General features: G+C 46.1%; 3 protein-coding genes and 1 long non-coding RNA gene across 9 annotated transcripts in view; 1 reads left to right on the top strand and 3 right to left on the bottom strand.

The window, feature by feature from the left end:
* Window positions 1-7143: 7143 nt before the first annotated feature.
* On the bottom strand, window positions 7144-15360 carry LOC140912594 (uncharacterized). The gene is made up of 3 exons (XR_012159321.1): window positions 15242-15360; window positions 8180-8214; window positions 7144-7221 (listed from the first exon to the last, which is right to left on the bottom strand). It is a non-coding gene; the product is annotated as an uncharacterized lncRNA (long non-coding RNA).
* Window positions 15361-16321: 961 nt separating this feature from the next.
* Window positions 16322-42102, top strand: PRR33 (proline rich 33). Its single transcript, XM_073347234.1, has 2 exons — window positions 16322-16637; window positions 38064-42102. The coding sequence occupies exon 2, from the start codon at window positions 38073-38075 to the stop codon at window positions 39687-39689; it is 1617 nt and encodes a 538-aa protein (XP_073203335.1). The 5' UTR covers window positions 16322-16637; window positions 38064-38072; the 3' UTR covers window positions 39690-42102.
* Window positions 31225-115885, bottom strand: LSP1 (lymphocyte specific protein 1). 6 transcript variants are annotated; one of them, XM_073347235.1, is made up of 11 exons: window positions 115691-115885; window positions 78255-78407; window positions 72034-72216; window positions 55585-55807; window positions 54311-54439; window positions 50595-50638; window positions 50214-50295; window positions 49604-49741; window positions 48586-48666; window positions 47556-47670; window positions 31225-32724 (listed from the first exon to the last, which is right to left on the bottom strand). In XM_073347235.1, exons 1-10 carry the CDS (start codon window positions 115768-115770, stop codon window positions 47581-47583), a joined length of 1203 nt encoding a protein of 400 aa, XP_073203336.1. In that variant the 5' UTR covers window positions 115771-115885; the 3' UTR covers window positions 31225-32724; window positions 47556-47580. The 6 variants fall into 6 exon arrangements, with proteins under 6 accessions (XP_073203336.1, XP_073203337.1, XP_073203341.1 ...); XM_073347236.1 differs by lacking the exon at window positions 115691-115885 and adding an exon at window positions 95591-96423; XM_073347240.1 differs by lacking the exon at window positions 72034-72216.
* Window positions 115886-120336: 4451 nt separating this feature from the next.
* TNNI2 (troponin I2, fast skeletal type) overlaps window positions 120337-126764 on the bottom strand; it is an 11781-nt gene continuing 5353 nt past the window's right edge. Inside the window, 5 exon segments of the mRNA XM_073350615.1 lie at window positions 120337-120789; window positions 122679-122855; window positions 123204-123293; window positions 124713-124841; window positions 125374-125415. Coding sequence (XP_073206716.1) covers window positions 120691-120789; window positions 122679-122855; window positions 123204-123293; window positions 124713-124841; window positions 125374-125415 — 537 coding nt within the window. The 3' untranslated portion in view covers window positions 120337-120690.

Here is a 126764-nt window from a genome sequence, read left to right as displayed (position 1 = left end):
ACAGAACAAAACCAAAAAAGGCAATAGCATATGGGAAAATAAAACGGAAAATCATTAGACCCTTGAAGTCTTGCAAACTAAGACTTGGGGGTGGGAAGGGGTTAGAGAAAGAGGTTATATGAAAAGGAAACAAATTACCTCAGAAGAGGGCAAAACAAAGGTCAAGCAAAGGTTTGAATTGGGAAACCATAAAAGAGTTAGAGAAAGCATGCTTAGAGCATAGGAGCGTGCAGATTAAAGAGGGGAAAAATCAATTTCCTATTAATATTTAATTCTGAAATCAAAAAAGGAGAAAGTTAGGTGAGAAAGGAGAAGGGTACAAAGGTGACAAGGAAGAATCTTTTTTACTGGGCATACTTGCCTGTATTATTAACGTCCTTATCTCTCTCTTTGCATGTTTGACAAGAAGTGAATAAACATGGAGTATGAATGGCACCTTCACACATATCAGTTTGTGCCTCTGATTTTCTGTTGGCTACTTCTCCAGTACAAGGATGGCACTGCCTCTCAGGGCAGATCAGGCAGCAGAATTTTAGAGGCAGCAAGACATCTGAGGTGCTCTGAGTTTTTGAGGGCGTGCGCATGAGGCTTGTTTGTGAAAAAAAATCTCTTACCACTGCTACTGTTTCAGCTCCATCCATGTGAAATGGAGGATAGCCACTACGTCACAGAGGAGGCCTTGCACTGTTTTATGGGTCTACAGCTGCATCTGGAGAACGTTGCTCTGCAGACGCCACAAGCATGAGAGAAGGTTCCATCCAGGTAGCAATGTTGGGCATGCTAGTGCAGGCAGGGCTCCAGGCGGCTGCTGGTGTTTCTAGCACCGTGATGTCTCGTCCTGCTGTGGGCAAATCTACACAATGCAGCCCTTATAATGCTAGCACCCAGTCTACATTTGCAACCTCCATTGTCACTACCCCGATGGAAATGAACTGGTTGTAGCAATTTGGGAAATTTGGGACAAAAAATGCCTAATGTGCACAAAACCTCTGAGAGTGATTATGGCACAGAAGGAAGGACAAGACTTACCTCAGAAAACCCTTGGCAGCCTTTGAGCCAGAGTTGGTGTCATAATCTCGCTGAACAAATATCTCCATCTCCCAAAGGGGTTTTCTGCCTACCTTTACCAGAGGAAGCTAAAGAACTGGGGTCAAATCCTAAAAGCACCTGCAAGTCCAACAGACTTCTGCACTTCTCAGAATTTGGCCCTCAGTTCTGTCCCAGGAGGTTTTTAACATCTATCTAAATAGAGTGTAAAATAAATTTCACTTAATTGGGCGGGGGTGAATGGCTAGGGGGCACTTTCCTTGCATTCAAACTTCTTTGGAAGAAAATAAGCAAGCCAGTTTTGAAGCACAGCTGCCTAACTTGAAGGCTGGCTACATGCAGGCAATATGCAGAATGGCTCTAGCCAATGTCTGGGCAGTGGCAATAGGGGTATGTCTCTGAAATCTTCCCCTCCCTGACATAGGGGAAAATCTTACCAGTGAAATTGCTCTGGGAAAACATGGAGAAGAGAGCCTTGCACACTCCATCTTTTTTCAAATCTCCTATATTTCTATAGTAGCTTGTCAAATCATTGGCCTGCTAAAGGTGACCCAAAAATACTTATTCTTCCCCAGCTCTGAGTTTCAGCTTTTGTGTTCCTCTTAGCAACAGCTGCTGATGTCCCTCAGGTTGACACTAGACCAAAAACATGTTTGAATTTCAAAATTTCAATGAAATATCCTGTTGAAATTTTGAATTTCAATGAAAAGAGCAAATTAAGCTGAAATTTTTGTGATTTATTTATATATTGCTAGCCACACCTGAGGCCTGAAAGAACACAAGAATCTTCAGCACTTGCTTTCCTTACATCACTTTATGTACTGTTGAGGTGATCAGCTCATTTAGGGGAAAGCACAGATTCTCATATTGTGAGTTGATCTCAGCAGATAGGTAAAGGAGGAAAACATTTTTCAGATTTTTTTTTTCAAAATGTTTGTTATGTTGTTGATGTCAATTTACCTGAGTAAGGACTGCAGTATTTGGCCCAGGATATGTGGTATTTTAGTAGAGGAGGCTCCATATGCAAATCCCAAATTTGAACAGCCCTGAACTTAGGGGATGACCCCATATAGATTCAGCTTTGAACCGCTCAGCTAGACTCTGTCTCAGCATAATGTGATCTAGATGAAATTATATAAAGTGAGTGTAAAAGTGGTTGAAAGACAGTACTCAAAGTGTAGTTATCAATGGTTTGCTGTCCAGACTGGGAGGACATATCTACTAGCGTCTGCTTGCGTCTGTTCTGAGCCTGGTACAAGTCAGTATTTTCAGTAATGACTGGGATAATTGAGTGAAGAGTATACTTATAAAATTTGCAGATGACTCCAAGCTAGGAGGGGTTGCTGGCACTCTGGAGGACAGAATTAGAATTCAAATTAACCGTGACAAATTGGAGAATTGGTCTGAAAGCAACAAAATGAAATTCAGTAAAGACAAGTGTAAAGTACAACACTTTTAGGAAGAAAAAATAAATGCACAACTACAAAATGGGGAATTGGCTAGACAATAGTACTACGGAAAAGAATCGGGGGTTATAGCGGATCACAAATTGAATATTAGTCAATGTGATGTAGTTGCAAAAAACTCTAATATAATTCTGGGGTGCATTAACAGGACTGTCATCTGTAAGACAAGGGAGGTATTTGTCCCATTCTACTTGGCATCCATGAGACCTCATCTGGAGTATGGTGTCCAGTTCTGGGCACCATCCACTTTGAGAAAAATGTGGACAAATTAGAGACAGTTCAGAGGAAAGCAACAGAAGTGATAAAAGTTTCAGAAAACCTGAACTCTGAGGAAAAATTTTAAAAACTGGACATGTTTAGTCTTGAGAAAAGAAGCCTGAGGGGGCACCTTGTAACAGTCTTCAAACATTTAAAGGCTGTTATAAAAAGAACAAGGATCAATTGTTCTCCAGGCTAGCAGAAGGTAAGACAAGTAGGGCTGTCAATTAATCACAGTTAACTCAAAAAAATTAATCGTGATTTAAAAAAATTAATCGCTATTCATCACAGTTTTAATTGCACTGTTAAACAATAGAATACCAATTGAAATTTATTAAATATTTTGGATGTTTTTCTACACTTTCATATATATTGTATTCTGTGTTGCAATTGACATCAAAGTATATTATTTTTATTACAAATATTTTCACTGTAAAAATGATAAACAAAAGAAATAGTATTTTTCTATTCACCTCATACAAGTACTGTAGTAAAATCTCTTTGTCGTGAAAGTGCAACTTACAAATGTAGATTTTTTTTGTTACATAACTGCACTCCAAAACAAAACAATGTAAAACTTCAGAGCCTACAAGTCCACTCAGTTCTACTTCTTGTTTGTCTTAGCAATTGGCTGAACAAGTGTGTTTACATTTACAGGAGATAATGCTGCCCGCTTCTTATTTACAATGTCATCTGAAAGTAAGAACAGGCATTTGCATGGCACTGTTATAGCCAGCATTGCAAGTTATTTATGTGCCAGATTCGCTAAAGATTCATATGCCTCTTTGTGCTTCAGCCATCGTTCCAGAGGACTGGCTTCCATGCTGATGACACTCATTAAAAAAATGTGTTAATTAAATTTGTGACTGAACTCCTAGGGGGAGAATTGTATGTCTCTGGCTCTGTTTACCCGCATTCTGCCATATACTTCATGTTATAGCAGTCTCGGATTATGACCCAGCACATGTTGTTCATTTTATTAACACTTTCGCTGCAGATTTCATAAAATGCAAAGCAGGTACCAATGTGAGATTTCTAAAGATGGCTACAGCACTCGACCCAAGGTTTAAGAATCAGAAGTGTCTCCAAAAATCTGAGAGGGACGAGGTATGGAGCATGCTCTCAGAAGTCTTAAAAGAGCAACAGAACCCAAACCATCAAAAAAGGAAATCAACCTTCTGCTGGTGGCATCTGACTCAGATAATGAAAATGAACATGCATTGCTCTGCTTTGCTTTGGATTGTTATCAAGCAGAACCCATCATCAGCATGGATGCTTGTTCCCTGGAATGGTGGTTGAAGCATGAAAACATATGATTCTTTAGCACATCTGGCACGTAAACATCTTGTGATGCCGGCTACAACAGTGCCATGAGAATGCATGTTCTCACTTTCAGGTAACACTGTAAACAAGAAGTGGGCAGCATTATCTCCTGCAAATGTAAACAAATTTGATTGTCTGAGTGACTGGCTGAACAAGAAGTAGGACTGAATGGACTCGCAGTCTCTAAAATTTTATATTGTTTTATTTTTGAATGCAGTTTTTTTTATATAATTCTACATTTGTAAGTTCAACTTTCATGATAAAGAGATTGCAGTGCAGTACTTGTATGAGGTGAATTGAAAAATACTATTTTGTTTTTTTACAGTGCAAATATTTGTAATTGAAAATAAATAGAAAGGGAGCACTGTACACTCTGTATTCTGTGTTGTAATTGAAATCAATATATTTGAAAATGTAGAAAACATCCAAAAATATTTAAATTAAATAAATGGCATTCTATTATTAACAGTGCAATTAATTACGATTAATTTTTTTAATCGCATGATTAATCGCAATTAATTTTTTGATCGCTTGTCAGCCCTAACAACATGTAATTGGCTTCATCTGCAGCAAGGGAGATTTAGACTAGATATTTACAAAAACTTGCTAACTTTAAGGATAGTTGAGAACTGGAATAAGCTTCCAAGGAAGGTTGTGGCTTTTTAGAACAGGTTCGACAAAAACCTGTCAGAGATAGCCTAAATGTACTTGGTCCTGCCTTAACACAGGGAGATATAGTAGATGATCTCTCAAGGTCCCTTCCAGTCCTATAGTTCTATGATTCTATAATGGGAAAATTCATACCTGGCTCTAAATTTCATAGCTCTGGCACATCTCTACATGTTTGGCTCCAAACCAGTTTGGATTGATTTAGTGAACAAGTATTCCAGATCACCTTTAGCGGCATGTAACAAAGAGACAGGTGCCTGACAGGCAAGGAAAGAGGTGGGGTCAAGGGACACAGAAAGAGAAATTACGTTCCAGTTTTTTGTTACCTTCTTCTTCGTATTCCTCTGCATTGAAATTAAAAAAGAAAAAAAAGGCAGCAAAATCAACAACAAGGCTGAGCATTCCAGCACATAGATCGCAAAAGTTGACTTGGTGATAAGAAGCCAGTGACAACAAAGAGCCCTGTCCTTATAAAGAGCATAAAGATTTCCAAGGGGCTTGGTGTAATCATATTTAAGAGTCCATGGTCAAGTTAGCAAAATAATCACTGACTTTATTGAGAGGCTGATTCCATTGAGCTTATTGTGCTGAGCTTAATTAAAACTGCATGAGCAAGTTGGAAAGGAAGGGTCTGATTCTAATCCAGCTCACTCTGGTGTAAATCAGGAGTATCTCCAAAGTAGTCAACTGAGGTCTCCTGGTGTAAAATTGTTGTGAGCAAGATGAGAACCAGGTCCAGGGAATTCTGGTTCTGTTTGACTTCACAGAACTCCAGCCACCAAAGTTTTCCAGCAGGTATCAAGTTGCATATATGTCATCAGAACAAAACTTTGATGGGTTTCTCACACTCTGATACAAGACTCCGTAGATAGGGGATTGCAGAATCAGTGGCTTCATCTAAATACCCTTTCATGAGTGAAACATGCAGAACCATTTCAATGAATGCAACGATTCGGTCATTGGATCTAACAGCAACAGTCAGCTCAAGAGGACATTCAATAGCAGAGATCCAAAGAAAGACAAATTGAAAACTGTCACCTACTTAAAGTGAAAATGTCGAGTTTGGATTTTCAGCTGAGCACTTTCCTGAGTTGCAGCTATAAGCAAAAGGCATCTGATGCCAATGTAAAGAAAAATGATGGCTGAACTGTTCCAAAATGTGATTAAATGGCTACGAAATTTCATGCTAGGAACAGTTTTGCTCAGCTACAGTCTGATCCAAAACCCACTGAAGTCAATGGGAGACTTCCACTGATTTCAGTGAGCTTTGGATCAAGGCCTTATTGAAATTTTGGCAAATTGTATCGGTTTGATGGGGAATGTCTGGTAAAGTGAGAACTAATGAGTTACCTCACTCAAACCACAGAGAAAAAGGATCATAACAGATGAACACAGGCCCTACACTGCTGGCCACCACATTTAATCTAACATTTCACTACAGTAAGCAAAGTTAGATTCATTAACCAATGACATGTTAGCCTGTAACATGTATAAAGAAAAGGAGTACTTGTGGCACCTTAGAGACTAACCAATTTATTTGAGCATGAGCTTTCGTGAGCTACAGCTCACTTCATGATGGTGGCACCATCAACATGAACATACAGCCAAATGTCATAACAAACATACAAGATATTTCACCCTGTAGGTGCACATATTCTGAGGGAGCTCCTGCGTTTGAATCTCTGATCTCACACAGGAAGGGGAACACAAGACAGACGGCTGCTGAGAGATCATTCCAAAAATGACAAAAATAAATATTGAATCAAGTGACCTTGAAAGAGAGAGAATTAAAAAGTGACAGAGAAGATGGGCAGGAAATATTATTAAATTATAAAATTATTATTACATTTTATCCTGGGCATGGAGACTTACAAGCATTTTAGCAGGTTAAAAAAAACACAGAAGGCCCAATGTATATAAGAATAAAGCAGCAAGAAAAAAATCAAAATGCACAGGGGATGAGGTTGCAAATAAAAACAATCACCAGCAGATGGCAGCAGCTCTACAAAAATAAAACAAATCCATCCACACCCAACCAAACATTTGCTGTAAACAAACACATTAAAGGGCTGACTTATATATTCTCCACTGGGTGGATAACAAAGGATTTTATATTTATTATGAGCCACATTCAAGTATTCTTCCAGAGCAGCCCTTAGTCTACAAGCAGTCCCACTGAACTCAACAGGACCACTCATGGAGTTAAGGGCTCCATAATATAAGTCTGGGTATCAGAATCTGTAGATAGATAGATACCAGCTGTATCAGCATAGCTCTACTGAAGTCAAAGAAGCGACATACACACATTTACGCCAGCTGGGGACTTCACCCAGAGTAAAGAAAAGAAAAATAATACGCAGCAGAAAAATAAAATGGAAAAGGCTGTTTAAAACCACATCAGGCTGATGATTAAAGAATTAGAGACAAGGAGCTTTAAGACTTACCCTCTACCTGATCCCTGTGAAAAGAGAGAGACAGAAAGCGAGAGTCTGATCAAACTGAATTTATATTTCATCCACTCTACATTAACAATAGGTGAATGTGTTGCTTTAAACTGCATATTTGAGTAAGATGCCACATTTACATTTAAAACACAAATAGATTTCGCTTCCCTTCCCACCCCCTGGGCAGTTGTTTTTAGGTCAATAAAATTACTACATTTTTTAAAATACCAATTATGGCCAGGCTTGCAAAGTCTTACTCGTGTGTGTAAAATGACACACACTAGTAATCCCAATTACTCATGTGGGTAAGTGTTTGCAGGAAAGGGTGGTAGGTAGTAAAAGTTGTCATTGGTTTATTGGCCAAGCCCGTTTCTGAATGATTGGACCAGGCCAGACTGTTCCCAAATCAGCAGTGTTAGGGGCTCCCTAAATCCTGGGGTCTCCAGTGCAAGGAGGATGTTTATTGCTCATTCTCGAGTGCTGCATAAGGTGCTTCAGGCTGATTCAGGGTCCTCAGTCATCAGAACTTGAGTCCCCTGGCCAGGCCTGATGTTCTCCCTCCCCATAATGCAACCCTACCTGGGGGCACATTGCAAGGTCTAACTTCTGTTTAATAGGAAACTTCCACCCATTACTACCCTGACGTGCCCCCTCCCTATACATCAGATGCTGCATTCTGAAGCTACACCAGTGTATATGCCAAGCAACTCCATCGACTTGTGTTACCGCTCCAGATATACCCTGGTAGGGGAGTTTGGAGCAGGTGCAGGAAGAGCAGGTTGCATTTGGACACTTGGTGCCTTATCAAGTGCCCACTGAAGTCAGTGAGACTCTGTCCATTGACTTCAATGGGCAGCTCTTGGTCCTTGCAGCTGTGGGACCTCATCTTTTATCTTCACAGGGAAACCCCAGATTGGCTTGAAATGGCCCAGCTGAACGGATTAACATGAAGACAGATTTATTTCTACTTACACTTCCTCGGTGTCAGACATGTTGGCAGTGGGTTTCTAGATGAAGGGGAAAAGCAAGAGGTGAGTTATTCATAACAGGGTCTCCTTAAAAAAAACAAAACAAAAAAAACCCAAGACAGAAGCAGTTGTGCTGATGTTTGAAGCTGAAAAGAAAGACAGCTGATGCCCTAGAGAGCAGCAGATCCCCACCACTACCACCATTCTTGGAACTATAGAGCTCAGTGGCGGTCAGATCAAATGAGAAGGACAGAGGAAAGGAAAAACGAGTCATCTAAAAAGATACAGCCCTTTAGCTTTGTAGGAAAGATTATTAGCACGGACACAGAGAGCTGCAAAGAGTTCAGGTTGGGATCTGGGTGTTTTTTCAAAGCTTTCAAAACATCAGAGGTGTTTGGAAATGGGGCCATCCCCATTGGTCAACTCTAATCCTGATTCTTCTTTGACAGCTGTTTGACCCTGGTGCCACTCCAAAGAGTTCAATGAATATTATACTAGAGTAAGTAAGAGGACCATCAGATTCAAGTAGACATGGGAGCGGGTAGAATAATGTACAAAAATATTGGCTCTGAGCTATTTGATGGTTGATGCCAAAAAACTGTCAAATAAATTATTGAATAAGTAGCACCAGGTTTGAAAGCCTAGTTGAATCGTGTGAAAAATTATCCAGTAACTCATTTTGGGTACGGAAACTGGCCTGATTCATAGAGGAGACTGCTTGATTAATATTATTTGGCTGGTTGTAGTATTTATTGCAGCAGATACTCACCTCATATGATAGGTACTGAAACAGATCTCGCTATGTTACTTTTATGGTCTCCCTCACTGCAGTATTTGAGTGTCTCACCCTCTTTAAGGTATGTGACTGCACAACATCCCTGTGAGGTTGGGCAGTGCTATCATCCCTATTTTACAGACTTGGAACAGAGGCACAGAGAGAAAGTGATTTGCACAACATCACCCACGAAGCCCGTGGCAGAGCAGGGCAGTGAACCTGGGCCTCCTGAGCCCCAAGCTAGCACTATAACCAATAGACTGGGGTAGATATAGCATAGGGAGTCCTGAAAAAATCAGGGGTCAGATCGGATGGCTCAGCTGATCTTTTCTGGCCCTCAAATCTGTGGTGTAAATTGGTGTAGTTCCATTGACGTCAGTAGAGCTAGGCCAACTTACACTGGCTGAGGAGCTGACCCTATAGTCCTATGATTTACCAGAGGGAATGACTTAGCCAGCATTTCCTGTGAACACTGCAGAACTATTAATTCCACACACTGCTCTCTGCAGAGAGAGAGGCAGATGAAGAGATGGCTATTTTTAAGGAGATAGCTGCCTCAAGCCAATGGGGGGAGGGAATAGAAGCTCCAGAGGGTAAGGGGCCTTTCACTCAACCTTCCTCTAAATCCATGATGGGTCTTAAATTAGAAAGCAAGACACCTTCTCGCCAGAAACCCAAGACTTGGCTTTCATGACTTCATTACTTAGCCGATATATGAGAGGAGTCTTGAAGGAGCAGGCGGACTGATTTATGTCCAAGAGGAACAACTGCAGCTCAGAAGGTTTCTATTTCAGATGAGTATAATAATCCCATAGGCACTGGCCCTGCCGTATAAGGGATCCTGTCCAGTTCCCAACAATAACGTTGGACAGCATGAGTAAACACCCAAAAGGACTTACATGTATATATATATTCTGATCAGGATGGAATGCTCTTCCTGTTCATTTACTCCTTTGTTCCCTTTCATCCAAACACTCCTCGAAAGTTGTATCAGTCAGGTACATTTTGTGCCTGTATATATCAGTACTAGAGATTGGTCTGATAACCTCAGGTCTGGCTCCAGCTCCCCCAAGGCACAAGGAACCAGGACTCTAATCCAGGCTCATCTCCCACTAGGAAGGAAGACTGATCTCTTGGGTAAGGGGCTGGACTGGGACCCAGGAGCTCTGGGGTCTGTTATCTATTTTTTTTTTTTTTTTACTGATGCCCATCACCATAGCATCTAAGCACTTTCCACAAAAAATCCATAGCAATTCCTAGGGGACTTCATAGGTTCTCTGGCACTTCTCCCTTTTTTGACATCAAAACTCTGCTTAGGGTAGGCGTCCCAGGTCCCAGCATGGCCACAGTCTTCTTGTGTCAGTTAATCTCTGCACGTCGTTGTTCATCTGTATAATGGGCATAATCATATTTACTTTCTCCTCTCCCGCATCTATTTAGATTATAAACTCTTCAGGGCAGGGACTGTCTCTTACTATGTGTTTGAACAGTGGCTAGCAAGATGGGTGTTTCACTCTCAGTTTGGGCCTCCAGGCAATACCATGATACAAATAAAAAATAAAGAATAAGTACCATGCTTTATAGAGTGGGGCAGCAGAGCCATTACAGAGCAAATCCTGCTGCGATCCAGGGGGAACTGCCTAGAAGACCTACTATTGGACCCTTCCAGTCTAGATGATCCTGTACGGGTTTGTGGAAATTTTGGACAATTCTCCTCTTTTTCTCTGCCTGCGCTATATAAACCTGGATTTCTCTCTTTTAAAGTCTGAAGATAACACAGATGTTTTAAAAGACTCACTCTCACCGATACAATTTCAATGGAGTCAACCGAGTTGCAGTAGTGTATTTTGGGAGGAGAATGAGGCCTTGACAGTTCTTCATGCACATTTATAATGTGAGTGTTTAAGGGCTGACTTATTTTTATGATCAAATCCAGGATAAATACGCAGTGCAATGCACACTGTCCTGCTTTAAGGACCTGAGCCAAAGCCCGTTGAAGACAATCGGAGTCTTTGGGGCACAAAGCAAGTCTTTCTTTTAATGATTCCCACAATGAGCTCATCCTGTTGCCATTTAGCTGTCCTCCTTTAAGGACATCTTGCTGAGGTTTGGACATATCAGGTTTTTCCATAGATTCTTCCATATTTGTTGACAGTCTAAGTGCTGAGGAAACCAATGGGATTCTACAAGGCACCTATTAGCATGCTATAAAATATGACTAGACTTGTCTGAGCAGGGACCACATCTTTCCATCTGTTTGTACAGTCTAGCACGAGGCCCCACACTGGATGGGACTTCTGGGAACTAGGCAAAATTAGTAAATAGATACATGAATAACAAAAATAATCATTAGTAATACAAAGAAGAAGGCAAGCAATATGCAGAGATGGACCAGAATTGATTAAAAACAAGGCCCCAGATCCCCAAACCCCCAGACCCTAAAGGGGTTACAAAATCCAAACCTAGGTCTAGAACTAAAGTTCACAAATGGCCCTTAGGTTTACAATGGGCCAAAAAAAAAAATCCACAAAAATCCTGGCTCCAAATATTCCAGTCTTGTGATATTCAGAATCTGGAATTGAATTTTCCATCTTGTGCCCCTCACCAGTTATTCTTGCCTTTATTTTTAACGATGGTTCTTATGGAGGGGTTGGGGTTAGAGTGTGCCTCACTGGGATGGAGATCCATGGTTTCCAGATGGAGACCAATGTTACCTGACAGAAGCACATTGGTGGACACTGAGTGTGGCAATCATTTGCCAAACACACTGTCAGGTTTACTCATTCCAACAAAATGAGTTGACATGTAATGTCTTATCCTGAGATCTTGCCCAGGCAACCCGCGCCCCTGCAGTGAGGCGGATCAAGGTCTTGCCTCAGAAACAACAGCATGACTGGGCCCTTCATAGCTCTCAATGAATAGAGCGCCCTATCTAGTTTCTATTAAAGTCAACGGCAAAACTTCCATTGGGAGCCAAAATCACTTTACACGACTGGCTTCACTGCATTATTCACGTAATTACTTCATGTAGTAGAACAATGAATAAGGGAAACTTTACGGACACCCAAATGGAATGAAATAAATAAAACAAAATACAAAACAGCAATGTCTTGTGCAGCTGGGGCCCGATCCAAAGCTCATGGAAATCAATGGAAAGACTCCAGTGGCTTTGGATCAGGCCCCTAGTGGGGATAACACTTCCGAACACAGAGATCACAAAACAAAAATACCAGCAATTTAGACTGTTTGTTTCTGAGACAGAAACTGTCTTTTATTTTATATTTGTACAGTATCCAGCAAAATGGGGCCCGACTTTGACTCAGGTTTATGGGTTAATAAATAACGACGATTAATTATTGTTATTATTGATGTCCACTGTTTGGAAACAAATCTAAACATATGCAGAAACAGATTGTTTTGATTATCAGTCGGCCTTCTAAAACCCAGTTTCCCAAGTGCCAAGGTTTATTTTCCACATTTAATTCAAGAGCTTAAGGTCTAAATTGTTTTCTTTCTAAGTTTGTTTAAGATCTTCAGGGCTTGATATCTGGGGCCTCCAGAAATTAAAGTCAAGAACATGCATGCTTCATTCACCATTCGCAAAGCAGAACCACCAAATGAGTATATTTATTTCACACCCTATGTGAATGATGCCCCATAAATTATTATGGGCTCAAAGTGAAGGGTAAATATTCTGTTCCTAGACATATTAAAGTGGACAAGGTGGACCATGATTCTATCTAGCAAACTTGTCTATGTCTCTTGCTCTGAACTATATGTTCCTTTTGGTCCAAATCAGTTCCTTCTTGTCTTAAACAACTCAGCTACCATCTCCTAGGGAGCATCTTAACAGCTGAGAATGTACCCATCTGCCAGCTGACAGATTGAATTCACTCCCCTGCTCTTCAGAGGCCGTCTATGAAAATAACCCTCCTATCAATCATTCTTGCTCCTTAGCCAGACACTGCCTGCCATAAAGGGATGTAAAGTAGCGAGATTATTAAAGAAAGGAGGAGAAAGAAAATGGACATGCATGGAAGACCAGACCTGGCAGGAATAACTGTCAGGCGAGATGGCTGGGTACAATCTATCAAGTAGCAGATGGGTATAGTTCCCTGGCAGGGGCTCCTGTAAATCTGACACATCTAATAACATTTTCTATGTACATCCTTCATTCCCTCCCCCCTTTGGTGGAATTCTTCCTCTCTGAACTATTCACTGCTTTGGAAGATAAAAGTGATTCTATTTTGGGGGCCAGAAACCAACACCCAGCATGAAAGATCCATCCTGTTCAATCTTAACACAATCATTTATGACTTGTATTGCAGTAGAATGTAGGAACCCCTGTCCTGGGCCAGGACCCCATTGTGCTAAGCACTGTAAAAACACAGAACAAAATGATACTCCCTGCCCCCAAAGAGTTTACAGTCTAAGTAATCTTAATCCTATCCATTTGTGCCTCTGGGCTATCTCACTCCACTGCCAGGGTTTGCTAGGAATAAGAAGACTCTGAAAAAGAGAAATGAAACCCCAAGTTCCCCTCATCTCCCACTCCTGCACATATCCCATCCCGCTGGATGGGAACACTGGCAAATCCTTTGTAACCACCAATCCTTTCACCGTACTAGGGCTTATCTACCCTGGGGTTTTACGCCAGTAAAGCTGCAGCAGTGCAAACCCCTAGAGTAGGGCACACCGCAGTGGTGTAAAAGGTAACTTGCACCAGTGCGGTTTACCCCTCTTTGTCACCGACAGTGGGGCATCATACAGCTGCATTCACACAACACAGCAAATTGACAATTTAGCCACTGGTTGCCATCACAACTAGATCCATGATGTAGATGCTCAGCACCCAAAGGGAAGGCACCCTGTTCGCTAACACCCTGCCTCCCAAGCTTTCAGAGATAATTAAGGCATGACTGCAGAAGGAGAAAAACACACCAGTGAGCCATCTGTGTAATAATAACCCACATGGCCCTGGGGAGGTATAAGGAATGCAGAGTAGTCTGCAATACTCACTCACCCAGCAAGCTGGTGAAGAGCAATGAGAAAAGCGGTTTGGGCCACACTGCACATGTGGACTTTTTACATTGCTCCTCAGTTTTGGGATGTCATCACGGACCATTTCAATATACATCTCAGTTTACCCCCATCACAAAATGGCATCTGCTAGCCAGTGTTAGCTGACAACTCTTCTGGGATGCTAGAAACTTACGCCATTGTCCCACGCCCTCTTTGGTGTCCAAGCTGGCTCTTGGGTTTCTTCGGCTGCCCTATACAGTTACTGAACCACTGCTGCTGTATGTGATCACCTAGCCGACAGATCCCTGGCCAGGATGAGGCATGTGGGATGTTAGAATTATCTCATGGGTGGGCATGGAGGGCAGAAAGCACATGTAAGAAACCATGTCTTTGTAGCACGCTCACCTCCCATCTTAATCCCCTTTTCTGGACTATTTTGATTTTGACACCCCCTTGGATGGCAGGTCTCAGAGAGACAGCTACTGTATTTCGTGACATTTCGAACTCACATTATCTTTGTGTAACAAAAAAAAATCTCCTAGTGACATCTTTAATTTAACCTCCCCCAACACAGACACACATTTCTTTAACGGATCAGGAGGGAGTCCTTAATGTTTTTCTCTCACACGCTTTTTCTCCTTTAAGACTGAATACTAGGCTTATTCAAGCAGCAAGCTGCTTCATGTTTTTACGGATACCCTTCCTACCTTTGGACATCTCCATGAGATGTACCAATACACATCACTTCTTTGCGTATATCCCTCTCCCCCAGCCTCAGCCCTTTGCCTTCTTCCAGGGTTGGGTTCAAAACAAAGCTCTTGGCAGTGCTTTAAACAGTCAGCTCATCCCAGGCTTTACAAAGTGTCTTTGGCACATGTACTTTTTGTTTCATCACTTCAATAGTCCTGTCAACCTCAAAGTCATGGGAGATGCCATGTCACTTAGTACTCATCCACAAGGTCTCGAGTTTAGGTGGAGATTTCCCCCCTGATGCATAGGAATATCTGCTATATACCAGACAATCCAGATCTTCATGGACATTCTCAAGCCTCAAACAAGGTCAACAAATCCCCCTCTGAGTAGATAAGAAAAAGAATAGGTCCACTGCCCTCCTTAGTGCCTTCATCTGAATGCCAGGGTTCTGAGGCTCAGTCTTATTCATGAGCGAGCGTCATGGCCCCCCTACTGTTCCCCATTTAGACCAAGGGTCCAGTCTGCTGTCCCTCCTCTACTCACACAGACATGTCCCCTGCCTAATCTCCTTCTTACCTGAGAGGGGGAAGCTGAGAGAAGTGGTGAGTTCCCTGCCGAATGGGACGGGCTGCAGGATCTGCAAACTTCCCAAGGTGATTAAGTCCTCATGTTATAGTGACATTTGATCTTCTGGAGAAGCCGATTGGCCACCAGGCCCGCAATGTCAGGCAGGGAAGGAGCAAGGGAGTGGGGGGAGGAGAAGGGAAAGAAGGTCATACCAAGTATAGGAGCAGCTGGAGGAATTGCATAGATTATGCTAAGATGGGAGGGACATGCTTGGAGAAAAAACCCAGTAGGCTTATGTTTCTATATTTATAACCCAACCATGCAAGCAACATTTAAAAAGGGGTATCCAAGGCAAGGAAGCGACAGGCTCTCCTTCATGCACTGGAGTGCAGTTCTCATAGAAACACAGAGATAGGTGGTGCATGGTATTTAAAAGCAGTCAGTCATGGCCCTCCCCCAGCACTGGCAATATCCACCACCCGCTAGGCCTGGCAGAGACCCTCTCTCTTGCTACACTAACAGTTTAAAAGGCTTGAGCTACATGGTACAATTGGGATTCAGGAAGGAAATGTGGAGACATATCACTCTTTCGGTGTGATACTCCTCCCATTTCCCCCAGCAGGAACTCAGTGGTGTGTAATAGATCAGAAGTGGGTTTTGGGTGGGTGTGTGCACACCACTGAGGGTTGAAAGAAATGAGCAGAAGATTCGAGCTGACACTAGGGACATGTCAAAGAGGAGTAGGGTCTTTTTAAAACACAGTGAGTGCAGGTGTTTGACCATCTCCTGGAGATATATTTCAAGTGCCTTTCACTGTAACGAGAAAAGGCTTTTAAAATGAGGGCCTCTCCCTATACAGATTGAAGCGTGGCAGGTTGATCGCTGCATCCAGATCTGGGAAAGTTTGAGGGAATTAGGCGGTACCCAAAGGCCCTGGAGATACAAGAACAAACACAGACTGAAAGAGAACCCTTTGGAGGATTTGGTTTGTTGATGCACTCAATGCAGTTGCATTAATTTGCCAGTAGAGGTTTGCAGTGCCTAATACAACCCTTGTGACAGTTTCCATTTCTTTAAGCCTTCAGGCTTCACCTCACTCACACACCCCCTCCCCCGTCTCCACCTCCTGTTGGCAGGGGACCCCAGCAATATAGACCATGCCCTCCAGTGGGGCTGACAGCTTTAGCAGCCCTCTTTGCTGTCAGCCGGTAAGAGCAAACGTTTAGGTCAGGAGCTGTGGGGCTGTTTTTATTTTTGGCATGCATCATGGATCAATTCCTTCCCCCTCTCCCTGCCATTTGTAGGAAGGGAAGAGTCCAAACCAAGGATGTTCAGACGGGTTTTTAAGCACACGGAGCTGGGATCAACAAGCTGCAGCCTCTAACCATCACTCAGCACTCACCAGGTAATGTACAAAAGCAAAAATTGTGTTTTGAGCTTTTCATTCTTTAGATGTAGGCTGGTTTTTCCCCTCCCCTCTTTCTCCCCCCACAATATATGGAAACAAGATTCTTGAGGGTTTGCTGGAGAGGAGGGAGCTCTTGCTAAAAAGTGGAAAGGGCTCACATCTGTCCCCAGTGCTATAATTATTCTGTAATTCACACAGGGGAAGAAGGAGTCTGACTCATGTATGGATTGGGTTGGAAACCCCACACAGGTGAGATGGGGGAATCCCTAGCAAAGGAGTACAGTTATTAGGACATGTAATGTTGGGTTTTTTCCTCTCAGTGCCACTGAAAGCACTAATGCAATGAACACACAGTTCTGTGGCATTTTCAGCATCATTAAGCATTTTTGCCACATTTGGCTAGATCATTGCCCCTAGGCAACCGAATGGCTGGCATTTCTCCAGGAAATACTGCCTTTGATCAAATAGTGGCACATGGATATAATGTAAGGGAATACCACATTTTCGTCTCCCCTTCTTCTATATGAACGGTGTACCATGTTTGGCAATGTCGACGGGAGCATATGTGCTAGTCTCACTTGACTAACTGCTTGCCTATTATAGTCTGCCTTTAGTGCTGGCATGGCATTTTGTCCTACTCTGCAGTAGAGGGCTCAAGGACTGAGGTGCATTGGTAGAGCTGTGAACAGGACAAAACTGTACAGTGCCTGCTTGCACGGTGTCTGTCTCCAGTCAGTTGACCCAGTCCCTTATTTGGAAGCAGAGAAGGAAAATTCATGGAAAAAAAAAAAAAAACCAAGTGAAAAGAGAGAAATAATCTGGAAATCTATTGGGCCACTGCCTTGGCTGGTATGAATCTGAGCAGCTCCATTGCCTCCATCAGCTGAGGATCTGGCCCATTTGTTTGAAGTCCTTCCATGGAAACAAACTGAGCATCTTGAAAAAATGGGAAGCCTTCGTCCGGCTGTCCATGCGTGACCTGCAAGGAAGCAAGGGCCTTTCAATTCATCTTAGAGTCACCTGAATAACCAAGATTGTTTTGACTGCCGTGCCAAAGGCAAACATTTTGATGTAGGTTGTTGTGGGGTATGCAAACCCCACCCCGGGCCCAAAGGAGTTAAAAGGCAATACTAGGCCCAGGTAGCTCCGGCCTGGGCCTGCTGCACGTGCTCTGGCTGGAGGAGGGGGTTAAAAGGAGCTCAGAAGCCCAGGCAAAGGGTGGTGGGACAGTCTGTAGGAGAGACAAATACTTCTCCGGGAAGTCAGGCAAAGAGGGGGGACCAGAGAGCCTGAGAGGGGATTACAGAACGTGTAAGGCAGTGTTTTCTCCAGGCAGTGCTTTCTCCAGCCACCTTTGGACAGTTTTTGTGAAACTATTGTGTGTTTGGACTGTAAGGGCCACACCCCAGACTGAAGGAGCACATAGATAGGAAGTAGTCCATGGTGGCAGACTTAGACTCCCTGCAGGGAGGACCCTGCTGGTGTTACTTCCCACAGGACCTTGGGCTGTGGCCCAGTGGAGAGGGAGGGCCTGAATTGCCCTACCAAGTCCCACTTAAGGGGAAATGTCCAGACAGGGGTTGAGGCCAAGTCATTTCCGGTCTAGTGGCAGGAACCAGGCATTCCTACTGCGCCTTCCCCTTCCCCCTCGACAGACAGATTTTTTTGGTGGACTGTTGATCCCGTCATCTCTTTGCATCATCTCTTTGCTTCTTGACTCACCTGTATGCTCCATTCATCCAATCTCAGCTCATGCTTCATTTTGAATATCTGTAGTATCTACTCCGTGCATCGTCTACTGGATCTGTTCCCTATGGCTCTGATCCGAGTCTCATTGAAAATCAATAGTAAAACTCCCATTGACTCCACAGGTGGAGGATCAGGTCCGATGTGGTCCATCTGCTCTATGAAACATCTTATCAATATGCTTTCTCCCAACACCCCTCTGATCACTTTATCCACACAGCTGTTCTTGGCGCTGTCCATAAGTCTCAAGCAATGTGTAGCTCCTCCATACAATATCAGTGTGCTTTTTGCATCATTCATATGTTCCATAATTCTCATTCATGGCCCATCTGCTCAATGAGTCATCTAGCTGCTCCCCATATTGCCTATACATTCTGTGCATTACCTCCTTACCTCATGAATCACGTCTCTGAGTCGCTCATGTATACATATCGTGCTATGCATAACACATCCTAATCTATGCATTATCTTTCTGTTCCTAGCATGATATAGGTTTCCTCATACATAATCAATTGGCACCATGCATCGTCTCTCTGAAAGAGAAGTTAGCTGATTTGTACATTCTCAATTTGTTCCATGATCATCTGGACCATGACTGTATCATATCTCTAGCTCATGCCTCATCTGTAGTTGGTATGCATTCTCTGTCTTCTCTTTGCATATCATCTCTGGCTCATGCTTCAGTCCTCCTTCATAATAATAACCATACATATCTAGACCGGGGTGGGCAAACTTTTTGGCCCGAGGGCCACATCGGGTTGCGAAACTGCATGGAGGGCCAGGTAGGGAAGGCTGTGCCTCCCCAAACAGCCTGGCCCCCACCCCCTCCCACTTTCCACCCCCCTCAGAACCTCCGACCCATCCAACCCGCCCCCCCCCCCCCCCGCTCCTTGTCCCCTGACTGCCCCCACCCCTATCCACACCCCTGCCCCCTGACAAGCCCCCCGGGACTCCCATGCCCATCCAACCCCCCCTGTTGTTCCCCATCCCCTGACTGCCCCCCTGGAACCTCCGCCCCATCCAACCGCCCCGTCCCCTGACTGCCCCCTGGGACTCCCTGCCCCTTATCTAACCCTCCCCCAGGCTCAGAGCAGCAGGAGCTCGCAGCCCCACCACCCAGGCAGAGCCAGCCATGCTGCTGTGCTGCCCGGCAGGAGCAGGGGGCCAGAACTCTGGCAGCGCAGCAAACTGAGGCTGCATGGGAGGAGGGACAGCACGGGAGGGGCCGGGGGCGAGCCTCCCTAACCAGGAGCTCAAGGGCCAGGCAGGATGGTCTCGCGGGCCGCATGTGGCCTGCGGGCCATAGTTTGCCCACCTCTGATCTAGACTATTTGTTTCATGGTTCATCCATCTGCTCCATATGTTATCACGTACAAGGCGTGTATTTCTTGTTTCATCTCTTGATTCCATGCATCTGTTTCATACATCACCTATGAGATTTTCCCCACTGACCATCTCTCTGCTTTCTGTATTGCCTGCTCTCTATAAGATCTCTTTGTTCTAGCCACTCTTTCTTACACGCATCATCTTTGGTCATTGCACCCATCTCTCTATTCTTTGCATCATCCATGAACTGCGTGAAGAACAACATCTTGTCCTCCGTACACCGTCACCAACATGAATAATAAGCTACTGGCAGCAAACTGGCCCATAGTTTCTAATGAATTAATGCCCCAAACACTGGAATAGGATCATTCATATCCAGTCTTACATTGGGGTCTAAGATCTATGGGACTTAGTTAAGTGAGGTTGTGTCAAGCTACGTGGCTTGTTAAACCACATCTCTTCTATTGGTCTATAAGATGACATTAAGGAAAACAAATGTAGGTGTCAGAGTAGCAGCTGGGTTAGTCTGTATCTGCAAAACGAAAAGGAGTACTTGTGGCACCTTAGAGACTAACCAATTTAATTTGAGCATAAGCTTTCGTGAGCTACAGCTCACTTATATCTCATGTGTGTATGTCTGAGTCACAAACAACCTAGATAAAGGACATTTTGCTGCTTATCTCAAATCTTACGGAGAGGGTTTGCTGTATTTTTATATGACACAAACTTTTCTTCCAGAGCAGGATACCCGATACCAATTTTCACCTTTTATTAGGAACCGGTGCCTGGGATATATATAGAGAGACTGTAAGAAAATACCCATAGAATAAACTTAAGCAACCATTGCATCTCCTTTCAATAGGGAACTGTGCCAAGAGTGGTTAGTCAGGGGTATTCATAAGGAATATACTGCATCACATGTTTGCTGTGTGTAGGAGTTGGAATCAGACCTTTCCATGTGTTCCCTCTATTGGCTGACCTATTGAAGTTAATCATTCATCTTACAGAGGGAGTCCAGTGTTTCTGAATTCTTATCTAAATGCTGGGAAGAGGACATCACTGATATAAAGAGAGATCTATTTCCCTTACATTTCACAATCCTTGCTCTTCAGATTACATGGAGCACAGGTATCACCCATCAGGCCCGCAGAAACATTCAGGGACAGATTCTCTACTGTTCTCCAGCCTCTTTGTGTGCTTTCATGACACACAGGTGCAGAAAAGCAGCCAGGGCCATCCAGCTGAGAAGTCCCCCAGCATAGGGGGAGCTCTCAGTTAGTAAACAGCTAGCATATCCAACTCCTATAGGAGTTTACCTCCACCTCTGTATAGGGGGCCTACAGCATAGCCAGGGTGTGCTCTGCTCTGTCAATCCCCAATTGGCCTATCATCCCCCAGGGAACATGGTCAGTTGGTCTAAGATAGAGTTGCCCCAGTACGGATGGCGCTGGGTAGATGCACCGTGAGAATCTAGAACTACAACCAGCTCCCTGCCATTCCCACAGCTCCTGGTTGCCAGATGTAACAGCACCTGCCCTAGTAATTTAGGGGAGTTATGTGAAATCCTGGAAGCAGGGATTTTTGTACAGCTTTAGGGCTTCACCTCCTTCTGCGGGGAAAGTTTAGCTATCGAAATGTCACAGCCAAGACAGAAAGCAAGAAGTTCATTAACCAGCAGGAATAAACAAAGGACGCTGATCATCTACACTGATTATAAATCAAGCAGGAGAAAACAAAGGGCTAGATCCTCAACTGGTGAAAATCAGTCTAGCTCTGTAAAAGTCAATGGAGCTACGATGACATACAGAACCTGAAGTGCTGGCCCATTGTGGCTGGTTACTTTGTTAACATTCTCAGTTGTATTTCATTTTTAGATGCATCTTTTGCATGCACCAAAATAAATAAGGGGACTGGATGGATACAGGACTGGTAATAGAATATGGAGCCTTTCACCTTTAGAACCAGGACAGGAGAGGCCAGCACCTGAAGGTTCTTTCGTGACTTTCATGAAATGAGTTGATGATCTCAATGCAATACCTAGTGAACATGTGTCCACCCATCAAAGCCACCACCGTCACCATTGCTACCCTGGCTGTCAGTCTCAGAAGAGAGGCCACAGATTGAATGAACATGGAAAATGAACTATCCCCTTGCTCCTAGAAGTGGGCCCTGTTAGTCCAATTTGAGGCACCTTAACGCTTAGAAGGAGCAAATGAGGAAGCTGGGATTGCTGGTGGTCATGCTGGATAAGCAGAGGAATTCTGGCATCCCAGCATGCTCCACCAGCTTTGTAACCAAACAGGAGGGAGTACGTTTGATTGAACTCTGAAGCTACTTTGGGGACCTTAGAAAAATCACTTCTGCCACGTTTCATTCACTACTGAAAATCATTTTTCATCCATCTGTTTAACCTGATGTCTGCTTTGATACTTGTGTGCTGCCAATCAAGGCGCCTGTCACAAAAGCACAGTGTTCTCCAAGAAGGTAGTGTGGAAGCTCTGACTTGGACTTTGGGGTATGGAGAAAGGGTTATGTGGAGAAGCGTAGGTGTAAGAGAGCAAACCAAGGCAAAAGGCGTCTTGCAGACTATGGAAAAGCCAAAAGCAACAGCGGATGGATCATGGCATGAGAACGGGAGATTGAAAGGAACTCTCTGCTGACTAATGGACAATACCATCCACTGGTCACCAGAGCACAAGATGGACAGCAAAGATTAACTCAACAAACTTTGGACAACTCACATGGTTAGTGCAAGCACAAGACAGGGAGGTTATTTGTGAGCAGCATCGTGAGGTTTTTATCCAAGAGTGGAGAGAAGGTGTCTTGTGTTGATGATGTTGCTGCCCTCCTGGTGAGCCTAGGGTTGAGTTGATATAGGTAGCAGAGAGGTTCTCTAACCACATTTTATTTGAAATGACTGACCTTTGCCCTGGTATTTCACTTTTTTCAGTCACCAACAGTTGTTTTGACACTTACCACTGTGATTGTGTCTAGGTCTCACTATTTGACTTCTTATGTCTCTGCTATGGCCACAAGCCTTTTCCTCCACATACTGAATGCCATGTTCATCAGCAAATGCCAGGAGTGAAGCAGGAGAGATGCCAGCATATTAGTGACAGGGCAGGATTTGTAGCCTCTGTGGGAGAATCAACATAGCATAGAACCAGGACACATGCCCCTCTGTTTGAAATGCAATATCCACATGCCAGTATAGTCAGATTCAAGCTTCCAGCCTCTCTGGACAATAGATTCCATATATATGTCAATACACTAGTGCCAAGATTCAAGCTCACATTTTCCAGGTACAGGGGTAACCAGCGCACAGATTCAAGCGTGCAGCTAAGAAACGTTCTGTGATTGTGATCGCTGAGAAGAGTAGCAGCTCTGAAAGGTGAACTTACAAAGCCCCACATTGACTTCCCCATCTAGCATGACCATCCCAGAATATTCAGAATCCTGGCACCATGTCTCCATTACCAGCCTTTCAAATCTACAATAGCTTAGATGCCAAATCTTGCTAAGCAAAAGTCTAGTGACATGTGATGGTGTTACCTGATATAGGTCTTCATGCTACATTTAGCCAATGAAACTTTCCATCTGTCAAAGAGGATGTTTTATTTAGAAGCACTAATCTCCTGGGTTCATTTGGTACTATAAATATCAAGTCGTCACCGGTTCCCTTTCCATACAATGTTTTAGTAACTTACCTGCCATCTCAAACTATGAAGGCCCAAAGAAAAATTATCACTCAGCCGCCTACAGTCTTGAAACAAGAGTGTTTGGATGTTGAAAGGATCTTGAAAAACTGGTAAGGGTTCAGAGAAGAACTACAAGACTGATTCATGGCCTGGAAAGCACCTTGCAGTGAGTGATTTAAGAAGCTCAATCTATTTAGTTTATTTTTTTTTAAAAGGTCGAGAGGTGATCTTAGCAATTACAGGCCAGTAGGTCTAACTTCAGGATGGGGCAAATTGGTTAAAAGTATAGACTCACAGATTTTAAGGCCAGAAGGGATCATCATGATCATCTAGTCCAGTGGTTTTTAAACTTTCTTTGGCAACACAGTTGAAGACAATTTTGATGCCTGTGACCCAAGAGAGCTGCAGATGAGGGGTTTAGGGTGTGGGAGGAGCTCAGGGCTGGGGCAGAGGGTTGGGGTGCGGGGGTGAGTGCTGCAGGGTGGGGCCAGGAATGAGGGGTTCAGGGTGTGGGAGGGGGTTCTGAGCTGGGACAGGCGGTTGGGGTGCGGGAGGGGGTCAGGGCTCTGGGCTGGGGTTGCAGGCTCTGGGATGGGGCTGGAGATGAGGGGTTTGGGGGGGGCTCAGGGCTGGGGCAAGGGTTTGGGGCATGGGGTTACCTTGAGCAGCTCCCAGTCAGCGGTGCAGCAGGGGTACTAAGGCAGGCTTCCTGCCTATCCTGGCACCGCAGACCACGCTGCACCCCAGAAGCGGCCAGCAGCAGGTCCGGCTCCTACGCAGAGGCGCGCAAGCAGTGCCCGCAGGCACATCCCCCCCCAGCTACCAGCCAAGGGGAGTGCGGAGCCTGCAAGGGGCAGTGCACGGAGCCCCATGGTACCCCCACCTAGGAGCCGGACCTGCTGCTGGCCGCTTCTGGGGCGCAGCGCAGTGTCAGAACAGGTAGGAACTAGCCTGCCTTAGTCGGGCAGCACTGCCAACGGGACTTTTAATGGCCCGGTCAGTGGTGCTGACCAGAGCTGCCGTGACCCAGTGCCTTACTTTCCACGATCCAGTACTGGGTCACAACCCGCAGTTTGAAAACCACTGATCTAGTCTGTTCTCCTGCACATTGCAGGCCATAGAACCTCACCCACCCACTCCTGAAATAGACCCCTAACCTCTGGCTGAGCTACTGAAGTCCTCAAATCATGATTTAAAGACTTCAAGTTACAGAGAATCCACCATTTACACTAGTTTAAAGCTGCAAGTGACCCAGGTGGGCCCCATGCTGCAGAGGAAAGCAACAAAAAAAAAAAAATCCCAGGATCTCTGCCAATCTGATCTGAGAGAAAATTCCCTCCTGATCCCAAATATGCCAGTCAGTTAGACCCTGAACATGTGAGCAAGACCCACCAGCCAGACACCTGGGAAAGAATTCACTGTAGTCACTCAGAGCCTTTCCCATCTAGCGACCCATCACTGGCCATTGAAGATATTTGCTGCTATTTGTCGCAGTTTGGCTACATGCCATTGTAGGCAGTAAAGAACAGACTTATCAGACACATAGATGAACACAATTTGTTGAGGAAGAGTCAAAACGGCTTTTGTAAAGGGAAATCATGCCTCACCAATCTATTAGAATTCACTGATGGGGTCAACAAACCTGTGGACAAAGGTGATCCAGTAGATTTGGACTTTGCTTAAGGACCTTTTCAAAGGCTTTCTGAAAGTAAGCAGTCATGAGATAAGAGGGAAAGTCCACTCATGGATCAATAACTGGTTAAAAGACAGGAAACAAAGGGTAAGAATAAATTGTCAGTTTTCAGAATGGAGAGAGGTAAATAATGGTGTACCCTATGGATGTGTACTGGGACCAGTGTTGTTCAACATATTCATAAATCATCTGGAAAAAGGGGTAAAGAGTAAAGTAAAGTAAATACAAAATTACTCAAAATAGTTAAAGCCGAAGCAGACTGTGAAGAATTACAAAGGGATCTCACAAAACTCAGTGACTGGACAAAAAAATGGCAGATGAAATTAAATGATGATAAATGCAAAGTAATGTACATTAGAAAAAATAATCACAACTATATATAAAAAACAATGGGGTCTAAATTAGCTGTTCCCGCTCAAGAAAGATCTTGGAGTCATCCTGGAGAGTTCTCTGCAAACGTCTGCTCAATGTGCAGCCACACTCAAAAACACGAACAGAACGTTAGGAACCATTAGGAAAGGGACAGATAAGACCCTAAATATCATGATTCAACTCTATATAAATCCATGGTACGCCTACACCTTGTATGCTGCGTGCAGTTCTGGTCATCCCATCTCAAAAAAGATATATTAGAATTGGAAAAAAGTACAGAGAAGAACAACAAAAATTATTAAGGGTGTGGAACAGCTTCCCTCTGAGGAGAGATTTAAAAGACTGGGACTTTTCAGTTTGGAAAAGAGACGACTAAGGGGCGGAGGGGGGGAAGGATATGATAGAGGTCATGAATGGTGTGAAGAAAGTGAGTATTACTTACTCCTTCACATAACACAAGAACCAGGGGCCACCCAGTGAAATTAATAGGCAGCAGATTTAAAACAAACGAAAGGAAGTACTTCATACAACACATGGTCAACCTGTGAAATTCATTGCTAAGGGATGTTGTGAAGGCCAAAACTATAACGGGGTCCAAAAAGAATTAGATAAATTCATGGAGGATACATCCATCAATAGCTATTAGCGAAGATGGTCAGGGATGCAACCCCACGTTCTGGCTGTCCCTAGGCTCTGACTACCAGAAGCTGGGAATGGATGACAGAGGAAAGATCATTCAATGATTGCTTGTTCTGTTCATTCCCTCTGAAGAACCAGGCATTGGACACTGTCAGAAGACAGGACACTAGGCTAGATGGACCACTGGTCTGACCCAGAATCTCCGATCTTATATAAGACACTATTAAGAAGAAATTTGATCACAGTCTCTGAGTTCCCACACTGGGAGAAGATCTCTGATATTAGAGGGCTTTTTAATATAGCAGATAAAGGTGTTACAAGATCCACCAACTGGAAATTGAAGTCAAGTTGAAATTCAAAATGGAAATACGATGACATACATTTTTAATAATTAAGGTAGTTAACCATTGGATGTGGTAAATTCTCTAACACTTGGCGTCTTTACATCAAAGCTGGATGTCTTTCCAAAAGATGTACTCTTAAGTTCAAACATAAGTAATTTGATTCAATGCAGGAATCACAGGGTGAAACTCTATGGCCTGTGTTATGCAGGTAGTCATATAAGATCTTTGTAGCCTTAAAATCCATGAGCCAGATCCTCAGCCTAGGTCTATTTACTTCAATGAAGCTATGCTGATTTATATCAGCTGAAGATCTGGATCTGTGCATCTACAAATTGATCACTACAACCCAGTGTTAAGCATGAATTCCAAGCAACCTACAGGAAGAATGCTAGATCCAATTTCTAAAACATCATCCTATGTAAACCAGAGATGAGGATCAAAAGTTGAAGGATCAGCAGTGGAATAGCCATTCAGGGGTATTCTCACATTCCAGCCAGTGCTGAGTGACTGGCAAACTTCCAGCAATCTTGATGTTTCAGTTTGGAATGGAAAGGTCACATACTTGTCTGAAGCTTATCCAAACTTCTTTGGTGTAGAAATCAGACTTGAAACTTGCAAGGGATGCTTTATTCAAACTGGGCCTAATCCGGTTCCCATTGAAGTCAATGCCATAACTCTCTTAAATTTTGGACTTGGCGCTTAATAGTTGCTGGTTTTATTAAAACCAGAAATAACACAGAGACAGACTTCATTACTGCTACTTCTGGACAAAACCTGGCAGTGCAGAGTTCTGCAACATTAAGAAGATGGACATCAACTAGAATTACCCAAGGTTTTTACAAGCTTCATAAAACATCTGATTACACTGTGGGATGAAGAGTTGTTTTCATTCTTGTGTAATCTGTAACCACTCATGCATGCATGCCAGAGACCTGGATTGGAGTGACAAGTTTTCCTTCTGTCTTTTACCCTGTTATGTAAAGAAAGAAAATAAAGTTTAAACTGTTTAGCATTGCAAATCCTCCATCACTTGGAGTTTTTAAACAAAGACTGGATGTCTTCCTGAAAGATATGCTCTAGCTCAAACACCGCACAACTATTCATACAACCATTAGTGAACTCAAGGCAAGATTCGCTGGGTGAAATTCTAGACCCTATATAATCCACATGGTCAGACTAGATGACAGTGGTCTCTTCTAGCCTTAAATTCTATGAATTCTTTATTATATATATTTTTGGCCAACGTCAGGCCCACTTCTTTATACAGCTAGGGGAAAAAAGTTTATTCCAGTGGTACTTCGATTCTTAGACCCAACAAAAGAGGATGATATGTCAGTATACTTGCACTGAGAGCGTTCAAAACACTTGTCCAGTACTACTTCAATATCTGTGGGAGTTCCACTAATATTTCCAAGGAGGAAAACCTGACATTCAGACCAAATTTTCAGACACCAGCTTGCATTTCCAGAGGGGACAAGGTACAAGTGCAATTTAAAAAGAAAATAAAAACCACCACAATTAATTTAACTTAGAAATCTACCTAATTCCCCTGTTTCTGGCTGTTCACTAATGGCCTGATCCAAAGCCCATTGAAGCCAGTGGGAGTCTGTCCGTTTCAAGGGGCTTTCAATCAGACTCTTCACTATGTAAATTGAGGGCATGCATAAGTGCAATCACAAATCTGCACCTACGATTATTTTATAGCTAGAAACAGAAGCTAGTTCAAATCCAGCCTTCAACCTTTAAACAGAGCAAGCCCTGGAAATAGTGAATACTTGAGGATTTTCTCAAATTATTTTCATCAGCTTTTTAGTCTGTCATTTTATACACGGCTGTGAAAGCTGAAACTAAAACATGTTTCGGTGTTAGTTATTTTAGCATTGCTCACCAAAAGTGTCAGATGTTGTGCATCGATTTGTTTCGAGAAAGTGGCACTGAAGTGGACTAGTTTTAGTAAAAGAAGTGATCCCTATTCTTTTCATTACAACCACTGGCTCAGTCCAGAGTTCAGATCTGGACAGCTCAAATTCAAGGTGTGGCATTCAGAACCTAGGGTTTGATTCAGGCCTTGCCTGACAGCATTCTAGGGAAATGTTGCTTGGAATTGTTAAAGCAACACAAGAGAAGGGAAGACGGTCTTGCAGTTAAGGCGCTGGACTAAGGCCCGAGCCATCTCAATTCAGCTCTCAGTTCTGGCACAGATTAACCGATTTGCTTGAAGTCATGCAGGCAATCTGTGCCTCAGTTCCCCCTTTATGAAAAGGAGATACTACTTTGCTACATCACAGGGGTCATGAGGATAAATTCATTTATGTCTGGGAGGGTCTCAGCTGCTACAGTGACAAAGGCTGTATTCGCAAAAAGAAAAGGAGGACTTGTGGCACCTTAGCGACTAACCAATTTATTTGAGCATGAGCTTTCGTGAGCTACAGCTCACTTCATCGGATGCTATATTAACATCTAGATAGATGGGGAGCAGTTTCATTTTCTGAAACAGAGGTAAATGACAGAAGGGCCCATTCAGTCACCCTTACTCCAATAGACATCAGTGGGGACCAGTCACAGCCTATGGTACTAGACAACATGAGTAAGGGTAGCAGACTCTATACCTAAAGCAGTGAAAATGGGCCAACAACTCAGAGGAGCTGTTCTGGCCCCTATCCAAGCACTCTTGAAATTACAGCCAGACAGAATGTGCCCAATGGGCCTGCTTCTCGTCAGGATTTTCTTTGTGGGAAGGGGTGCTGTGTGCAGGGATGAGATGTGAGGAGGAGAGTGCAGAAAGTGTTGAGGCATTCTTTGCTCTGATGCTAACAGTACCACATCTCCCACTCTGCTTCCATTCACTCGCTACTGAACAGGTCTGGCAGCCTTAGGCAGCTTCCTGGGCCTCGCTGAGTTTCACATCAGGATCTCATAGAACATTAAAGGCCCCATCTGCCTTCAAGTCCTTTGCCTACTTAATGATCTTGGCAGCTGGCTTCCACAACTACCAATGCTAGCTCCATGTCCATACTGCAGCCTCAGGGAAAGGAATTCTAGCAAGTATGAAAGTTAAATGAAGTATGGAAATTCCCAGTTTCAGGTAGTTCCTGAAAGCAACCGGAGAGTATTCAGGCCCAATTTCTCCTGGGTCTTCTCTCTCCCCCCCAATCACTAGAGACAGAAATGCTCTAGAGGAAGCCGTAACCCACACACCTCCTGGGTGTGGTGTTCTGTCCAATCTAGTAGCACTGAGACCACTTGAGAAAGAATGCCCCACTTGTAATGCTGACAGACCCCAGGCATCAGCTGGCAAGATCAAACCTGGGGCCTCTGGAGCTTAGTGCATGAGCCTCTACTGCATGAGCTAAATGCCATTTGGCTTTTAGCTCATGCGGTAGAGGCTGATGCACTAAGCTCCAGAGGTCCCTGGTTTGATCGTGCCTGCTGACAACTCCGGTCTGTTGGCGTTACAAGTAGGACAGAACACCACCCCCAGAAGGTGTGGGGATTACAGAAGCAGCTACGAAATCTGTTCATTCCTCCATTGAAGTCAGTACCTGGACTATGACCGTTGTTTCTACTGAGACCAGTTGTAACTTGACCCAAGACGTCATGGCCCAGATTCACAGACGTAATTGGGCACTAACTTCCAATGATCCCAGTGGGAGTTAGTACCTTTGTGAATCTGGGCCCAAGTGTGGGGGAGGGAAGGTGAATATGCCAGACAGAGTAACTCTTGCTAAAGACAGCCCATGTCACACAGATATTGTTCAGTGTTTTGCTATGAAAGCCAGGGTGTTGGCACATAAAAAGAGATCTCCCTTCTTCCCTACCCCTCCAAAATAGAATTGAATGTTGGGCAAGGTGCCAGCTTGAGATTCCTAGAGATAAATTCAGTGCTCTGATGAAAGCAGCATCTTATTTCTGAGCTTTATTAAAAGGATAAGGGTGTGTTGGGGCAGAGGCCTTCTCCAGATTAAAAAAAAGTTTTGGCTAAGACAATGCTGGAAAGACTTCTAGTTTCAGACTTCAATTATGTTGTCTGTTTTCAGTACCTCCATAGAATAGGAGACTAGCCTTTCCCCAACCATTATTGGATAGCATGGGCAAGGATAGCACTGCATGGCTTCTGCCTGTACATGCAGAGGGTAGTACGACTGCTAAGGCTGGTTAGTTGTGGCATAGTGGCCTTTGTAGTGGGTTTGGCAACTTTAGAACTATCTGAAGACAAATACCCACAGCCAGGGCATTTACCTTTATCTGCCTCATTCTGTCCCTTCAGTTCGGCTTTGGCTTCCTGTGAAGTGATGCCACTGGTTCACAAACCTAGAGCTCCGTGCCCAACACTTTCCAAAATTAGATTCAGTGTAAAATTTTTGCATTTCAGCCAAAGAACTGATCGTGACCATCTCTATGGACTGTGATAACCGGCTTTCCTTTCTGCTCCTTCTAGAGGTCTAGTTTTTAAGAAAGCAATTCTCTATGCTACAGCCACCATCTTTTATCCACTCCCTAAGTAGGATCTGATCATTTTACTCACCCGATTCCCCACTACCAGTGAAAGTCAGAAATTCTCCTACCACAGAAAACTTAAGTGGCAGGATCTTTTCCTAAACCCTCTTGTATCTGCTGGGCTCCTGCTCTCTTCATTTCAGAGAAGCTGGGAAATTTTGCTTCCCCCAACATGTTGCTGTAGCCGGACGGGCAGAGACATTGGAAACAACTTTATTGTATGAACCGGACCATTTTGACCATTAGTGAAACCCTCAGAGCCACAACTGTTACAATATCTTCCTCAGACATTTTATTAAATGCTCACACACACAAAAGTAAATCCAGGACAGAATCAATTAAAGCAGTAAGCAAATTGAGGGATGAGAGAGGCCCCATAAGACAGGGATTCCTATCTGAGGATAACAGAAGCAAGTTGCAGGGGGAAGAACAGAAACATTTTTAATGAGAGAAGATCAGGGATGTGCCAAAGACTGTGGGCTAGAGGACATGAAGGAGTTTACAGATTGACCCGGGAGAGTTAGTTTGCAGGGACTGGGAGCAAACCAAATCCTGTCGGGTTACCGTGGAGGTCTGAGGTTTACTAATCTTCAAGGGCTCTCCCCACCCCTACAAGCAGCCCCTACCTCCCCAGAACACCCTTCTACCTAGGCAGTGCCAATGGGTGAAAAGTGGTGAAAATGGCTGGTTTCCGAGCTGCACCAACACAGTCCACACACAGGAGCACAGGACAGTTTGCTGATGCACTTTGACAGGAATACTTGACACAGCTCCACTGGGGCTCATGTTAAAAAGATTATCTCAGTGGGTTTGAGTATGCAGCAAATAGAAAAGGAACTCTCAGACTCATCAGCAGAGACCAAAAGGTAAGAGCTACTGCATGGGCTCAAACCCAAAGTCTGGGCTGCCACTCTTCACATGGGACAGTAGGGTCTGGAAGAGATTGGCACTGTGATGGACAGGTGAAGGGACCACCTCAGTATGGAAACAGCTGTAGAATTCGAAAAGTCTGGATTAGAATCTTGTATTCAGCTGGCATAGACTAACCTGGCCTGGAGAGGGTCAGTCATAGGTTTTCCCCACCTCGTATTAAAGTTCACAGCAGAAGAGGCACAGGTGAAGAGATGGAAAAAAAACAAAACAGGTGGTAAGTTTTCCCCACTCACAGAAGAACATGGTGGTTCTTTGATACCTATGACATGGTCTAGGTTGCCAGTACAGTTGTGATTCCATTGGATTATGGAGGCCAGAGTAGAGGTGGTTCTAAGAATCAGTCCACCAACCTCATCTGTTGAGCATTCCCACCATACCCATTAATCTTTTTCTGTTCAGCTTTATCCCTCCTACCCCGAAAGAGTTAGTAGCTGGAGGTTTCTCAATGGTTATTGAGATGCCTTCTACCCCCTGCTTGATTAGGCAAGTTGGCAGATTCTTCTCTTCATGTGTTCAAGAGATTAGAGAGGGCCGAAGTAATGGCCTCCCATCTCCAGCATGGAAACAAAAGGGCCCAGAGGAGCCAAATACAAAACAGCAAAGAGTCATTTAGAAAGTTAAAGGGAGGAACAATAGCCAGCTGATTATGTTCCTTTCATCCACACAAAAGCAGCGTGGGGTGATGCTCCCACTCGAGGATACAGCCAGGCTGTTCTGGAGCAGAGAGAAGTTGCCTGCCAGGGACTGGGAGAAAGACATCCTTCAGTGATCTCCCTTATAGCAGAGGAAGCATCAGCGTTGAGTACAGGGTTGCATCTAGTCAGGACCAAGCTCCGCTGTAAAAGAAAAACAGAACAAAGGACAAACTTAGTGAGAGTGAAAAGAAAAGGAGTACTTGTGGCACCTTAGAGACTAACCAATTTATTTGAGCATGAGCTTTCGTGAGCTATCTGGGCTACAGATAGTCAGCCCAAGATGCTCCCCCACCACACCCGTATTTTTTTGAGTGTTCCTCCTGGGTTTACAGCCTCTATACCGTGGCTCAGCCTGTGTATAGGAGCTGCTTGCAACCCAGAATGGGAGCCTAGAATGTCTGAGAAGACATCAAATCACTCTCAAGGCCTCTGGATTCTGCTGCTCTGTTACTGTGACACGAGGCGATTGGCAACAGGCAGGAGAAAGGACACAGCAGCAAGGGTCCTGAACAGGTCATGATACCCTGGCAGAGAGAGAGATGCGTTTCAATGCAGTCAGCTCGTCCCTAGGAGTCATTGTTTAGATGCTAGAGGTGATGCTGCCCCAGTCTTCCCCTCTGAGCCCAAGAAAAATACGAAAGCAAAGCTTTCTTTCCCTTGGCGACCAGCTGCAGCAACATAGGTATCAAGTTCCCTTAGCTCATTCTTCCACACAGAACAGCTGATTCTGTGCCATCACTCCAGCATCCCAAATTACTTCTCCATCTTGAAGTTAATGACTCTTCCACATGGACACTTCCCCTGTTTAAAGGTCAAACTAGAGACTAAGTTTGATTAAAGCATCTCTCTAAGCACAGTAGAGTAGCATAAGAGGGATCCAAAGACCAGGCAGGTTTCAGGTTGTGCATCAGCATAAAGAACATACTTAACACTAAGAATCCCATGAGATTCTTAGTCTCAATTCACTTGCTTTTCCTGAAGCTTCACAAGCTATTTGGGTTCTTAGAGAAGTTCATTCCCCCTCAATTTTATAATGAATCCCTTTTAAATGTCCACTGCAGTCAATAAGACCAAGCAAAGAAATGCATCTTTCTTTGCTCTGCTATTGTTCCAATACACAACACTGGGAGGGGTGAGGGGAGGAATTCCTACTGAGAGGACAGATTGCTCCAGGAGAGAGCTCTCCAGAAAGCATGCAGAACTCTGAGGGGGAGACACAGAAGGTAGATCTCATGACAAATACATGTTGTACCCCACCCCGACAAAAAAAAAAAAAAAAAAATCTATGAAACTGAAAGGCGGCAAATTTGAAAGCGATGAAAGGTATCACTCCCACTCTGCCAGAAGCCATCTGTGGAATCCATTGCCTCATGGGATCACTGAGACCAAGGATTTGGTGGGATTAAAAAAATTGGACATTCACATAGATTAACAAGAATATTTAGAGTTATAATAGCAAGGATCTTTTTTTTTTAAAAAAAAGAAGAGCATTGGAAGAGATGAACCCAGATGCTTCAGTATATAATAAGCCAGCTTCTAACTATTGGGGGTAAGATTTTCACACTGGACTGATTACCTCCCAGCTGCGGGGAACTTGGCATCTTCCTCTGAAACAGCTGCAAGCATTAGACAGATACAGGACTAGATGAGGCACTGCTCGCATCCAGTGTAGCAATTCCAGTGTAGCAATATCTCTCTCTCTCTCTCTCGTTTAATGAAGGGTGCCTAGGAGGCCCTGCCTGCATAAAAGCCATTTGCAGTGGTGTAACAATGTGGATACAAAAGGGGTGCAAACCTCTTATATAGTCTTAGGATTCCCCTGCTCACATACACCTACAAGCAAGCTAGATTGCGCTGCTATTTATGCTCAGCCACGGTGGCATAGGTTGCAGCAGCAACGACACAGATGTGCTGAGCCCATCCCCACAAGTTTCAGGCAGATTTGTACACAGCACTATTCAGCCAGTGCTGCTACCCAGTGCTCCTGCTGCTACGCTGCCATTTAAGCGTACCCAAACAAGGGAAAAATCACATCCCTAGCTCATCGCGTAGCTGTAGCCAGACGCAGGTCTCTGACGCGAAGCTGGGCGTACACTACTGCACCTTGCGCTAGTAAGTTACCAGAGCCAACCACACCAGAGCAAATCCACTTTACGCTGGTGCAGCACAGCTCAAGGAGGAGCTTACGCTCATGTAACAACAGCAATGTAGCGACACTCGTGCAAAGCCTACGTCAGGTGTTTTGAGGTCTTTCCGACGCCCAACCCTGGGGATGGGTGGTAGGTTTGGTGTAATGAGGACTCTGTTGGAACTGCAAGCTATCACTTTAGGAGCTGGGAGGAGGCTTCTCTGATCTTGCTTGCAGGTTACAGGGCTCCATAGCCAAGTGTTCCAGCAGAGTCAGCAGCCAGTCAGTCTACGGGAAGGTGGGGTAAGTTGTGCCTCTTTGCCTTAGGGAGCTCCATCTCGGTTTTGGGGTTCTTTTGCATTCTGAATTCTAACAAAGTAGTGTTCTGGTGCAACCTTCCAGCAGGAGAATCTGTTCTATTCAAGTTGTGTGTGTACGCTGTGAAACAGAACAATGGGGAAGGGATTTCTAGCCCTCTTTGGTCAAATGAGTTTCACACATAAGAGCTGCTCTTGGAATAGAGCTACGCCTAATTCTAGCCTTTGCTTAAAAGTGATCAGCTGCTTCAAATTTCCAGCAGTTGCCATCTAACATACACAAGTCTCCTTCAAGGCTTCCTCACAAAATGCTATGTGGCTTTTGTGTGTGGGCACACACACAAAGCAATTGCCTTTTGCCTATGCCGATGAGCCACCACACCCTTTACAGCCTGGAGAACAGCTCCAGCTGTGCAGTGAAAATATTTCCTGCTGAGATTTTGCTGGAATTAAGGTGGCAACTGGAACCTGTGGGGAAGTAGAGAGCCTTTAACTTTAGACAAAAGAAAAGGAGTACTTGTGGCACCTTAGAGACTAACCAATTTGAACATAAGCTTTCATGAGCTACAGCTCACTTCATCGGATGCATACTGTGGAAAGCGTAGAAGATCTTTTTACACACACAAAGCATGAAAAAATACCTCCCCCCCACCCCACCCTCCTACTGGTAATAGCTTATCTAAAGTGATCACTCTCCTTGTAAGTTTGTAAGGAGAGTGATCACTTTAGATAAGCTATTACCAGCAGGAGAGTGGGGTGGGGGGGGAGGTATTTTTTCATGCTTTGTGTGTGTAAAAAGATCTTCTACGCTTTCCACAGTATGCATCCGATGAAGTGAGCTGTAGCTCATGAAAGCTTATGTTCAAATAAATTGGTTAGTCTCTAAGGTGCCACAAGTCCTCCTGTTCTTTTTGCGAATACAGACTAACACGGCTGTTACTCTGAAACCTGTAACTTTACAGTTTGCTTTAGCCCTCCCTTTTCTTCACCACTCCGCCTGCCAGGAATTTCTGTAGCAAGCAAGCAAAAGGCCAGCCTCCCAGCAGGAGTAGTTAGCCAGTGCTGAAAGACAGATTGCAAACGCAGCCAAAGGCTGTTTAAGCCTCATGTGCATTGAAGTGGAAACATCTGTTCTACCCATCAAAAGGTTTGCTCAGAGTAGTTTACAAGTGAACTAAGGCTTGTACCTCTAGAACACTGATGCAGCATACTGCATTACCTTCCTCAAAGGCCAGGACCAGGTGAGTTAGAACTATGGCCCAAAACTAGAATTTTACCTACCACAAAACAAGAAAGCAGCTGGAATGAGCTTGGCAGTTGCCAAAAAGGTGCAGAGCACCTGACAGCCCCTATGAACGCTCCCAGCCTCCTCCTGCTCATTCCTTCTTTCAGGACACTTGACACCATCCAGCAGTGGGAGCTGACAGATTCATTCACTTGTGCCTCACTTCTTAGCCAAGCCAGCTCAGCAACTGTGAAGCTGGCAATAACTGGAGGAAAAAAGTAATCTGTGACACTTGGGAGCTGAAGTCTGTCAGGGAGAGATGGATGGAATAAGCCAGGTGCTCACCCTCACTCCCTACCCCAGCAATGGGAGTGGAGATAAACAAGGTGTGACCCGCTTGTACTCACCCAGCGGCAGGTCAGGCAGCGCTCCGGGTCTTCGGCGGCGGGTCCTTCATTCGCTCCGGTCTTCGGTGGCATTTTGGTGGCGAGGGGGTCCTTCTCGCTCTGGTCTTCGGCAGCACTGAAGGACCCCCTCGCCACCAAAATGCCGCCGAAGACCGGAGCGAGTGAAGGACCCACCGCTGAAGCCCTGGAGCGCTGCCTGACCCGTGCTGCGGGGTGAGTAAAAATTAAAAAAGGTACCACTTCTGCTCAGTGGGAAAGCAGCTGCTGCCCCACTCCCCACCTAGCTACGCTACTGCCCTGCATAGACTTCCCAGTCTTTGCTCAGATCATACGGCTACCTCTACTGGTAATCTCTACACAAAGAAGCTATAGAATCGGTCATGAAGAACTTCTTTGGTTTCTAGACAGGGTCACAGAAGTTGCAGCCCAGGGTGAGAATGGGAAGAGCTGGGGCAGTGGAGGCTCACACAGCTTAGGGATTTGCCAGCCTCTGGGGTAGGGTGACCAGATGTCCCGATTTTATACGGACAGTCCCGATTTTTGGGTGTCTCTCTTATATAGACTCCCATTACACCGCCCCTCCCCCAGTCCACATTTTTCACATTTGCTGTCCAGTCACCCGACTCCGGCGGTGCCTGAGTGTACTCTAGGGGGAAACTCAAAAACAATTTTTGTAGACATGGTTCCAGCTGCAGAGCTCAGACTGGGATTTCAGACAGCTCAGAGCAAGCGGTCTTGTTTGATGCAGAGCTGAAGGAACAAGCAATACCATCTGACCTAAAGACCAAATTAGAGCTAATTTTTATTGCTAGGGTTGTGGGAGTAGGAAGGAAAATGCTGCCTCAAACACTAAAATGCAAGGGACTTGCTAGCATCAGGCATCGTGAGGATAGACGCTTAGCAAGCTTCTAACCATAGGTCTTGGAACAAGGAGTGGTACTGCACTCCCAGCTTGAAATGGTTTCCATCATACACAGGGTTTACAGTTTGGTTCAATGGCTCTCAGCAGCCCCACCATAAAAATTGTTCCAGCACCCCTGCTTCTAACAGTCTATTAACATCTCAAATCCTGACCCATAGCCCTAAACTGGTGGTCACTCATACCCTTTTGTTGTGTGCGAGTGATGTGGAGAAATATCGATTAGACACTGGTTGTATTGAGAGGGCGAGGGTAAAAGCTCCAGTACAATGTTCCTCCCTCTCCCAGGTAAAGCCTTGCTTCTGAAACAGACCAGACACCTCTGGGACAGCACTCAGAAATTCTACAGACAGATGTTTGGGGTCTGCTGCCAGCAGACCCATCTTTGTGGCCCCATGGCATGCGCGAACAGTGCAGCAGCACGCACAGGGTTAAGCGGATCAGTTGCTGATGTCAGCTCTAAGCTTTGTGTGTTTCATTTCAGGGGATTAAAATGCTGATCACGGTAACACCACCTTACGAGCCAGAATCCCTCCATCCACAGATTCCACCCCCTGCCATACTACCGAAACCTGGTAAGGACAATCTTAGGCTCCAGAGACTCTTGAAGAAAGTTGCAAAGAAGAATACACCACTAGCCTCACAGCAAGCGAAATCGTTCCGGTCCAACCTCTCCCCAGTGAGCGAGGCCAGCCCAGACCTAGAGCACAGCGAGCGCTTATCCCCGCTGAAGACCCCAGAAACATCAATGCACATCACCATCCACCTCCCTCCCCGGTTCTCCATCAAGCCAGTCATCCACCATGTCTCATCTCCCTTCCCAAAGGCCAAGCCGTTCACACTCAAAGTAACTGAGCAGAGGAGAATCTCTGAACACCTCAAGCTCTCCGTCTCTCCAGTAGCATCCCCTGTGCATAGGCAGTCCCCATGGCAACCAAAAGGGATGACAAAACCAGACACGCCCACCCAGCTGCCCTCTCCACAGGCACCTTGTGTATTCGTTTTCCCTGACCCTCCCGTTTCCATCTCACCTGTCATAGAAGCCCCGGCGGAGGTTACCCACGTCACTAAAGTGCATGCGTGTGTCCACAGTGTACAGGCACCCAGAGCGAAGACCCCCTTACCAGACCAGTCCTCTATAGCCCTCAGCAGTGAGGACAGGCAGCCTTCAGCAGCCCATACTGGCAAAAGCCACTCAGAGCCACCTGCAGGGCCAGCACCAGTCACTCTCAATGCTGATGAGGCTGGAGCTGCTACTCCCAAATCAAAGGACCCCATGCTTCCCACCATGACAGCAGAGCCCCTCTACAAAACCCTTAAGTCTTCAACTCCCAGAGAGCCTGTTGGGACTGCTTTCCTCAGTCCTCTGATGCCAGATCCCCAATTCAGTAGATCAGAAATCCCGGGAAGTGACACAGCAAGGTCCAGAACAGAGTGGGTTCCTGAACTCCCTGAGCCACACAGCGAAAGCCTAAGGCCAGTGACTCCCCATACAGCTCAGAAGCAAGAAGCCACAGTGCCAGCTGACAATACCAGGGCTTTCTCCACAGAAGCAAAGGAAGAGCTGGTCATTCCACCACAGCCAACAGCCACCATTCCCAGTCCTTCCCCCAAAGCTGAGCCTCCACCACCATCTGTGGAGAAGGCCAGACCTCTTACAGCCAAGCTTAGCGGATGGTCTCGCCTCAAGAAGCACTTGACAGTGGAACCTGAGGGGCCCCAATTCCCAGAAACTGAGCCAGCCAAGGCTGAACAGGAGGAAGCAGGAAGTAAAGCAGAATGCTCTCAAGGTAATGCCAGCCAAGACAACAGGCTGATTAAATCAAGGGCCACCAAAATGTGGGATGCCATTTTATATCAGATGACAACCCTCAAGAGGAGAAAGCAGCAAGAGGAAGAAAAAGGGATAAGGAAAGAGGAGGGATTCTCATTCCGGTGCCGCTTGCCCCTTCTCCACAGACCACGTTTTGATGCCCGGAAACTGAAGGAGCTAGCTTCCAAACCAATGATGAAGATCACCACCATGTTAGAGTCGAGCCTGCTCCACCACAAGACACCCGAGGAGCCCAAGAATTTTAACAGGACTGCATCAGGTTGGCAGCTCAAGTGAAGCCAGCTGATTCCACCTCGGCAACAAGCCCTCCGCTCTCTCGCGGGCCTCCTCAAGGTGCTGCCTGAGTTCTGAGCAGGAAAGTGCCTTTTAGAGCTAGATTTTCCTGCAGTATGGAGGCCAAATGTGAGAAAAATATAAATAAAATCCTTTACAGCCAGCAACCTTATGCTGAGGGCTTTAGGTGGTTATGACTGTACACTACATATCTGTAGCATATATATCTGTAGTGCATGCACACACTTCCAGAGTAGCTTGAAGATCTAAGAACAGCTCTATATCTATATGCAGCTTCATTTAAAATATTCCAATTGGAGATCAGGCTACAAAACCAAACAAGGGACCCACAAAAAGCAGTGAAGCAACCTGTAGAAAACCCCCACTGTAAAGGCACCTTGTTTTTCATTCAGTAAATCAATGGAATTTTAGCTTTATTTTTAAGTGAATCCCAAACCGTGCAAGCCCAGAAACAGGACAGGTTGTGGCAATGCAAGTTGCTCCACACTGCCCCAACTAATAGTCCGCCTCCTAGGCTGTAGGATCCAGTTTCAGACTGAAAGAAGGGTTCTGTTTCTAAGCCTCCGAGTTCTTTATTGGAACCCACAGCAGTAGCTTCAATTTCTGGTCACTCAGAACTAGACAGAGATGAATTCCCTTTACATAGAACACAGGTGACAGGTTGTGGTATATTTCATGCTGCTCTCAAACCACACTCAGTCAAGAAAACAGAATCTCATTAGTTTTAGGTTTTATAATTAATTTGATCTCCCTAAAGGTAAATTTGAGGTTGCAGGAGTGGGAGGGGCAGTGCGGGGGGAGAGAAGAGACCCTTTAGTTTTGCAGTGATCAGAGTTTTTCCATTCTTAATTGCTTTTGAGTGCAGTTATTGGCCAGGGATTTTCAGAATGATTAGGATTGTTTGCTTCATCTTTTGGGATACCCAACTTGACATACCTTAATGGGGTCTGAGCTTCAGAGAGCGGGCAAATCAGCAGTTTCTGAAAAAATCAGGTCCCTTTAAGGTGTCTCAGATTGGGCACCCAAAGCCACTAGTGACTCTGGGCCATTCCACATAGGCCAATACAGCAGGGATTTTTTAAAAAAAAATAAAAGACCAGGAGGCTTAAAACAGTTTCTAGAAAATAAAGTGGGGTTTTTTGCGGAGAGATTCAAAAGCATCTTTTCTTGCACAGACCTAAAACATTTCCTACAAATAGCAGCATTTATATAGAATTATATTGTGGGATTTGAGTGGGGAGCACTGGCCTGAATCTAAAAATTTCCAAGCTACAGCCACCCCCACCGTCCCAACTGTAGCTAAGAGAGGGTCAGTAGTTCCATTTTCAGGCACATCATGAGAAATCACACATTACACCCTTCATGGGGTTCTCATGTGGCTTAGATATTTTTCACCAGAACAGATTACCCTGGACATTGATAGGGATTACAAAACTATCCAGAGTCACAGTAAATGAAAAAAAAATCTCAAAAGCAATATAAACCTTCAGGTAATGAACCAGCCTCTAGCTATTGACTGTTAGGAGGAAGTTATCCCTAGGGGCAGGTTATCCTATAGCTGTCTACTGAAGGGTTTCTTGCACCTTCGTCTCATTCAGCCAGAGCTGGCCATTGTCAGGGACCACATACTGCACTGAATGGACCCTGATCTGACCCCGAGTGGTGATTCCTATCTACTGAATAGCAACCTCTGAAGCATCTGATCTTAGCCACGGTTAGGATGGCAGACTAGGAGAAAGATTAATCTGTTCAAATGTGGCAGCTCCAGAGTTCCCTTATCAGTCTGCCTGAAGGGCCTAAGATGGCAGTTGATAGAAAGGGTACATTATAGTGACCACCTCATACAGAACAGAACATTGTTGGTCTTCCTATTAGTCACCCAGGGAAGCCAATGGCAACCAACTGTTCCTTGTCCTCACTTCTAACTCGGGACAGACTAGTTAGCAACGAAGAACTAGTTTTAGCCACACCTGATCCCCTGCCACCTAGGTGTCAGTAACATTTGTTGGGCTAAAACCTCCACAAGCTGCCTCCTCCATTCTGCTCTACAAAATGGGCAGCACTGGCATGCACTCATCCTCTGAGCTCTCTCTCTCTCTGGAGCCTTCAGTCTTCTCCCAAACCTAAGCAAGCCCCAATGCAATGCACTAGGGATGTCCTAGCAGAGATATGGCCAAAGCATGTCTTGGCAAGGCCTTACAATTGGGGTTTTGTTTTTTTTAACCCATCAGTTCTCAAGCACTGTAGGAGACATGGAGGCTCCTCTGCACTTCCCATGGCTTTCTGACATTCTATTGCATTTATTTTGATCACAGCTGCTCAGGTTTAACACATGGGGGGTGGGGTTGATAAATATTAAGCGGCATTACACTGAGATCTGGTTTTTCTGGCTATTTTGGGGGGGTTTGTTTTGTGGGTTGTTCAGTTTGTTTTTACTTGTTCACAGTTGTTTGCATCTCCATAGTCACCAGGCTTAGGGAGTAAGCTCACACAGGGTAAGCATGCAGCTATTTCCACTTCCCTAGTGAGGTTACCATAAGGGGGAATATTTCTGCATAGCTAATATAAGATAGTATGTTTCACCCCAATGGGAAATTTGATACCTGCTTCTACCTTCTGCGCCTATACACAGGCAAGAGAGCTTGATGGAATTTCTGATTCCAAACCAGCAGTCTTAAAAAAAAACCCAACCACACAACCCACACTTTTGGGGGGGGTGGGGTGAAGTTTTATTTCTGAGAAGAAATGAAAACTGAAAATTCTCAGTGTTGAAGAGTCAGAACTCCAGTTTTTGCCCCTGGCCATTTTTCAGTAGCAAAAACGAAAAGAGGAAGAAAGAGGGAAATCCCCAAAAGAAGAATCTGAAAAAATTTCAATGTTTTTCCATGAAACAATTGAGAAAATAAGAATTGCTTGGCAAAACGTACTTCCTATTTTTGGATCAGCTCTAATACGCTACACAGGTGGCCAGGGAGTTAAAACTCCACTGACACAGAAAGGTGGCTTGCTACAAGACAACATTGTACTGACCTAGGCTGAGAATGGAGGTATTTTGCTTTAGTTAAAATATATCTGTGCAGATAGGCTGGTATTCTCAGGAGTCCAAGAGAGTTAGGCACCCAGATTCCATTGAATGTCAGTGAGATTTGGACATTTATCTCCCTTATGGTCTGTTGAAAAAATTCCAGCCTTATTTTTGGCTCAATCATTTAAAATCTTTCCCCAATTGCTATTTTGTTGTTAATTACATATTTACAGGGTGAGGATTCAGAAATGGCTTTGATTGCTCCTTAGGCCTAATCTATATACACAAAACTAATGAATTAACTTAGAGATTGGCTAAAAATCCTATCTAGTTGCACCAGTACAACCTCTAGAGTGGATGTAGTTACGCCTGTATAAAGGTGCTTATCCTTGTATAGTTTATGCATCTTTCCTTACAGGAATAGGTATACTGATGTAAAACACTTTTAGACCAATGTAATTACCTCAGAACTATTGGGTTTTACCATGACTATCCCAGTCTAGTCAAGACAGTCTAAACTAGAAAGTTGTATAAGGCTTTAGTGAACAGAAATCTCTACTAAAATTTCAAGACAATCCTTTTAAGCAGTACCTATTTTCTTCAAACTCTTCAAATACAGCACAAGGAGCTTGTCTTCCCTAGGAAGCTACAACCTGCATCATATGAATTAGAACATGATTTCACAACCAGCATAGACAGCGCACAGGTACTGTAACAACTTGTCTGCTGGTTGCAGGAAAGGTTTAGCCATGAGTGGTTGGAACAAACACTGAACTCATGTTGTCCATGTCTAAACCGACTGCAAAGTCATATTAGTTAATGTCAAGTTTCAGGGGGTAGCCATGTTAGTCTTTAAGGTGCCACCAGACTCCTTGTTGTTTTTGTGGGTACAGACTAACCCACTTTCTTCACAGATGCAACTGAAGAAGTGGGTTTTTACCCATAAAAGCTTATGCCCAAATAAATCTGTCTTTAAGTTGCCATTAGTTAACGCTGTATCAAGATAAGCGTCTTAAGCGGCCTAATTTTCTAGCAAAGTCAACGCCAAATTGTTGCCAAGAAGCTTGCCTCCGGTGAAGTCAAATTAAACTCAAATATAAATGGTTCAGGTCACTGATCTTTAAATCTGAAGATAGTGTTTATAAAACATACTGGTTTGGAATTTTCAGGGAGGGAAAATACATTGAGAGAGTCTCATTTTAACTCTGCATGACAAGGTTTCCAAATGCTTCCCCAATTTTGTTTTGTTGTTTTAGTTTGTTTCTGCATAGTTGCTTTGGGACGTCATCAGCTATTTGCAGTTTCCTGTAATAGTGGTCAAGAGTTCAGTTCTTCAGCCAGATGTCCTTGATTGGTGGCCCTTTTGTCTGATAGCATACAGTAGCCTCTTTCTAATGCCAAAACAAGTTTGCTTAAAAAAAAAACAAAAAAACAAAAACCAGAACCTAGAAACACAGAAAATCTATTTGTTGCCTAGTAATAGTAACTCCACTGCAGCAAAGTTGGCACACACAAAGGACACCAATTACCATCGATGGGATCTGCATTATTAGCATCAAGTGGAGCAACTAACGTTTATTACAGCTGGGAGGTTAGGCCAATTTGGCAAGATCACTCAGTAGATCACTCAGTAGTTATTGAAATTTCAACCCACATTCTGTCCTATAGTGACAGTGACCCAGGGAATAAGGCAGGTCTCACAAAGATGAGAGGGAAGGTGCTTGTTTGTTTTAGCAGTTTAAAAAGGTGTACAACTGCTTGTTTTTTGCTGTGCCCCTCCCCGCCACCTCACTGCATTTGCAATGAAGCCCAGTCTGCTGCATAGGCAAAACAACTTGCCGGGAGCTCAGTTTCCAGAATGGAGAGTAGGCCAAAGCAGGCCACACTGCATTGCTTAGCCCTACGACACATTCAGTAAAGGAAGGCTTGTTTCTGGAACCATGGATATTGCAAAGAAGAGATCATGGATTTCCAGAGGGAACAGGAGACCTTTGGAACTGGCTGTATTAGCAATCTGCACTCCTACTACAGGCTGTCTCCTAAGAGGAGGTAGTTCAATGTATTAAGACCTCTGTTGATCAAGGTTGGCAGACACTGGATAGTTCTCTGAAAACATCCACTCAGTGTGCAGCGGCAGTCAAGAAAGTGACCAGAATGTTGGGAATCGTTAAGAAAGGGATAGATAAGACAGAAAATATCATATTGCCTCAATATATATCCATGGTACACCCACATCTTGAATACTGCATGCAGATATGTTCGTACCATCTCAAAACAAGATATACTGGAATTGGAAAAGGTTCAGAAAAGAGCAACAAAAATTATTAGGGATATGGAACGACTACCATATGAGGAGAAATTAATAAAACTGGGACTTTTCAGCTTGGAAAAGAAACTACTACGGGGGGAGAGCGGGGGATAGGATAGAGGTTTATAAAATCATGACTGGTGTGGAGGAAGTGTTATTTACTCTTTCTCATAACACAGGAACTAGGGGTCACCAAATGAAATTAATAGCAGGTTTAAAACAAACCAAAGGAAGTATTTTTCCCCCACACACAGAGTCAACCTGTGGAACTCCTTGCCAGAGGATGTTGTGAAGGCCAAGACTATAACAGGGTTAAAAAAAAAAAAAAACACGAACTAGATAATTTCAGGAAGAATAGCTCAATCAACAGCTATTAGCCAGGATGGACAGGGATGGTGTCCCTAGCCTCTGTTTGCTAGAAGCTAGGATTGGGCAACAGGGGATGGATCACTTAATGACCTGTTCTGTTCATTCCCTCTGGGGCACCTGGCATTTGCCACTGTCAGAAGACAGGATACTGAGCTAGATGGACCTTTGGTCTGACCCAGCATGGCCATTCTTATGTTCCTATGTTCTTATGACATGTTGTGGAAAGAGAAAGGGGATGACAATAACTAAACCCCTTCAATATGTGGTTGAAGTTACTAAGGTATTATGTGGTGGCAGCCAATCAGTAACTTTACAAGCCATCACTTGGAGACAACCTGTTTCATGAGGCTGCCAAGAGGAAGTGGAGGGTGCGGGGGAGAACGCGCAACACCCTGCCCTGCGACACTTCATAGCGAGCCTTCCAGTGGCTTAAAAAGTGGCATCATGGGGCTCCCCATGAGCAGAAAAGCAGAGTGTGAAAGGGGACTGCGTGATGAGGAAGGGGGAGAGAAGTGCTAAACAAGATAGGTAGGGAGAGAAGACACACTCAAGACATGAAACAATCACAGAAGCAAGCGAAAGCAGAGGTGAAGCCCAGCACCCAAAGCCATTTCAACCTTTTTGTCTTTAAGTACCAACATTTGGAGCCAGAGAAAGACTCTGAACTGCAGTACTGTGGGGCAACAGTGCCAAGCCCTCACCATTTAGAGTATTAGCTATGGCTGTCCTAGGGGAGGTCTAGTCATTGCCGGTTTGCCTTTTGAGGAGGGACTGAGTGATTCAGAGACAGGAGTCTAAATCTCCTAGACAGGCTCAAACTAATGAAGTGGTTTATTTCCCTGGATGGGGAGGAAAACCCCTTTAAGTGAGCAGCAGGAACTCAGATAATGAGGTTTAACCGCACCTAGGAGAGTCAAGCTCAGCAAGGCCAGGCTTGGCACATGAAAGGAGAGTACAGCAAGGGGAATCTATGTAGATTTAGAGGACAAGATATATGATGAAAGCAGAGAGTTGAAGCAGGTTTTAGAAATGAGGAGCAGAGAGGTGGGTATGGTCACAAAGTGATCTATAGGCCTCCATGTCTGTATACACAATCCCATGGGATGGGAACGCGTGTGGTAATTAGGGAGGGATGGAAGAGGTGCTTTTGTAAAGACTGAGTACTACATAAAGCTTGGAAAATCAATAAAGATTTTATGAGAAGTCAAACTCTGGTTTTTCCTGCGCAGAGCGTCACTCAGGGTGCTTTGCCATTATCACACCACTTGGAATGAGCTCTTCTTTGCCCTTAAGTCATCTACTACTGGCCACTTAAAATAGCACAGGGATATCTATTAATATAAGCACCAGGGTCCTCAGAGGGTGAGGAACAGTCTCTGGGTTTCAAGTGGGCACAGATAACATCTACGCTCTTCCCCTCCCTGCTTAACGTGACTAGACCGTTCCTTCTGTGCCACTTTATCTAGAAACAGTGCACCTTTTCACAAGATCACTCCCCACCCCACCCCCAAGCATAGGCCTGATCCAAATGCCACTGAAGTGAATAGGAATCCTTTCATTGACCTCAATGGTCACTGGATCAGGTCCCATGAACACATTGGACACAGAGGACTTGGTCCGCTTCCATGACTATCTGGAATGAACTTCAACTACCCCCCCTCCCCCGCACCTACAGTTCTTACAATTACTGTTACAGTACATTCTGTTACTGTAGTTACAGTGACCTACAGTCACTTACAGTTCTTACTCTTTACAGTACAAGAGATCCTATTAAGCCATGTCTAGTTCAACCAAGGCACTTTTACTCTGAGTGGGGCTGAGGTCAGTAGCTTCCATAAATAGGCTGATCTGCCAGGTAAGTTTTCCTAGCTGCAGCTAACATGGGCATCCTATGCTGCACAGCTGCTAGAAAGAATTTCTTTGTGCATGCCTTTCTCCTTCTACCCCAAAGAGGATTGTTTGCCAGGAAGTAGGAACCCACCTTTTGTCCATACAGTACCTTCCAACCCACTGAAGTCTGGCTGGCAATGTAGAATGTATAGGCTGAAAAAACAGGTTTTACGCTTATTGTGCTGCATCGTCCTAGCTGTCCTGCCAGAGAAGTACCAGGTGGTTCTCCTACAGTCAGAGGTTTTGTCTCACCTACCTGGTTGATTGGTACTCCACACACGCTATTGCTCTGTTGCATCATCTATCAACACCTTCTTGTACTGGCCATGTCCAGTTGCTACAAACTTGTACTTCTTGCCAGAAGTGGAGGTCTGAATGGAGGAAAGAAGTGAGGATTAGGGTCCTTCCTCAAGTGTCCATCTCAGCTAACACAAATAATTCTTAATATTTAAGAAACTTAAAGAAGGAGTCAAATAAATTGAAGTCTGAGGAGCAGGTGAGGTTCTTGGACTTCAATATTTTAATGTGGCCCAGGTTCCCACATGGGGTGAGAGCTTACTATTGCCTGTTCCTACCACCTTTTTGCCTAGACAAATACGTACAATAATAATGGAGATGGATAATTATTGGAACTGTCAGATAATACAACAATTTTAAAAATCATCATGACATCAATGGTAAGATTCAGCTCAGTCAAACCTCTCCGGTAACCCTATACCAAAAGGAAAGGCCGTATCAGAGTTGAACTTCTATGGAGCCAGGACTATTCTCAATCTTGGGTCAGTACCTTTTAATGCACTATACCCATGCACCCTTAGAGGCCTCTACACCTTTCAGAAATAGAAGGCAGCCAAGAAACAGAACCCCAGGTATCTAAGCCACTCTGCACTTCCAGAAAATTAGGCTATTATTTAACAATTTTAAAAAACTTAACGATTAGCCCAACCTGTAGAGTTTCAATCCAAATGCAAATGATATCAGAGTTGGGGGGGGGGGCAGGAGGGGAAGAAGAGAACCTTGGGCTTTCGTCCCAGCCCTTCATTAAATTAGTGGAGATGTTTCTTGCAACAGATACATTTAGAAAAGAAGACAACATGCCTTCCTGTTACTGCCATGGAGGACACCTCCTTTGGCCTAGGCCTTTGCTTCCGTTAGTAGGCAACCTCAACCCATGCTCCAATATACAGGCATCCTTGTGACCTAAGGGAGAATTCTCTTGAACAAACTCAGCCCCAATACCATAAAGCAAGTGCTATAACAGAGATACCTAGGGAGAAGCTACTTACCTTGATGTTGCCTTCATTTTTGGGGGTACCCTTCTGTTCCCACATGCTTCGCTTATTCACAATATCTCCAGCCACAATATCCTGGGGACACAAGAATGAATCTCATCACCCTGCCACCAACACAGCTGAAAGCTGTTTTTGTTCCTTTCACACTTACTGAAGCCACCCGCCCAATAACTATGGTATGTGGCCATGTGTTTGGGTAGAGTCACACTGGGCAGGAATATGGCTGCATACCAGGGGCATAAGACTCCCTTTTCTTAACCATCCTCCAACATTTGGCATTTTAACAGGACACTGGATCTAAGGCCCAACATGTAGGTTTTATAGGGAAAAGGTTTACAATATTAAGTATTAATAGGAAAGTTTTTTTCCTAGGAAGCTTTAAGTGAAGCAGTTTTCAAAGAGACATTTTTGCCTTGAGCCCTTTGCAACCTAGATGTTGCAGCATTGTGCCACCACTTGAACCAGAAAATGCAATTCACTAGAAATGGAGAGTAACTGCTTTCCATTGTTCAAATTTACCACTTGCCTGTCCCAAATTTACCACTGAGCCATCGATACAAAGCAACTGGGGTGGCTCTTAGTGCAGACAAGGAAACAACCGTTTTCAGCCATTCAGTTTAACTTCATTTCAAGCCAGGATAAACAAAACCGGTTTCCTTGGTATGTGCACTCTTGTAGCTGGGGCTAATCCAGGTACGGACAAAGCTTTAGTGAATTGTAGCAAGTAAAGACAGAACATCTGAAAGTTTTAATGTGGATGTCAATAGAAAAGGGGAAGAATGGGGTTTTAACCTGACATTGCTACTCCTGATACCATTGTCCTTTCAAGTCCCTACTCCACAGTGATATGCACCTGAATAATTTGAGTAAACCCAGCCAACCATGTAGCAGGGTAACTTTTCTTTCTGAAGTTCATGCTGTTAGACACAGGTGCAGCCCTCTGACATGAAACAAAGAGCTATACCCCTTCTCCTGCAGTAGAGTTGTCTGGGCATATAAAACTCAGTCTTACCTTACAGGATGGGGACTTAGAGGACTGAGCTACAACCTCTCCAGTCTCCCAGAGGTTTTTTGTGCTGGCTACAACCATGCTTGTGGTGGCAAGTTCAAGGGAAGATTGTCGGACAAGTTTCTGAACCTTCTCGGATGTCTGGAAACAAAGCAAATCAAAGTGAAAGTGTTCCGAGCACTTGCAGATTTTTGTGAATAGCTTCTTGGGGAAGGAGATTGTAAATTATCATTCCGATGGATACATTAACTACAGAGTCAAAGGACAGAAACAAATAAGAACATGGAGGCTAAGTAGAAGAACATTGTGCCCATTCAGGACAGAGAAATGCAGGGATGAGACAGTCCTAGTCTGGTATAGTAAGATAGGAGAAAATGGTTTGTTCACATCTCCAGCACTCCTGCTCAAAAGCCACAAGATTCCTTATCCTGACGAATTAAAGAGCATGGAGGGATTTAGGAAGATTAGATTCAATCCCTTCCAGTATTATTATAGCTAGCTGCTAGGGCGGAGTCTACAAAGACCAAAGAAGGTGAGGACTATCCAGAACAGAATAAAGCCTATATGGGGCTGGGGGCCAAGAGCATGCCACCTATGTGATTGAGCGCATCACCTCAATGGCATGAGTGTACTGCTCCAGTCTGTCATCAATCTTGGAAACAGGAAGTGGTGGCTGAGTCTTCTTCACGCTGTTGCTAGAGAAAGAAGGAAGGAGGAATTAAGTCTTATTGCTTTAAGCTCATCAGAGTGAGGTCTACCCAAGCCTCTTTTGGGAAGAAGCCACTAGTTTCCTCCCATTCCCCCCCGAAAGTCACAAATGCTGGTTCTGAAAGATGTTCAAGTGACCCACTAAGCAATAGGACACTGTTCCCCCTCAACCCACAATCACTTGAAATTGTGCCTTTGGTTCAGGTGCGGGTCTGTGTTACAGTAATACCCAAGTCAAAGCCCAGTGGAGAATTACCACCAGGTCATTCAGTGGAAGGAGAATTACCTTTTCTTTATGGAGCGGTTCAGGGATTCAGTTCGGTCTGTGATCTAAATGGGGAGAGATGAGAAAGAAGAGACAAATCAGTTTTGCCTGCTGCCCCGCGTCCCTCATCTTAATTGGTCATAACTCGAATCAGTGAGTTCTCCCCACCCCCGAGAGATTTGGGTAGTTTCAAAACTATCTTGTTTCCGCCCACCTCCCTACCTATACCCTGGAATGACTGAACCAGTCAGCCAGCCCCGGGGTGTCCCTAAAACTCCCCACTTTGCAATCAAGAGGTGGCATCTTCTTCTGCAACAGCAATGATGGTAGATGCAGGAGATCTGATGGTGCTGGACCAACAAGTTCTGGAGATGGCTTCAAAGTGGATGAGCTATCAGGAAAGCGAGCTTCCAGAGCATCATAGGATGAACAGCAGTGAAGAGTCAAACATCTGTATTTTAAAAAGCTTCCCCCACAACGTCTCCAGCCCAGTGATTCCCCCATCTTGAAGGAAGAGTCACGTATAGGGCAGAGTGCAGGTGGAAAAGCTGCATGACACCTGTACCTCGTCCATCCCCACTGAAGCCACAGCCTGATCCTGCTCTCTGAGGGTCACTAATTCCTCTGGCCACAGGAGCCACTAACATGCATGTGGGCTGCCAGTGTAAGCAGTAACCTGACCACCAAGCTTCCCTCCTCCCATCCCATCATATTCCAGCACATGGGTGACCCTGGGGCCAAGCTGCAGGGCCTCTCCACTGTAAGACTCACATAGGCTCTTGGTGATGAGGAGAATGGAAGGGTCAGGTATAGAAAGGTAAAGAGAAGAGCAAAAAAAAAAAAAAAAGCAGGGAAAAGGAAGATGGACAGAAAATGGCATCTGTGACAGAACATAGTTTGCACTGGCCATTCCACTGCAGGAAGGCTCCAAGACAGAGGAGTGATTTAACCAGCAGAGCCTTCTGGCAAATCAAACCCTATTGAAAAATTTACTTGCAGAAGGACTTGTACAAGAAATTAGCCCAAAACAAGCTGTGCACTCACACACCAAGGTGCAGCAGATGAGCTTACATATCCCACAAGCATCTGACAAGACAAACTTGTCCAATTGCTGTGTGGACATATGCAAGATACATTAGAAGAGGCTGTTTGTAGATGCCCTCAAGCTCTATTACTTTAAATGGGGATGCATTAGGACGATCGTTCTGCTGGTTTATAGCATACTTGTTTGGGAGTATTCTCTGTAAAATGCACCTCTCGCTGAGCAGTTCAGATCACATCCATTTTCTGCTCTGGAAAATTATTCTATCATCAGCAGGGCTCAGCCTGTCAGAGCTGCAACATTTCAGAGGCTGGGGAGTGTTTGCAGTTTGAGCTCAGGACTGTGAATCCAGAAACAGAGAATCAGCCCTCTGTTCCCAGCTCAAGCAGCAAGTTAATTGGCAACTTGGGCAGGCTGTAGATCACCATCTGTGTCTGGGCTTCCAAAGAGTAGCGATAGCACATCACACCCCACATCTGTTGGGTATTTACAGTAATTTTTGTAATCCTTGGAGGAGGAGAGGTACTATACAGGAACAAGGGATTGCTCTGTTGTTCCATTCCCCCACCAAGAGTCCAGCATTAACACTGCTCGCATGTCCAGAGAGCTATTACAAGTACAAACTGGAGAAGTTGCTTCATTTCTGCATGACACACTAAAGTCTATTCACAGCCTTTCTGCACTGCTCATTTACTGGAACCCTGCTCCCCAGCCCAGACCTTCACACTGATGAACTTTCTGAACTCCTCGATTTGTTTAGAGGACAGAAGCGAACATTATAAATATCTAGCTGACCTCCTGGCTCCAGGCCATGAAGAAAGTCTGTGGCAAGACTTCGGGTACCTAACGTCCCTTCTTCTGTGGCTGGTTACTTCATGCCTTGAGAACCCCTTCATTCCTCCATTGCTTTCATTTTTTAAATCCCCCTTTCCTGGTTAAAGAGGCCTTTTGAGTATCAGACTGCTACTTGTTACGTTGAGACCTCACACACCCACCCAGGAACTCTGGATCTAAGAGACACGAGCTTCAACTGCCTGAGCTAACGGAGCAAGCTTCCCCGTCTCACACCAGTAGACACTACTGTGGTTAAAATAAGAGTATGTCCTAAAGCTTGTGCTCTAATAAATTTGTTAGTCTCTCAGGTGCCACAAGTCCTCCTTTTCTTTTTGCCGATACAGACTAACACGGCTGCTACTCTGAAACCTGTCCTAATCCTATGTTTCTCCCCACAGGCTCATGCCTTTCCAAACCAGTCCCAGCCTGGAACGATTCCATTCTTGGTTTCTTATGGATGATCCAGGGTTTTAAATATATATTTTATAGTTTAAACAAAATTCCTTCCACTGCTTGTGCGTAAGTCCTTTCTGCTTTGCAAAGATTGTGAGCAGCTCTCTCCCCTGAATGAACGCGTGTACAGCCTGATTGGTGGGGAAACTTCTCCACCAACACCATAAAGGCCCCTTCGGAGGCAGTATTTAAGCCCTTCCCTGCTGGATATTTAACCCCTTCTCTGCTGTGTATGGGATTGGTCATAGCAACAGTTCCCTAGGAAGGTATAGGTATTTGGGGGTTACTCTGCAAGAGAGCTTCTGTCCCTAGTATCAAAGGTAGGGTGGGATTTTTCAGAAGCACAAGCCCTACTCTGCTCTCACTGAAGTCCATGGTTAAGCTCCAAAACTAGATTGTTTCTCTTTTGCCACCCACTCTGCTCAGTGCAGTGAGGGATTTTTCTTCCTGGCTTGATAGTCACACACATTCCCATCACTCGTCACAATGCAAACAGACTGGGGCCAGAATCCAGGTAGTTCTATTGCTCCCCAGAAGTTTGATTTTTATTCTTAATGTTTCCTGTAATGTAACAAAGCTCTGCTCCCTGTCTGAGCAGCTCCTCCGACTGTTACAAACGAAACACTCCCCTTGCTACATGTTTCTTTTCAACACCTTTTGAAAGTGATATAACTCTCCCTGACCAGGCAACCTTGAGTCACATGCAGGCAGCATGGGGTTTAAGAGTCAAAGGGAACACAATGCTAACAGGTGCTTAAGAGGCCACCTGAACGCTCCGCCATCACCCCAAAGATGAATGAAATCTGCATGCACTGGACTCCTCACTCTCCATCCTAATCCGTGGCCAACAAGATCAACTCTGACAAGAGAAGAGCCATTTTCCCCATACACCTACCATATCTGGATACACAGGGCTGTGTATCCACAGGACATTGAGGGGGAAGTGTATAAAGCAGACCCAGTATTACATGCTAGGAAACAAGACAGACTATCCGTTTGATTAAATTCATGAATGTTGAAGATGGCCAAGGTTACTACCACTTTGTATTATAAAAGTTCTTAGAGGCCCCAGTTGAGACTAGGGGACCATTGTGTTAGGTGCTGTACATCCCCATAAGGAGAGGCAATCCCTGCTCCAAAGAGCTGACTGTGTAAGTAGACAAGCCAGACAACAGATAGAGAAAGGATTATGCCCATTTTACAAATGAGGGAGAGAGAGTAAGTGACTTTCCCAAGGTCACACTGGAAGTCTGTTGAACTCGCATGTGAATCCAGATCTCCTGAGGTCTTCAGTATTAGACCATCTTTCCTCCCCCCTACATAGCCACACCAGTCAGGTCTCCTCTCACTAAGGTTTAGGCCAGCTCTAAGTGCACTTGCGATTCAGAGCACTCTTAGTAGCATGTACCGTTGTGGAACTCGCTGGGGACTGGCCATCACATTGTTCATCCTCTTCCCCTTCCATGCTGGAGGTGCTCGGAGCTTTCTGGCGTTTTTCTGGTGTCTCCTCCTCCTCATTCCTCCTCCTCTTTTTCTCCTGAATGCAAAGAATGAGCAGACCAGGAGCAAAGCCGATTAATAAACTCCCACTGTAACAAGTGTCAGATCCACCCCCACAAATTAAACTTTGGGCAAAGACACTGAGCTTTCTTTCACATGTAAAAAATTCATTCTCCCAGTTGTCATTTAAAAAGACAATATTTGTACAGGTGCAAGGTCACAAAATGAACTGGTGAGACATTCTGCATGAGTTTTCACAAAGACATTTCCCACCAATTTTGCCCAGCCCCCATCAGAAAGGAATATATATCCTCACTCTCAGGCAGGGGACAGGGAAACTAACTAAATTTATTTTGAGGAGCTATGAAGCCATACCACCCCCTAATAAGAGGGATGTCATGATTTATGCAATCACAGTCCATCTTAAATGTTTATTACAACTCAGAGTGACACAGACAGGCTTCCATACAGCTTGAGTTCCAGCTTTGTCTCCCTTGTTTACCAGGGCCACACCACGCCTTGAACTAAATACAGCACAGACACCCCTAGGGGATGGAAGGCAGCAATGCTGGACCCCAATTTCAGATTAGTAGATCAGGCCAAGGCTTCTCAGAGCGTGGAACAAAAAAAAAAGGGGGGGGGCACGGTTCTGAACACACGGGTTCAGAATTTCCTTAAGAGTCCTATATCTGTGGCTTTGTAGGACTGGAGAACCTGTGACACTCTCCGTAATGAATGATGATGAGAGAAGGCAGAACACCTATACCACAGCAGAGAATTAGAACACAGAATTACAGGCCTTGTGGTGCTACTTGTCAGAGCAGCACTAAGTTCTCCATTGTGTGCAGTGACTGATTTTTGGGAGCAGGGGAGGAAGAAGGGAGGAGAGAAGAAAGGAGCCAGTAAACATGAAAGTGGCGTCTGCACACTTAAGCTATGTGTAACTGGGGGTGCTTGCACAGCTGCAGCTATACCAATGCAAACTGCCGGGGTAGAGGTGCTGCACCATCGTAAGGCAGAGCGCACAAGAGTGTGACCCTTTAAGCTACTGGGATAGGTAAGTATCACAAGTACAAGCCCTGTTTTACACATTGCTGCGATGCGTCTACCCCACACGGATGGTCCCCCATGAAGTCACAGCCATACCAAGAGAGATCACAGATCCAATATTTCTGCTCTGACCTCCTGCCCAGCTTTCTCCTCCTCCTCTTCCTCCTGCTGCTCTTGAATGCATTCTGCCTCAAAAAGTTGCTGAGGCTCCTCTGTCTCCAGCGGCTCCTGCTTCATCTCCTCATTCTCCCCGGGAATCTCCTCCGGGCCCTCCTGATTCAGCTGGACCTGCTCCAGCTTGACTTCAGCTTCCCTCAGACCACTGTCCTCTTCCTCATAGGAGTGTCTTGGAGACCTAGAGGTGGGGAGGGGAAGAAGCCTTTGAGAAGGGAAAGAAGTGTTTCAAACCCACTGAAAATCTGATGTCCCATACCTTTACAACGCCAGCTATAATTGTAATAGCCCAACGGGAGCTCTAAAAATACTGTGCAAATACAGATGTACTCATTAGTGCACGTCGGTTTTGGTTTAATGAGAAGCTAGTGCATGGCAGAGCAAGTCAGTAGAACAGTAAGAAGAATTACAAACACTTTTGGGAAGATTATACTAAGACATGGATGAAATCCTTCAAAAACAGAAGGCAAATCAGGTCCACTCCTTTATCATTGTTTGTATTGGGGTGGCACATGGAAGCCCCAACTTAAAACAGAGGCCCCACTGCACCAGGTGCTGCACAAGCAGAGTATGAGGTAGCTCTTCAGGGCAGCGACTTACAGACGAAACAGACTGAGGGTGGGAGGGGGAAAAAATGGAGGCAGAGAGACTTGCCCAGGGTCAATGGCAGAGCTGGGAACAGGAGCCAAGTCTTCCGATTCCCAGCCCAGTGTTCTGTCCACTGGTCCACATTCATTCCAGCAGCAGGAGCTGGACCCAAAGCCTATTTAAGTCAATAGGATCCTTTCCATTGATTTCAGTGGGCTTTGGCTCAGGCCCGAGGCGGTTTATCACATTTGTCTGGCTCCATGTACTGTACTTGATTACATGAGGCAACTTCCCTTCTGAACAACTTCTGCAGTGCTAGATACCAGCATTACACAGACAGGAGAGCGCTTTCAAAACCTCAAGCCTCCAATTTCTCAACCTTCATGTCAGACGCCAAGTCCCATCTGAAATGAGCCTGGGGCTAAAGCACAGCATGAGAGGAGTACGGTACAGTAATTGCGGAGGAAGACTAGGAAGACCTAAGAAGTAAATGTCACTTCTCCGTGCTCCAGAATTCCTGCTCCAGTCTCAACTGCAAAGATAACAAGAAATAATGCCTCCACAGGTCTAGCTCCAGATGTATGGAGCAGGAGGAGATCCCCACCCCCGCTCCCTGAGCTCCAGAGCTGGACTTCCGCTGCCCAGCTAGGCTCTAACTGAGATCCCTTCTAACTCTGAGGCCATTTGGGTTAACTTGTGTGGTCAGAGGTTGGACAAGACTAGCTTGAGTTCAAGGAGATTTCTCCCCCTTGTTCTTTTGTTCCCCTGCCATCTTCCAGGAGAATTTGATTTCTAACTACAGGACAGTCTGCCTTATTCATTAGGGTACAAGAACCATTTACACACACACTCACTCTCCTGCCTGCATGTCTGTCCATGCGGCTCCTTTTTTCTTTTAATATACCATTTTTCTATCTGATCTTTCCCCCCACCCTTAAAACCTAATGGAATTCAGCCAAAGGAGAATGGAAACCCAGCAATGGCAAAGCCAAACATTCAAATCTACATTGTCAAAAGTAGGGCAAGAAAGAGGAAAATTGCGCAACTTTTTTCAAAATGCAAAGATTCCAAACAGCTCTAGTCCCAAGCTAGGTACACATCCCATGTGCCCATCTCTAAAAGGTAGCTCCAGCCCAGGGTACCCACTGCACATATTTCTCTGACACATTTAGAAAGAGGCTCAAGGCTTGATTTTCCAGAGGTGCTAAAACGACTGAAGCTGCGGGCCATTTGCCAGGTCACAGCAAGGTCTCCATCTCTCAACTGGACACAGCTGGAATCCATTTGGCTCACTTGTGGGTCAATACTGATCAAATAGGTATCAGATTTATAATAAAGCGTTTAGACAACTGGATGCATGTGAGTTGCTGCGTGCGTTAATCTTACTTTGAATAGTGGTGTTCCATACTGTAATGTAATATTGGAGCAGTTGTATTGTGAGCCTCTGATACTGTATGAATTGCTGTACAGTACTTGAGAGTGACATTAATGGGAAGAGCTGCTCTTCTACAGAAATTGTTATGACCCTGTTGAAAGAGGCTGCCCATCAGTACCAGAGAGGCTGCGGGTGGATCTTACAACAACTGAGGAATTGTCAACAAGAGGACAAAAGACTTGTTGTTCCGCTCTCCTCCCAGTGAAGATCAGTCATGCAAGTGGACTCCTCCTATCAGCAGAGTTTGCAGCTCAAACCATGTAGCAAGAAGGGGATAAAAACCCCAAGCAAAGGGAACTACTAGCTATCTCTATGCTGCTGCAGCTCTGGGGAGGCAAGGACCAGGTCTACACAACAGTACCAGTAAAACAAAGTTGCTCAGGGGGTGTGGGAAATATCCACACCCCTGAGAGACGTTCTTATACTGACCTAACCTCCCCATAAGCAAGAGATCCCCAGCTCCTTAGCCTGGGTTAGCCCTAAAGAACAAAACAAACAAACCAAGCTGATTATAGAAGGTTTCAAAACTTAATATAGGCAAAGACTAACATTTGTAAAAAGAAAAGGAGGACTTGTGGCACCTCAGAGACTAACCAATTTATTTGAGCATAAGCTTTCGTGAGCTACAGCTCACTTCATCGGATGCATACTGTGGAAAGTGTAGAAGATCTTTTTATACACATAAAGCATGAAAAAATACCTCCTCCCACCCCACTCTCCTGCTGGTAATAGCTTATCTAAAGTGATCACTCTCCTTACAATGTGTATGATAATCAAGGTGGGCTATTTCCAGCACAAATCCAGGTTTTCTCCCCCCCCCCCGCCCCTCCCCCACACACAAACTCACTCTCCTGCTGGCAATAGCTTATCCAAAGTGACCACTCTCCTTACATTGTGCATGATAATCAAGGTGGGACATCCCCAGCAGAAATCCAGGGTTTAACAAGAACTTTGAGGGGGGGGGGTTGGAAAAAACAAGGGGAAATAGGCTACCTTGCATAATGACTAAGCCACTCCCAGTCTCTATTCAAGCCTAAGTTAATTGTATCCAATTTGCAAATGAATTCCAATTCAGCAGTTTCTCGCTGGAGTCTGGATTTGAAGTTTTTTTGTTTTAAGATAGCGACTTTCATGTCTGTAATCGTGTGACCAGAGAGATTGACCTGTTCTCCGACTGGTTTATGAATGTTATAATTCTTGACATCTGATTTGTGTCCATTTACTCTTTTACGTAGAGACTGATCAGTTTGACCAATGTACATGGCAGAGGGGCATTGCTGGCACATGATGGCATATATCACATTGGTGGATGTGCAAGTGAACGAGCCTCGGATAGTGTGGCTGATGTTATTAGGCCCTGTGATGGTGTCCCCTGAATAGATAGGTGGGCACAGTTGGCACCCTGACAGCAGGATTGTCTGGCTATGTAGACTCCCTCCTCAGGCCCTACGCTACCAGCACTCCCAGTTACCTTCGAGACACCACTGACTTCCTGAGGAAACTACAATCCATCGGTGATCTTCCTGATAACACCATCCTGGCCACTATGGATGTAGAAGCCCTCTACACCAACATTCCACACAAAGATGGACTACAAGCCGTCAAGAACACTATCCCCGATAATGTCACAGCTAACCTGATGGCTGAACTTTGTGACTTTGTCCTTTCCCATAACTATTTTACAGTTGGGGACAATGTATACCTTCAGATCAGTGGCACTGCTATGGGTACCTGCATGGCCCCACAGTATGCCAACATTTTTATGGCTGATTTAGAACAACGCTTCCTCAGCTCTCGTCCCCTAACGCCCCTACTCTACTTGTGCTATATTGATGACATCTTCATCATCTGGACCCATGGAAAAGAAGCCCTTGAGGAATTCCACCATGATTTCAACAATTTCCATCCCACCATCAACCTCAGCCTGGTCCAGTCCACACAAGAGATCCACTTCCTGGACACTACAGTGCTAATAAATGATGGTCACATAAACACCACCCTATACCGGAAACCTACTGACCGCTATTCCTACCTACATGCCTCCAGCTTTCACCCTGACCACACCACACGATCCATCATCTACAGCCAAGCTCTGCGATACAACCGCATTTGCTCCAACCTCTCAGACAGAGACAGACACCTACAAGATCTCTATCAAGCAATCTTACAACTACAATACCCATCTGCGGAAGTGAAGAAACAGATTGATAGAGCCAGAAGAGTTCCCAGAAGTCACCTACTACAGGACAGGCCTAACAAAGAAAATAACAGAACGCCACTAGCCGTCACCTTCAGCCCCCAACTAAAACCACTCCAATGCATTATTAAGGCTCTACAACCTATCCTGAAGGATGACCCATAACTCTCACAAATCTTGGGAGACAGGCCAGTCCTTGCCTACAGACAGCCCCCCAACCTGAAGCAAATACTCACCAGCAACCACATACTACACAACAGAACCACTAACCCAGGAACCTATCCTTGCAACAAAGCCCGTTGCCAACTGTGCCCACCTATCTATTCAGGGGACACCATCACAGGGCCTAACAGTATCAGCCACACTATCAGAGGCTCGTTCACCTGCACATCCACCAATGTGATATATGCCATCATGTGCCAGCAATGCCCCTCTGCCATGTACATTGGTCAAACTGGACAGTCTCTACGTAAAAGAGTAAATGGACACAAATCAGATGTCAAGAATTATAACATTCATAAACCAGTCGGAGAACAGGTCAATCTCTCTGGTCACACGATTTCAGACATGAAAGTCGCTATTTTACAACAAAAAAACTTCAAATCCAGACTCCAGTGAGAAACTGCTGAATTGGAATTCATTTGCAAATTGGATACAATTAACTTAGGCTTGAATAGAGACTGGGAGTGGCTTAGTCATTATGCAAGGTAGCCTATTTCCCTGTTTTTTCCTACCCCCCCCCCCAAACGTTCTTGTTAAACCCTGGATTTCTGCTGGGGATGGCCCACCTTGATTAACATGCACAATGTAAGGAGAGTGGTCACTTTGGATAAGCTATTGCCAGCAGGAGAGTGAGTTTGTGTAGGGGGTGTGGGGGGGTGAGAAAACCTGGATTTGTGCTGGAAGTGGCCCACCTTGATTATCATACACATTGTAAGGAGAGTGATCACTTTAGATAAGCTATTGCCAGCAGGAGAGTGGTGTGGGAGGAGGTATTTTTTCATGCTTTGTGTGTATATAATAAGATCTTCTACACTTTCCACAGTATGCATCCGATGAAGTGAGCTGTAGCTCACAAAAGCTTATGCTCAAATAAATTGGTTAGTCTCTAAGGTGCCACAAGTTCTCCTTTTCTTTTTGCGAATACAGACTAACACGGCTGTTACTCTGAAAACTAACATTTGTGTTACCTAAGTTTGCTTGTAAATAACTCATTTCCTTTTCCTGTTTAATAAATCTTCATATTGTTTCCCATAGGGCTGGCTACAAGCATGGTCTTTGGTGTGACCAGGGCTGGGGGTGGGGCAGGGAGCTGCCGGTGGGTGCTCTGCTCCCACCAAATTTTCTCCTTGGATGCTTCAGGGCTGGAGCACCCATGGAGTCAGCACTTAAGGCGCCACTTTGGGCCGGTTAAATTTAGAAGCCCTTTTAGAACCGGTTGTCCCTCGCGGAACAACCGGTTCTAAAAGGGCTTCTAAATTTAACAACCGGTTCTAGCAAACCAGTGCGAACTGGCTCCAGCTCACCACTGGATTGGCAAGACAGACTGGAGTACCCAAGGGGACTGTCTGTGACTCTGTTTAAGGCAGCTAATGGGCCAGAGAAGTTTGCACTTGGTGGAATTGGCTGGTGAAATCTAAGGCTTGTGCCCTGGGGATTTTTTTGTTTTGTTTTGTTTTTTTAAAACTAGTCTGCCCCGAGGCTGGTACTCACACTCCTGTGAGCATTATAATGACCACAGGTACCATTCAAGTCAATAGGCAGTGCAGGTGCTCCCTACTACTTCAAGCCAGGCCACTGTCTATGGAGTGATTCATGGATTCATTTTACAGTTCTTCGGCTGTTAAGCTAGTCTATAGTCTTCAGTGCTTTCACACTGTCACCAGCGCAGTGTCCCTTTGCACCAAGGCAGCCACCACCAGCAAGGCAGCTAAACTGCTCATTGGAATTAAGTATATTTTGGCTTATCAGAGAGCCAGGAATGTTATGGTCCTCACTTAAGCTCTTCGCTGCACTGCTACTGAACAAAGCTATGTTCATGTAGCCATGCCTCAGGACTGGTCATCCACAAGCAATGAACCTGGGAGCTCTGGCTCTAAAAGCCTAAGCGCTTCTATTGCCTGAGTGGAAGGGCAGAGATCATTAGCTTGAAAGCAGTATAGGACTTAAATGGTTTAAACCTGTATACCTGACCTAACCACGAGAGGAGAACAGAGAGCAACATTGTGTTGGCAGGGGTTCCAGAGAACCAACATACAACAATCTCTGGTGAGGGGACATGGGCCAGCTAGGCACTGACCACAACACAAGACAGTGAACAAATGTACGCCTCCCTCCTCAGTTAGATACTAGCACATGCAGCTGGTAACCAGGCAGGCTGCTGATGCTGCCAGGCCAACAATTAGATACATTAAGTCCGCAGCCTGGTTGCCTTCTTAATCCCAGGCATTGTCCCCTCACCTGAATCCAGAGTAGCTATCACCAGCCATTTCTGCACAACTAAAGATGGAGCGGCTGAGTGGAGGTTAGGTAACGGACAGCATGTTGAGCAAGAGGTGGCAGAGAGTGAAAGGGGAAGTTGAGAAAGGATTTAGGCTCTATTAGGAAGTGCCAGTTCTTCTAGAAGCAGCGAGAGGAATGAAAGGGACAATGGTTCAACCAGACTTGCCCTGCACCTTCTCTTCTGGTGAAGTCTGCAGAACTGCAAGATAAAGTGACGGGCTGCTGACACTGCAGCAGCCTGGCTTCGCCCAAGGGGTTCTTCCCAACAGTTGTTCATGTGAAAGGACTAGCAGAGGCGTCCCTGTAGCAGAAACAGCAATCTGGCCCAGACTCACCACCCTTTGTCACCTTACTCCTAGCTCAGAGGAGTAGGACATGGTGATGTTTTTCAGGCAAGTAAATTACTTGGTGAAAGATACCGTTTTGGTCAACCCAAACGATTTGTGAATTTGACCCGATTTGTTTCTGCCAGGGAAAAAGGGTAATTTGAGGACAGCAAACTCAACAGTTTGCACATACCCAGGCTCTCAATCTTTCCTTCATTGTGCCCAGGAGAGAGCATGAGTACCACTCTCTAACCTGGTAATTAAGGCAGGAGATGTGGATTCAAACCCCTCCTCTGAATCAGAGAAGATCTGAATGAGGACATCTACCTCCCAGATCAGTGCTTTAATCACCAGGCTAGAGACTCCTCCTCACTCTTTGTCACCATGACTATTTAGATATTTATCTAAAGTGGAACAGCTTCAACAGGAGAGACTGAGAGCAACCCACCCACAACAACCTACGGACTGGCAGTTTGTACACACACTGGTATGGGGAGGGGAGGAGAGGAACAAAGAGAGGAAGAAAGGTCTGAGCTCAAGTCCCTGCTCCAGAGCAGGAATTCCAACCTCAGGGATTCTCCCCTTGCTGTAGTTAATCCACCTCCCAGAGAGGCAGTAGCTAGATCGACAGAACAATTCTTCCATCGACCCAGCAGTCACCCTGGGTTAGTTCAGTGTATTACGTCTCTCCAGGAGTGTGGGTTTTTCACTGCTGATGTGAATTCTCAGTGCAGACCAGCCCTATGTCTAGTATATCCTGTTTGGCCTAATCACTGGGCTGAAGGCAAAGGGGTGGAGTGCAAACACACACACAATCTTTGCTGGCCTGAACTTTGGAATTTGTTAGCAAGTTGGAAAACGTTTTTGAAACCAAACAACATTTCCCCTGGTTTTTCAGTTTGGCAGCCACGCCAGAAACGTCAATTAACAACTCAGGTCTACTTTGGAGCTTCTCTAGCACGTTGAAGTGAGACCCTTCTTTGCAGGTCTCATTCCCATACCATCCCAAAGCGGCACACCAGGTTTGAGGGGAGATGGCTACAGGTGCTGCAAACAGCTGAGACCCCACCCTAGCCATCCCCAGAACTACTGGGATTCCAGAGGGGTGGGGGAAATTGTAAATACAGCAGCTTCCACCAGCACCTACTCTCTTCTGCCAAAAATGGAGTGGATTTAAGTACCCAGACTTGATCTCTTCACAGCAATGCTGAGAGGCTCAATTCACTGGCATTTGTAAAAGTGCTCAGGTCTAAAAATATGTTCACCAATATGTTTGTATTACTACAGCATCTAGGAGTTATAGTCATGAACCACTTCCCACTGTGCCAGTTACTGTGCAAAACACAGAACAAGAGATGATCCCTGCCCCACAGATCTTATGATCTAAGTAAGGTTTGTAGCACAGCCTTCAAACCACAGGCTTTTGCAGTGCCGCTATCTATAAAGTAAACCCCCACCTAATGGAAGAGCACCGACCTGTCCTGTACTAGCAGAGTCACTACAGGATGTGCCGCGTTCAGAACTAGTCTCTTTGGAACACGTTTCACCTTCATGTGCTGGGTTAAGTTCAGGCCAGTACAAGCAGGAATCATTTTCTAGACTGCCGTGTTCACATCACAATTGATAGGCTCCACAGAGAAGCCAAGGATTAGTCAGGCAGAGACAGAACTATGCTCCAGCGCTTCCCAGGTCAGGGCTGAGGGGGAAGCTGACTCTGCCACCCTTCATGCTATGCTGTCCCTACTAGGAGACTAGTGTCTGAGCTAAATATAAGTTGGGACATGATAGGATCACTGCTTACCTCCAGTACACACAAGATAATGCACAAAAAACTCAGAAATCCACTCAAACTCACCCATTTCACCCTCACCCACAACAACTTCAATTTAACACACACACACTTTGCCCAAATCACTGGAACAGCCCTGGGTGCCAGGATGGCTCCCCAATATGCCAACCTCTTCATGAGCCGCCTCAAGGAAGAATTTCTGGACAAATGCACCGCAACACCAATATTGTATCTGAGATACATCAATATTTTCATCCTCCAGACAGAAAATCTAAACTCACTCAGATTTCTACCACAACTCTCTCTAGAAGACTCCCATAACCAGCATCAACTTTCTGGACACCACAATCCGCTTAATCTAAACACGATATACAAGAAATCTACCAGTCACCACATTTGCTTCCACAAATCCAGCAGCCAATCCAGACCACACATGCAAAAAAGTTACCTACAGCCAAACACTCAAACAACAGAATTTGCTCCAAAAGAGAAAATCTGAGACACGCATTTTAAAGACACTTAAAACCACCTTCCCTAAGCAATACATCTGTTAGTCTATAAGGTGCCACAGGACTCTTCGCAGCTTTTACAGAGCCAGACTAACACAGCTACCCCTCTGATACGTGACTTCCCTAAACAAGATACACAAGGCAGGTGAGGCACTCACCCAGCTTGTCTCTCTAATGTCTTGGAACTAGGGTGACCAGATAGAAAGTGTGAAAAATGGGGGTGGGGTTGGAGGGTAATAGGTGCCTATACAAGAAAAAGCCCCAATTAGGAGGACTGTCCCTACAAAATCAGGACATCTGGTCACTCTACTTGGAACCTACATGGATACAACAAACACTGCATTCACTAAACAAGGACACTCTGGCAGAGATTGCATCATGGAAAGGGCCACCCTAATACCCCAGGAGAACTTGCTCAAAGACAGGAAAGAGAAGCCACTGACGACCCACCCATAGTTATCACTTACCACTCCACACCAAAACCCATATGGGGGTATCATTAAACAATTACAACACAGTTGATGGAGACCACACCCTGAAAGAACTCTTTCCCAAATCCCCTATGGCCTTCGAAACAACCCTACAACCTCATCACCAGAAGCAAGTTCCTCACAGACCAGGACATACCAACTCAAAGCAGCACCAAACCGTGCCAGAAGAGATGTAAAACCTGCAGATATCTCCACTGCTGCAATGATCAATACCCCCCTCCCACACACACCTTTCAGAATGGATGGATCCTACACATGCTTATCACACCATGTGGGGTACCTCATCAAGTGGCCCCACAACAACTATGTGCGTGAAGCCAGAAAATCACTGCATTCCAGTGAGCTCATGCAGAAAGATGAGCAAAGACAAAACACCATATCATCCATAGACAAACTTTTCCAAAGCAATCACTCCACAGCAGGGTGGATAAAAATCAATGATTTTTTAAAAAAAAAAAAATTAAAATTTTAATAAAAGGATTTTTTATTTAAAATGGATTTTTTTGATAAAATGCTTTTTGAGGGAAAAACCAATGTATATTCATTAAAACTATTTTTACATTATAGCTCAAAGATATCTCATCATGGAATAGGGATTATAAATTCTAATTTTATAGTATGAGACAAAATATTCATGTAATGTTTAAGAAAAGTTTTGTAAATGAGTTCCAATAGTTCATGGATTAGGGACCCAATCTTATGGGGTTCCAGGGGCTTCTGTATAGAAAGATTAACCTAAATAATCTATCTACCCAATGGGACTTGGTATCTTCTAGACTGAGCACCATCAGAGATGCTTAGTTTTGCAGTTCTCAAACTGTGGATTTGTGTCTCCAGAGATAACATGTTAAGAGCAAAAATGTTTTTAAATATATAGAGGTGAGAAATAACAGACCTCAACCCTATTGTCCTTCTGCAAATTTGTGTACACAGAGTCAATCCCTTACCTCTCTCTAAAAGTGCAAAATTTCTAAAAGTTCAATGAATAGATGATTGTTGGGGGCGGAATAGATCTGAACAAGGAGACGAAGTCTGGAGATAAATGTGAGAAGGGAGGGACAGGCAGCAGAAACAAAAGTGAAACTGTTTGAGCGGCATATTCCAGAAGCCTTGAGGTCTTTCTGAGTGTAGCCTTCATTGATTTGAGATCTACCATTCTCTCACTAGAAGGGAAAACCTATAATGGCAGCAGGCCGTAAAAGAGACCCAGTTTGGGAATAAGAACCATTCAAGAAATATATGTTTGCTGATGATATTTTAAAGAAAGTCACACCAGTGAACTGGTGGAAGTCACTTAAGCACTTGGATTTAGAATGACCAGACAGCAAGTGTGAAAAATCAGGATGGGTGTGTGTGTGTGTAATAGGAGCCTATATAAGAAAGAGACCCAAAAATCAGGACTGTCCCTATAAAATTGGGACATCTGGTCACCCTACTTGGATTCAGAGGCTGTTGGAAGTGATAATCTCACTTTTAACAGCAGTAGCTTCTTCTGCCAATGCAGAAAGAATATTTTCTTCCTTTGGACTAATTCATTCCAAAGGAAGGAATCGTTTAGGACCTGAAAAAGCAGGAAAGCTTTTTCTTTTCCAGATTATGAACAAATAGGAAAATGAAGGTGAAGACAACTGAGTTAGCTGCAGAAGCCAATATTTTAAGTTTCTTGTGTTGACCTGGTTGACATAGTCTATTTAATTTTTTTTTTAAATATTTCATTTAACTATTTTAGTTAACACAATTTTAACAAAAACAAACCTGATTTTAAAAAATGTGAATGTTTAACTAAATTAATGTGAATGTTTAACTAAATTCATATACTTGTTTTGTTAAAATATTGTATGTTTGCTACTGGGGAAAAAAAATCCAGAATACATAACATTGTTGTTTTAGTTAAATAAAACAATTTAAGTGTCTGTCTGGTGATGTTCTCCTCCTAGCACAGCATGGCAAGAAAATCTTTCAAATATTAATGATTAACCTGTGGAATTGGAGATAGTTCATCTCCCAGTGACTTCATAAATATCTGCTTCAATTACCTTTGGTAAATGAAATAACTAATCATTCATTTTCTGATATAGCTGTAAAACGAATCTGAAAAGTTCTCAAAATAGATCAGTTTAAAAAAATGTGCAATGTGTACCTTCTAAAAGTGAAACCTACATCTCCGAGTTGTGAAGAATATGTATTAAGGTTTAATAACCAATAAGAACACACTTTTATGTAGAAATCCATGATTAAAGCAAGTCTTCCTGACTAGTGACTTAAATCATGATTTAAATCAGCTGTGGAGCAGGGTAGATTTGATCTTTCAATACTTGTCCTTAAGGGAAACCTGTCCAACTCCTTCAAAAAGCAAGCCTGTGAATTTAAATATATAACTTTGCTAGATACCAAAAGCCCTGGACTTAAGAGAGACACTGTTTTTTGGCTCATTACACCAATTTGTAACACACCCGCTTGTTATCCTTAATTGCCCACTTCAAACCTTTTATGCATAATCATCTAACCCCCAATTGCCCATTCAAGTGACTGTCTCTCCTGTATTATCCCCTCTGCTTAACAATCTGTCCTAACTTGTACTTAGGTCAGACACACTGCTTCCTTCCCCAGACCTGATGGAAAGCTCTGTGAAGGTACAAGCTTTTGAGCTACAACAGAAGTTGGTCCAGTAAGAGATATTACCTCATTTACCTTGTCTCTAATATCCTGTGACTAACACAGCTACATCACCACCAAGATATTAAACATCTCACAAAAATTATTTGAGAACACTGACAGCAGAGGTCAAAGTCACCCCCATGCGGAGTCAGAGGAGGGACAGCTTGCATCCCTTGATCCGGAGTACTGGCTTAACTCTCCCTGCTCCTGCATCCCCCATTAGAGCAACCCCAAGGGGTACCCTAACTTGCATCCCTGATGCAGTACGTCACTAGATTCTACGGCACTACAGAATAGTCAGGGCACATCACACCCCAGCTACAGCATCTGTCAGTGCCTCTTGAAGAGCACCCTGTGCAGGGGCACAAAGCCAGCATAATGTGGGTACATTAGCACCCTTTAATCCCACCACACCCCACACAGAGGTGACCAGCATGATTCAACCCAGGGCTCTAAAGCACTGACCTCTCCCCCTCGAGCTAAAGGAGTACACGTTAGCAGATAGCACTGGTAGTACACTTAACAAGCATGCTCCGTTGTGGGTGGTGGTGGTGTTTTTTCAGTACCCCAGTAGAAGTAGGTCACACCCCCAAGCTTGAGACTGTATCAACATACGTGTCTCTGAAAAGTCAGTTTTCACAAGGAAAAGTGTCTTGTAGTCACCGTTATACTCCAGGTGAGCAGAAGCCTTTAACTAATACCCCAAGTCTCAATGTTAAGGCGAGAAAAACAGCACCCCAACAATCACACCTTTTTGGGAGTGCGCAGCACTGCACCAGTGTCCTGTGCCTGCATACACCGAGCATTGGGTAAAACCCAAGCTAGACTCTTGGGGAGCTGGATTACATCACTGGTTCCACAGTCAGCAATGTTGAAGGGTAAATCCTCCCAGTACATCTACAATGACCAAGAAGGGTGGCACCAGACTCAGAGTAGTTCATAGAACCACACTCAGTGGCAGAAGAGCTGCTTATAGCAGAGACCCACTCGGAGCAGGCTGTGGGTGAGTGCTAATGGCCACTTAGTGAAAACCAGACTTGCCAGAAGCCAGCAGTTCTGCAATGGGATTTTATTTTAAGCTTAAGTGCGCTGGAGAGTGGGGGACGGGCAGGGGAGAGACAGGGAGAGAAGCAGTTTTCTCCCTTTCTCCTTTTCATATTTATTAAAGCATCTTGAAATGGCGGCTATGGACCCTGCAAGAAGTGGGCTGAAAGGTTCTCTAGTTTCACTGTGGCCTGTGCTGAAACAGCAGCAACTGCAGACTCTGCTGCCCTCCTACAACAGGGGTGGAGTCACCATCTCCCACCCAACTTTCAGCAGCAGGGAAAGATATGTGTCATTCTACAGCAGCAGACCTGTCCCCCCTACCGACACCCCTAGGCAAAGCTAGGTCTAACAGGTTAGCTGAAATAGCAAATAGCCCCCCCCCCATCCTACTCTGTGGTTGTTCTCACAGCAGTCTCTCTAGATGTCAGCAGAGCACCCAGGACTGGCCCATGTCAGCTGACTCAGGCTCATGGAGCTATAAATCTGCAGTGTAGACATCCCATAGCAGTACTGGGCCTATGGCACAAGTCACAGTTCCATCCAGCAGGGCACAACTCTCCCTACCTGCCAGCTCATTACAGTGGCAAATGTCCATAATATGAAAAAACACCTTTCCCCCCTCCCAAGGGGAGAGATCCCAGCCACAGCTCAGGAATGAGATGGAACAGTCCTCTCCACTACAGTTACACTCCTTCAACGGGAACGGCGGACACAACCGCTGAAAAACAGGGTGAAACTAGAGCACATGACATACCTGAGAGCTCCCACAGAGCTTCCAACTACTCTGTGACAATATCAGCAGGAGTAGAAAAGCAGATGCTTTTAGGGAGCACAACATATGAAGCAAAATGAAATTTCCTACAGGTTTGTGAGGTACCTCCTCAGGTTCCCATAAATCACACCCACACTGAGTCAAACAAAGACAGCAGCTGGCAACAACCAAGGTTACCCCTTTGCTACATCAGTTCAACACCCTCCCTCAAAAAAAAAAAAATTGCATGAGGGCCAGCGCCTGGTTTTAAATGCTTTCCAGCTGACAGCTGCTTGGCAACTCCCTTCACTGAGCCTTACCTGCCACAGGTGTTTGCAATTTTCTCTCTTCCAGCAGCTGCAGAGCAGCCTCACCTCACACAGCCTATGTTTGTCAAGCAAGAAACAACGTTGCACTTTTTTTTTTTTTAAGGGAGTGTTGCCAGGATGGAGCAGGCGAATAAGGTGCAACATTTCTGGTCAACAAGGATAGAAAATCCTCCCCATTAAAGGCAAAGCACATGTATACCTGCTCAAACACACACACACACACAGAAGAGTGGGCCTCTTCTAGCAAGAAATCTTCATGAGAGGAGGGAGGATTTGGGGGAAATGGGCCTGTTCATAATGGAGGCCCTAGTCCTGCAAGTATGATTGAAGACAATGGGATGAGTGCTGTGTAAAAAGTTCAGCATGGGTGAGTGTTTGTAGGGTTAGGGCCTTAAAGAGGAGGGAGGAGATGTTGCTTTGGATTTTATTTAGCTAAGAAGTTTGAAAAGAAATACAGCTAGAGAGACAGAGAAAACTATATTTCTGTCTGCTTTTGATGCAATGTTAATTATGCAGCTTCTCACCCTTCTGGATAAAAAGGGACTAAGAGATTTTAAGACAAAAATCCCAGTAACATCAGACTAACAATGGGGCTCAGACAGGATGTTCAGATCCAGGTATGAGCGATCCCCCAGGGAAGGGTTTGGATCCAGGGTTCAGCTCAGCAAGGGAATAGGGACCAGAAGCAAAGTGAGGGATTTGGGGGTTTACCTATTGCTGATACTGGGATGGGTGGGCCTAGGCCCAGCCATAGCTAAAGACCTACCCTCTTAATGGGGGAGGGAGGAACCAGCACTGATAGAGTACAGTGACAATAAGCAGTCTGCAAGTGCCTTTTGAAGAATTCCCCAGGCACGGGTGTAACCCACACACCTCCTGGGTGTGGTGTTCTGTGCTCTCTAGTGGCACAGAGACCACGTAGGGAGAGGGGGAGATTAATGAGTCTGCTCTGCAGTCTTAGCTAAGGGCCCTACAGCTTTTAGCTCATGCAGTAGCAGCTCATGCACTTAGCTCCCGAGGTCCCAAGTTCAACCCTGTTCAGCTGCATACGATAGCCCTATGTTGCCCACTTTTTCCTGAGAACTCCACTGCTGGGGGAGGTGCCCTGAGCAGGATGGGGGACGATAACACGCACCATTCTGGCTGGTACCACAAGCCAGAGGCAGTGCTAGGAAACTGCCATAACTTAGAACAGCTCCCTGGGCTGCCTAAATTATGCTGGAGGTCGTTTCAGCCCCTGCAGCAGCTCAGACTCAGGAGGGCGCAGAAGTGGCTTAAAGCCAATTTTGTCCTCACTGCCCTTGGACTTAACCTTCTGTGCTGTGTCTCCTGGAGGTACGTTACAGCACAGAATCTGCCCCAGTGCTGTGGAAAGCTGGTTCTGACTCCAAACATCACCAAAGCATTGGGATCTGAGCTTGTCTCTCCACAATAGCACAAATTATTGTGAGTTGAACGTTTGCCTCTGAGTTGTCAGACTAGTTCTTCCTGCAGACCTAGCTCAGCCCAAACCCTCCTGCCCCCAACTAGCAATGCTCTGGGCTTGCCCTCAGCAAGATGCCACCTCCTTTGGAGGAGCCCCTTCATAGAATATCAAGGTTGGAAGGGACCTCAGGAGGTCATCTAGTCCAACCCCCTGCTCAAAGCAGGACCAATCCCCAATTTTTGCCTCAGATCCCTAAATGGCCCCCTCAAGGATTGAACTCACAATCCTCGGTTTAGCAGGCCAATGCTCAAATCACTGAGCTATGCATCTCTCCTTCCCTCCCTCACTTACTGCTGTACCTTTCTCCTATGCAAGTAGGCGCTGCTTCCTGGGCCTGTGTCCATTCCCTGGGGCATGTTTGCTCCCCCTCTTGTGTTCCCTCTGCAGCCCACCTCTGTTTGCGCTGCTCGAGCTTCTGAGACCAGTCGCTGAACCCCTCATCCTCTTCCAGCTCTGAGGTCCCTGAGGGCTTAAAGTCAAACCTGAAACACACCAGGAGAAAGATTAGAACAGTGGAACTACAAAGGATCAAAGTTGGTACAGATGATACCCATGCTGGTCAGATTCCTTCCCTCTGCACTAACCTGGCTAGCACAACCATCCTCTAGTAGCTCCTCTCATACAGTTACAGCTGCAGGACCAATAAGGGCCTGGTCTCCGGAATCCCACCCGTCCTCATTCTCCATTAAAGGAGAGGTCACAAAGCAGCCTAAACCACTTCGGAAAGCACCACAGAGCAGCCACATAGGAATTCTCCTGGTAGAAGGGGAATCCCTGAACAACACAGCAATTCCACGTCTCCCCCATTCCTGGGGCAAAAGAGACAGTGACCTGTCCTCTGTGCTCCTAGTGATTCCTGGCTCCTCAGATAGCCTCATGGGGCCACAGGAAATCCCAGCATAAGCTAGAGCTTCCTTCAGGCCACCGGTGCCTTCACATCTTCCTCTGGTCCTGCACTGAGCACAGTTTGGCCAGACCAGTGACTCTGGTGTAAAATCTTCTTAAATGCATTTAGGAACCCAGGTCCCATTCATGTTTGCCCTGCAGCTTGGGTATGCCATTTACACTAGTGCCAAGTGAGTGCAAAACACTCTCAAATGAGAATGAAAGTACTTTGCACCCACTTGGCGGTGGTGTAAATCACAACACATGGGCACAGCAATGGATGAGTGAGAGAGGAAGGATGGTCCAGTGGTTAGGGCTCTAACCTGGGACTTGGGTTCAATCCACTGCTCTGCCACAAATTCCCTGTGTGGCCTTGGGTAAGACACTTAATATCTCTGTGCCTTGGTTCCCCATCTGTAAAATGGGGATAACAGCACTGCTCTCCCCCACAGAGGTGTTGGGAGGATAAATGCATTTCAGATGATAAGGTGTCTGGAACTGTGGTAATGGGGGCGGGCAGACAAGTGGCTTAGATAGACTGGTCCCCATCTGGCAGTGCAAACCTACCTACGAGCCTTCTGCTTCATGCCTCACTGCCAGCAATAAGGGTTCTGGGATCAGTTTGTAGACACCAACTGTTACTGATGATGTGTGAGGCAGAACACAATCAGGCTTTGCTCTTTTGTGTCTTCCTGGACTCTTCACAGCTGGTAGCAGTTTAACAAACTTGCTCTTACCAGCAAAGTAAGCAGATATGGATTCAGGAGGGTAGAGCCTTGTTGCTAAGAAAACCAAGGGGAGTTTTGCCATTGACTCCACTGAGAACTGGATGTGCCCCAAAGGCAGCAGGTACGGACAGTGAATAGGTGTCATTTTCCCAGAGTCGCTTTCCTATTTGGATTCATAACTGCACTTTACAGTGCTCCTGAAAACACACATGTTAGCAGTTCCCCTCCCCCCATGCCACGCCACCTACTGCCAATTGCTGAGCTTCCACACGCCAGCGTAGTTTGGCACGGCCAAGTGCTCGTCCCTCTGCTTCTTAAAAAGCCCTGCAGGGGGGGAAAGGGGGACCAAGAGGAGCTTAACCTCTGGAAAGATTTCCTATCCTTCCACTGGTGAGGGGAAAATTCCCTCCTCCTTCACCAAACAGGAAAGGAAAGAGGTGAAGAAGAACTTCTGTCCAACTGCCAAGAGCCTGCAGAGCTTCATCACCCTGCTGGCACGGCATATACAGCCCATGTTCCAAAGCACTGATGCAACCCAACAGCTGTGATTTCACACAAAGACACAACAAAGCCCAGTGCACAGTTGAAGTCCAGTGCACGGTAGGTGGTCGAAGGAGGATTGGCTCCTCCAGATCACATGGCTGCCTGCTGCAGAGCAACTTTGGCCCATTTTATGCTCATTGCTTTTCCCTTTCTCCTTCACCATCTAGGCTTGTGGTGACTTCAAGTGAGATACCTGAGACACATGATGGCCAACCCCAAATGTTAGAAAAATCATGGGTTAGGCCTCAAGAAGTCTTGAGATTGGCTTAAAACCAATGAGATTTTTTAAATAGATAAATGTGTGGTGGGGGGTCTTGTTTGTTTTCTGAGTTCAGAGCCTAAGGGAACACTTGGGTTACATACATTTTCCAGCTTTTCTCTGTAACCGCGAGGGCTAGAAACTTACATTTTTTAAAGAATGAAAGCTGAGATTCTCTTATTCACGTGACTCCAGCAGCTGAGTCTTTGGGGGGAAAAATCAGCTATCAGAAGCCTTGTGACAGCTGACAACAACAGACAGGCCCAGATTTAAATACCCACAATGCCCCACATCTCCAGAAGGGCCCTGGCAATGCAAGGATCTTCAGTAACTGGGGTGGCATTCACTCCTGTCCCAAATCAGGTAGTCAGCCAGTGGAGAAGCCGAGAACGTATTTCAGGGTTCTTCATGACATTATCACATTGAACCTTCCCATATTGACTAAGTGATAAAATGACAATCTGTGATGTCACAGGTGAAAGTGGATTAGGATTTACTATTCTTGTAGTTCCTAGAGGCCCCGAGTGAGACATCGTGCTCGACTCTGTTCACACAAATAGTAAGAGAGTCCCTGCCACAGAAAGCTAACAATCTGAATAGACAGGATGGGAAGTATGGTTCCTGTTTTACCAATGACTAACTGAAGCACAGATAGGGGAAGTGACTTGCCCAGGACACACAGGGAACGCTGTGGCAGAGCCAGGAAAAGACTCCAGGTTTTCCGAATCCCCGGTCAGTGCCTGGGGGAAGAGCGGTCCTTGAGTGGGAAGCTCAGCCCTTAAAGGCATAGATAAAGGCCATACTCCAGTTGCGGGTAGCCAGAGCACAGCCCACTCCAGTCATTCCCTGACCCCAATGCCCTCCTTTTCCAGGGACAGAGAGAGCGCTATGCTCCGTGGCAAATCCACAGCAGGAGACTGGCAGGTGGTCCCCATTCCCTCTGTGATGCTCAAGGATCTGCCCCAATGTCCTGACTGCAGCTCCTTTACCTTTCTGAAATACCACCCCCAGCGCTCAGGCTGCAAAGGTTGGATGCCACTGGGCTGGAGTTTGGGGCAATTTTGATTTCACAGCCTGGTATCCCCCTGACTCCCCTCAGAACTCAAGATCACCAGGGAGGAGAAATAAAAGGTGTGAGAGTGGGGCTGGCATAACACCGCTCCCGCACTTCAATTCTAAATGGCTTCGCGCCACTCCAGCATCCAGGCCTACAGGGAAGCCACCACAGCTGTCTGGGGGAAAAAAATGTGACCCAGATTTACTTTTGGGGCTGTGCAAAGCCCCTCACCCCAAGGAAACAACGAGGGCCTGCTTACACAAAGATGAGTTGCATGAATGGGGTGAGTCACTGTACGGGGACGTGGTGTTTACACAAGAGAAAGCAAAGACTTTTGGAAGATTAATGGCAGGCTGACCCCAGCTCAGCAAGCCAGCCCAGGTGGCCATCAGCAGCTGCAGAAGAGGCTGGAGAGAAGGAAATGCAATTTCAGATGGACCGCAGCACAATAGCTCAGTGCTACCGGTGTGAGCGTATAACAAAGCAAAGAGGCTGGCTAAGGCTCATCCATAAAAGCCAGAAGTCAAGATGGCCAGCAGGCACGTTTTGAGAGAGGATGGATTTTACTATCAAACTTCCCCTATTATTCTGGGGCATCTGGATGTGGGATTTGGGTCCAGGCTCATCCCTACCTAAACGATACCTATAGGTTTCCCAGCACTCTCCCTAACCCTCAGCTCTCCATCTACAAATATTTGCATGTGTATTTGTATGGGGGATTGAACCCAGGACCTCTGGATCTTAAACAAACAAACAGACAAAAAAGCACAAACTTCACTGCCTGAGCTAAGGGACTAGCTCACCTCTAGTAACAAACTCCTAAACCTCTCTATGTTGTCTGCCCCTCAGAGGGGCACAAAGAGTCACACTATCCTAGCATGGGTTACATTGGTCTCTATTGGCCCCGGTGGAAAGATGCCCACAAGCTTCCGATCTTTTCCCCATCCTCAATGAGTGAGGCTAGTTCTCCATGGTTTATTTTAAATTGTAAACCATGCCTCAGACCTCTCTGCGTGATCTATCGCCTTTCTCATCCTTCCTTGTGGGCTGATGTTTATCAACAACCTTCTAATCTGCCACTGTACACTTGGATCTTTGGTCACTCAGGCCAAAAATCTCCAAACATGCCTGTCTACAGTTAAACTCCTAAGTCCATATTTAGGCGCCTAAGTAAAAGTGTCCTGATTTTTCAGAAAATTCTCAGCACGCATAAAGCCCACCGAAGGCAATAAAAACTTCTTGGTGCTCGGCACCTTTGACAAGCAGGTCAGGCCACTTTTATTTAGGTACCTAAATATGGTTCCAAGTGCCTAAATTTAAACATTCAGGTTACAAAATTTTGGCTTTGAGCCTGATTCATTCCTCTTTTTCTAGCACACCTAAAACTCCCAGTAAAATCAATGGGAGCTTGGACTGAGCAATGAATCCCTGCCTATCAACAGAAAGAGAATGACCATGAGCCAAAGGTCAGGTCTGGGAAGGGCCGGTCTCGTCTCCCCTCCGGGCCCTCCCTTAATACAGCTGGGAATTTTGTTCCTATTTATTGTATATTGCCAGAAACTGTCAACCCCCCACTGTATCATATATGACAAATGGATCAAACACATTTTCTTTAATTACTCCCCCCCAAAAGTTGCTCCCCCCACACACACACCTTTTTTGTCTATTCTTCCCTTCTCTTCTCTTCTCTGTTTCACTGTGTCTTTTTCACTCTTTTCAATAGGACTACTAAACCTTAACACATGCATAAGGCCCACTCCTGTAAAGGCTTACGCACATGCTTAACTTTTATACATTGTGAATAGTCCCCCTTGCTGTAAACGGGATCACTCACAGTATAAAGTTAAGCATATGTGTACGTTTTTTCAGGGCAGGGCCTCAATGTTTGCATTATTGGGGGGTGCTATTTTTTTACTGTAACTGCTGCTTTGATGCCTTGGGCAAGTCACTTAATCTTGCTGTGCCTCTAGACATCTGTAAAGTAGAGATATCTGCCTCAGCAAGTTGATTTGAGACTTTGTTAATGAATGTTTGTAAGGCACTTTGTGATCCTTGTATGAAAGGTGGTCTAGAAATGCTCTCAATTAATATTATAAGGTACATCTTACATTTTTAATGAAAATACGTTTCTTTTTAGAGCTGGCAGAAATATTTAAATTTTCCAAATAGTGATGAAATGCTTCTCACAAAAAAGGAAACATTTTCACAGGAATTTGAAAATAAAAATCTTGAGAAAATGTTTTAAAATCCTGACAAAAATTGAACTCTTTTCATGAAAAATTCTGCATTTTTTCATGAAAAAATTAGGTTTTTTTCATGAATAAATTCAGATTTTTTCCTGAAATTTTTTTTCACAGACAAATTTTGATTTGTTTTCCCCACAATTTTGTTTGCTGTTTTTATGCCTTGGCCCTGATACTACAATCACTTATGCACGTGCTCAGCCATCAGTGGTGAAGTTAAGCACATGTATAAGTGGTGGCAGGATCAGGGCCTTACAGAGCTGGCTGACACTTTTTAAAAATTCAGATGAAATATTCTCACTATTTTTTTCAATCAGCTCCACTTCTTGTTTAATTTGGGCCCTGATCCTACAAAACACTTAATATGCTTAAACAAGTTCTGTAGACTTCAACAGAACTATGCCTATCCTTAAAATTAACCATGTGTCTAAACACTTTGCTGAACTGGGGTCTTGTACATCAATTTAACCCTTATTGAACTCTCCTCATTTAAACTCCCAGCCCCCTGCATTTTCATCTCACAGGAAAATTTAAAACTGTCCCCCTAAAAGGCTTGGTGGCAGTAGGGATAGAATCTGTGACATCTGAATTTTAAAGCATAAGCATCAATCTAAAAAACCCTCCCTTGCCAGCCAAGGCTTTACCAAGCCTATCAACCTTTATATGTGGCCCAGCTACCACCAGACAGGGGCAGAGCAGCACAGTGAGTGGTATCTGGGCCACACGAGCACGAGCCAAAAGTGAAGATTTTTGCCACTAGGATGGCGCTTGTTTGAAGAGTGTTCTACGCTCCAGCTCTTCTTACTGGTTTTCCTGTACTGGCAGCCCACTCTCTGACAAGGAGTCGGTGTTGTTCAAGCCATCTTCTGCCTGGGACCTCTGCTGTTTCTCCCGTTCCCTTCTACGTCGCTCTCTTGCTGCCTCTTCCTCATCCTCCACACTCCACTGTGCTGTCAGCCTGTCAACCAGAAGGGAAATGCATTCTTAAAGCAGGCAGCCAGTTCCGAGAGAAGCAAATAAAGGGAAAATGTCCTGGAATCTCAGGAGAAAACACAGCACCGGGTGGGCCCCATTCTGTGAGCTTCACTCCTGCCAAGGAGCACTTACTTACCCTCGCAGCATGCCTGGAAGCTAAGGAAACCACTTGTGTAAGTGCTACACAACATGAGACAATAGGATTGCAGAATCAGGCCTTGTATGAGAGGGCTGGATTGCTTCTTAGGGGATGGGTAACTGTGTCTATGGTAGAGTCTTTCAGACATGAAGGCCCAATATGTCCCATTCTTTCCAAGGCAGTCCCATTTTCCAACGGCCTGTACCAGAAATTCAAAACTAAAACAGGATACCTAACTATCCCATAAAACTGGTCAAAATGTATTCCATGGAACTATTTTTCATTCCCCAAAAATGCAATTTTGTCAGACTCTAAACATTTCGTGGGGATGCGTCCATTTCAATTAAGTTTTCAATGGGAAAAAAGTCAGAACAAATCATTTCTCATTTTGTTTCGATAAGGTAAAGACGTTTCTTTTTGACTCTCATTGCAAGTCATTTCATGCTGCCCTTTATAATAAATATCGATTTCACCATTACATTACATTAATACGTTATAGGTAATCTTTTACTATAATATGAAAATCAACATGAAATAAATTCAAATGATACGGTCAAAATGAAACATTTTGACTTTATCAAAACAAACCATTTGAATGGTCCCAAATTTAAATTTGTCAGAATTTTCATTCTGTGGGAAATTTCAAAATTTCAGCTTTTATTTCCCATCTGGAATTCCCCCCCTTCCCTCCCCATTCCCCCATCCCCACCCCCAAAATGCTGGAATTTCCCACGGGACAGAAATTCTGGTTTCCAACCAGCTCTAGTATCCCATTGGATGCTCAACAGCACGATTCACACTGCCTCAGCGGGGGTGCCGCTGAGCAATCCCAGACTGCAGGGAAACTCTCCCTACAGCACCTGGTGCCACCTACGCAATAGATATCATCCCACAGCCTGCCCATGCCGGCTGTGGAATAGACGTCCTGCTTTTTCAGTTTGATAGTCTGGTCACTTTCCCTGTGTGTCATCCAGCCTCAGCTGGCAGTGACCGAAAAGGGCATGTGAAAAGAGGCTCTAGATCTCCGCCCAGGGGGCAGCTGTTCCTATCACACTGATATCATGGCAACTGGTGGCCCTTCTGGCAGCCTCAACAAAAAGATCTAGCATTGGATGGCCTGGGAAACTAAATCACCTTCTAACCCCTAGGTCAGAGTTGAAGCACCTTGACAGGGCAGCGTGGGGGAAGTGTGCTGCCTAGCTGTTCTGTACATGATGGTCCTGATTCAGGAAAGGCCTTAAGCGAGTGCACTTGAAAGGCATTTCAGCACATGGTCAAGTGCTGCGCAGAGCAGAGATTTGTTCCATACTCTGGGCCAAAGGAAGGATTTCAGCCCTCAGCTCCATTAGTTCTGCCCCTCTGCAGTAACATTAAAAGAATGACAAATATTATACACAACAACGATCCAGCTCTCGGAAATCCCAGGCCCTGAAGCTGAAAGGTTGCCCAATACTGTGAGAAATCCAAATCCAGGTTTGTGGGCCCCTACACTCCCAGGGAGAGAGCCCTACGTGGAGCAGACCTTGACATGTTTTCTTAATCAGCTGAGTAGTTATATTTTAATCAGAATTCCTGTGCCAAGCTGTTCCCTTGCTACAATGGTGCAGGGAATGTTGGAGGAGGGTACCCAGTGCTATCGCTCAGCCCGGCTCCAGCTGTGCTCTGTACTGTTTCCTTCCTCCCTTGCATAGAAGAAAATCCTGGCTTGGCTTCTCCCAGAATGTCCCAGCCTCCAGATAATAAACCCTCTGTCAGCAAAGTGACCTCTCAGATCCCAGAGGAAACGATAAGACCGCGGCAACATTCCTACACTGGTGATAACATGAATTTTCATGCAGGATCCGCTCCTCCCCTTCTCGCCTCTTTCAGCACCATGCTGATCTTGGTGTGAGAAGGACAAGCTATGTCAGTGACCCGACCAGTCTAACTTCAGCACCAGCCCATCCCTGCCAGACTCCTGCTTCCTTAGGGTCTCAGACTATAGCTGTAATAGAGTGAGGGCTGAGTCATTCATGGCCCCTATCAGCCGGGCTCCAGCTGCAATAGCAAGGGCTCCAATCCTTTTGCTTCATTGTAGGGGTGAGTCTATCTGACCCTGGATGTTCCCCTGGAGATATTTTTGCAAACATACATAAAGGAGAGCTTTGAGGAAAGCATTGGTTTTTGAGCAAAGAGTAAGGTCCTTTGTTATGTTGATGATTTGTAATGAGAGTAACACCCAGAGGCTCCAGGTGCGAGGCCACATGGTGCTAGGTGCCGTACATACCAGAGGGCCGGTGTACATGTAGAGCTGCACCAGTTTAACGAAAGGTGTGATTTGAAAGTGATTTAGCTAAACTGGTGCAAAAGGCTGTGTGGACATGCTTATTGCAGTTTAAACAAGGCTCATTTTTAAATCTTTACCTTAAATCAGTTAGGGACAGGTTTAAGCAAAACCTAAATAAAGTACTCAAACCAGAATACCTATGTTCCCACAGGGGTTTGCACCATCTTAATGAACCTGATGCAAAGGGGTGTGTAGACAGCATCATAGAGAAAGATGGCCCCTGCCCCAAAGAGCTTACAATCTAAACAGACAAGATAGAGAAAGTGTGGGAATGGGAAACTGAGGCACAGTAACTTATCCAAGGATACAGAACAGGTGACTGGCAGAGCTGGGAAGAGAATACAGGTCTCCTGACTCTCGGACTACTGCCATAGCTCCTAGACCACACTGCCTCAGAGTAATTGTTGCAAAGAGCTTTCCGCAGGCAGTTGTCAAGAGCCATCACTCAGGTGTCTCAAGCCAGGCATCCAAAATCATCAGTGAATTTTGAGAACCTTGGCCAACATATCTGATGTTTCTTTGACTAGCTTGTTTTCCAGCCCTTTTTTGTGTGTTCTCAGACCACAATGTGTCTGAGCTCACCTCCATTTAAAGCTCCTCACCATCCCAGTGTGGCACGACAGCACATGGCAAACACGCCAAAGACCTCAGAGGAGCTGGCGAGGAGGACTGAAAGAGCACAGAGAGAGTGGTGATTTCAGCACACTAGTGGGGTGTAGCAAAGTTACAGTGCACAGACCGGCCCGGATTTCTCGTCTCCCGCCACAGGAATGAGCTTCTTCTGCCGGTCACGACCCAGCACCACTGCCAGAAGGGACACTGCATTTTCTAAAAATTACATTACGTGAATTAAATTGCTCCCCCCTTCTCCCATCCTGCCTCTTCCACCCCGCCCTACTCCACACAGGCACAGAGAGCGTGAAGCCACCAGAAAGAAGACCCAAGCAAATCCCCTTCTTTATTCATTCCACACTCATATTTACTGTTTTCTCCATAGTTCCCATAGAAACAGTTGTCTGTGGTCCTGGCCAGGAGCCAAGGTGGGGGGGGGGGAGGAGGTAAGATATATAAATGAAGTCATTCATTAAGCTCCGCCTCGACCTTCCTTTCTTATGTGACAGAACTTGATAAAGTCTCTGTTTCAGAAAGGCTCTTAACCCCGTCTGTCCTGGACTCCCCCAGTCATAAGGTGTGAGGGCCCCAGAATGAGTGGGATTTTTAGAATTCACCTGGAATTCCCCAGGGGGCTGCAGTGGGGAAGAATTATAACTACCCCCTCCCACCCCCCAGGGGTGAGCTGGAGTCTCCCGGGGGGCTCCAATAGAAATTTGTGTGACAGTCATTTACATTATCAAATGAGCTTGGCTTGCAGCTCTCTCTGTTTCCCAGTTGGATGTGACTAATTCTCTCTCCATGACCTCACCGGCTCACTATTCTGTCACTGCATCTTCTGAACTGGCTGTGTGGCATGTGAGCGGAGGACAATAATAACAAGAACAAACGGGGGTGGGGGGGATTAAAATCATTGCTCGGCCCAATCGAAAGATACCCACCAAATTCACCCTGCCAAAGGACAGCCTGGCATATTGGCTTCTCTTCCAACTGACCCACATTGCAGTTATCCCAGTGCTGAGAGCCTCTTTGCCATAAACACGTGGGTCACTGCTTTCTATTGTGCGGCACAGTGCTCAGAGGCCCGGGGCCTCCAGCTGGAGGGAAGTGCCGTCATGCTGAAAGCCTCTCCCAGGCTTCTGTCAGGAAGAGGGGGCGCACCAAACAGTCCCAGCTGCAGCTCAGGCTGGGGTTTCTCTCTGATGTCACTTGTTTGTCCGTGGCGCTGCTAAAGATGTCCCCTCTTCAAAACTTTTGAGCAGATCTGGTGAATTTCAGTGCTCAAGAAGTGTAGGGGCTGGGAGAACTGGCCAGATCCAGGCATTGCACACGCAGGCTCTGGCCAAGCTTTCTTCACTACAGCTCTGCCAACGTGACTCCAAACTGGCCTGGATGCAACACACGCGCCCAAGCTCACTCCCTGCCATTCCAGTCCTAAGTAGGAGCTGCTAATTACACAGTGGCTTAAAGATAAACTGGATATTATCCACTAGGGACTAGACTTAGGCCTGGTTTACACTTAAAACTTCTACCAGCGTAGCTACATCAGTCAGGGATGTGGAAAAAAACCCACACACTTTAAGGACACAGCTGTGCTGACTAAACCTACACTGTAGACAACTAAAGAGAGCAACCAAAGAGCGCAAAGCTAACATCATTTGGGGAGATGGTGTTCATATACTGGCAGAAACACTCTTTCTGTCGGCATACGCTGAGTCTACACTAGGGGACCGGACCAGCACAGCTATGCCAATCTAGGGTCTGTAGTGTAGACATAGCCTAAGAACACCCATGTTCATTACACTTGTGGGGTTTAGCCTTATGGGTAAGGATCACAGCTGAAGGATTAGTACAGTCCATTATCTCACTGTATCCAGCCTTTCCCTCCCCTGCTCCCCAACATATAGCCAGTTTGCCTATTTTCAATTGCAAATGTACATCACAATGAATAACCAATAGATCCAGAAATTGCACGTGTTAGGGACCATTTGACATTCATCACCTCTGAATCTCCCTTGCTTTAAATGCAGCCTTTCTACCAAACAATGTAAAGACCCTTCTGCACAGCACAGCCTCCCCCCGACCCCACCCCCCACCATAGGCCTGCATCTTCCTTAGCCTATCCTTTCACCCAGGAGTCCTAACTTTCGTGACGTCCTAACTTCTTGATGCAGAGACAGCTGCAAATATGTCCTGAGCACAGGACATGAGGTCAATGTGCAGAGAAGAACCAAAGAAAAGGAGGTGGAGAAAGAGGGAAAACTTGTACGGTCTCGCACAGTGGGTCTGAGTTTGACCTCCTTTCTACCCCATCCCTGGGGTTGCATAGGGTGTGATTGAGGCCAGGCCATGATAATACCAAAAGGCATATTTAAACGCATGGAATGGATTATTTATGACTGATTAAACTGTGCTCACTTGCCATGCGGCTCTTTTGCTGTAACCTTTATGATCCTGCCTCCCATCCCCTGCACTGTGAACCCTGGGGAACAGCCATGTATCATCTGATTATTCCCCAAAGCCCGCAGGGCATGTTCTCCCCAGATACAATCTCCCTGCTGAAATGGAATTGGGACAAAAAAGCCATTACAATAATAGCTGCTACCCCGTCTGACCCAGATTCTCCCCCACCCCTAGTCTGTCTGCCCAGGGCTTTCTCAAAGAGGGACAAGGGGTTAGCATGGACTTCAGTGTGGACCAAAAGCTTTCACCACCCCACGCTCACCAGCTCCTTCCTCCATCTCCGTTGTCCTCCTCACAGGCTTTCCATGGGATGGGCTCAGAGAGCAGGAGAAGCCTGACAGTGCACCCTTACATGATAGATCTCTGTGTGTGGAATTAATGAGCTGAGGGAAAGAGAGAGGGAGTGAAGGAGGAATTGCATTCATTCCAAATGCTTTGACGAAAGCCTCATCTCCAGCCCATGGGGTTCCAGTGATCTCGTAGCTGTCCTGCAGCCTGTGTGCTGTGCATGGAGTAATCATGTCCCTTTCCACCATGGTATAGAGGTGCATAATGGGTCAGCTATGCCATATTACCATGTAACAGAGCCAGTGAAGCAAGGGCAGTTGTGGGCTGCAATAAGACTCTCCAGCCATGAGTCCATAACAGTTTTAACTCTTTATCTTCTCTACAGCTGGTTCCTCTGGATCCAGATCTGGAGTTCCTCTAACTCTGCTCTTTTGAGGCAAGGTGCTGTTAACTCCCACTTCCCACAACCAAGGATTTCAAGGAAGGTCACGTTCCCTGGGGCATACTCCTCACCCACGCTTGAGGAAATGATAGTGGCCAGGCAGGAGAATTTCTGGCACAGCTTCTGCCGTCTTTAAGGGAAGTGCCCCAGACTCTGGGAATCTTTTGCATGGTTCACACTAAAAGGAAGTTTTGCTGGCCCAGAACCAGCTCTCAGCACTGAAGCTAATTCCAGAAAGGAAAATGAAAAGCCTCCAATGGGGGCTTGACTTCAAGGATCTGTGCCAGAATTCAATACCCCTATGCAAGTGAATTCAGCATTCCTGTCTCCCGAGCCAGCAGTGGCAGCAAGTGCTTTACAATTATTTTCTTTGGTGCCTGTGTATGTGAGACAATCTCGTCCCCCTTCTCCCCCCACCCGCATACGTAAGGACCAGGTTAGGTGAAGGCAGCCTCAGGCTTTGGGATCACCTACTCACACTCGCAGCAGGAATTTATTACGTGCGCCACCGTACAGTCTGGATGGTATTTCCAAAAGCAGTCAGGTGTTGACCAAACTCTGCCTCCATTGGACTCAATGGTAAAACTTCCATTGACTTCAGTGGGAGTCAGGTTAGGCCAGTGCTGAGTGCTTCTGAAGATACCACCATAGAGAAGGAGGGGTGTCTGAAGCTGAAAGCAGGTGGCAATGGCAGCCCTCTGGATGTTTCCCCAGCCCCCCTCCCATTAGTTTTAGCCAAGAGGGAAGGGAGAGGAAGCTCCCCCGGACTTATTCATGGGGTCTTCCCTTCGCCAATAAACTCATTTCTAGTGACCACCAGCAAATGTGACTCACAAGACATCTGGATAGACAAAGACCTACGTCAATCAACTGATTCCTCCTGCTGCTGACTTAATATTAAGGGTGCATTTAGCATTAGTTCATAAAGGATTAATAGATGTGATAAGCATGTTATAGACATGAACTGGTCTTGTTATAGATGGTTTTAAGGGCATCAGCAGAAGATTATAAATCATGGTTACAAGCAAGACCTGTTGGACCCTATAACAATTGATTAAACCATCCATTAATCATGTATTAACCTTTATAAATGATAAATAGAAGTCCCCTTAATACCAAATGTGACTGATCATTGTCTATGGCATGTTCTTGTGGTCTTTGTCTACCCAAATAATGAGGTTTCCACTGCTTCCCTTGAGGAGATTGTTGCAGTGTGTCTATCAGACATCACTGTTTGAGGACATGTACTGTAAGTTTTCCTCTGCTCAGTTTACTCCCATCACTGCTAGCCATACATCCCTTGGGTCAAACTAGCATCCAGCATGATTTCTCACACAGTCCTATGATCAATGGAAATCAACGTGGTAGGTGCCTAGGGACTTCTTCTTTTCACAGTCCCACTAGGTTCCCAGCTACCTCTTTAGACATCTAATACCTTTTAAAACATCAGGTCCCAATTCACTTACCCAAGGTCACCCAGGAAACCTGTAGCAGAGCAGGGATCTGAACCCAGCTCTCCAGCTAGCTCTCAACCACTGGACCATCCTTCTTCCTATGGAATGCAGGAGAAAGTGGTTTCACTCCCCAACACAAGGCACAATTTTCCCTCCGGCCGACAAAATTACTACAACGGGAGGTATCTTTAACTTAGATGACCAGAAAATGGAGCCATGTTTCTTGGGAGATAGGATTCTATGACCTATGAATAATGTTGTTTAATAGCAAAGACTCAGTAAAATCATTACCTACTTTGGTAGGTAGGAGTGGGTTGGATAGTGTGAAGAAGACGGGGGAAACCCAGTGACAGATATCCATATAGGCAGGGAGGCTAATCTCCCAACCTATCCCTCGAGGGAAGAAATGTTTATTTTGGCGCTGAGAGATTAGCTCATTGGTCAGACACGCATAAAAAGACATTACTGTGCTGGGCCATTATTAGTTCAATTTCTGGGCTGCAAAGCTCAGTATGGAGTCTTTGTTACAAAGTGCCTTTCTCTCATACCAAGCTTTTCTTCCATGCCTGTAGCTGTCCTATCTCAGTCATTTCCCCCCACCCATCTTATAAATCACAGCTTTGCCTACAGGATCCAGGCAGCAGGAGAGGGCTAAGCCCCACCCCCAGCACACACACCCACACACCCCTTGAATCATCTCCGATCTCATCCCTGCTGACCTGTTTGGTGCAAGGAGCTGGGGAAAAGAAACACTGCTTGCTTAAAAGAAAAACAAAACAAAGCAAATCTTGAGACAGGGACAGGCCAAGCAGTACAGGTAAAATAAGCAGCAGCCCAAAGCTTCACCCATCTCCTGAACAGAAATTGAACCAAACTGAACTGGGCTTTCCAAAGAATTGTCTTCAATGCTTCTTCTAATGATTTTTCATTTTAATGCACCTTAGCTCATCTCAGCTCTGCATTGTAAGAGATTATCTTTACCCCCAAGAGTCTATACTCTAAATCAGTGGTAGGCAATCTGCAGCCCGCGGGCCACATGCGGCCCATCAGAGTAATCTGATTGTGGGCCGCAAGACATTTTGCTGACATTGACCATCCGCAGGCTTGGCCCCCGGCAGCTCCTAGCGGCCGCTGTTCGCCGTTCCCGGCCAATTTCAATGGGGACCTGCTTCTGCTCTCGTTGACACTGGTATAAACCAGGAGTGGCCACACAGAGGTTAATAACGTTATGCCAGTTTAGAACTAGCATAAGTGAGATCAAAATGAGGCCTGATGTTTTTTATAGTACTGATGAGTCGAGAGGTTAGAATCCAGGCGCTCAACAATAGTTCTTCATTCACTCATTCTGCTCCACTTCATTCTACAGAACTCCCCTGAGTCCTCGACACGTAGGGCAGAGATCAGCACATGCACAGCACTGAATAGCGGAGTGCAGAGAGGCAATGGGAGTGTGCTTTTCAGTTCCCAGTGGGATTTAAGGTGTGCTTCCTTTATTACTGTTATTTATCTTACAGTAGCAACCAGAAGTCACAGCCAAGCTCAGAGCCCCATTGTGCCAGGCACTGCACATACACATAATGAGACAGTCCCTGCCCCAAAGGGCTTACAGTTAAGACAAAGGCTGGGAGGAGGTGACAGGAGCACAGAGTGGTGAAGCATCTTCCTGTTGTCATCATGCAGCCGAGCCAGGAACAGAACCAAGCGTCCTGAGATCCAGACCCAACATCCTGTCCACTGCCTCTTCTTACTGAAAAGCTCTCTCAGATTGATTTGGCCATTTTTAGACTTGCAAACCAAACCCTTTCCCCCAACATGATCACTGACCACCATCAGCTGATGCTCCATTCATCCCCAGGGATTTGCTTGCTTTACACTAACACTGTTCAGGGTTGGCAGGAATAAACCGCACTCCATGACACTGAAGGGCTCAGTCCAACTCCCGCTGATGTCAACGGGAACAGAATTGGGCCCTAGATGGCCAATAGGTCTGGAGAAATCGAAGCTCTGGAGTAGGCTAAGAGGAATGGTGGTAACAGAATGCAATAAAATTGATCACGCCATAGGCAGCCCCTGTACTATATGGAGCAGTAACGTTATAGTTAATGGCTAGATGCGTGGCAGCTGCAGAGCTTCTAGCAGTCCAGAGAGCTAGGAAATTCTGGGAATGAATCCACATGGTATTCAGGAGGGAACGCTCACATTCCTCCATTGGCGAGAGCAGGATTAGTCAGCAGACTTTGGGGGGACAGGTGGGCAGGAACAGTGGAATGTGGGTATCCTACGAATGCAAAGTCGCTCCGGGGAAGGGAAATGGAGCCTTCCACAGCCATCCAGTGAGCTCAAATGGGGCAGGGTGTCATTCTCCCAGCCCAGGCTCCAGAGGTGGGCGTGAGGCTCTGTCTGCAAATGAAAAGATTTTGCTTGTGAGCATCTGGCTTTCGTGCTGCAAATCTATTTGCCAGCATGACGCTAACGGTTGTTGATTTAACTGTTTTAGGGGAGGCAGAGAGCTTCACAGGAGCCAGGCCTCCTGCGTTCTGTTGCCAGCGTGGCCACTGACTCACTGGGTGATCACTGACAAGTCACTCAGTCTCAGATTCTCCATCTGTAAAATGGGGTTAACAACACTTACCTACCTCACAGGGTTAGCCTGTTAAAAGTTGCAAAGTGCTCCTTTGACATCCTTTAATTGAAGGGTGCTGGATCACAACAAAGAAGACAGATTTTGGGGGGAGAAGGAGGATGGCAGATTTGCTGTCCAAGCCCTGCCTTGCTCCCAACTCCTTCATTCACAGCGAAGGAAGGGCCATAAATGTCCATGGCCTGAAATAACAGTCAGTTCCTCTGGCCGAGCTCAATGTTGCTCAAAGCCAAGAGAGAGCTCAGTGCTACAACATGCATGTGGGTGTGTTAGCACCAGGGTGGGACTGCAATGAGGACCTTCCCCTCTGCCCTTTTACAGCTTCCCAGACAACGGGTGCTGGGGAGGCTTGCAGGCAGGCTTACCCTCTCCTGTGTGAAGATGTGCACCCAGAGAAACACTCAATACAATACCGGGTGGGGAGAGGGTAGCTGCTTCCCAGATAACATGCATCATTCCCACCCAGACAATGAGGCCTGGTGTTGACACTCAGATATCAGGAGAGCAATATGGACTGCAAACAGCACAGCACTAGAGTAGTACTAGCTATAGGGAGAGGAGGCGGGGTGGGGGGTCACCTGGGAATCCTAAGGATCAGGGCACACCCCTCCAGTGCTGTGTGATCCATCAGTCTGGCACACCAAGCCTGGTAGCGTGTCCTGGGAGCCCAGCAGAGCCCGTGCGCAAAGGCCCAACAAACGGCATATGGACATTTCTCTCCCCTGCCCCCCACTCATTCCTCTGCCTCAGTGAGCTTGCTAAGGTGCCTGTCAGCTATGCTCAGACCGAGTGAGTAATGGTGCAAAGAGCAGGGGGAAGGGACGATAACAAAGGGACTGAAAGGGTATTGCACGAGGGGAGAGGCCATTGTGGATCTGCGGGCTCTTGGGGAAAGATGGAGGCGGGGTGGAAGGCAGCGTTTTTAACCCCTAGGGCTGTACTTGTCCTCAGCAAATTGCGCTGGGATACTCAGCTGGAGCTTCTAAGTCCTCCTGCTGCTCCTAGGACCCCACCGTCCAGCAACAGCTGATCCCTGACCCAGTAGCCTGATCCCCTCCCATTTGCCTCTGCCTTTCCACCCACTGCAGTAGCTCTGCCACCCGCAACTTGCTCCCTCCTCACTCCCCAGCAGACAATTGTTTTCACCTGCCCCACTTCTTCATTGCAAGTTCTCTCCCCCACCCGGTGGTATCTAGCCCCTAGATAACCCGGGATGGGCACATAAAAAAGGTGATTGATTAAGAGACAACCTACCCCAACCCTTCCCCCCACCGCCCACTGCTGGTGCCCATCCTGATTCCAGAATCCCAGTCACAGGTGACCTGCACCCCAGTCGCCATTTTCCCCCGCACCCTCCCACAAGCTGCTTCCCTCTTTAGCCCAGAAATTCACTCCCAACCCAGCCCACCTCCCACCCCTTCGAACACTCCCTTCCCAGATCTTGTCTGGAAAGCTCAGTGCTTGGAGGGTCAAACAAAGCAGCACCAAGGAACTGAGCAGAGGATTTTTCCCATCACACAAACACTTGTGACCTCAGGGAAAGTTGGGGGGGGCATGTGAGGAAGGGTAGGCAGAATAATAGGGACGGGAAAAACAACTGAGCAAGGTGATCCTCCATCAAACAAAATGTTCCTCCCAAGAGCTATGAAAAATGGAGATGACACCACAATCCAAGGAGCCAGTGGAATTGTGAGAATGCCTAAAACCCAGGAGAATTTAGAACAGGACCCATAGGCCGAACTGGTTCACAGAGTTCCACAATGCAGATCACAGCATCCCTCACTTTTAATCAAGAGATACAAGCCATGGAGCCTGTAGGTACCTGGAGCAAGGATGCTTGGCTCAAGATGCAGCATTTCATGTATGGACATGCAGTTTCCACAGGCTGCATCTCCATGTTAAGGTACCATCTACACTGGGAGTATAATTTAAAATTCCATACTTTGGCTTTTCTTGCAAGTATTAATGACTCCCCAGACTGATAAGATACCAGAAGAGCCATAATTCTGAATGACTGAAGAAATGCCTTAGATCCTTCTCTCCACTGATGGCCTCCACATCTCTTCTTGATTCCCTGGCACTCCCCTTTTCTTGTGATGATATTCAGAGTTCAGATGTTGACGTTTTGGAAATTATCCTTATTATCTCTTGTTTGTATTGCATTAGCACCGAGGAATGCCGGTCCTGGACCAGGACTCCACTGTGCTAGGCGCTATACAAACACAGAACCAGCCGATGAGCCCTGCCCCAGGGAGTTGATCATGACTCAGTTCGCGCCTAAATCTTTTGAGTTCCTCCACACAAAGAAGGGAAAAAATAGAACCAGGTGCTATGAGACCAGAGGCTTTTCTATTATCCCTCCTCCACATACACACCCCTTCTTCAATTGTAATAATTAATTAAATGGCTAAGGAAATCTGATTACATGAAACCATCTCAAGGTTGCTGCTCATACTCAGAAGACAGTGGAAGCTGTATCCGTGAAAGATGCTATTTAAACCACTATTGAACAGAGGCACATACAGTACAACAGGTTTATGAAGATGTTGATTTGTAGGTTAATTAAATAGTAATATTCTATTGTACAACACTTGAGACTCAATAAATACAGAGAAGATAAAATTCTAGCAGGGGTGCCTGGTGAACTGAATTAATCAAAAGGACAAGCAATAGCTGCATATCTTATTGATAAGAATTCATTAGATAGATAGATAGATAGATAGATAGATAGATAGATAGATAGATAGATAGATTAGATTAGATCTGAAAATACAAAGTCCCATAGCTAGGTATTATCATTATTTTATGCTGTGTTGTTATAGCCATGTTGGTCCCAGGACATTAGAGAGATGAGGTGGGCCAGGTAATATCTTTTATTGAAGCAACTTCTATCAGTGAGAGAGACAAACTCTCGAGCTTGCACAGAGCTCTTACAAGATATTAATAAAAGTTATTACCTCACCCACCTTGTCTCGCAGGTATTGTCATTGCTAATTTATTACAAACAAGACAAAGCAGCCTGATGTCTGATGGATGCTCTTTTGCAATCCACTGACTGATAGAGACCATGCCCAACAATGGGAGATCCTAGGTACACATTGGAGAGAAGAAGAATGAGATAAGCTTGTAAACTGCCTATTCTTTTCGGATGTCATTTCTAGTTAATTACAGTCACTTGCACTGGGTATTCTCTGCAATCATCAAGCGTATCCCTGGGTTCTGTTAGCCTGATGGACACTTTCCAGTCACCAACTTTTCAGATGCAAATGACGTGCTCCTGTCTAGTGTCTTCATGCAAAGCAACCCCCAGTATCCCCACTTTGCCAGTGGCCAGAAAAAGAGCAAGAAGGGCTTGTTTTACAATCCACCTCCAGGATGCAACAAGATACTGCTCATGGCCCTCCAGGGAACAACTGCCAGGGGAGAGAGCACTCACGCTCATGCCACCCGTCGGGCATTAAGGCCTCGATCCAAAGCCTGTACAAACTGGAAAAATCATCATTCCTGTATTTTTCCACTAGGGTCTTCACTGATAGTAAATGATGCCTATGGAAACAGCATCAGTTCATTGCCAGGACACTTCTGTGGTTGACTCATGTACCTCTGGTCAGAACTTCTCCTTAAACTCTTATTTTCAGCTCCCCAAATACTTGGGGTTTTCCACTGGGCCTTTTATCTGTGCAACGTTTATCTATGCAAAGTTCATAGGCCTCAAGCGTTATGCTAACTTGCTGAAGCTAATATCTTTCAGGATATAGGCTTGTAGGTTTCTTGCATTACTGCTGGACATAATTCAAAGCAGAATACAATGCAAAGCAGTAAATATAATAAAGGCAAACTAGCCCACTGGGCTACAATAGCAGTGAATATTAACAATGGCAAACTAGCCAACTGGGCTACACTGGACAACATGTACAACACCACATACTGAGTATATCACCACACAGGAGCACAGCAGTGAATCGCTTATGCGGGGCAATGGGGGCAGTGAAGGGCTTAAGTGCAGCCCACAGAGTCTGAGGGAGCCCATGGCTGCCCTTCTCTTTAGTATGAAAATGAAGCCCCTTTAGGCTACTGTTCCCAGCTCCCATCATGCAGCATAGCTGGGCTGCTTGAATTCGTATTCAACACTGTATGCTGGGATCTGTAGTCCCCGAGGGCCGCTCCTCCCTACTAAAGAAAAGCGTGGATGCATTCTCTTTATTTCCAGCAAATTACATGCAAACTTGGGGCTGCTGACAAGTTGCCAATAGGTCCCTTCATTGGACACAGTTACAGAGCCCTAGTGTCAAGACTAAAAGTGGGGAAAGCCATCAGCAACTTCTTGCCTCCAACAGGCAAGTGTGGGAGAAAGCTCAGTGATTCAGCAGCATCTGAAGTCACTGGAGTTTAGTCTAGTTGTACACCAGTGTGACTAAGATCAGAGTCTGTCCCTGTGTGACCCATATAAATGTGACATACCAAATGTGCACATGCACTATGTAGGCTTGCAGTGCGACCACCCGGGGATTACAGTGAACCTGGAAACTCCATTCATGTAGCAAAGCAGAATAATAGCAATACTCCCTTGCACTGCTGTTGTATCTTGAGTCCAAGAATCCCAAAGCACGTTAGGAACATGAATGAGTTCAGCCCCGCACCAGTCCTGTGACAGAGTAGGCAGACAAAAAGTCCTGAATAGTTTAGTTGTACAATCAGCAATTCTGCTTATAGCAAAACTTAGAACGAAGTTCTGTGCAGAAATATGACTCCTCTACAGGAGGGTTTCACTGTGTAGAAAAAGTTCTGCACAGTGCATGGACTGTCCTCTGCCTATATCTGAGCAACCCTCCTGCCTTCTGTTGACCTCAGTGGGGTTATAGCTGTGTAACCCAAGGTGAAATCCATCTCTTTTTCCCCACATGGAACAGGGGCGATGTATACAAACACCCACGCCAGAATCCAATTTAAAAACCACTTACCAAATGACCCGACTCAACCATAGTGTTAATCCCCATCTTCCATAAAATCTCCCTCTAATCTGATAAAACACCAGGGGGCATGTACTCTTCCGAATGGGCACCTACAATCCCCATCAATATTAAGAGTAATTATGAACAGCTATTAAGAGGAGGTCTAGATTGGGGCATGTGTGAGTGTTTGGGCCATTTATCTATCTCTGGAGCATATGCAGCATGCTCATCACCCTTTTCTCCTCCAAAGAGTTTCAGCCCAGATTTGAGTTCTGGGGAAGACTGAACAGGGGAGTCTTATTTTAGTGTAACTGTTTTGCCCAGCAGCCCTCAATTCTGGTCCATTCTCTGAGCTGCGTGTCCTGTGTTTGAATGCATTTGATGGTCCTATTCCACTTGCACTTCTTTACACCTTCCAACTCAGCCCCAAATTTCATGGTTACAAAATGAGATTCCATAAAATGGGGTGATTCCCCTGAGCCAGGGCTAAGGAGAGGAACATGAATGGGTCATAATGGAGGTGACCATCCCCCTGTCTCTCCAAGGGACCAATTCAATGCCAGGTGAAGTTAATGGGAGTCTTTCTGTGGTCTCCTGCAGGTATTGAACTGCCCCCCCAAAAAGGGTAGTACAGGAAGTCCCTGGATTGAATGGACATGAAGAACAAATTCCTCTCGCATCCAGGAAGAGAGACGCCCTTCTGAGGTAAGGTTTCAGGCTACAGTAGTGCCAATGGGAACCCCCAAATTGAACTGAGCCTGGAGACTGGAATCCCCCCTACCCAAAAACACACACTGCAGGCTGGGACCAGCATCCACTCGGGAAGTTGTACACCCCAGGGAAGACTAACATGCCCAAAGTGTGGTTCCAAGGAGAGCATTAGTCTCCAGTGCTCTCATATCCCAAACCACTAAGTCACACTTAGCATTAAAGTAAAGAACAGAGCAGGGAGTTTCCCCTGTTGAATCTGAGCTTTCTACACCTTCCTGCATGGTTCACGATAAGCTTCCATAATGCCTGTAATAATCCGGGTGTTGGGGACACTGAGGCAAAGGTCTAAGGAGCAAAAGTGGTGTTTCTACACCGCATTAGAAAGCAGCATGGTTACAACTGAGTGGAGTCCCACCCTCAGTAACTGAACAGAGCAGAGTGCAGCCATCCTTCCCAGAGAGATCTGGGCTCAGCATTTATTGAAAAAAGGAACCAAGGATCTTCTAATTGTCCAACAATCTGCCCTAGCGACTACACCCAGATGCTCAGGTGGTGTAAATCAGCATCTCTGTCTCCAATTGAAATCAATGGACTGATGCAGATTTACACCAGCTGAGGATCTGGCCCTTTAAGGATTGTTGCCTAAAAACACACATACATTGCACAAAATAGCCCCCAAAAACTTTGCTAGACCGAGCCCCTCTCCTTCAGCTGAGACACATAAAAACTCTCCAAGCCAAAAGGAAACCTCAGCAGGTTCAGGTAAATATCACAGTACGGTCATGTTTAGCTATTTTAACTATGTGCTTCTGGAAAAGCCATCAGTAAGCTCAGCTCTGCCTTGCTGATATTGTTGTTTGGGGTTTATTTATTTTCCCTGCTTCCAAGATGCTCTGTCTGCTTCAGAGCCCTGTTAATGAATAGGTTCAACTGATTTACATATACGTGTGCACAAATATACCACAACGGAACAATATTCTTCTCGTCATGAAGCGGATACATTTCCCTCTGTGGAAGAAACAGCCCATGGAGTTTGGAATTAGCCAAATCAAATTGCCATGGTGGAAGATCAATGGGCTGAGCTCCATGGAACAAAGAATCCTGCCTCTCTGCCTTTGCTAGGCAGGTACAGACTTACCTTATGAGGTTCTGTAAGCCTTGTTTGCTGGAATTCCTCCTCAGGATCGCACTGGTCATTGTGGAAGAGGCTGATCTCAGGGCAGGCTCACAGATCCTGGCTGCTAAAACTCCTTTCCCTACTTTTTTTTAATTTTCCTTTTAAAAAAAAATAAATAAAAATAATCCTCTCCCTCTCTCTCTCTTCAGGAAGTTCTGCAGCTGGTTTCCTTTTGTTTCTCTAAGCCCCCCTGTTCAGCCCCCCTCTTGTCTCCTCCACCTCTACCTCCTCCACAGCCTAGTGGAAATGTCAGAGAAAAATCTTTCAGAGAGCAGCTTTGTAGTCCGAGGCAAAGCAGGGTCCCCTCCCTGCTCCCATCTGACTGCTGAGTGAGCTCAATGCAAAGCTTAAACGTCTCCTTTGCTCTAAAGGCTATTCTTCTTCTCTTTGGCTATCTGTTTCTATCTCTCCTCTCTTACACTCCTTCTGGTTTATGCTTCGTTGTTTCTCATCTTTTTCTCTCCTTCTGTTCCCCCTCCCCCACTCCTCATTTTCCTTCTCTTTTTCTTCCCTTTCCGATCTGTTTCTTTCTGCATTAACTAATTGCATAAATTAGGAACAAAAGCCACTCAGGGACACAAAACCTGATTAGGGGAAAGATAGCAGAGGACAGATTTACAACTCTGGAGCCAGATCTTGAGCTCGTGTAAATCAGCAGCAATCCATTAAAATCAATGGCGCAACTCCAGTTTGCACCAGCTGAGAATCTGACCCATAATCTAAATCTACTCTTAAAAATTAATTGCAAGTCTCAGCAACTTGCAAAGAGGTTGCAACGCTTTGTGGTTAAAAATGCTGTATCAAAGAATGAAGTGCAATATGATCCTGTTTGCATCAGGCTGATTCAGAGTACTGCATCTGAGAAGGCAATGCAGGACTAGTGGACAGAGCACTGGCCTGGGATTCAGGACAACTAGGTTCTGTTCCCATCTCTACTGCTGACTTGCTGGGTGAGCTTGGGTCAATCACTTCCACTCTCTGTGCCTCAGTTTCTCCATCCACAAAATGGGAGTGATGAGACTGGCCTCCTTCATAAAGTGCTTTGCAATCTACTGAAAAGTGTTGAATCAGAGTTAGGTGTCATTATTATGATGTCAACTGGGTGGTCTTGGATAGGGCTCTGGACTATGCCTCGGAACCTGACGTACATTCTACTTCTGGCTCTGCCCCATCCCGCCGAGTGATGTTGGACAAGTTACTGTGCCTCTGTTTCCCCTCCCATCCTGAGTCAGTCTTGTCCATTTAGATTGTCAGCTCAGTGGGGCAGGAAATTTGTGTACAGTCCTTTAGTCGGAGGCATTGATGCGCCACTATAATACAAAGAAGAAGAGAGGACTGTGTCTGTGGGAGCATAGGCTTAGCAACCAATAACGACTGAGATCTAATCCCATCTTTGATATTCACTTGTTGGGCGATAGTGGGCAGGTCAAGTAACCTCTCTACCTCAGTTTCCCCATCCGTGGAAAGGGAATATCAACCCCACCTCTCTAAAAGGTGTATTGTGAGAATTATAAAGTGTCCTTATTATCAGGACCAACATGGTTTGAGATTTTTTACTTGCCACTCTCAGTGCATCTCCTAAAATGTGCGTATGTTTTCTTCGGATGAGTAACACTGGACTATTTACTGTAGCTCAGTTATTTGAAATGTGGATGGCTGATAACTGCCCACGTAATAAATGAAGAAATATTAGTAAAGAGAAACTGCACTGAAATAAGTACAGATGGGTATTAAAAGTTTAAAAAAACCCACCACTTTAAAAATGGGTTTCTTTGTTAATTTTTTGTGTATTTACCAAACAGCCCATAAATGATGAGAAATAATAAAAGCAGCTAAGCACAGTGGTTGCTCTTGCACTAGGGTCACGGATGGACTATGTGCTGGAGTATATTTATTTTACACTTCTAAATTCTGTGAGGCTAGGTGGAACTAGGAGAGCAATCAGCAAAGGTCTCTAATATTCAAAAAGATAAAGGCCCTGCCCCTGCAAGCATGTATACGTGTGTTCGGCTTTAAGCAGACTCACTCCCACTGACTTCATTGGGACTGCTCACAGACTTAAAGTTAAGCACATGTCCAAGCATTCGCAGGCTCAGAGCCTATGGTCTTTTGAAGTCACTGGCCAAATGCCCAATGGCTTCCTGCAAGATGGAGGGATGATGAGAGGGCCTGATCCAGCAAACTTTCATTGATTTCAATGAGGCAGGGTCCAGCTCTTCGTATGGGGCTGACCATCCAGATGGAACCATTCTAGGGTTTTTATAAGGGACTGGTGGTGAATGCGGGCCGAGACAAAGGGGTGATGAAGCTAACAACTATGGCATGGCCAGAACAACTGCTGTTAAATGAAATCACAGCTCTTATTATAGCCAGAGATGCCACACAATCCGTAGCAAACTCAGGAGGGGCAGAGAGGAATGTGAAAGACTTGGGTTTGATAACTATGGGGAGGCTGGGAGCACATGCTTGCCATGGGAGGTGGACGTGGGCTCACCAGGAGGCATATGAGGCCAGATCCTCACTTGGTGTAAACTGGCACAGAGACATTTGCTTCAGTGGAGCTATGCTGATTTACACCAGCTGAGGACTGGGTCCAGAGACAATTATCTTGCCCACATCCCTCCACTCAATAAACACCAGTGCCTGGTGGCAAAGAAGCCAAAGAAACAGCCCACTGTTAAATATATAAGAGTTTTCAAACCAAAACTTTTAGCCTAGAGGAGGAGGTAGAGTCCAGTGGTGCTAAAATCCTGCACCATAGTCAATTCTGCATAGAAGCTAGAAGTGGGTGCCCTTCTATAAACAACCCCCTTCCCCGTAAGGGCTCATGTCCTCAGGTAGTGCAGAAGCCTAAATGCAGTGGAGGATGTGGGTGTTTGCTTGCTGTATGGCAGATGGATTTCCTGAGCCAGCAGGGCATCTAGGATCAAGGAGAAGTCGGTCAGATTAGCTATCTTAAGGGAAGTGGGGCAGGGGTGAAAGGTGGGAGGGGAGATAAGATCTTTGGAATGAACTGAGGAGGGTGACTCAAAGTAACTGGAGGGTGGGGGCAGAATACACCATGATATGCAAAGGGGGTGGGGGGGTTACACTTCCCATTGCATTACACAGGGTACGGGAATTCCCAGGTATCACTCCCTGATTGCAAATTCCCCAGGCTGGTGTGATGGGTTGGGATGCTCCTCCTATAGTGAAGATTAATCAACATCCCTTCCCTTTCATCTCTGTCAGAGAATGCAGGGAGATCAGGTGGGAGGAACACACGTGTCCAGATGTGGGAGGGTCACACAGGACCCCACCGACGAGGGCCAGGGGAGTGCTTCTGTTTAAAAGCCTGCATCTCCCAGACCCTTCTCTCCAGGTGCGAAAGGAAAATGCTAGTGATTGTACTTGGGGATGATCCATTCCCCTTGACTTAATTCAACTGGGGACGCTGCAACTTTATTTTAAAAATTAAAAAAAAAAATCACAAAAGTTATGAGTAAGGGGGATCCCTATCTTACCCCCTCACAGCTCGACATGGTTAGCTAGCCAGAGGCAATTGTGCAGGGGAAGCCCTCAGCCCCACTCTGTGTAGGATAGGCGGTTTCTCTCCTCCCCAACCACCACCACAGCTCAAGATGGAGCATAGCTGCTTCAACATGATTTATACTTCCATTCAAAGGCAGCTAGGGCTTAGCATCAGCCGTGGTCCCATCTGCCCAGCTCCTACAGCACTGCCCACATAAACCTCAGGGTGCCATTCTAGAAACAGCAGTGATGCTGCGGTAAGAAAAAGACACCAACCAAAAAAAAAGACAATTCGTTTTCCTGCTGGAGTTTAACAAAAAATCAATCAAAGAAATCCCTGCAGCGGTGTGGTGCATTTAGCACAAGACAAGACAGGAACAATAACACGGGGCAGTTTGCTAGTGCCTAGCCTGCGTCCTCTAAGCCAGAGGCTCTTAAAGAACTTTCCAGCAACAGACAAAAAGGGAAGGCTTTAAAGGTGAGTGGGATGGGGCGGAAATGACTCCGTTCTGTTGCCCTGGGTTGGAGGGAGGGAGTCCCAGAGAGATAGGGCTGCACCAGTTCTCATTAATGACACAATCGCTCTGCTATGTAGCCCGGGTTGCAAAATCATTTTGGAGGCTAAAGTATGTCTAGCAAAAAACAAGACTATAGCAAAGAAATGCAACCAGAGTGATTTGCTCTAGCACCGTTGCAATCAAAGGTCCCAGTCCAGGACCTTGCTGGGCATGAGCATGTAATCTGGCCACCTAGGATCCCAATGTTTTAGGGGCACTTCCAGCCCAGCTGCCCTGCCCTGCTGTGCACCAACACAGTTTCTGGAGATCTGTTGCTTTAAGTATACCCCACACACCACTGTCTGAGAGGGCTGACACCCCCCTGGGCAGATTCTGGCTGCCTGACCCCCTAGCACAGCTTTTGGCAGGGGGGGCTGCCCCTTTAAGTGTGCTCCCTCTGCACCCGTAGCCAGGAGCCACTCCCCCAATACAGCTCCAGCCAGAACAGTAAAATGTCTAGTGCCAGTTCAGGGCCCAGTCCTTGAAGATCCTGAGCACCGTCAACTCCCAGAGATGGGAGCAGAGGGTGCTCAGCACCTGACAGGATCAGCCCCAGCATTTGTGGAATGTGCCTGTTCACGGTGTTGGGATGCCAAACCTGCTGCGATCATTCGCCCTCTGCCCTGCCTTTCCACTGACTTCAACAGGCCTTGGATCAGGCCCCAGCACTGTGGAGCATGGGAGTGACCTGGATTTTTAAGCATGAGTGGAATTACTGATGGAGCAGCACGGGCTGCTTCAGAATGACTAGAAAACATGGGGATGAATTGAAAGGCACTTCACTTAGATGGAGGGGGAGGAAGCCACCTTTGTGTTTCCCCACAGTCTGAGGCAGCTGGCCCTGTCCAAGCTCTGGTTTCACTTAGAGCAGCCTGGAGGCTGCTCTAGCATATGTTCTACTTCTCACAGCCCCTTGCAAGAGCACAAAATGCCCATTGTTCAAATGCACTCAGCTACACCCCTTTTCTGTCCCTCCAGGAGGGGTGGGAGTGGGGCCAGGATAGGGCTGCTCTACTCCAGCAGAGGTTCCCCTTTACACAGACCATATTTCATGTCCTTTAAGACCCCCTTACACCACAAGAGAAGCATGAAGGATCTTGGGTGCTTTGGAGAATCGGGCCCTAGAACTTTAATTTTTTCAGATTAGCCCATTTGCTGTGTTCCCTCAAGTCCCGTGGAAGACGTGTCCTGGGCATCTTTTTTTCTTCCCCATGGCTCTTTTTCAGAAGCTCTTCATGCTTGTTTCCCCTCTTCACTGACTACACTGAGTCCATTTCCACAGGAACTCTGGGTAAAGAAATTGCACCCTAACTGCATCTTCAGCGAGACCCTTGGTCAACTTCAACCTGTGCCTGGTGGTTCTTGTGTTAGGTGCCAGCTCGAATAGTCCAGTCGCAGTGATTCTCTTGGTGCCCTTTGCTGATTTCCTACACATCGGTAATGCCCATTGGCACACCTCCACATGCCCTAACCACCAGGTAAGGCACCCCAATGTGACAGGTTACTCTCAGGAGATCTCGCAGTAAGAAGGGGTGAGTGCACACCCCATGTCATTACTCTCTCTGTAATATTCCCGCATGGCCACTCTGCCTCTCAAAAGGGTCATTTACATACCATCCAGCCAGTGAACCATTACATTGGATGCTTCAGCAAAACTGGTGTTGAGAGCCCTGGTGTTGATGATATAGCAGGGAGGTGCCCTGTTTCCTAGCTGATACAATCCTTCATACACCACCATCTTCATGTTCTACTCTTCCCGTCACTACCCCTCCCCCTCCCCACCCTCCCGGACCCACATTTCTCAGAAAGTCTGACAGAAGTAGGTCTTTTGGGATTATCTTTACAGCATTTGTCCTTCATCTTCAAACCCTGGTTCAATGAGAAGGGACGTGTTAACTGGAATGCCAGTCTAATGGAGATGTAAGTAACCAATGGTGGGTGTGCTCTAGAAAGAAATGTTACTTACTGATGTGTGGGATCCCAATTAATATGTCCCATCTCATTTTGCTGAAGCTTGAAGATCGGCAGTCAGCCATGTTAAAGGTAATCCCAGTGAAACAGGGGCTTTAACAGTCTCAAATATCTTTCAAGTAGGAGCAGCCACTTATAGACACGTTGAATACACAATCAGGATTCTAGGACAGGATGGCTCATTTTGTGGGATTATACCAAGCTATTACGATTTTCAGGGTTTAATCCTGTAAGAAAGAAAGGAAGAGCCAGCAGATGGTCCCTTCTCTCCCTTAAGGAGCTGACAAGGTGTTGAGTTTTCTGTCGCTCATTAGCAACACCCTACTCGCTGGTTTAGGAGCAGCGCTGCCAGGCCCCGAAAAAAGGCCCAGGTGCAGACTGATGGCTCTAATGAGAGCTTCTATAACTCCAGGTGGGTGTGAACGTGTGTGAGATGAGGGTGGTCTGCTGGTTAAAGCAGACGGTGGCCAACTGGATAAAACAGATAACTGGGAGTCAAGAAATCTGAGTTGTGTTCATGACTCCACTACATACTTGCTGGTTGGGGCAAGTCTGTACCTCAGTTTCCTCCAGTGAAAAATGGAAACAAAATTACTTACCTGCATGATAATCATGTTAGGTGGCTTTATTCATAAATGTTTCTATAGCCTTGCCAGATCCTCGGATGGCAAGGGCTATAGACGTGCAAAACGTTCTCATCAAGAGGCAAGGGAGTTACAGGGAGAGGAGAATCTGTGATTGTCCTCAGGATTGCCCCTGGAAGCAGAGCACTCCCGCTGGGCAAAACCCACCTCCCCTTCTGCAGCCTGAGAGGCAAAACAGTTTGTTTAGGATCACAGTGACAGACTGCTAGGAACAGCAGGTGTTTCACAGCATCCCAGGAGAGGATGCCTTGCTTAGGAGAGTCAAAGACGAGGGCAGAGAGGGAAGGAAAGAGGACAAGAGGGGAGAGAGACTGAGAGAAAGATACTGAAAAGACAAAAAAAAGTGGGCAAGGGAGAGAGTTGGTGAGACCACTGTTATTCATATAACAGGAGCCCCAGCTGGGATCAGGGCACCCTTGTGCAATGTGCTGTACAAGCATGTAATAAGAGACACATCTTGTACCAGTGATCTTAAAGATTAAGATCGACACATTATTTGACAAGCAGGGAAATAAGGCAGAGAGGCAGTTGCCCAAGGTGACACAGGAAGCCTATAGCAGAGCTGGGAACTGAACCTAGATTGTCTGAACTTCTGTCCACTGCCTCAACCACAAGAGCATCTTCCTCTCTAGAGTCCCTTAATCACAGGATCTGGGGCTTGGAAACGGCTTCTGGGGGTATCTCTCAGGCCTGCAAGGCAGCTGGAAAAGTCTCAGGATCTGTAGCACCTGCAGGTGGCCTGGCCATGGGTGGTACAAGCATGAGAGGGATGATAACCAGTAGAGAAAAGGGAGAGAGAGGTGGTGCCTAGGTCAACCACAAAGAAGGCAGCCCTTAGACCACACCCCAGATAGTGTTCATTTAGACTGACATGTTCAAAGCTGCCCTAAGGGATTGGACACGCCATTTCCAATCAAATAAACAGGAACTGAGCACCCAAATCCCCTGGGCAGTTCTGCAAACCATCCTCAGCCTTAAACATGAGATGCACTCCTTATTTTTCCGATTACAGAAATATGAACATGTATTTGATGTCCATTATTTTTCCAGCTGGCAAAGAAACGAGGCTATTATGTGGTGGAGGGAGTGGTATATAGGCAATGAGAGAAGAAACCTTCAGCCTTTTCCATTCTCCATCATAGACAGGACTGGGTGCAATCCGCCACGCCCCTGCTTTGCCGAATGGCATTTGTGCAACATACGCAAGTGTCCACTGGGACCAACACATTCAATTCAATTGTGAGCTCATCCATATTTGAATCAAAATCTCTGGCTGATATTACAGCCCAGGGAGTTAAACTCTGCCATGGTACTGAAATCTTCCCCTCCATTTTTTCCCCCCCTGCTTAGGTTGGTCGGGAGGAAAACCAGGGACAAAGCTCCAGTGCTGGTTATTTTGGCTGGGATGGTGAATCATAGACTGGAAGGCTAAGGGACCATTATGATTATCTAGTTCAGTCGTTCTCAGCCGGGGGTACATGTACCCCTGGAGGTATGCAGAGGTCTTCCAGGGGGTACATCATCTCATCTAGATATTTGCCTAGTTTTACAACAGGCTACATAAAAAGCACTAGCGAAGTCAGTACAAACTAAAATTTCATACAATGACTTGTTTATACTGCTTTATATACTATACACTGAAATGTAAGTACAATATTTATTTTACAATTATATGGTAAAATGAGAAAGTCAGCAATTTTTCACTAACAGTGTGCTCTGACACTTTTGTATTTTTATGTCTGGTTTTGTAAACAAGTAGTTTTTAAATGAGGTGAAACTTGGGGGTACACAAGACAAATCAGTCTCCTGAAAGGGGTACAGTAGTCTGGAAACGTTGAGAGTAGGGATGTAAATATTGTTTAAAAAGTTAACGGTTTAAACAATTAAAATTATATCATTTAATCGGTTAACCGATTAAAGGGAGAGGGGCTGGGGGGGCTCCGGCCGGCCAGCCATCATGGCTGGGGGGGGTTCCGGTCAGCCGTCATGACTGGGGTTGCTCCAGCCGGCGAATGCGGCTGGGGCTGGGGTTGGCAGGCCGGCGCAGCTGGGGCTGCTCCAGCCACTGCGGCTGGGGCTGGTGTTGGCTGGCCGACCTGGCGCTGGGGGCAGCGTGCCAGGTGGCCCAGGGCTGGGGGCTGTGGGCCGGCCAACATAGTGGGCTGGATCCTTAGCTGGTTAAACCAGCACCATGCCACTGAAGTCAATAAAGCTACTTCAGTTTACACCAGCTGTGGAGCTGATCCGTTCTAAGTACCCATCTTTAGAACAGAGATGTCTCTGCTGTATGCCCACAGTCCCGTTACTGCTGAGTCAGTGAGGGTGCTATCCCCAGTCCCAACTCCTCGGCCGAGGAAGGCTAGCTCATTGCAGTAAGTAAAAGACCTTGATTTAATATTTAGCAGCCCAGGGTCATCACCCACTTTTCCTATGAGGGAGGGGGCTGCCAGCCGTCCTGCCCCTACTTTGCACTAAATGAAATCCCCAGTGAGTCTGGAGTGGGCCTGCCCCTTGTGAGAGAGACAACTCAGACTGCTGAAGCCCAGGATTAAGGCACTCAGGCGGCTGCCTCGCACATCTGGTGTGTATTAAGACGGATAGACTGGCAAAGAAAATACACTGCGATTCCAAGCAAGAATGGTTAACCCATTCATTGCTAGGTCACCACAGGCATGCATTCCTGTAGCAGTTTTCAGTGGAACATCAGGCAGTGGGAGGATAGGCTTTGGCTAAGGTCCTGGGCTAGGACTCAGGAGATAGAAGTTCAATTCTCAGCTATGCTACAGGCTTCCAAAGTGACCTTGATTAAAGTCTCTGTGTCTCAGTTCCCCATCTGGGAAAAAGGGGATCATGCTTCCTCTCTCCCTGGCATATTTCGGTTCTATACTATTTGGGATAGACACTGTGTCTTATTACGTATGTATCTATACATTGCAGAGCACAATGGGGTGCTGATCTCAGCTGGGCCCTCTAGGTGCTACGGTCCTACAAAGTGTGAGAATAATACCAGCTTTGTACAGCCACACCATACAGGGTCCTGTATCTCAAAGTATGCACAGCGGCATCCGGGGTAGATGCCTATGGCACATAGACCAGGTACAGCTGCCCAGGAGCAAGCGACTGGCTTGGTAGTGTTCCCAGTGGCACATGTCTTCTGGAATACCATGGAGTACTCAAATAGAGGGGCCTCTGAATTCCAGTTGTACCATGCTAAATACCTCCCAGAATGTTCCTTAGGCTATCCCGATTCCTTAGAGAAGACTTGAGGAAATGTTTCCAGGAGGGCTAGCTCCTGCAGCAGATCAAGGGGGACACCAGTGGCCATCATACTAGACGTGAAATCCTATTAGAAGAGTGATGGACTCAAGATGGGTTAGGGCACAGAAAGCCAGGCCAAGGCTAGTTGAGGTCAAAGCAAGTGTCAGCTAATGAAGTATGCCCAGGGAAAGCAAAGCCCACACACTGTGCAACATGAGAGCAGACTCCATTACTCCCAGACAGAGGGGGCTAGCCCTAACAGAGCAGGAAGCTTGCCAGGAAGCTCATGCTGCTGAAATTGTGACTGGTGCCGCAGGAGTCCTCGCTGAGTGCTGCTGTGGGGAAGCTCACAGTGCTGGAGTATCTCACACACAGCTAGGCACGGAGCAACATGAGGCCCAAGGCAATCGCCCTGCTTACAGGACACTGCTGTGGGGAAGCTCACACTGCAAAAGAGACCCAAAGCAAAATAAGTGTTTGCAATGTGTGACTTCAGGAGCACATTGAATTTGTTCACTAGATAGACAGGTATTAAGGAAAGAGAGACACTACAAGGAAATAAGAGTAGATTAAGGTATCAGCAGCTCTAGGGCACCCCTCTCAGGAGCTCTTGGTGCACGGGGTGTGCAAGGGCAAGTCCCACAAGGAGGGAGATGTAGCCAGGACATTCCTATGCCCCAACTACTCCTGGCTGCTGGGCCAGGCCACAAGCGCTGTTGGCAGCTGGGTTCAGGCTGCTCTAACCTGTGCCAAGGGTCAAACCAGCCCCAGCTTGCCCCCACTACCTTTTCCCTCACACTCAGTCCCTGCACTGAGCAGATCCCTGGCCCAGGGATGAACAGACCCATAGCGGTTCCTTCAGAGCATGCGGTCCAGTAGAGCCAAAGACAGGGATTGTCAGGACTAGGTGCCCAACTACATCTGAATTTCAATGGGATCTGGGCACCAACCTACCTCCCTGAGACTCTTTTGAAAATACCACACCAAATCTTCCCACTCCCAAGGGGTCTCTTCAGAGTGCAGCCCCCAGGCTCTCCCATCCAGAGGGAATGGGAGGAAACAAAGTTGCTCGGTGACACTGAGTGAGGAGGTCACTGCTTCGAGCTCTTGGCAACAGTAGGTTCCCCTCCTGGACTTGTTGGTCTGGTGCGTGCAGTTGCTCTGAGGTGTCCTCCAAGGGGAAGGCAGGAGTAGGAGAAGGAGGAGTGCACAGAGGATACAGCAGCCAATCTGGCAAGCGTCCACAAGCAGGAGGAAAGGTGTGTGGACGAAAAGGCAGCCATTTATGCTCCACCCCCATTGTGAAGTACAAAGAAAGAGAGAGAGAGGCATCTGCTGAGTTAGAGCTGTCCACAAGCAAGCTACAGTCCCAAGCATGGTCAGCCCACACGACTGTAGACAGGGATACCACGATGCATTACTGGGGCCTTAGCCTCCTGCCACCGGATAACAACAGCTCCCACTAGCTTCAGGGGCAGTCACTGGCATCCTGCAGCAGTTGACTTGGGCCAGTGGCTGGCTCTGAGAAGGGAAAGTTCATTATTTGTATTATGGTAGCAGCTAGAGGCACCAACCAAGATGGTGGGCACTGTTGTGCCAGGTGCTGCCCTGCCCCAAAGTGCTTCCAATTAAGGCCACACAGGAACAGAGCCCAGGTCTCCTTGCTCCCAAGCCAACACTATCGACTGGGCCAGGTTACTTCATAGACTGATCAAACTCGGCTATGGGGAAGTTCATGCTGCTGAGACCCTGGCTCTGGGGAAGCATAGGTGTTTAAAGTGCATCTACTCCTCACACACAGAAGTCCTCTGCTTGCCCACAGAATGGGCCCAACATGGACAGTGGTGATGTAAGTACAGCCTTGTCTGTCAGCCCTGGGAATGGAACAACCAGGGCTGCTGCAGGTCAGAATTGAAGGACGTGAGTTTTAACTCCCTAGCTGCTTGCTGAACTGTCTGCCAGGGAAAGGTGGGGCACCATAATTAACCATAATTCATTGAACATTAGCCAGCATTTGTGCAGCACTTTGAAGTGGTAAAGCACCATGCATGATAACTGTGCAGAATCATAATTAGGTGCATTGGCAGAGCTACGGGGGTGGAGGAATAACAACCGGGGATGCTGTGGATCAAGAATAAGGAGCATTGGTGGGGCTGTGAGAGGGCCTGGAATAGCAGAGGTCATTGCAGGTCAGACCTGAGGATCAAAGCTGTTGGGGGCTCCACGACTGGAATCCCAAGGCATGCAGCAAGTCAGGATGGAGGTGTATTGCTCTTAACCACTTAGTTGCTAAATGACATATCAGATCCAGCTAAAAAAAGCAGGGTGGGCCCAGTGTTCCTGGCAGACAGCTGTGATAAATCCCGAGATTCCAGACAATGGAAGGGAAATTGCATTCACAGTTGGGAACATAAGAATGGCCATACTGGGCCAGCCAAAGGTCCATCTAACCCAGTATCCTTGACAGCCAACGCCAGGTGCCCCAGAGGGAATGAACAGAACAGGTCATCATCAAGTGATCCATCCCCTGTCGCCCATTCCCAGCTTCTGGCAGACAGAGGCTAGATCGGGACACCATCACTGCCCATCCTGGCTAATAGCCATTGATGGTACCTATCCTCCATGAACTTATCTAGTTCTTTTTGAACCCTGTTATAGCCTTGGCCTTCACAACATCCTCTGGCAAGGAGTTCCACAGGTTGACTGTGTGTTGTGTGAAGAAATACTTCCTTTTGTTTGTTTCAAACCTACTGCCTATTAATTTCATTTGGTGATCCCTAGTTCTTGTGTTATGAGAAGGAGTAAATAACACTTCCTTAGTTACTTTCTCCACACCAGTCATGATTTTATAGACTTCTAGCATATCCCCCCTTTGTCGTCTCCTTTCCAAGCTGAAAAGTCCCAGTTTTATTAATCTCTCCTCATATGGCAGCCATTCCATACCATAATCATTTTTGTCGCCCTTTTCTGAACCTTTTCCAATTCTAATATATCTTTTTTGAGATGGGGCAACCACATCTGCACACAGTATTCAAGATGCGGGAGTACCATGGATTTATAGAGATGCAATACGATACTTTCTGTCTTATTATCTGTCCCTTTCATAGTGATTCCCAACATTCTGTTTGCTTTTTTGACTGCCGCTGCACATTGAGTGGATGATTTCAGAGAACTAGCCACAATGACTCCAAGATCTTTCTTGAGTGGTAACAGCTAATTTAGACCCCATCATTTCATATGTATAGTTGGGATTATGGGCCAGGCACATTCTGGCAGCTGTGTAGGGGGTAAGGACATCTTCAGGAGGGCTGATGGGAACAAACACATAAAACCAGTAGGAGGCGATATTTTGCTCTTCTCTCACACCCTCCCACTGAGGCTCTCAAAGTGCTTTGGGAGCATTAATGAATTAAGCTCTGAACACACCGGTGAAGGAGCTAAGGGTTACTAATGATATCTTAACCATGAGAAACCTGAGGGATACAAAGATTACATAACTCACCCAAGGTCACATAGCCCGTAAGTAGCAGAGCTGGGAACGAAGCTGCAAATCTTGTCTTCTATTTGGGCTCAGCGACTAGAACAAGCTATGCAATGGCAGTCACAAAGATGTCCCATAAGGCTGCCCCCTTGACTAGGGCATGGCTGGCTGTGTTAGGCAAGGGTTAAAGCTTCTACTCCCCCAGAACTTTGCCTTGAAACTTTTCGCATTCTAGCTCTCTCCTTCCTGCTGCCTTATGAAATAAACATGAGCAGAGCATGCCCCCTTGCGGCTGATAGAGGCAAATGCTTCACATCGCTGCCTGGGCATAAGAACAGGTGTTTGTGTGGCAGAGTCTTCCCATTTTCCATGCATCCAAACCGGCAGCAAACAGCGCTTGGTGGTACTATAGTAGTAGCCGTGTTAGTCTGTATCCACAAAAAGAAAAGGAGGACTTGTGGCACCTTAGAGACTAACCAATTTATTTGAGCATAAGCTTTCGTAAGCTACAGCTCACTTCATTGGATGCGATGAAGTGAGCTGTAGCTCATGAAAACTTATGCTCAAATAAATTGGTTAGTCTCTAAGGTGCCACAAGTCCTCCTTTTCTTTTCGGTGGTTCTGTGTTACAGCAGGTTCCCTGGTGCTGTAACATGTGTGCTTACAAGTCTCAGCTTTGCGGTGCTGCAGGCAATCAGTGCCAGCCTAAGCGGTGCAATGCAAGAGACAGCACATTCCACGTTCATGGGCTGAACAGAGACACTGGATTAACGGCTTATGACAACAAACTGTAACCCACTAACAACTCCCCCAACTGTCTTCCCCTTCCTTCCTTTCCTGAAGGGGTGTTAACAGGCCACTTCACCTTGAAGGGTCCCTTGAAATATGTGTTAACTACTTATGCTACACGATCTGTTCAGCTTGTGTTTAACTGTGGCACTCGGAGTACGTTTCCCAGACCTGAAGAAGGGCCCTGCCTAAGCTCAAAAGCTTGTCTCTCTCACCGATAGAAGTTGGTGCAATAAAAGATATTCCCTCACCCACCGTCACCCTTACACAGTGCCCCAGCTGTTCTAGGGCCTCGCTGTCTTGTGCACTGCTCATAAGAACTCAGAGACCATCTTAACCTGGACACTGCCACCCTCTCTCCAGTGCCATCATCACCTACTGAATGCAGCATTCAGCTCCCACCTCACCTGGGTAGTGCCACGACCATTCCAGCAGCAACCTGTAAAATCTGCCACAGGCTGTCATTTCCAGCCTGTTCCACACAATGCCACAGCCACTGCCCCCTCCCCCCCCCCCATGCCCAGCTCTGCCACTGGCCCTCCAGCCCACACAGCGCCACATCCCTGCAGCGGTGTTATTCCAAGTCAGCCTGTGTGTTGCCAGGGCCCAGCTACTGCCAGCCCAACCTGGGCCATGCCACTGCTTTTGCTTTCACTACCCTTTTGCTCTGCCACACAGCTCCCCGCATTTTGCATGTGCCCCCACCAAACTCCTCTGAGCTGCAAAGTTTAGTTTCAGAGTCTGGAACTTTTGTTCCATTCTGAGGTGCAGGGATCTGGGGGTTTGGTATGAGCATGTCTCTGCTCCTAATCTTTTGTATCCCTCCACCTCTTTCCTCCCTCCCTCTCTGTCATTTTCTCTTTCATCCTCCACTCCTCCTTTTGAGGCTTCGTTTTATTAAACAGCTCGCTGGAAAAATGGCAGTGCTCTGACCCACAGATGCTAAAAGGGAAGATGATGTATGTGTCAGGAACCTGTTTCCAGCTCATCTCCAAACAGGGAGAGAGCCCCCAGCATCCCTGCTGTGTCCCCACTCAGCTTCTCCCACCCAGCCCTATGTGAGACTGAAAATCCAAATTGGGCTGTCTTTTCATGAAGATAAAAGATGCAAAACTGGCTTTGTGTACTCCCAAGCCTCTGGAACTAAACCCTGCCTCACCACTAGGCTTGAGAGCTGTTCTCGATATTTATACTGTCACCATTTGACTAGTTCACTTGTCATCATAGAGCAGGGGTAGTCATTAGGCAGACTGCGGGCCCAATCTGGACCACCAGGCGCTTTTGAACAGACCCCAAAATCTTTTTATTTACTTATTATCATTATTATTATTTTCTCTGGAGTCTGGACCTTGACCATACCTTGACCAAGAAATTTGGACCTTGACAAAAAATAGACTACCCCGTCATAGAGTCTTCAAACCTAGGCTGGCCCTGAATTTTCAAGGTAAAAATGAAGCAGAAAAAAAGAAATTAGACATAATAATAATTAATAATTTTTCATACCGTTTTTCCTCCCCCCATCTTAAAGAAGTAAAAAGGGCCACAAGCCACTTTTTTTTTTTCACATCACCTTTAAATAAGATGATTCTTAAATTCAAAGGGCCAGTCACAAATTGCCCATATATATGGCACTCTTTTGTCAGAGCCAGGGTATTTTCCAGCTCTTTTTGTTATTCATTCAACTCGAACCTATTCCTTCCCCGCCCCGCCTCCTTTCTTTGATGGAGCAGCATGCCCTTGAGTGAGTTGAGTTAAATTTTTAACAGCCTCTTTCCCCTCCCCCAGGAATTTGGTGCTAAGGAATTCAAACATAGCTCCTGAGGTATCAATTTCCCTAGACAATCTCCTTCCAGCCTCGGATATACTTAGCAACTGTGGTAATCTTACTTAGGACTTTCCAAGTCTCCTCTAAGGGATCTGGAGAATTCAAGACAGCTGGGGAGGGACGTGGCAAAGGAAGGTATGGGGCCTGCTAGCACAGCAAAGCCATCTCGAGCCAGTGACCATACATGGTCGGCCCAGGGCTCCCCGCAGCCCGGCGGATAGGAGGCCAGAGAAGGAAGGGGACACTGGATGGTGAGCTAGAATGGCTGATTGTGTCTATAAGAAGTTATTTTCTTGACTATGCCCTGAAGCCCACTAACAGGAGGAGCACCTGCCTTGCGTATATATACACATATATATATATATATGCGATAAGTGGCTTGTGTGGAAAGACCAGTCATATTAACTGCCATAGGTTCCCAAGTGATCACTAGGAGGATGGGGAGGGTATGCTGTGTTAAGTGACAGGGGGATCTCGGAGGTTCAGAGGTTCACATTGTGTACTGGATTATCCCGCCTTTTGTAAGCTGTGCCCTCTCCGCACAATAGCTCCCTGATCTCCCAAATCAGCCGGCTGTCCTCTTTGGGACAGCTCCCCCTGAACTACAGTGCATGATCTCTTCAGGGGCTGGCCTACTTACTCCCATCCAATCTTCAAGAAGCAGCCATTTCCCTCCCCGTCCCTCCTCTCCTCAGCAGCCATCCCTCTATCCAGACCTCACAGGCAGAGAGGAACAGGCCCCAGCACGCGAGCGTGTCTCTCCTGGCCTTCACTCCCGCAGTCCGGTCTGCACACTAGAGCTGGCACCAGTGGAGCTGCACCTCTGCTAGCTAGAGCGACAGTGGAAGAACGGCCTCCACGTCTCAGACGTACAGCAGCCATTGTTAGATACGCAGGCTGATGCCCAGCCTGAAGATATGCAGGGTTAGCCAAGTCCCCCTCTTCCTCCCACATTTACACTGGCACAAGCGGCCCATGTCATTCACTGCCAGTCCAGCTCCAGCAGCAGCAACCGCCGAGGAAGCTGTAGCGTAGACAGGGCTATGTAATTCTGACCACCATGTTGTCTAACCCGCCTTGAGCCCCCTCTACGGTAGAGCTTCCAGAACTGCTACCACAGGTGAATTATGGGCCCCATTTTCGCAAGGCCTTGGGGCCTGTATGAGCCAGCGGCGCTGTTGGAAGCAAACAGGCTAGGTGATCCAAGCGACACTGCTGACTCCTGTTGTCCGGCTGTCCCAGAATAACGGTGTAGAACCGGTGCAGGATCTAGCTTGGCAGCGTACATGAGGGAGTGAAAAGAGCCTGTGCTGTTGTAGTGGGACCTGTGGGCAATTTTCTGACTAGCCTTCATCTTACTCTGAACAAATTCTGCCCTGCCTCCACCCACGTCAGCTCCTCATTCACTCTCCCTCCACAAACCTTAACCCCCACGCCCCTGTTTGGCTCTCTCCAGGCCCTCAGCCCTCCTCAGAGTTGTCTCAGGAGCATTGCTGTAACTTGTTTGGCAACAGGTTTAGCTTGAAAGCAGACTGGGTACAGAGTGAAAGGCCGATGAGCTAGCTAACAGCCTTGACCACTGGGTGGTAAAGACCGCCCACCCCAAACATTGAACAAACCCTTTTTCCTACATTTTAGGAGGCAGATTTCAGGAGAGGTTGCTCACCTGGGGGAGTGCGGATAGTAAAACAACTGCAGGTTAAACTAGAACTGAAATAAACCTAGAACTGGACCTATTCAGAGGTTTGGGAGGGAAAGTGGTTATCAATTTTAAAAACAAAATTCCACACACACACACTTTTCTTCCCTCTATCAAATTTTTAAATTTAAAAATTCGTGACAATTTTCAAATTTGAACAGGGATGGAGGGAATCACAACAATTTCATCTGTATTTTCCCTCTATTTTTTTGGTCCAAGTTTCAAAATTTGAAAAGTTTCAACCTGCACTAGTTTCTAATATTTGTGATCTCTGCCCTCTCTGTTCCTGCCTGGGAGCACAAGGGCTGACATACCACAGAAAAGCATTCTTGCTGCTATACTCCCAGTCATAAAGGCGTTCCTTAACCCCAGATTCTGAGACACAGTGGAGAGACTGTGTGAGAGCCACTGATCACATTGGCACTGCACGAGCATCCCACCAGCAATGCCTGTGCTGCCAAAAACATGCCCTGGCCCCCAGCATGCAGCTTTTTCTTTGGTTGTTTCAAAGTCTCGGTCAGGAACCTAGAGGGGAACCCCCCAACACATAGAATACTGTCCCAACATTACTGCAGTCTGATTAGAAGCCTGTGCAGAGCTGTCCCCACCAAAAAAGACATATCTGCACACACAAACATGGCAGGCAGAGGAATGAGTGGAAAAGCTGCACTATGCCAGGGCTGTGCCAATACCTGACTAATTACATACAGGTGCCAACTAGAATATTTGTTGCAACAATATATCACTATTTGTCTGTTCCAAGGCTCCACAAACCTATAGCAGGACTGAAACCCTCAAGAGCTTTAGTGTGCCCATGTCTATTCCCTGTGAGACAATTAACCCTTTTGTTACTGAATACTGCAAAGCATGCATTGAACATGAATCCTTCTTCTCCTGATCCCCATTACTCCAAAAGTATTGAGGAGCTACAGACAGAGATTTTCTTTTATCAACTTACATAAGACATTCTGTGTTTTGTGGGGGAGTGTTATATATTTTGAACACGCGTTGGATATGATTTGGTGAATAATGTTGTTCGTTTTATTTTTGGAGAGGCCAGAGCCAAACCCCCAAGCTTTATAGACACTCAAAATTTGAACCCAGATCTAGATGAGCCCAAGTCTAGATTGCACACTGGCTAAGCGTGTCTTTGTCCTTCTCTAGTAGCCAATTCACAGACAAAAGCCAACTGCTACTGCTCCCAGATAATGGACTTACTCTTTTAACCTAAATGGTAGATTGTCTGTGCCTTGGAGCTAACAGTCCAAGTTTCAGTCCCTGGTGACAAACCAACCAGGGAGGTGTCATTATCTGGTTGCTGTTATTTCGGGGATGATGTAAGTGAACAGAGAGCTGTACAAACACAAACACCCCTGCTCTAAGAGGCTTCCAGTCTAATTCAGCCAGAGAAATATGGTATATAGGGAAAGAAATCAGACTGCAGCAACTCCCATCCAGTGCCTCACTTTTATTTTCAATGTATTAACATCCACTTTCTCATCCATCTACAAATATCGTGATAGCTGGGGCAAAAATGGCAGAGCTTTTTTCCACAGTGCAGAGTCGCAAAAGGGACTTTTTTTCTCTGCCCTGGTCTTCTTCCATGAAACTCTCCCACAAAGAAGGACACACTTCATTATAACCTTCACACACAGCTCTAGCTCAGTAGGTGCCCTCCAGACCAGATTTATGGACAGCCTGAACATGGAGTCAAAATGCTTTGGGGAGAAAGATGAAGTGGACTATATAAATCCCCCTCACCCAAAGTCTAAATGGGAGTCATTCCCCAGTGCCCCAAAACAGTTGCTACAGGGAGATGGAGGAATGGACAATAGAATAGCACAGAGAATAGAATTCCTCCATTCCCTCGCACGCTGGACATGTGCGCATCCTACAGAACAGGGGCATCTGATCTTCAAGGCTCCACAATGACTCAAAACCTCAGATCCAAACACCCAAGGAGCTTCAGTGTAGCAGTGCCAAGTTTGGCCTGAGCTGCAATCTCTAGTTTGTCCCCAGCGGGGACTCTGAAGTCCAAAAGAGGCGGGAAAGGCAAAGAGTCTGATTGTCTTGCAGCCCTGTGTCCATGAGCGAGCTAGTGAGCCTAGTCAAGAACTTTCTAGAGCTTCCAATGGCTGGTCTCTTTTTACGTTTCCCTTTCCTTGTGCATGCACTGCCGACTGCAAGGACTCTTAGCTCAAGTTCATTGTGGGCTCATTCAGCCCCTTGTTTTGCTTCTACCTTCAAGTTCTCTGGGTAACCTGTAGCCCCGTCAGAATTACAAACCAAATCATGAGGTAAATTTCAGCTACTCCCAAGGGCCTTACCTTTCAGTGTCGGTCGGGGGGTCTTCCCCCTCCTGATTCTTGCTCTCGGGGTCTCCATGGCACTCCTCAGAGTCTGACATTTTATTTCCTTGCTAACAACCTTGTCAAATCGACAGGCTCTGCAAAGAGCTCTGTAAGAGTACAGTATGTGTGTGCGCGCGTGCGTGTGTTCACTTTCATACCACCCTTCCTGTCCTCTAACCCAGCACAAATAATGACGGAAGCCTCTGAGTTTTGAGGGGGGGTTGGGAGCTTTTACTTTCAGGTTATATTTAAGGTTTTGTTTCAATCTACTGCCTAAAAATCAGGAAGTACTAACCCGAGCTGCAGTGGAAGCATGCGGCAACAGCCACTCGGAGGGCCTGTTAGAATAGAAAGATGTCTGAGAGACAGACCATAGCCACACATGGTGCAGTAGGTACTAAACTACTAAATGGCTGCATCTTTAAATGGCAACATTCGATAACATCCACCTGCCAAGGATTGGTTCTGTCCGGGCCACAACACCTTGGCCACAAAGCCACTGAAGCATCCCTTTGTCAGAGTGCAAGACTGTCCCAGCCTCTGCCACTATCATCTCCAACACACACACACAGGCCCACTTCTGGCCCAGCCCAGAAGCCCCCTTTGCCCAAGGGTGTTCTGCTAGGGTTTTTCCCCGGGGGTGGGGGTGGGCTTTGCAACTCTGCGCAGCCCCCTTTCCCCAATCTAGCCAGGCTGTAGTGCTTGGTGGATTTTCTTGTGCATGCTGGTGCCCACATAAATACTTTCAGGCACTCGCACAAGGGCAAGGGATTCTTGAAGGCAAAACCAGACAATGTTCAGAAGCAGCTGAGTGATCCAGTCCACCTAGGCTCAAAAGTTCACTTTCGGACGTTCCTGTGACAGTCACAGGTAACAAATCTTTTTGCCAACAGAGCTGAGGCTGGCGTGGGTAAGGGAGCTCCTCTGTTGTGTACGTGTTGGCCACGAAAAGACATGAACTGGATATTTTCTCTGTCCTGAGTGTGGGAGAGCCACCAAGAAAAAGAAACACTTGAATCAGATTTCTGTGCCCAATTGAAATACAACCAACAGAGCTGCTATGTGGAGATGCAATTGCACAAGGGTGTGCTGTGCTCAGTCAGCAAGGCTCAGATTGCAGAATTGCTTTAAAAAAAACATGCGGTGGAGTACAGGGGAAGTGGCAACAGCCCCTTCCTATTGCACAGAAGTTCAAATTCAAATCTCCAGTAGAATATGTCCTGCCAAAAACCACCCTGCCTCTCCGCTATCAGGCCTGGTACCCACCTCCTACTTATCTTGCTGACCATAGCAAGGCCTGGTTGTCTCTTCCCCATCTTGGGGGCCCTCTTCAGGAGTCCTGGGTGGCCAGTCCTTCATCTTATATCTTTTGTTGGTGGGGGGAAGATACAATTTGATCACCTGCTGTCCAGGAGAGCAGCTGAGGGGAAGGGCTAGCAAGTAGAGCCCCCTGCATTGTTCCCCAGCCACTAAGGGCACCCTGAAAGTTTCCCAGCTCTCGAGCTTGGGTTTATGGGGTGCCATATGCCCTGAGACACAGTGCAGAGTTTCTGTGGTGGGAGAACTCCCTGCCCTCTCCCAGGAGATATTGGAGGTTTGGAGAGGGGTAACTGCCCTTAGCTGAAGCTAACAGAACATGGGGGACTGGTTTAGCTTGTGCTCCTTGCACAGCCAGAGAGGGAGCCATCGAACCCACAAAGGAGTGGGACAGGGAAGTGGCTAGAACTTACCTCATTCCCTCTACAGCAGTGATAGTAAAAGAGGTTTCAGGGCTCAAAGTGAGCAGGAAAGGAGGGAGAGAAGCCAGCTGGTGTTTGGATTTCCCTGCTTCCCAAACATCTTCTCGGAGCAGAAACCAGGCTGCTTCCAGCAGTGGGAGTGGGACATTTCACCTGGCTCGGCTACATATGGGCTCTGAGTACAACCTCCGGGAGGGGAAAAACGGGGAACAGATTTCTGGATTGAGACATGCAGGGTTTGGCTCTCTTCTTGTGGAAGAAGAGGAAACAAGAGAACCTGGAGGGGCAACAGCGGCTGGCAGTAGAGCACACAGCGCCCATTTCTTTCCTGTGGCCCCTCTCACTGCATTAATCCCCTGCACTCTTTCTCAACCTGCTCATGCAACAAGCATCTTCTCCTGCAACCCCAAAGAAGCTCAAAGAAGCTCAGCAGTCGCCAAGGCGCTTGTCATAAATATAAAGGGAATGGTAAACCCCTTTGAAATCCCTCCTGGCCAGGGGAAAGCTCCTCTCACCTGTAAAGGGTTAAGAAGCTAAAGGTAACCTCGCTGGCACCTGACCAAAATGACCAATGAGGAGACAAGATACTTTCAAAAGCTGGGAGGAGGGAGAGAAACAAAGGGTCTGGGTCTGTCTGTAGTCGTCTTTGCCAGGGACAGAACAGGAATGGAGTCTTAGAACTTTTAGTAAGTAATCTAGCTAGGTATGTGTTAGATTATGATTTCTTTAAATGGCTGAGAAAAGAATTGTGCTGAATAGAATAACTATTTCTGTCTGTGTATCTTTTTTGTAACTTAAGGTTTTGCCTAGAGGGGTTCTCTATGTTTTGGAATCTAATTACCCTGTAAGATATCTACCATCCTGATTTTACAGGGGGGATTTCTTTATTTCTATTTACTTCTATTTTTATTAAAAGTCTTCTTGTAAAAAACTGAATGCTTTTTCATTGTTCTCAGATCCAAGGGTTTGGGTCTGTGGTCACCTATGCAAATTGGTGAGGCTTTTTATCCAACATTTCCCAGGAAAGGGGGGGGGTGCAAGTGTTGGGAGGATTGTTCATTGTTCTTAAGATCCAAGGGTCTGGGTCTGTAGTCACCTAGGCAAATTGGTGAGGCTTTTTACCAAACCTTGTCCAGGAAGTGGGGTGCAAGGTTTTGGGAAGTATTTTGGGGGGGAAGGACGCGTCCAAACAGCTCTTCCCCAGTAACCAGTATTAGTTTGGTGGTGGTAGCAGCCAGTCCAAGGATAACGGGTGTAATATTTTGTACCTTGGGGAAGTTTTGACCTAAGCTGGTAAAGATAAGCTTAGGAGGTTTTTCATGCAGGTCCCCACATCTGTACCCTAGAGTTCAGAGTGGGGGAGGAACCTTGACAGCGCTTTCCCCAGTAGGCCTGGCTAGGTGGTGGGGAGGCAAAGGGCGTTCCCTCTATGGCTATACAGTGCCTATGCAAAGGGACCCCCATCCTCTCCACAGTCTCTAGGCGTCTCCCATTGCTGAAGGGGTTTTGCTGGTGTGTTTATCTCCCCGTCTTTGCTCTGGGTGGCAGCTTAGTTTTAATTGAGCTCTACCAAACACCCATACTGGGCCCATTCTCCTCCCATTGAAGTGAGTGGAAGTTTTGCCACTGACTTCAATGGGGGCTTGCCTGCTGAGAAGAGATTTCTGGTTTTAGATAAGCAGAGCTTGCAGATAGATGTGAACCAGCCCAACAAGAAACCTATTATCCATCTTATCCTATAGATACGTATACAAGGAATGTGCCCTCCCTTGCCTTATCCATTCTGTCATGGCATCTTACGGGGGAGGACACATGAACAGTACTTATTAATTACTAATGATTCATCAGGATGCTATCAAGATATGGCAGATCAAAGGAAAGATGCTTAAGAGGGAAGAGGGTCTCCATCGCTACCATCAACTTTTGGCATAGCCTAGTGAGATACAGAGTGATAATCTCATTACAGCTCTAGTCTGAAAAGGTAATTATGATCCAAAAAGTGATAGGGAAGAAGAAAATAGGTGGGCTCCTGATGTTTCATATTTATTCTTTCGTTGGCTCCCACAGCTATTTGCTAAGGTTACAAGAGCTCCTAGCTCCTGCCATTGAAGACTTAATCTGGTGAAGATCAACCTGGGGTTCTTTCTGCTTTGAACACCCTCAGTCACAAGAGAGAGTCTGGAATCAGAACACAGTGAGACGCTTGTCCTGGACGGATAAAACAACGAAACTGCAGTTCTCACTTCACCTGTCAACAGCAGTTGAGAGTAGAATGAGTTCTCTAACCTCCACTCTAAGGCATGGGAGCAGCTCCAAGAGATAAAAAGGTGCCATTTTTACAGGTGAATTTTCTGATAATAGCCCCCACTGTTTAAAGCAGATGACAGCCTGTGGGCCAGACTCTGATCTCAGTTACACCTCTGTAAATCCAGAGTAACTCCATTGACTTTGACCTCTCTCTTGTTCAGCACTTTTCATCTGTAAATGTCAATGCATTTTACAAAGGAGGAGATAATCTTAGCCCCATTTTACAAATGGGAAAACTGAGGTACAGAGATGCAGTGACTTGCCTAAGTAGGCCAGTAGCAGAGCTGGGAATAGAACCTAGGTCTCTCAAGTCCTAGTCCAGTGTGCTAGCCATTAGACTGCATTGCCTCATTAGTTAGCCTATCAGAGCTTCTAAGTTCTGGTTTTGGCACTCCAGCAAGACTCTTACTAGCGAATAGGGTCACAGTAATTGGCAAGGCCATAATTCATGCAGTTTGAACATCTACAATCTCTATAGGGGTATTTAATAGCCCCTCCCACAGCAGGAAATAAGTGGTCATGTGACACAAAGTACATTTATGCCTTGTTCTCCAAGGCTAAAATTTCAACCATATTTTCAAAGCTTTATTTACACAGTTAAGATGCCTTTGAAACACCAGATCCTACCAAATTACAGGGTTAAACTGCATTTGATTTCAGTTCATGCCACTAGCATTGTTTCAAAATGTAGTTAAGACATTGCATGATTTAAAATAGTTGTTTCCATAGCAACAGTAGGGAGTGGGGCTGAAAGTAGGTCTTGTGTCTTGGATTGCTTTGTGAAATGTGACCCTGGGCTCAGGAAGTTTAGCCCTAAACAACGCTGCTAGAGAGCTGGTTTGAAAAATAGGTGGCAGGAGGGGATGGAGGAGGAAACATTTGGAAATTGACTAGGAAATACCAGGATTACAGTGAACAGCTGCATGGGATTTAGGATTCACTAGTCTCAAACATCTTCTTCCTGCCCTCCATGCCAGACTTCTCCTCGATGTTCTTCCTCCAGTCACCCACGTCACGCAGATCCTTCTCCTGTTGGCATTAGGGAAAAAAAAAAAAACAATGGAAGTACTGACAATGCTGGGTGGTATTCATGCCCATCCTTGTATTCTTTAGCGAACATCCATCCCTGATTCAGAGTAACAGCCATGTTAGTCTGTATTCGCAAAAAGAAAAGGAGTACTTGTGGCACCTTAGAGACTAACCAATTTATTTGAGCATGAGCTTTCATGAGCTACAGCTCACTTCATCGGATGCCTACTGTGGAAACTGCAGAAGACATTATATACACAGAGACCATGAAACAATACCTCCTCCCACCCCACTCTCCTGCTGGTAATAGCTTATCTAAAGTGATCATAAAGTTGGGCCATTTCCAGCACAAATCCAGGTTTTCTCACCCTCCGCCCCCCAACACACAAACTCACTCTCCTGCTGGTAATAGCCCATCCAAAGTGACCACTCTCTTTAAAATGTATATGATAATCAAGGTGGGCCATTTCCAGCACAAATTCAGGTTTTCTCATCCCCCCACCAAAACCACACACACAAACTCACTCTCCTGCTGGTAATAGCTTATCCAAAGTGACCACTCTCCTCACAATGTGTATGAAAATCAAGGTGGGCCATTTCCAGCACAAATCCAGGTTTACTCACCCCCCCCCCTTTTTAAAAAAAAACACACACACAAAAACTCACTCTCCTGCTGGTAATAGCATCCCTGTGTAGGACAGATACCACCTGGGATTCCAGTTAGCAAACCTAATATCCCTAAGGGGTGAGATTCACCCCTGTGCAGAGGACTGGCTCAAAGCTTATGCCGCACAAACCATATTTTGAAGGACTTGATTGGGATTTAAGTGATGTCTAGGCCTTGTGCTGGTCCTTAGTTTGGGGTGAAATGCACCCCTAATGCCTTTCATCCCACAGTGCTTTCCAAACCATCCATACAGAGATTGTTTCACCCACTGTTGAAATGCAGCCCCCTCTGATGTGGAATGAGGCAACTTCTTTAAGAGTGCAGAGCAACTCGGCACAACAGTTTGGGACAGGAAGTGAAGAAGAGTTTATCTAATAAGAGGAATTTAGGTTAGGAAGATATTACCCTGAACTGGAAGTTGATCAGGACTCTAGAGATACATCATAAAATCATAGACAGCTGGGCCAGGAGAGAGCATCTGGATGATCTAAGTTGGAATTTTGCAGGTCTGCTCACTATGACATTCTTGCTAATGTCACCTAATCTGTAACTGGAGTGGAATATCCTCCCCTACATACCAACCACGAATGGGCAAAGTAAAATAGTTTGACACCAAGCTCTTAATCCGTCTACAGATGGGGAGGCCACTAAAATACAGAGTTTTACCACTTGGGTAGTAAAAAATGTATGGCAGTGAGAGAATCCCAAACCGTCTCCCACTGCGTGGCTTTGGGTCACGGCCATGTGTACACCTTCATGACAGCTGGGAGGATTTAGAGATGGGAGGAAATAGGGAAATGACCATGTGGCAGAGACAGGACCACTCTCAGGATGTTAGAAAAGGCTAGAGCAGCCCAATGCCAAGTGCAAACAATACAAAGGTTGGATAGCAGAAGTACATAAGGCCAATGATTGGGAGACCGCAGCCTTTTCTGAGTAGCCAGGGTCTTTGGTCCAGAGATACATGGGCCAACTGGTCTGCGTGTGTGTTACAGGTCCCCTGTGCGCCCAACCCACAAGGGGGAGAGTCTACTACGGCTGCAGGGGAGGAGCCAAGCTCTTTAGTTTAAGCTGTTATAGCTCATGCATTTAGCTCTGGGGGTCCCCAGTTTAGTTCCCAGTGCATTGGCCAAGATGTGGCTGTCACACCTGTACACAGGGAAGTCTAATTTCCAGCCTATAATGCCTGGATCCTATTACAATAGGGGAAGTTGTGTGGTACCTTCTCAGTGTCCTCCTTCTTGACCTGCTTCAGGTTAGCTCGAAGGTCCATGCAGACTTTGTGTTTGGAGCCCAGCAGGGCACGCAGCATAGCGTCAGCAGACATGCGGACCCTACGCAGGGGTGGCCTCTTGAACTTGCCCCTCAGGTCAAACAGTTTCTGGCTCAAGTCTTCAAGCTACAAAAAGAAAGAGGAGACGGAGAAAGAGAGAGGGAAATGATGTGGTGAGATGGACCCACAGCAGAGGACGAATGGACTGGCGCACACACAAGTGCATATAGCAGAGCGTGATAGGAAGGAAATGCCATCTATGAAGGCAAAGGATTAGTTTGACAAAGCTCAGGCAAACACAGAAGACAGGGGAAGTGCAGAAGACATGGGCATTCAGGAGAGCGGGCAGGTACAGGGATGGTGTAGCAGGAGCATAGGAGGCAGATACATGCTGTGGAGTGGGACAAAGCATGGGGCTGGGCACACTCCATTGATCTCCACGTCAGTAGAGATGTGCGTGCCAGGGAAGATTACCTCTTTGGTGGTTTTCTGTAATTTAGCCTCAGTGTCATATCTTTCTTCATCCACCACCTCTATCTTCGCATGAAGCTTTTTGCATACCTCCTGCAGAGAAAGAGAAAAGGATGTGGACCATTGGAAAGCATGTGACTCACACCACCTACCCTTTCCACCACTTCCTCCAGTTCCGGAAGAGCCCAGCTCAGGTGCAGCTCCAAATCTCTGTACTTGGGATGGGCCACCTGGGATGCATCTGAACCAGTTCCTGGTCTCTCTGCTCCGCCTGCTTTCTAAGGCTCCCGCAACTTAACGCAATTGACAAGTTGGCTTACCCATCGGTTGGGGATTCCCCTGGCACAAGGGAATTCCCAGGTTGCAAATGGCCACTATAGCCAGCCCCTCCTCTGCCCACTGGCCCCAGGGCAGTAGGCATGTCAGGAGCATGACTGAGACAAGCAGGTGTGGTCAGAGTGCTGCTGGTGGAATGACCCCTTGGCAGCTCTAGGCTGCTTCTCAAGGCCGCACTTCCACCAAGGGGGCAGGTGCAGGAGAGATAGAAAAGAGGCTTTCAAGCCATTTTTGCCTCCCCCAGCTCAGCTGGCTAAGCTCTGCTCTAGTACAGCTCAGAAACTAGTCCAAATATTGCTCCATATGGCTTTGCATGAGACTTTTGCATTTAAACTTCCTCAGCTGTAATTGATTTCCAGTCAAAGATCCAAATACAGTAGTGCGTGAAATGTCTGGTGCCCACCCCCTAGGGAAAGTAGTGCATTTAACTGAGTAGCATAGAATGTGCTCAAGCAAGCCAAGAGAATTCCCCTGTGCCCCTCACGTGGGAACGATGAGTTGTCCTAACATGGAGTCTTTGGGGGAACCTGGAGGACTTCTTTCTCCTCCACCTTAAAGAAAGATTGCATTGGGCAGGAGGATCTGTTGTATAAATGCAACCTAGTATGACTGTGAGTTGAAAGGTCCCAAACAAAATCAACTTGATACCTCACCTCTGAGTTCATGATCAAAACTATTGGACACATGGAAACAGCTGAGCAAGCTTCCCTCTCCAACGTTTTGAGTGGTACATTCAGAGTTGACCAGCCTACTTCAGAAATTTTTAAAAAGCCAGAATCCATGTCTGGACCCACAAGTTTTCATCTCTACTTTGTGGGGGAGAGAACACCTCAAATGCACTATAGAGCCAGGACTTCACCTCGCACTAGCTACTATGCCAGAAGTGGAGCAGAGGATGTAGAACATGGGTGCTCAAACTGTGAGTCATTACCACCAGGGGGCGTATGAGGAGATGACAGGGGTCACAACCACCTGCCTTTCCTAAATTCCCAAAGAGGAGGCACGTCCCTGCTCAGTCGCAAGGGTTTCATGGGATTGAAAAGGTTGAGAAGCACCAATATAAGGAAATGGGCAGTGTGTTGGGTTGAGTTGGAAGAGCTATATACGTGGGGTAAGGCAGCACCCCGAACTTTTCTGCTCTTGCATGGGAGAAGATGGAAGAGACAAAGCTGTTACCTGCAACTCCTGCATGGAGTGCGGGAGTGACAAAGGAGGACAGTGCTCGGCAAGGTAATTGGCCTTTTCTGCCTCTTTAGCTGCTGTTTCTTTCTCTAGGAGAGTAGCAGCAATCTGGAGCATAACACTCTGGAGGGGGAAAAAATAAGATAAATCCAGTTACTTGTCTGAGTGAGCAGTGACAGTGAGGGAGGGAGCCCCCAGCTACTCCAACCCCAGCAGGAATCACTGAAGGAGTGCTCACCACAGGGGGGTCATGGGCACTCCAGTCCAACTTGTTGCCCACAGGAGTTGCTTCGTGTAGGAGATGGCATAGGAGTGCTGGATGTGGGGAGCTCACAGCTACTCCCAGGACCAGCTTCTTCCAGCAAGAGACCCTGGCCGTAGGGAATGTTGTAGGAGCAGTGATTTGGGAAGCTTCGGGCTACCCCAGCTGTTGGCTGGCCTGGAGGAGGATTCACCAATGATGGGGAACTCTCAGCTGTTCCAGTCCCAAAAGGAGGCACTGTCTGGAATGGGGTAGGAGGGAGCGCCAATTTTAGGAGCTCCTGGTTTTTGCAATGAGGGGACTGATGCAGGAGCACTGGCTGGCTCAAGAATGGACAGTAGGATGGTTGTGGACAAATCCCGTACATCATGCAATATCAGGACTAGCACGTACCTTCAGATGCTGCCGGCGGGCAGTGATTGCCCTCTTCCTTTTCTACAGGTGGAAAGAAAGACAGACAAGGCAGGTCACCACCTGCTTCCTCCCCACCCTTTCCCATATAACTGTAATGACAGTTTTAGCATCTATATTCCTCCCCAGAGCCTGCCCAGAATGGGAAGCAAGAGAAGAACTGCATCCACAGCACAAAGGGATCTGGCATCAAGCCCCCAGCCAAATCCTTGGCAATTAGTCCCCAAACTAGAAGACGCTGACAGTTTGCTGCAATCCATATCTGCCAGCAGAGCTCAACACAGATCTTCCCTGCTAACCCCAGTGTTGCCAACTCTAAGCATTGAAAAAACATGAGTCAAACCTCAAATCCTGATTGGCGTAGAAATCATGAGAGTTCTAGCTTTTCTCCGCAACCAGGAGAGTTAGGAATGTGTGTGCTTTAAAAACTGAAAGATGAGATTATAATCCCAGGCCTCCAGGAGCTGGGGCTTTAAGAACACCAAATATTGTGAGACTCTATCAAAATTATGAGAGATGGTGACTCTGTTAAAAAGTCAATAGTACTAAAGGGCCAGTGAATGGAATGCAGGGGAAAGAAGCACGGAGAAGGTAGCATGTTAGAATTAATCCCACTTTCCAACTCATCCCTGGCTAGCAGGTAATTATCTTTCTATTTATGGCTTTAAGGCTGACTGGGGAGACAGGGCTGTGGGGGATGAGAGGATTCCTCATCACAGGAGCATGAGCACAGCAGTGGGGCTGTGCATGCAGGGAAACACCTTTATTCATCACTTCAAGGGGACAAGCAGAGCAGCAGGAGGAAGGACAAAAGCCAGACTTACCTCCCTCCCCACTCCGCCTGACCCTTGCATCAAGAAAGGGTGGGACATAGCCAGCTTTGTCACTGCAGGGGAGTGAGAGAAGCACTGGGGCTGTGGGAGTGGGGAAGCCAGATTCATTGCTCCATGAGGAAGAAAGAGCAAAGCCGAAGGGGGCCATGGGAGCTGCCAGGCAGGAGGCAGGCATGCAATAATGCCATCAACAACTCCGTAGCAATACACTCCATTGCCTTGTGTGCATTGAGCTGGCCATGAACCTACGCCCTGACCCCTTGTTTGTGACAGTACCTTGGTTACCTGACTATCGTTTGGGCGGGGAGGATTGTGACAATAAGGAATTGCTCTACAGGACAAGAGTCTAGGTCCAAGTTTCATGCCTTGGCCAATACCCTGATGTTGCAGAGGAAAGTGAGAATCCCTCCCCCATTAAGCACTTGGGCAATCAGGTAATGCTGCCCATGGGGGTGGGGCTGCAGGATTACAGGAGGCAGGTTGCATTGGGCGTTTTTGTAAAATTAATATGAAAAAGAAATCCTCACTGAGCAATTTAAA

Source organism: Lepidochelys kempii, chromosome 6, assembly GCF_965140265.1.
Source record: "Lepidochelys kempii isolate rLepKem1 chromosome 6, rLepKem1.hap2, whole genome shotgun sequence".
Classification (NCBI taxonomy): domain Eukaryota; kingdom Metazoa; phylum Chordata; order Testudines; family Cheloniidae; genus Lepidochelys; species Lepidochelys kempii.
This window is presented reverse-complemented; position numbering and strand designations above follow the sequence as displayed.

What these genes read in the sequence shown, in the direction of transcription:
- PRR33 (XM_073347234.1), top strand. Translation starts at nt 38,073, where the DNA reads ATGCTGATCACGGTAACACCACCTTACGAGCCAGAATCCCTCCATCCA.
- LSP1 (XM_073347235.1), bottom strand. Translation starts at nt 115,770, where the DNA reads ATGTCAGACTCTGAGGAGTGCCATGGAGACCCCGAGAGCAAGAATCAG. An exon ending in CCTACTTGCATAGGAGAAAG is followed by an intron (nt 55,808 to 72,033) that starts GTACAGCAGTAA and finishes CCCCACCTCTAG; the next exon opens with GTCTCCAAGACACTCCTATG. An exon ending in AACCGCTCCATAAAGAAAAG is followed by an intron (nt 50,296 to 50,594) that starts GTAATTCTCCTT and finishes TTCTTTCTCTAG; the next exon opens with CAACAGCGTGAAGAAGACTC.